Below are 127,024 nucleotides of genomic sequence, written 5' to 3'. Positions count from 1 at the left end.
ATTTCCTTAATCACATCAAAACACTGAAAAAGAATAGTAATTATTTAATTCCAATGAATACAATTTTATCCAATTGAAGATTTAATGTAATGATCAATCAACTGAATTTGTAAAAGTAATTCTGGAGTTGATCTCTCAATTCTGACTAGGAAAATATCCTGATTGTTAAAGATATAATTGATGCTAGTAAAATAACATTTTACTTTTCCTGGTCAAGCAGTATAAACTAAAGAAGGTTAAAGTCACCAGCTTACTAGTAAAACAGATAATTCAAAGTGTAATATGCAGATCCAAATTCACTGGATTCAAAATTCTAGACAAATATGCCAAGGTATATACTTTTGACTTCAACAAATAATCCAGATTTAAATCATATTTGTGTGCATCTAAGTGAAACTGTCCAAGATAAATACAAAGGTTGAAGTGCAATTTGGTATGTAATGATTGAGATTTAAAACACTTTGGAGAAGTGAAGCCAAAATGACAGAGTGGTAGGCTGAGCACTCCCTTCCACAAAACTCTAATAAGATCTAGGAAATACACCAGATAAAATTGTAATGGAGAAATCCAGAAAAAGACCATGGATCATTTTTTCCAGTCCATATTAGCATGACAACAGACAAGTTGGTGGACGCTGGAGACTGGGTCAGGTCAGAAGCATGCTGCTCACAAAATACTCCAGTTCCCAGGGAAACATTGTTCACCAGGGGAAGGCCCAGAAGCATATTGAGGCTCATCCAAATCCATATGGGATAATGTGATGGGGAGAGGTGCCAAGTGGTGCTCTGTCACCAACTGTGCAGTTCCAGATTAAAGATCAGGGGATGACTGAAAAGGGGACCTGTGAACCTGGGTAGTACTGTTCTGGGCAGGGATGCCCTGAAAGGTATGCTAATAAAGGAAGAAATTCAAAAGTCAACAATAGCAACAGGATAGTTTAAATCTCAGACACAGAACAGGAGCTCATTCCCAGCATCTAGTCTAGCCTGAAGAGATATAACTGGGACAGAAATCTTAGGACAAAGGGGAACTTCCAATTCTGCCACTCTGAACCAACAGAATTTTCCAGCTGGCTGATAAGGACTGAGTCCAGCAGTAGTCTACTCTTGCTAAGAAAAAAGAACTGGAAAGGGAATTACAGCTTGGCACAAGAGTTGATCAGGTAACAAAATCTCTGAAAATTCAAATGGATCAAATAGAAGCTAATAACCATATAAGACCACAAGAAATATTAAAACACAGTCAAAAGACTGAAAAAGAAAAGAAAAGAAAATGCAGGGAATCTCATAGCAAATGTATCTGATCTGGAAAACAACTTAAGGAAAAAAAACATTTAAAAATCATTGAACAATCAGAACACAATGGCCAAAAAAAGTCTAGTCATGATATTTCAATAAATTACCAAAACCTCCAAGATCTCTTAAAAACAGAGGGAAAAGTGGAAATAGAATCAGTCACCTCAAAATTCAGAGTTTCCAGGTCATAGAAAAAAATACACAAGTATTCAGAAAGAAAGATATCAACTATTAAGGAGCCACAGTTAGGCTCATACATGATTTAGCAGCAAAAACAATAAAGAAGAGGGGAATTTGGAATACAGCATTTGAAAGGCTAAAGGATACATGCTGACAAGCAAGAACAACTTAGCCAGCATAATACTAATAGTAATATTATTATATTATATATATAATATTATAATTAGTAATAATACTAACATAATACTGATAGCTAAGCATAATACTATAGGGAGGGAAAGGATCTTCAATGAAATAGAGGACTTCCAAGCATTTCTGATAAAATGACTGAGCTTTGTAGAAACTTTGAAGTCGAAACAAATGAATGAAGAGAAATATAAAATGATAAACATGAATGAATAAAGGACTAAACAATGATAATTTACTACATTCAAATATGGGGTGATGATACGTATTCTTTCAGAATCCTTTCATTATTAGGGGCCATAGAGAGAATATAAGATCTGTACATGGTTTTGTTAAATCTTCATGATATTAAGTAAAGAGAAACAGAAGAGGAAAGGAAGGGTTAGGAGGGGATCAGGAAGGTAAGCAGAAACTCTCATAATCAGGATAAGCAAATATATATGTGTGTGTGTGTGTGTGTGTGTGTGTAAACAAGGAGGAAGGGGTGAGAAAAAGTAGCTGACACTTGAACTTCATTCTTGTGGTGTTTTTTCTTTTTTTAAAAAAATAAGAGTTCTCTCTGGGAGAAAGCAGGTTTCTCGGGGAGGTTTTCTGGAGGCAGCTTTAGTTTCAGTTACAAGTAAATAATCACCCAAAATCGCAGCCAGCTGATAAAAGTTCAGATCTTTTATTGTGTCCTTCAATATAGCCTGGTTAGTTTTCCTAGCGGCCTATCTTTCTGCTTGGTTCTAAGAGCTCTTGCAGCTTTGTCCTTTGCTTCTGCCTCTGCTTTCTTCAGCCTCCAGCCAGCACCAAGGTGGAAGATGCAATGAATTTCTCTTGCCTTGGAGAGAGGGCTTGTGGGCTTCCTCCCATAGTGCTCCTCTCCGCCCCCTGGGAATGTTCACAAGTAACTCTCTTCAAGCTCTAAGAGCTTCCTCTATATATATGATCTCCCAAAGGTTAACTCTTCCTCTGAGAGAGAGGGATTATGGGTTATCTTCCAGTGTGCTCTCTGGCCCTAAGAACTTCAAGGGAAGTGTGAATTCAGATATCTTTTTCTAAACCCTGAAATCTCCCAAACATGTGAACTCCAATGAGTACTTAAATATTTCTTGCTTCCATGAGCTCTCTAAAGGTGTGAACACAAGCATCGTTCCTATCAGTTGTACTTAGTACATTGTTTCAAGTTCTGGCCCAAAATATCTCCTTCTAAGATCAAATCAATCATACTGAACCATGCTAAATTAGATAATTATTGTCTCTATCAACTCTAATGGCTTAACAGTTTGTAAAGATTCCAACACATTCTTATCAGAAATAATACACAATTAGGTACAGAAATTCATTTCATTCAACAGATAAATAGGAGAGGAAGGAGAATGCTGCAGAAGGGGTAATTGTAGAGAGGGTCAATTAAGGGAATGGTTAATCCTAAACAAAACAAACTCTAAGGATGCACAAAAATATTTGTAGTTCTTTTAGAGGTTGCAAAAAATGAGAACCTGAAGGAGTACCCATAAGTTGGGGAATGAAACCATACAAACTATATTATGTAAATGTAATAGAATACTCTTGTGCTGTTTTCTTATTTTATCAGTGTAATGATCAACCAGGATTCTATAGAACTAATGAAGAAACATGCTATTTACTTCATGATAGTGAGGTGAAGGATTCAGAATGCAGAATGAGCTAGTTTTGTTTGTTTGTTTGTTTTGACATAATGTGGAAATTTATTATGATTGACTCTACATGTTTAGAATTAGTTTTGTTTTCTTGTGTTTTCAGCTGAGGAGAGGAAAAAGATGTGAAGATGAATTTTGACTGATTTAAAGAAATAATATATATGCATATACATATTTTTTTTCAAAAAGAGTGAAAGGAATAGGACCAAGAGAGCAAATTATAAAATGGTTACAACACTGTTTAAATTAACAACTGAGAAAATCTTAAGATCAATGACTAATTATGTCTCCCTGTTGATGGACTAGAAGTATAAAATGAGAAATATATTCTCAGATACTACCAATGTGTTGATGTGTTTTGCCTGATTATACTTATTACATGGAAGGACTTTTAGGGGTTTTAGAAGAAGGAAGCATATGAAGTACATTCATTGTTAGTGATACCAAAATATGAGGAAGAAAAGAGCACCAACCAAACATTTTTAAAAAGAAAGAACTGAGCGACACTCAGAAAGGGGTACAAAAAAGCAAAGTAGTTTTGGAAATTCCATGTTGAGCTTAATGTAAACTTCTAAAAATTAAGATGCATAAATGTTGTTCCACAATGTCATATACAATATTCTTTTTCTGTTATTCTTGGTATAATGAAATGGTCATTTTTTGTTATTTCATAAAATCTAAATAAATAAATGGATGGTTAGATAGATAGGTAGGTAGGTAAGTAGATAGAAAGATAGATAGATAGATAGATGGATAGATAGATAACCAAAAACCACTGTGGAAGAATCCATCTGAGATTTGCTTCTGGACTACCAACTAGATCTGGCCATTGTTCTGGTCTTGTAACTATCTGCCTACTAGAGCTTTTTGCATGTGCTATATTTTATCTATTTTATTTTCTAGGAATGCCATACAGTTGCTGTAATTCTGACCACTGCTTCATTTGCGCTATAAACCTCGGGACTATCAGCTACTATTATATGGATTGCATTGTTTAAACTGCTGCTTGACTCATGAATGGAGAAATTCCTTAAATCATACTAACTTTGAATTAAAATAGTTAAAATACTGTAAATATAGATACGTTTAAAGAGCAGACATATTAATTTTTAATTTGGTAATTTCATTTTATATGCTAATGAAAATTCGGAGAAGTGTGGTATCAAAGAGGGAGCAACCAGTTTCAATATCTCAATATTTCATATAATCTAAGAAACTCTTGTCTCCCTAAATTATGTTGTTTCAAGAACTTTTTTTGCTGTTGTTAACAGGAAATCAAAATGGAAATAAAGAGTTAATTTTCCTTAAATGAGCAATAGAATGCAAAGCCCAAACCAGTTTTTACTGAGCTATCTGTCTCATTCTTACACTTTCTTTTCTGCAGTTGCTAGTCAAAGTCATTAGTTTTAAACAAATCAATATATTCTACAAACTGGGAAGCAGTGTGAGGACTCTACAAAGAGGAAAAGGATTTCTGGGCTGAGCGTATGTAGATGTTGTGATGGATTTGTAGGAGAATACACTCTCAGTTAGTGAGGGAATGTTTTGCAACAACTTTTTAAGTTGTTTGAGTAAATGTACTTGCTAATTACTAATTGAATCTGCTGACTATTCATCAATGGAGGGTGCTGTGAGCTGCAGTAGTACTTTCACAGAGTTAACTCTAATATCTGAGGGTAGTAGTTACTCTCTGGGGAAAGAACTTAAAAGGATGACTGCAAGTTTGGGGAGAATAGAAGTGTTACAAAGACAAAGGACACTGTAATCTAATCAGTTTAGTTGGATAAACTAATCAAAATGGTGCTCAAAATATCCCTTAAATTCTCCTCTCTTCCTAATAGAAGAAAATTACCAGAAACTTTTCTTTGTTGTTTTCAACTGAAAGAAGGGAGAGTAGCAAATGAAACAACTTATAAATAACTTTCTGGGAAAGGGAAAGAAGAATTAGAATGAGGAAAAGAAGTAATCCAAATGGAAAGAACGTTGTTGTTAGCAAATCCTATGGAGTGACAACTAGGGTTTAGGTCCAGCTCTGCCACTAACTTGCTCTTGTGACTTTAGGCAAGCTAAGTTGCTTCCCTGTGGAGTTCAGTTTCCTCCGTGTGTGTACATACACACACATACTACATACATTTACACATATATGTATTTATCAGGATTTACTGAGTTAATTCTATAAAAGTAGTAATGAAGGCAAATGAGAGAGCTATTATACTTTAAGCAGAAGAAGCTAATGCAAGAAGGAGCCAGAGCCAGTTCAGGTTTCAGAGAAGTAGTTGTAGTAGTGGTGATAATTAGCATTTATATAACCCTATATGACGGGTACTATGCTAAGCACTCTATTAATATTACCTCATCTGATCCTCAGAACAACTCTGGGAGGGAAGGTGCTATTATTATCCCCATTTTACAGGTGAGGAAACTGAGACAAATAGAGGTGAACTGACTTGTCCACCACAAGGCTAATCAGTGTCTGAGGTTTTCCTCACCTAGACTCAGCAAACTCTCCACTGGGCTCCCTAGCTGCCCCAGGAAAGAAAGAGACCTGCCTACCCTGAGGGTTCCAGTTTCATTCATTTACTTATTTAGATTTTTTTTTAAACTAGGTAAAAGAGGAGATCTTTGCCTTAAATGATACTTAATCTTAATCAGTGGATGAGCAGTTGCCTTAGGCAACTGAGTGAGACCTGTTGAAAACTATAGTTTACAAAGGCCAGGGTCTTCCACTGCATCCAGGGCCATCTCTAGTCGTGCAGATCTATATCTGGTCACTGATCCCAGATGGCTCTGGGGGGGAAAGTTTATTGCTTCCCTTCTAATCTTGTTTGCATTAGTTTTGTTTGTACAAGCCTTTAAATTTTATATAATCAAAATTTTCTCTTTTGTGATCAATAATGATCTCTAGTTCTTCTTTGGTCACAAATTCCTTCTTCCTCCACAAGTCTGAGAGATAAACTATCCTATGTTCCTCTAATTTACTTATAATCTCGTTCTTTATACCTAAATCATGGACCCATTTTGATCTTATCTTGATGTACGGTCTTAAGTGTGGGTCCATGCCTAGTTTCTGCCATACTAATTTCCAGTTTTCCCAGCAGTTTTTGTCAAATAGTGAATTCTTATCCCCAAAGTTGGGATCTTTGAGTTTGTCAAACAGTAGATTGCTGTAGTTATTGACTATTTTGTCCTGTGAATCTAACCTATTCCACTGATCAACTAGTCTATTTCTTAGCCAATACCAAATGGTTTTAGTGATTGCTGCTTTATAATATAGTTTTAGATCAGGTACAGCTAGGCCGCCTTCATTTGATTTTTTTTTTTCATTAGTTCCCTTGAAATTCTTGACCTTTTGTTCTTCCATATGAATTTTGTTGTTATTTTTTCTAGGTCATTAAAATAGCTTCTTGGGAGTTTGGTTGGCACAGCACTAAATAAATAGATTAGTTTAGGTAGCATTGTCATCTTTATTATATTTGCTTGGCCTATCCAAGAGCAGTTAATAATTTTCCAATTATTTAAGTCTGACTTTATTTGTGTGCGCTCATATAATTCCTGACTTTCCTTTGATAGATAGAATTCTAATTATTTTATGCTATTGACAGTTATTTTGAATGGAATTTCTCTTTGTATCTCTTGCTGTTGGATTTTGTTGGTGATGTATAAAAATGCTGAGGATTTATGTGGATTTATTTTGTATCCCGCAATTTTGCTCATATAATTCCTGACTTTCCTTTGATAGATAGATTTCTAATTATTTTATGCTATCGATAGTTATTTTGAATGGAATTTCTCTTTGTATCTCTTGCTGTTGGATTTTGTTGGTGATGTATAAAAATGCTTGAGGATTTATGGGGATTTATTTTGTATCCTGCAATTTTGCTAAAATTATGAATTATTTCTAATAGCTTTTTAGTAGAATCTCTGGGGTTTTCTAAGTATACCATCATATTATCTGCAAAGACTATATAGCACTTTTAAGGTTTGCAAAATACTTTACATACATTAACTCATTTGATTCTCACAACAATCCTGTTTGTATTGTCCCCATTTTATAAATGAGGAAATTGAGGTTACATGATTTGCCTGCTCAGGGTCATATGGCTAGTAAATGTCAGAGGCAGAATTCAAATTCAAGTCTTCTTGACTTCAAGTTCTTCGCTATTATCTAGCCACTGCACCACCTAGCTATGATAAGTACAGAGACAGGACTGAAAGTGTCATTTCATTAGTATAAGGAATTCACAGAAGAGAAAACACCTACCAATGTAGATTGATACCACTTCTACAACTAACCTCTTACTTTCTCAATTTACTCATTTCCCATGTCCTATTGTTTCTTCCCATCTCAACCTGACACAAAGATGGTTATACCCTTGATTTTGTCATTACCCACAAATCTTGATTCCTTGATAACCAGTTTGACTCTATACTATGTATTTCTCGAGTTTAGTATGCCATATTTTATCACAGATGCTGGCTTACCAATGCTCATCCTTGGGTTACTCTATCTTTGTTCCTACTTTCATGCAGTTAAATGAAGAAAATCATGAAACTATGCTAAGACCCATTATAAATTATCTCAAGTGGGTCCTCACTACAGTAAGGCAATCTTTTTACACCTACCCAATTTACTCATTATCCCACTCATTACAACTCTTACAAATTTTTTTATTCCTCCTCAAGTCTCCCAGGATTTTCCCTGCTCTTGCCTTCTAAACTGAGAACATTGCCTTGCTTAAAATGAGATCACTCCCTGAGAGTTCTTTTTTCTAATTCCTTATATCATCCTGCTTTCTGCCATTATTCCCTTCTTTATCCTGTTTCACTTGAAGAAGTGGCTCCTCTCCTTGCCAAGGCAAATCTCTCTACAAACAAAAGTGATCCTATTTTATTCCATCTTTGCAAAGCAGATTGTCCCTCTATCAATTTCCACTCTCTCACTTTTCTTCAGTGTCTCCCTACTGCTACAAATATACCCATCTTTCTGTCTTTAAAAAGCTCTCACTTGATCCATCCATCTTCAGTAGATATCTCCTCCCATATCTCTCCTCTCTTTTGTGATTAAACTTTTTGGGAAAGTTGTACGCAAAAGGTGCCTCTCTCTAAGTTAGTAACTTAGCCATGCCAATTCTTTCTTTATTCGATTCTTAGTGAACAAAAAAGTCGTAAGCATAGTGAGAATGTTGAGATATAGGCTGTATATCTACAGCCTATTCAGTTGATCCAAAAGGCTGCAATACCTTTAGGAAATATTTCTCTTAATAGTCCAATTTCTCATGGAATCTAGAACAGGAACAGATGGTTGGTGAGGAAGTGGAGAATGGTACAATGGATTTTCTATTGGTTGCCAACTCATAGGGAAATATAGTCATATAAAACTGATAAAAAACAAAACTTAAATTGTCGTTAGTCAAATGAGGATAAGAAACATTTGATTCTTTTGTTTGTTCTCTTGAGTCTAGTATGGATTCGGCCCAGAGGGGACACTCAATAGAATCATGAAAAATTATCCCCTGAAAAAATGATCCCCACAAGACCAGTAAGTGATCTCTTAACCTCTACTTAAAGATTTCCAATAAAGTGGTTGTACTACCTGTAACATAGAGTACACAGGTAAAACCAATTTACCATTATTTCTATTAGGGCTCATAGTACTACACTAAGACCTACACTCATAAATGCATTCAGTTAAATTTTATCGACTATTCAATAATACAACCATCAAGACTCTAAGAACAAATCACTAACCTGATTCCTCAAGATCCCACTAAGCATCTTTTGTCCTGGTACTTATGACAGGATAACTTCTCTGCCCAATTGGAGGTTGTGTCTTTCCCTTCAAGTAGCATTCTGTCAATTCTGTCAGTCTCTCATTTCCAAGTGTCTTCCAAGTTTGGAAAAACAGCAGTCTGTCCTAGTTTCAATCTGGGATTAGGCTGATGGCTGGGACTGGAGAACATGGGGATATGCTTCTGGTTTTATAAATCACATCTAAATTCTGATTGGTGATATATTACACAAGCTTTTGATGGAAGAAACTATCAATCAAATCTAATGCCCCTGACAAGTGTTTATCAATTATTTACCAGATTTGGGGGACATATTTCATTAGTACTCATTTACCAAATCTAAGGGATAAAAATTTGAAACCATTTACCAAATCTGGGACACATACCATTGCAAAATTATATTACTAGAAAAATAGCTTATATAAACAACTATTTAGTCATAAGATGGATGGCTAAAGCAAAATGGGTTTGTTCAACCTAAATTAACACACTTATTCCTACTATAGTATCTCACTAGGCAATCCATTCTACTTTTGCAAAGTTCTAATTATTATAAAGTTTTTCCTTACTTTAAAAACTGAATAGGCATCTTTACAATTTCCATATATTCCTCTTAATTCTATCTTCTGGCATTAAACAGAACAAGTTTAATTTTTCAATAAATGTTTAATGACAGTCCTTCAATTAAGTGTGAAACAGTATGCTTTATAGTTTTTATTAGTAAATTTTAAAGAAGAGGCAGGGAGATGTTGCTTCAGAAAATAGTAAACAGCTGTGGAAAGGCTTCATAAGTAGAACATTTTATAAAATTTATTAAAGGGGCTTAGTGGATACAGCAGTAACCCTAGAGTCAGGAGGACCTGAATTGTAATTGCCTTGGAAAATTTTTTCAGATTAAAAATGGCTTTTACAAATAGATGTTCACTTGCCAGGTTCAGAATGGGACAACCATTCTACACCTAACTGGACATATCCCTGGCCAGTCCAGTCCAGAATTCTTAGATATGCCATTCTCAGCAACTTCTACAGTGAAGAAAAAATGGAAATTGCTCAAGTTCTGACCAGCTAGATATATGATCAACTGTTGTTTATTGGTTCCTCTCCAGAATATAAGCATCTTCAACATTCTGTTCTCTTCTCTCTTTAGGGGTGACTTCCAAATGTAAATCTCTAGCTTTCATGTTTCTCCTAACATCCAATTCTGTATTTCCATCTGGCTGCTTGCTATCTCCAGCTGCATATCCTGCAAGCATTCCATACTCACGTCAAAAAAATGAACATATTCCATTTCCTGAAATTCCTGAATTCCTTTCTGTTGATGCCATCAGCTTTTCACAAGGCTTGGATCACAAGGCATCTTCTTTTACTCTTTTTTTTTCCCTCTTTCTCTTATTACCCATATCCAATCAGTCAACATGTTTTGGTGATTCTTTGTGGAAAATATTTCTCAAGTCTTTTGCTGATTTCAGAAAAGCCTGAAAAGACCTACATGAACTGATGCTGAGTGAAGTAAGTAGAACCAGGAGATCACTGTACATGGCACCAAGATTATGTGATGATCACCTGTGATGAATTTGGCTTTTCTCAACAAGGCAGTGATTCAAGGTAATTCCAAGAGACTTGGGATGGAAAATGCCAATCACATTTAGAGAGAGAACTAGGGATACTGAATGTGGATCAAAACATAGTATTTTCATCTTTTTGTTTGTTTCTTTTTTGGTGTCTGTTTTTTTCCTTTGGTCTGCTTTTTCTTGCACAACATGGCAAATATGGAAATTTTTTTTATTCAAGCTTTTTATTTTCAAAACATATGCATGGATAATTTTTCAACAATGACCCTTGCAAAACCTTGTGTTTATGGAAATATGTTTAAAAGGTCTGCACATATTTAACCTAAAACAGATTGCTTGCTGTCTTGGGAGAGGGGAAATAAGGGAAAAAGGGGAAAATTTAGAATACAAAGTTTTACAAAAATGAATTTCAAAAAACTATTTTTACATGAATTTGGAAAAATAAAATACTATTATTAAAAAAAAGTCTTCCCTAGCCATTCCATTACCATATCTATCACCTGCCACCTTCATATACTCTTTCACCTGGATTACTGCAATGGATACATAATGGGAAAAGGCGGTGATTGAGAGTTGCTGGGCATTACTCAGAAGAATTCTTTATGTCTTCTCATCACCATGTCTAGCTCCATGGGAGGTGTCAAGCTAACAAAGGTCCAGTCTCTCTCCCTGTAAACTATCCAGCACAGATTGTTAGATCAGTCAACCTAATGCTCAGCTCTCATTGTGCCCCTCTTCTTCACAAGAATCACAAAATGGCACTTCTGTTCACATTGCTCCCTGCATATGCCTGCAAGGCCTTCCTTGCCATCTCTGTCAAAATCCTATTCTTACTTCAAATACTATCTTAGGTGCCTCTTTTCCCACAAAGTCTTTTCTGATTCTTCCAACTATATATGATCTTTCCCTGCTCAAAAACCTCCATAGAACTTTGGATATTTTATAGGGCACTTCTAATCCACTGATATCTCCCAGTTGTGTGACCTTTGTGGGCTGCTGAGGAGTCTAGATTTTAAAGTTTGCACAACACTTTATAAGTATTATGTCATTTAAATCTCAGACTCTTGGAAGCAGGTGCTATTATTATTCCCACTTTACAGATGAAGAAACTGAGGCAGAATTTGAACTCAGGTCTTCTTAATTATAGGTCCACTGCTCTATCTATTGTGCCACTTAGTTGTCTCTAACCTAGTAGAATTGGCTTATAATTGAATAAAAAAAGAAATATGATGAGTTATGTTTTAGGAAGATTTGGCAGTGATGTTTAGAATGGTCTGAGGGGAGGAAAAAATGGAGATTTGATAGAAGAATACTATACTCTTCTGGGTAGAGATTGTGAGATCTTGAACTAATAAAATAGCAAAGGGAATAGAAAATAGAGGATGGTTATGAGAGACATAACAGAGGTAGAATGGACAGAACTTGGTGAGCAAGCAACTGAATGTAGAGAACAAAAGAAAGAAAAGAATCAAAGGGGATTGTGTCTGAAGCCAGGTTATGGGAGGATAGTGGGTATCATTAAAATATCATGAAAACTAGGTACTATAATAGTAAGGAAGTTTTGGAAAGAGGATGATATATTTAGTTTTGGAAGTGTTGATCTTGAAGTATCTTGTTATATCTCTTAGTTCCTCCACAGAACCTAACACAGTAATTTATAAATATGAAGCTCAACAAATATTTGTTAAATGAATGACAGATGGCTCTCTGCCATATATGAACACATTGTAGGTTTTAGACTGATTTCCTCCAGTGTGTGGTAAAGTTGGAATACTATCAACTTAATGGCTAGGTTGTCCAAATAGGTGATTTCTCTATTAAGACAAAAATTTTCCCTTTTAGGTAAAAAAATTGAGAATTAATTGGTTAAACAATTAAGCACTGAAATTGTTTCATGGAGGAAATGGAGTCTGAACTTGACTATGAAGGGTAAGTAGGATTTGAATTGTTATAGTAAATAGGGAGGACATTTCAAGGCTCAAAAGTCAGAATAAATTTAGGTGGTACAATGAGAAAATAAACTGACTAGAGCTTCAAAGGGAAAATGAGGTTGGATAGATGGGATAGTGTCAGATAAAGAAAGTATTTGAGTCAGGCAGAATTTTGAAAGAATTTAGAAAAGGACTTAAAACAAAGAAGGTATTTTTTAATTAGAGAAAAGCTAAGGAAATTGTGATATATGAATATAATCGAATACTACATAAGAAGTCATGAAAGGGATAGTTTCAAGGAAACCTAAGAAAACTTGAATGAACTGATGGAGAATAAACCAGGAAAATAATTTATATGATAACAATAACAATATAAAAGAAAAGTTTAAAAGACTTAAGAACTCAGATCAGTGCAATAGCCATAACTCCAAAATATTGATGATAAATCATAATTCCCATCTCTTTTTTTTTTCCCAGAGAAATGATAGACTAGGAATGCACAACAACACATTTTTTTGACATAGCCGATATATATCTCTGTTTTGTTTGACTACATTTATTTGTTAAAAAGGGAGGGTATTTAAAACTTTACTTTTCATTTGAAGAGGGGAGAGTTATGAAGAACGTAGGAATAGTAATAATGATAAAAAAGGAAAGAATATTAAAAACATTTGTAAAATGCACAGAAATGAGCTAAAGTTTAGAGACAGACAAATAGGACAGTATTGGAATCATTGTATAAAATTTTTATATTCTTAATATTGTATATAATTGAGATTTACAATTTTATATGACATTCTCTTTGTTGTTATTTGGAAATTATCATGTATATTTATGTTTGCCAACTTCATAATTAAAAGAAAAAAATTTCAAAAGTTAAGTAGAGGTATTTAGTGTGCAGGTAAACAAGGCATGAACAGATTAAATACCTCATTCTTCCCTAGCCACTTTCAAATGAGAAGGAACAAAAACTACTGTAAGACTTTGGGTGAGAATTGAAATAGCAGTATTAGCCATCAACTCTCCATTTGTGTCACCATAAGCTTATAAGAACATAGTACTGCTATTTCTGTCTCTGATATATTTATTGGGGGGTGGGGGTGGAATCAGGCAGAATATTTTATGATGGCAACAAAAAAAGAAAAGAGGGATTACCATTTGAGGGATGGCAGGACAAATTGGGGTAAATGAATATAATATTGCTATTGTGCTATAAGAAATCACAAATAGGAGGAATTTGGAGAAACATAATAAAATTTCTATCAACTGATAAAACTCAAAGTAAAGAAAATCAGGAGAACAATATATACAGAGAATATAAAATATAAATGAAACCACCACCAAAAAGCAGCCAAATTCAGATTAGTTGCAATGACCAATTGAAGAACAGCTGATAAAAACACTTTCCTACTTTTTAGCAGGGAAGTGTAAGACAAGAATTAGTTTTTTTCCCCTTTTCTTCTTTTTTAATATAGCCTCAGTGCTTAGTATATTGCCTAACAAGTGTAGGCAGTTAATAAATACTTGTTGGAATTGAAAACAATGGAGCACAAAATATGGTCTTTGTCCTCAAAATCTTTATGCTATAGTTATATCTAGACAAGATTTTAAAAAGTAAAGTGGCATGATCAAAAAAAAAACCAAAGAAAAAGGAAAAAAGAATCTTATGAACAAAAAGTCATAGCAGCTGTGTTTGTAGTTGTAAAGAAATGGAAGTTCCTATCAATTGGGGAATGAATAAATAAATTTGGGTTATGAATGTAATGGAATATTATTGAGCTGTAAGAAATGATAAAAGTGATGGGTTCAAAGAAACCTGAAAAAACTTGTAGGAAATGCAGTTGATGTAGTGCGAAGTAACAGTAAATAATTTATATAATAGCAACAATAACAAAAAGGTATTTTTAAAACCTCAAAATTTCCAGTCAATGCAATAATCAGCCATAAGTTCAGAGGATTGATAGATTTGTGCTATCAAGCTACTGACAGAAAAGAGCCAATAGATTCAAGATGTGGAATGAGATATACATGGATAATATGAGGATTTGTTTTGCTTAATTATATATATTTATTATGAGATTTTTAAAATTTAAAAATATTTTTTGTTATATGGAAGAGGATAGATTCAGGGAAAACTAGGTGATATAAAAACAAATGATTTAAGAATTTATGAAAGAAATTAGTTGGGATAATGGGAGAGAAAGTAAATGTTTATTAATTTTAAAATTTTAAAATTAAGAAAATAAAGTAGTTACTCAAGTCTATGATAAGGATCACAATTCAGAGCTGTCAGAGAAGTCTTAATGCAGAATGTAAGAGATGATCTACATCTTGAAGGATGTTGTGCAAAAGAAATGGAGAAGAGTTAAAAGACAATTTATGCAACAAATTACTAAACTTGATAACGTACATGGCATTTTAAATTGTGTTTAATGCATCCTTTGTTCTTTCTTAAGTGTACAGACAGGGTTTTTTATATATTATCATTAGGAGACTAAAGTAACAGTTCAGGAAAGCTTTTGAGGACCTCAAGTATAGTTAACTAGATATAGGCTGGAAAGAAAAGGAAATCTTGGAAAATCCAAGATTGTCTAGAAAGTTTGGTTAACCTTTACATTTCTGTGTCAAGGAATAGACTCTTGCGGGTAGTTTGACACGCAGTGCGGAAACTACACTTCCCAAGAACCCTCGCGCGCCAACAAGCCAACACCTCCTTCTGGCACGCGCGTCTCCTCCCTTTCCCTCCCCCTTTGCTCTCGCACCCGCATTATCTATCGCGAGAGGACGGGCCGCGGCGGCTATAGCGGCAGTGATCTGTGGTGGTGGTGGTGGTGGTGGTGGCGGCCGAAGGCGGCGGCGGCCATTTTGGTGAGGCCTCTGGAGCGGCGGCGGCGGCGGCGGCGGTTCGCGGGGAGTGGCATCTCCCCTCCCCCCCACCCCCCTCCTACATCTGTGCGCCTAGAGAGGTGGAGGTAGAGACGGGATAGTGGCAGTACTGGCAGGCCCTGTGAGACCTGGGGCGGCCGCCGCGACGAGAGAGAAACCCTCCCCCCTTTCCCGGCGGGGGGGTGGCGCGCGCGCCCCCGAGGACGCAGGTAAGAAGAGGGAGACAAGATGGCTGATTCCCCTCGTCCCTCCCTCCCCCCTCCCACCTCTCGACGACGAATGATTGCGCGCGCATCTTTGCTCTCCTCCCTCCCCCCCTTCCCGGGTTGCTGCGCGCGCATCTTCGGCCGGGCCCCGGGGCCAGTGCGCGAGACTGCCGGCGCGCGCCCATAGAGAGGGACAGAGAGGCCAGACGGGCCAAAAGGGGCACCGGCGTTTTATCCTCTCCCTTTCCCGCTCTCCGCGCGCGTGCACGGGTGAACGAGTCTGAGAGGCGAGCGCGAGATCCAGGTGCGCTCTTGGCCGCGCGTATCCGTGACCCCTCCTCTCGCCCTGTCTCCCTGTTCTCTTTCCCTTAAGAGCGCGCAGGAAGGGAGTGGGTAGGGAGCGTGGGTCGGGCAGTATTTGTGCGTGCCCATCTCCGTTTCTTCACTGGGGTGGGCGGGTGGGTGGGGGGGCCTTATTAAAGCTCTTTCCCCACACATTTCCCCACGATGTAATAGAGTGATGGGCTAGGCCGGGCACGAAGTACTGTTTTCCCCGATCCTGGGTTCCTCCTGCCTCCCCCCGCCCCCTCCCCCGCCTTTCCCTTCCCCTCGGTGCGAAGATTGATTTGGGCGGGAGCCCTTAGGCTCGGGCAACCCTGCCAGGTCTCCCCACCCCCTGCCGCGCACGCGCTGCCTGTTCTAACTTGGGGTGTGTATGGGGGGGAGGAATCTTGTGTGTGTGCAGTGTGTGTGCAGTGTGTTTGTGCGCGCCTTCCCCGAACCCCTCCTCTCCTTCCGCGGACCCGTGTGCGCGCACCTTGGATGAAAGGCGGAGTTGGGGAGGGGCAAATAAGTGGGAGGAGCTGGGTGGTAACGTGGGTTAAAAAAGTCAGAGGTCAGAGAGGGTCAGCTCTGAACGGTGGGGGGGGTGGGTGCGAAATAGGGGTCTATATCCAGTTAGGCACTGCAATATGTCGGGGTAAAGAGGTCAACCAGTACTCGGTGGTCAGGGATTCGGGGTGAGGTGAGGTAGGGGGAGTGAATCGTAACAGCAGTGATTTAAAATTTGGTGAAACATTTCCAGGCTTACTCTTAATAACTTCAGGTATAGGGGTTTTCCTGTTAGATGCCTTTTCCCCATCAGAATCGAATTGTAATCTGACTTCTGTTTCTGGAATCATCTCTGTAAAGAAAGTGTATTTGTCAAACTAGCTGGTCAAGGTTTGTGGGGCCCAGTCATTAAAACTGGTAGTCTCTGTTTTGAGCGAGCCTGAGAACTCCAGAGGCCTCTCCTTGACTGTAGAAGTCAGAAAAATCAGTTTGTACCTCTCGTGTTTACCTTTTCTGTATCCAAGAACCTTCACTTTCATAAGGTCCACTGATTCACTTCTTTTCCTTAAACAGTACAGGATTTTTAAAGCTTTCTTTTACTATGTTGTATCCTTTTCCCCCCTCTTTCATGGGTGGCAGAAACTTGTTCCTATTCCCTGAATGAATTCTATTTCCATAGTGCATGCTTTTGCACTCTAAACACTTGTAAACATTATGTTCTCTGGAACATAAAAACTTTCTTCCTTGAAGTTTTTATTGGAATCTTTTTCTTCTCTGTTAAATTAGGAAACATTGAAAAACTCAAAAGCAGATATTGTTGAATATATGCATTTATAAGAAAGTAGTTCCTCAAAGTTGATGATTCCTTTCTCTCACCCTCTTTGTAGGTGTGCTCTCCTTTGGTACAGCGGCACCGTGGAAGTGCAGACTTTCACGGCGGGTGTGGTCTCAGCTCACACAGGTGAGAGAGAGAGAGAAGAGCCTTTAAAAAAAAATTGACAAGGGAGGTAACGCATCTATAAACACTGGTTGAGGGCATGAATTCTGGGCTCCTAATATTTTAATGTACTTTTTGTGAAAAGAGATTGGCTTCACAAGTAAGGGGACAATCTAAACTCTAGTACTTTGAATGAAAACATCAAATAAAGTGGCTTTCTACTCTGATGTTTAGAAATTGGGAGTAATGGGATTTCTTTATACTCTTTTTGTCTCAGGGGATGGCTGTGATCCTTCTATCTTTCCCATTCATTTGAAGCAGGTACTCCAGAGGCCAGTGGACCTGAACGGAGGCTGGGACGCCCTGGGGGGCCCCGGGCCCTGGACAGTGGGTCCCGGTGGCCGGTGGCCCAGAATGAGGCCAGTTCCCAGCATGCCCTGCAGCCGGACGCCAGCCCCTCGGCTAGCAGCAGTGGTGACGAAGATACCGTCATCCTCCAGGCATCCTACGTGGAGCCCAGGAGTGGGACAATGCAAAGTAGCCCCTCTCCTGCCCACCCTCAACTTCCAGTTCTCCAGACAGAGGTATGAGAGGGAGAGGTTTTTCTCTCATCAGGAAATGTAGTTCTAAGATGGGGAGAATGGGAGTTAGGATAGAATGGTTTTCTTTTGAGAAGAAAATGAACACTGAAAATATTCTCTCTCTTCAGATAGGCTTGGAATATTTCTGTGTGTGTTCTATCCCCCAAAAGAATGTAAACTCCTTGAGAATAAGAATAATTTTGTTTTTTGTGGCCATATTGCCTGGTATAGTCCCTTGCATATAGCATAAATTTTGTTGAAGTGAGTCATTATTCTTTGGTAGGAAGTATAGTATTTCCTAGGGAGAAAAGCAAGAAACCTAGTATGTTCATGGTGGTTTATGGTGTACATAAGAATCTACTCAGTTGTCTTCCTCTTCCCCAGCAGATGGTATCAGACAGCATGACAGGAAGCAATCCTGTGTCCCCAGCCTCAACTGACTCTCCAGCCTCCAGTGGGGCAGGTGGCATATCTCCCCAACATCTAGCCCAGGACTCTTCCTTGGATGGACCTCCTGGCCCCCCTGATGTCTCCTCTGTGCCACTGGTTGGACTTGGCTTACCCCAGCCTGCTGACCCAGCCAGTAAGGGTCCTAAATGGGAGAAAAGCCATGCTGAGATTGCTGAACAGGCCAAGCATGTATGTATTTTCAGGCCATCTTCTTCCTCCCCATACCCCTCCATTTCTTCCCCCTTTCTTACCTGTCCTTGAGGATCAGAAAATCTTCTTTAGGAACCGTCTTACTATAGACATAGCTACATCTATTCTCTTTATCAATTTCTTTTCTCCTCTACTTCTAGAGTCTATTTGTCTTTTCTTACCTTCATGGTCATTGTCTAACTTTTGCTTTTTGCTTTCTTGGTATTTCTTCCTCCATCTTAAGTTCTCTTTTCTGTCATTAGGTGTCTTCTCCCCTGAGCTAAGACTTCCTGGGGTAATTTTTCTCAAGAAAGGAGTAGGCAACAAGGAGGGAAACCCAGGGCAATATTTTCAAGTTCTTTAGAGCAAGGGCAGAGTAAGAATAAGTCTATCCCTCTGTCTCTGGGAACACATCATTTGATACATTTACTCATCTTGTGCTTTTCTGTGAAATGATTATTGTTGGGAGCTATTGGCCTCTGCTTTTTTATCCCACCAGGAAGCAGAGATAGAAACAAGAATTGCAGAGCTTCGGAAAGAGGGCTTCTGGTCACTAAGACGACTGCCCAAAGTACCTGAGCCAGCCAGACCCAAAGGTCACTGGGACTACTTGTGTGAAGAAATGCAGTGGCTCTCTGCTGACTTTGCTCAGGAACGACGCTGGAAAAGGGGTGTGGCTCGTAAGGTAGACATCCCTTTTCCCCATTCTTCAGGCTGAATATCATGCTCAGAAAATGTTTCATTTAAAGTGAAGTTAGGTATTACAATGAATAGAGCACCGGTCTTGGCATCAGGAGGATCTGAGTTCAGGTGCTTGACACTAGCTCTGTGACCCTGGACAAGTCACTTTCCCCCAGTTGCCTTGCCCTCCCCGCCCCCCCCCAAAAAAAAAAAGAATAGGAAAAATGTTTAAGTAGGAATTGTCCACAAGACCACTTGGAGTAGGTTGAAAGAAAAGGCTAGAATCAAGAGCCTTTGGGAATGTTGAAGAGGTAAGTTTTGATGTTTATAGATATTTAGTTATATTTTGGCCACCAAAGTCTCTCATTTTCCCACTTTCTTCTGTGGAAAAGAGGATGAAGAAATATGGGGAACAAGATTCTACTGTTACTCTCAGTTTTATATACTTCTTCCACTAGGTAGTGCGGATGGTAATACGTCATCATGAGGAGCAGCGACAAAAGGAAGAACGGGCCAAGCGGGAAGAGCAGGCCAAATTAAGACGAATTGCTTCATCCATTGCCAAGGAAGTCAAGCAGTTCTGGAGCAATGTGGAGAAGGTAGGAGTTTGAGGAAATGGGAATGTGTTTGGACATGGCTGTGTATTTGGATGGCCAGATATATAAATATGGGAGAGAACTATCTGCTTACCTAGTCCATTTTTAAGACTACTAATAGTCAATAAATTTTAAAGTACTTACTACATAAACTAGGCATTAAAGACTTAAAGACAAAATTGAAACAGTTCCTCCTTTTAGGAAGTTTACATTTTATTGGGAGATGTGCATATGTAGATATATACAAAATAAATACAAGGCTATTGGGGGTTGTATTTGGAAATAGGTTCTGGCAGCTGTGAGGATCAGGAAGAGTTTTATTTGGAAGGTGGAAAGAAACCAAGTACTCTCAGCAGTAAGGGAGCAGTGCATTTCAAGCATTAGGGACAACTAGAGCAAAAGCAGAGAGGTGGAAAATAGATTGTAGTATGTAAGGTTTATATTCTAGAATGTATTGAAAAGAATTATATGTAACATCTGGAAAGGTATGTTGAGCCAATTTGTTTTTTTGTTTGTTTGTTTGTTTTGGCAATTGGGGTTAAGTGACTTGCCCAAGGTCACACAGCTATCAAGTGTTAAGTGTCTGAGACCAGATTTAAACTCAGGTTCTCCTGACTTCAAGGGTGGTGCTCTATCCACTGTGCCACTTAGCTGCCCCATTGTGAAAGACTTTAAAGTCTAATAGAAGACTTTATATTTATTCCTTGAATGATCCTAAAGTCATTAGAGTTTATTGACTAGTGGGACTCTCTGTGGTGATACCTTGTGCTTTTAAAAGAAATCACTTTGGCAACTCTGTGGAGGTTGAGGTAGAATGAGGAGAAATAGAAGGCAGGGAAACCAGAAGACTATTGCAGTAGCCCAGGGTAGTAAGCAACAAAAAAATCTCACAAGGGTGGTAACTGAATGTAGTAAAGGGAACAGATGTGACAGTAGAAACTAAAAGATATCATAGCTGAAAGGATATGTTGTGAAAGTAAGGAATCAAAAGATGAGGGCCTGAATAACTAGGATGGTGATACTCTCAACTGGCAATGGGAAGATTGTGAAAAAGAGTGGGAAAGATGATCATGAGTTCTCTTTGGACTTGTTGATTTTTGAGATACTTACAGAACATCCAATTTAGAAATTCCAGTAGGCAGAATGGTTACTCAAGACAAGAGTCTTGATCATTAGATAACCTTGATATAGATGATTAGAAGAGACTAAATTAGAGTAGTCTAAAAAGCATAAAGAGAATCAAGAGAGAGCACTGTCACAAAAACCTAGAAATGAGAATGTATGCTAGAAGAGAGGCTGGAAGAGAGGGTAATAATCTAGAGTGTCAATATAGGACTGTAAACTGAAAAAATGCTACCATATTTGGCATTTGAGAAAGTCATTGCTAACTTGGGAGAGAAAATTTAAATTAAATATTCAGACTGAAAGCCATATTGCAAAGTGTTGAGAAGAAAATGAAAGAAGAGAAAGTAGAAGCGACAAGTATGGATAGCTTTTATCTAAATAAAAGCTTGAGAAATACAAGAGGTGATATATAAAGCAGTGGTCATCAAAATCATTTGGTACTAGCTAAGAATCAGTAGTTGATCAATGGAACAGGTTAGGTTCACGGGACAAAATAGTCAATGACAATAGTAATCTAGTGTTTGACAAACCCAAAGACCCCAGCTCTGGGGATAAGCACTCACTATTTGACCAAAAACTGCTGGAAATTAGTGTGGCAGAATCCAGGCATTGACCTACACCTAACACCATATACCAAGATAAGGTCAAAATGGGTTCATGATCTAGACATAAAGAATATATAAACAATTTAGAAGAATATACGATAGTTTACCTCTCAGATCTGTGGAGAAGGAATTTGTGACCAAAGAAGAATTAGAGACCATTATTGATCACAAAGTAGATAATTTTGATTATATTAAATTTAGAGGCTTTTGTATAAACAAAACTAATGCAGACAAGATTAGAAGGGAAGCAATAAACTGGGAAAAAATATATTTAAATTCAAAGATTCTGATAAAAGTCCTCATTTCTAAAATATAGAGAATTAACTCAAATTTATAAGATTTATATATGTAATATTTAAGATCAGATTTATAAAAATTTAAGCTATCTCCAATTGATAAATGGTCAGAGGATATGAATAGACAATTTTCAAATGAAGAAATTAAAACTTTCTAGTCATATAAAAAGGCGCTCCAAATCACTATTGATCAGAGAAATTAAGACAACTCTGAGACATCACTGCACACCTCTCAGATTGGTTAAGTTGACAGGAAAAGATAATGATGAATGTTGGAGGGAATGTGGGAAAACTGGGACACTGATACATTGTTGGAGGATTTGTGAATGGATCCAACCATTCTGGAGAGCAATTTGGAACTATGCTCAAAATGTTATGAAACTGAACATACCCTTTGATCCAGCAGTGTTTGTACTGGGCTTATATCCCAAAGAGATCTTAAAGGAGGGAAAAGTTATCCACATGTGCAAAACTCTTTGTGGCAGCCCTTTTTGTAGTGGCTAGAAACTGTGGAAACTGAGTGAATGCCCATCAATTGGAGAATGGCTGAGTAAATTGTGGTATATGAATGTCATGGAATATTATTGTTCTGTAAGAAACGATCAGCAGGATGATTTCAGAGAGGCCTGGAGAGACTTACATGAACTGATGGTAAGTGAAAGAAGCAGAACCAGGACATACACGCAACAAGACTATATACAATGATCAATTCTGATGGACATGGCTCTCTTCAACAATGAAAGGATCCAAATCAGTTCCAATTGTTCAGTGATGAAGAGAGCCAACCACACCCAGAGAGAGGATTGTGGGAAATGAGTGTGGACCACAACATAACATTCTCACTCTTTCTGTTATTTTGCTTGTATTTTGTTTTCCTTCTCAGTTTTTTTTTTTTCTAGATTCAATTTTTCTTGTGCAGTAAGATAACTGTAGAAATAGGTATACGTTTATTGGATTTAACATGTGTTTTAACATATTTAACATATATTGGACTACCTGCCATCTAGGGGAGGGGGTGGAAGGGAGGAGGGAAAAATTTGGAACAGAAAGTTTTGCAAGGGTCAATGTTGAAAAATTATCCATGTATATGTTTTAGTAAATAAAAAGCTTTAATTTAAAAAAAAAAAGTTGTAATTGGGTGATAGTTTGAGGGATTATGATTTTTAAGGATAAAGGAGACTTGGGTATGTTTATAGGTAACTAAAATACTCACACGGGAAGGGAGGGATTGAAGTGTGGGTAGAGGAGAACAATGTGCCAAAGAAGATAGGAAAAAATTTGAAAGGGAATGAAGTATTTGTTAAGCATTTACTATGTACAAAGCATTAAGCTTTACAAATAGAAAAACAAGAGAATCCCTGCTCTCAAGGAGCTCACATTCTAATTGGAGAAAGAGTACACATGTGGAAGATTTTGGCTGCAGGTCAGATGGAAAAATGAAGTGATCCTTTGGATGCAGTAGCAACAGATGTTAATGCTCCTCCTTTGATATAATTTCCACTTATAAAATCATATCAGTTTCTGGTATTAAACTATTTGATAGTGCCAAGAACTTTCCTTTCTGGGTTTTTAGTAGTTGTGGGTATAATACTTGCAGGAGCAGTTAGCAGACCACATTTCCATAGGCTAGGACAGGGGTCCTCAAACTACAGCCGCGGGCCAGATGCGGCAGCTGAGGACAATTTTCCCCCTCACCCAGGGATATGAAGTTTCTTTATTTACAGGCCCACAACACAAAGTTTTGTTTTTACTATAGTCCAGCCCTCCAACAGTCTGAGGGACAGTGAACTGGCCCCCTATTTAAAAAGTTTGAGGACCCCTGGGTTAGGATGATGACTATGGTTTCTAAGATACCAAGGCCTCTGGAAGATACCATTGCAAGGTTCTTGGATTCAGGATTCCCATTTGTCTCCATCAGGTTTAAGGGGCAATTGCTAGCCAGATAGTGATGGTCTGATTTGCCTAAAACATGCTGCCTCCTACCTCTCCCCCAGGGTGTCCCAATGCTTCAGATAGGGTGGTTTGCTTGTCTTTTGTGTAGCAGTTAGATTTCAGTTGGTGGGAATAACTGAACCCTTCTCTATAGGAATTGCTTCCTTGGATGCTGGCTGAGGACTAGGCTGGAATCAGAACTGTCAGATCAAAACCACATATAGAAAGGTTGGCCTTGGCAAGAAGAGCCACCTTAACATCAGAAATAACATTTCATTTTGGTAATGCACATGGGTCCTGCTGGTACTAAGTGACAGGCAAAAAGTAGACAGCTTGTAGAAGGAACACAGGCTCCATCTTGAGAGATCATATTATATAGTAATTCTGACCTAGATTTCTTCCCTGATTTTCATAGGTGGTACAGTTCAAACAGCAATCTAGACTAGAGGAAAAGCGAAAAAAAGCCCTAGACCTTCAACTTGACTTTATTGTGGGCCAAACAGAGAAGTATTCTGATTTGCTGAGCCAGAGCCTCAATCAGCCCCTTGCCCCAACTCCAAGCAAAGCTGGCTCTTCCCCTGGCCTTGGTTCTTCTCACACTGGTTCAGCTGCTTCTAGTCCTCCACCTCCTGTCCTCCTCCAGCTTGATGATGAAGGTGAGTAATCTTGAATCAGTTTACTTATGTTCTTCAGAACAGCCCAAACCTGTGACTTGACTTAACTTATAGTTCTGAGCTTGTTTTTTATGTTCTAGATGGGGACTTTCAGCCACAAGAAGAAGAAGAAGATGATGAAGAAACAATTGAGGTAGAGGAACAGCAAGAAGGCAATGATGCAGAGACTCAGAGACGTGAGATTGAATTGCTTCGTCGTGAGGGAGAATTGCCCTTGGAAGAACTACTACGTTCTTTGCCACCCCAGCTATTGGTTGCACCATCCAGTCCCAGTCAGGTCCCTTCTTCAAGTGATGGTGACTCCCAAGAGGTCCTAGAGGAGGATGGTGAAGAAGAGGAATCTCACCCAGGTCCAAAGGTACAAGAAAAAGGGCAGGGTGGAGAAGATGGATGAATTTTAGGTCTGCTATTGGTTTGGAAAGGATTAGAGTCAAGCCATTCTCCAATTGATAAATGTTCAAAGGATATGAACTGACAATTTTCAAATGAAGAAATTGAAACTGTTTCTAGCCATATGAAAAAATGCTCCAAGTCATTATTGATCAGAGAAATGCAAATTAAGACAACTCTGAGGCACCACTACACACCTGTCAGATTGGCAAAAATGACAGGAAAAGATAATGATTAATGTTGGAGGGGATGCGGGAAAACTGGGACATTGATGCATTGTTGGTGGAGTTGTGAATGGATCCAACCATTCTGGAGAGCAATTTGGAACTATGCTCAAAAAGTTATCAAATTGGGCATACCCTTTGACCCAGCAGTGTTACCACTGGGCTTATATCCCACAGAGATATTAAAGAAGGGAAAGAGACCAGTATGTGCAAAAATGTTTGTGGCAGCCTTTTTCGTAGTGGCAGGAATCTGGAAACTGAGTGGATGCTCATCAATTGGAGAATGGCTGAATAAATTGTGGTACATGAATGCTATGGAATATTATTGTTCTGTAAGAAATGACCATCAGGTGAATACAGAAAGGCCTGGAGAGACTTACATGAACTGATGCTGAGTGAAATGAGCAGAACCAGGAGATCATTATATACTTCAACAACAGTACTATATGATGATGAGTTCTGATGTGGCTATCTTCAACTATAAGAGGATCCAAATCCGTTCCAATTGATCTGTAATGAACAGAACCAGCTACATCCACAGAAAGAACACTGGGAAATGAATATGGACCACAACATAACATTTCCACTCTTTCTGTTATTGTTTACTTGCATTTTTGTTTTTCTTCTCAGGTTATTTTTACCCTTTTTGTACATCTGATCTTAATTGTGCAACAAGATAACTGTATAGATATATATTTACGTATATTGTATCTAACATATTTAACATGAATAGGACTACCTCCCTTGTAGGGGAGGAGATGGAGGGAAGGAGAGGAAAAGTTGAAACAGAAGTTTTTGCAAGGGTCAATGCTGAAAAATTAACCATGCATATTCTTTGTATATAAAAAGCTATAATTAAAAAAAAAAAAAAAGAAAAGCTCACACACACACACACACACACACACACACAAAAGAAAGGATTAGAGACTTCCAATCAGCCTAAAAATGTGATCTATGAGTGATCATTGGTACTTGACCAGTGGAATCTGGTACCAACTTGTCTATTTTGTTGTAGTGGAATAATTCTGCAGTACTCTTGTCTTGGTTAATTAGACCATATCGAGAATATTAAATTGAATCCTGGGTTCCCTATTTTAGGAGTGCTATTAGTGTAATGTAAAGTAAGAGAAGAACTGCCAGGATGGAAAAGAGCCTCAAATTCATAAAAAATTGATTCCTGTGAGGTTGGAGAAAATTGAGGTGTTTATCCTGGAGAATAGAAAAAAAGGATATGGTAGCTTAATTATTTGAAGAGCTATTGAATGGAAGAAGTAGTTTTTCTTTGTAGTCTTCAGGCCATTTGATAAAAGTTGAAAAAGCAATTTAGATTTCATATAATAAGCAGCTTCCCAGTAGTTAGCCTCAGAAAAAAGTGGAGCTATTCACTCACTAGTTATTCAAAGGTATATTTTAGAATTTATTTTCTGATATGAGTTGGAGTAGATGCCCACTAGAATTTCATTCCAACTGGAAATCTGTGATTCCGATTCTGCTATCTGATTTGGAGAAAGTTAGGACCTGCATTGAAGGTATTTTGGTGTTAGCATGGAGTGGTCTTCTAAGGTTCAGCACTTCCACAGGTCTGCCTCTAGGCAATGGGGCTAAGACTTGGTAGCTGGTGCTAAAAATAAAATCCCTTGATTACTCTTTTGCCCTGGTCATGCCTGTGGCAACAGTGACTTGGGACACAGTAGGATTAGGGGTCATTCTGTGGTGGGTAAGCCAATAGTACCTATTTCCTATGCTTCTACACTTACTTTTTCACTCTCTACATTTTTTCCTTAGAGAAAGCACCCAGTACCTGTCACACAGCGAAACAAACAGTTGTGGCATCCAGATGAGGAGGATGAGGAATTCAGAGCTGATGAGGATGAAGGTTAGTCTTTCAAATCATCTTTTTTTCCACCTTAGGGAGTGTATATAACTTCTCTCCATCTTTGATTTTGTTTGCTTTCTTCCCTAGCGGAGGATGAAGAAGATACAATAGCTGCTGAAGAACAACTGGCAGGGGAGGTAGACCATGCCACGGAGCTCAGTGAATTGGCCCGTGAAGGTGAGGGAACTGGTAACAAGATGTTGAAATTGAAAAGATTACTTCTGGCAATATAGCACTTTCACAGGTCCACCCCAGCTGTGGGGCAAGGATTTGGTAGCTGGTGCTGAAAACAAACCCTTCAGCTCTCCCTCTGTGTCCAGTCTAAATCAATGACTGTACATTTGTGGGGCAAAATAGGCTGAGACAACAGGGATGTTGGGAGAGGAGATAGAAAGCTGATCCCAGTATGTCCCTTAGGAGAGCTTTCAATGGAAGAGTTGCTGCAGCAGTATGCCGGAGCCTATGCTTCAGATGCTTCATTCCCAGGCTCAGGGAGTAGTGAAGATGAGGAAGATGAAGATGATGGTACAAGCTCTGAATCTGAACAAGATCAGGAAGAAGAAGAGCATCCCCATGAGGATAGTAGCAGTCAGTCTGGTATGTGGGGATTGAGGAATCCTAGATTTAGAAATGGGAAAGGACCAGTTGTAATTGGAGATTATGTGTGGGGAGCTCTGATCCCTGTCCCTATCTATGCAGAATCAGCTGAGGAAGCAATGGAGGAGGAAGAGGAGAATGTTTCAGAGGAAGAAGAGGCAAGTGAGAATTCAGACTCAGAGGAATCAGAGTCAGAAGTGTCTGAGCAATCTGAGGACGCCCAGCCTAGAAACCGAGCAGATGAGGAAGAGGAGGAGGAAGATGATGACTTTGGAGTAGAATATCTTCTGGCCCAGGATGAAGAAAGGAGTGAAGTCAAGGGAGACAGTGGCCCTGTCGCCCCAGGGCCTCCTCCATCACTTGGCCCTAAGAAGGAGATAACTGATATTGCTGCTGCTGCTGAGAGCCTCCAACCCAAGGGCTACACCCTGGCCACCACCCAGGTACCCACTAATCCCATCTTTATCCTCACTCATCTATGCCTGTCTTTGTCTTAGTCACAGCTTGCATTTATTTCTACTCAAAACATTTGTTCTAGCCATTTTCCATAGTTATCCCTTCTCTCTTTTCCTTCTGTACCAGGTGAAGACGCCAATCCCACTTCTGCTTCGGGGCCAGTTGCGTGAATACCAGCATATTGGGCTGGACTGGCTAGTTACTATGTATGAGAAGAAGCTCAATGGCATCCTTGCTGATGAGATGGGTCTGGGGAAGACTATCCAAACTATCTCCCTGCTGGCTCACCTGGCCTGTGAAAAGGGTAACCCTAGAAAGACTCTACATCTGGGGATTTTGTTCCCTTCAGGCCCCACATAACTTCCTTATGAACAGTTCTTAAGTCATTTGGTGGGAAAGGTTAGGGTTGGGAAATGAAAAATTTGAACGTGGATAATGACTATTCAGACTATTTAATCAGAAACCTGGTTATCCATCTGACCGAGAAATGGAAATCGCAAGACTCCTGGGGGTTGATATCTGGTGCTTGAAACCAAGACTAATTGCTATGTAACATATCTGGAAAGGAGGATAGAAACTGGGAAATTGTGTTATCTAACAGGATTTTGGGCAAAAAAGGCAACAGGCTTGACTGAGGGCTTCATTGGGGAAGTCTGGAATGGACTTTTAAACTTCATTGACTCACCTCTAATCTTCTCTCCTTATTGTCATATAGGTAACTGGGGTCCTCATTTGATCATTGTCCCCACCAGTGTGATGTTGAACTGGGAAATGGAACTAAAACGATGGTGCCCCAGCTTTAAAATCCTCACTTACTATGGAGCTCAAAAAGAAAGGAAGCTCAAGCGGCAGGTTAAGACTTTTGCCACTCTTTATTTGATCACCTCTGATCTCTATTGATTCTGGTTCCCTTGAAGGCCTCTTCTTGCCCTCTTCCTTCTATTGATCTCTTCCCCCCCCCCCCCCCCCCCCCCCGTTCTCATATCAAAAAACTTTTTCTTCTAATCCATCCTTGATCCTTAGATGGCCTTTTCTCTATTCTTTTCCCATTCTTTTACTCTCTTATTCTGTATTCATTTCTCACTCCTTTTTTTTTTTTTAATTTTTCTTTTTTTCTTTTCTGGTCTCATAGGGCTGGACTAAGCCCAATGCCTTCCACGTTTGTATCACATCTTACAAGCTGGTGCTGCAGGACCACCAGGCCTTCCGCCGAAAGAACTGGCGATACCTCATCTTAGATGAGGCACAAAATATCAAAAACTTCAAGTCTCAGCGGTGGCAGTCTTTACTTAACTTCAACAGGTGAACGATGGGAAAATATAGGGAAAGTCTCAAGATCTGACAAAAAATAGCCTAATCATCTACCTGAATTCTGAGAGAAAGTCCCAGGAAAATAGGCTGAACCTCCAAGGTCTTACCATGACCCATGATCCTTTTGTTCTTTGTTTTGTGTTTTCCTGTAGCCAGCGCCGTCTGCTCTTGACAGGGACACCACTGCAGAATAGCCTTATGGAATTGTGGTCCCTGATGCACTTCTTGATGCCCCATGTCTTCCAGTCCCACCGAGAATTCAAAGAATGGTTTTCTAATCCCTTGACTGGCATGATTGAAGGCAGTCAGGAATACAATGAGGGATTAGTCAAACGGCTTCATAAGGTAAGAGGAAAGAAGAGTAAATTAAAACATAGTCAATGTGGGAAGACTACAGTGCTTTGCTCAGAAGAACAGTCAATATTTATACCATACTGACAAAAATTAAAGGGTACATTTCTTTTTGTGTTATAAATGGGCCAACTTTCTCAGGGACCAAGCTTTCTTTGTGAGGAGGATTATTTTAAAGATTTGTTGGGAGGTTTATGTTGCATACAAACAAAACAATAAAATTTAAAAGAAAATTAGCATAGCTTTGGATTAATGTAAGAATCATTACTAGAGGTAGAATGAAATGTAATAAAAAAGTTTGATCTGAACTTGATAGAAGACCCAATGTGCCACTTAGTACTAACTCAGACAAGTCATCTGAATTGTTTGGGCCTCAATTTATTTCATAAAATGAAGGAGTTTAATAAGATGATGTCTAATACTCCTTATATAATTAACATTTCTGTTAGTAATATTTCTGTTAAGTAATATTTCAAGGTACTGAGGAGATTTAAGATTATCAAGGGTTGGGAACATAACCAGAAGGCATCTAAAAACAGGAAGACAGTTACTAACTAGAAGCAGTTTCCCTCCCTTATTTTGGCAAGAGGGTATGGGCTGTAACACGGAGAAGGCACAATGATCTTAGGTGGAACTTGGCCAAAATGAGCCTTTTGGTGTAGAGTAGTTTCTAGGTTTTGCCCATAATAGTTTTTACATTCCTAATTCCTGCATATCTGACCCTAGGTCCTCCGGCCTTTTTTACTGCGCCGAGTCAAGGTGGATGTTGAAAAGCAGATGCCCAAGAAATATGAACATGTAATTCGTTGCCGTCTATCAAAGCGACAGCGCTGTCTTTATGATGACTTCATGGCACAGGCTACGTGAGTCTCTCTCCAAGGTCATAAGCATAGGTGCTAGACTTCCAAGTAATGAGTTTTTGTCCAAGTAGCTGTGGGAGGAAATTTCTGGAACCTTACCCATGTTTTTCTCTTTTTTTCCTGACAGTACCAAGGAGACACTTGCTACTGGTCACTTCATGAGTGTCATCAACATTCTGATGCAGCTTCGTAAGGTCTGCAACCACCCTAATTTGTTTGATCCACGTCCTGTGACTTCTCCTTTCATCACTCCTGGCATCTGCTTTAGCACTGCTTCACTGGTGCTTCAAGCCACAGACATCCATCCCTTGCAAGTAAGTGACTTCCCCCTGATTTTTTTTTTTTTTTTTTTTTTTTTTTTAGTCATTAATATTCACTTTACCATATGGCCCCCAGGTCAATATTAATTTTCTGAGTTAGTGACTGGCTTCTGATCCTTGAATTTTTCCCCTCCCTTTCTGTGCTGACTGCCCCACCTCATCTCTGCACACTAGTTTCTAGTCACCTTTATTGGATTTTAACTTGACCTATCTTTCTTTGGCTCCTTTGATGACAGCGGGTAGACATGGGCCGGTTTGATCTGATTGGGCTAGAGGGCCGAGTATCTCGTTATGAGGCTGACACATTTCTGCCCCGGCATCGCCTCTCTCGTCGGATACTATTGGAGGTGGCCACTGCTCCAGATCCCCCTCCCCGTCCCAAGCCTGTAAAGATGAAGGTTAACAGGTACTAGGGATGATGAATAAGTGAATGGGAAATTAGAGGGGAAATGGAGTAGTTATGAATAGTGATTAGTGGAATGATATGGGAGAAAAAATAAGTAATGGATATTTAAAGTATTGTTCTGAATGTTGGTATGAACAGGATGTAGAGAAATTTAAAAGTAGGAAAGTAATCATGGGTTAATTTGGTCTAAAATTGTTGTTTCTTTTTTCACTTTATCTGCTTTTCTGAGTCTTGTCTGAATTTCCTCATTTCTGTTCCCATTTTTTTTCTCCTTTGAATGTATAATTTCTCCCTTTTTTGCCTTATCTCTCTATTCTTTCTTTGGTTTTACTCTGTGATAGGATGCTGCAGCCAGTGCCAAAGCCAGAAGGCCGGACAGTAGTTGTGGTGAACAACCCACGGACACCCTTGAGTCCTGCCCCAACCCGACCTCCTCCAGGCCCTGAGCATACAGCCCAGATCACTCCTGGCCCAACCCCTCCAGTGCTGCCAGCTCCACTGTTGGTGTCATCTTCATCCCCTGGGGCTCCACTTAGCCCAGCATCTCGGCCTCCTGGTCCAGTCCTGCTACCCCCTCTGCAGCCAAACAGTGGTTCCCTCCCCCAGGGTGAGTTGCAAAGGATCCTAGGTGCTGGGATAGTTCCATAGTTCTACTTGGGTCTGAGAAAGTAGAGAGTGAAAAAGGCTTGAGGAAATGGTCAGGAAAAGGGAATAAGGAGTGGTTTGGTTGGGGTGAAAGAAACTACGGAGGTTAACAGGACCAGCCTAAGCCTTTAGACCACACAAGATGCTGATGGTTCCCTACTTTGTGTTCACAGTGCTGCCACCCCCTCTGGGGGTGTTAGGCGGAACCCCACGGCCCCCCACCCCGGCCTTGCCCTTGAAGCCATCTCCACCTGCCCCAGTGCGCCTGAGCCCCTCTGCTCCACCTGGCTCATCCAGTTTGTTAAAACCCTTGACGGTGCCACCTGGCTATGCCTTCCCCGCTGCAACTCCTCCAGCTCCTGGGCCTCAGCGCCTCATCCTCTCCCCTGACATGCAAGCACGCCTGCCTTGTGAGTCTTGGAACAATATGGTGTGACTCAGGGATGGGAAGGAAGGGAGAGGGGGAGCTTGAGGGCAAGGACTGCAGAGGGAAAACCTTGTTCAATCCCCAAGGAAGAGGAATTTAAGAATGCTAGAAAGAGGCAAATATTAGGCAGGGTGAAAGAATGGAATTTTTCAAGATAGGGTGAGTTTTTGTTGAGTGAATGTCAAAAAATAATACAGGACCTCAGAGGAGATGTGTGTCTGGTGAGCAAGGGGATGTGGCTAATAGAAAATGCCAAGAAGCAACAAGCTTTTTTCTTGCTATCTCACAGCTGGCGAGGTGGTGAGCATCGGGCAGTTGGCCTCCTTAGCACAGCGGCCAGTAGCCAGTACAGGGGGCAGTAAACCCCTCACCTTCCAGATCCAGGGCAACAAGTTGACTTTGACTGGTGCCCAGGTGCGCCAACTTGCTGTGGGGCAGCCCCGCCCGCTGCAAAGTAGGTAAAACCCACCCCCTGTCCTGCCCTCTACCTTCTTTCCTCCTTGTCTCTGCTTTTCTTCCTTTTTGAATTTCAATCTCATTGTGTCTCCTTCCATATATGGTAGGCAGCCTAGGGTGGGTGGCACTGAGGGTAATAGATTTTCATTAAGTCTTCATTTAAAAAGGAAGAAAAAGGCTCAATATGGGGAGGTATACCCTCTTTCTCTAATTTTTCCCCTTATTTTCACCATTACCCCTGCCTTCCCCAGTTGTCAGCTGCCCCCGCCGTTTCTTTCTCTCTTGCTCTCTCACTTTCTCTTTCCTCTTTTGCTTTCTTCCTTCTCCCTCTTTATCTCTCTCCATTCTTGCCCTATCTCTCTCCTTCTTCCTCTACTTCTCTCCTTCCTTTTCTTCTTCTCTCCCTATTTTTCTCCTTTCTCTTTCTTTCTCTCTTTACCTAACCCAGGGAACGTGGTACACCTGGTGTCAGCAGGGGGGCAGCACCAAATCATCAACCAGCCCGCCCATGTGGCTTTCATCCAGGCAGTGGCCCCGACCCCTGGCCCCACCCCTGTCTCTGTGCTACCTTCTTCGACCCCCAGCACCACCCCTGCCCCTACTGGTCTCAGCCTCCCGCTTGCTGCCAACCAGGGTGAGGCTCTTAGCTTCATCTTCACCCCCATGCTAGCCTTGGCCCCTCCAGGCATCCCCTAAGTTTTTGTCTGTCCAGCTCCCAGTCCTGAGTTTGTCCATCCCATATAGCATTCCCGTAATGCTGCTTCCCCCTGCAGTAGCTCAGATGTCTTGTCATCAGTCCTTTTCACTCATTTTCTGGTTTCTTCTCAACATGGCTTTTTCTTATAGTGCCCCCAGCCATGGTGAACAGCTCGGGAGTGGTGAAGATTGTAGTGCGTCAGGCCCCTAGGGATGGATTGGGTCCTTCACCCCAGCTGGCCCCTCCACCCCGGCCTCCCAGCTCTGGACTTCCATCATTACTAACCCCACGACCTACACTACCTTCTGGCCGGCTACCTGCTCCTACGCTGGGCCCTGCCCGTGGCCCCCTGCCTACACTGGTCAGGCCCCTGCTCAGGCTACTGCATAGTCCTTCACCAGAGACAACTGGTAAGTCTCAAAACCTGGAATATTTAAGGTCTTTGCTGAGATCCAGCTGAGCCCAGAAGTAGTTCAGGGCTGGAAGAACATTCAGGGCATATTATGTTTAAAAGTATCATGAAGAATGCATTTTTTGAATCTGATTACTTTTTAAAAAACCATTCATATTTGCACCGCCCATTAGTATACTTTTCTTCACAGTAATCGTGTGAGGTAAGTGGGCAAGGATTATTTCTCTGTTTCAAAGGAGACTGAGTCCTAGGAATATTAAAGGGTTTGCCCAGGGTTACACACAAATGGTGTAAGATTGAACCAAGATTCCATTTCTGCTTCTGTGATTGTGACCATTACACTAAGCCAGTTCTATCAGTTGGTCAGATTTTGGACTGCCCTGGAAATCCTTAACAATCCAAGTCCCTCCTCTACCCTTCAAGTAGCAATTATATGCATATTAGATCTCTTAAACTGAATCTCCCTGGATCCTGGGGTGGCCTTGGTTTTACACCTGTCCTGTCCTTATTCCAAGATGTTTGTCCAGAATTTGGGGAATTAAGAATATCAAAGAGTCTTTAAGGAGAACAATCTGGAGTCAGGAGTCCTGAGGGGTCTATTTTTTTGTTCTTTCATTATTTAACTGTAAATTTGAGCAAGTCCTAAGTCCCCTTCAGGCCTCCATATTCTTCTTGGTGTAATAAATAGGTTGAACTAAGTGATCTTAAAAATTCTTTCCAATTCTATCTAACATTCTATAATTTTAACTATAATGAGTTGCCTGATACACCTATAATGTGTAAAAGCAGAGTTATGACTCTTTTCTGGAAAGCAAATAGTTAGAATGTTAACTTAGAAATAGCAGGGGTTTGGGGGCAGAGTGAGAGAGTAGACTTCTGGACTGATTCTTTTACTTCTTCTCCACAGCCTCGGTTCCTGGCTCTGCTCCTGTTCCCATCTCATCATCATCCCTTTCAGTCTCAACCTCACTTCCTGGCTCAAGCTCATCTCCTCTCTCTAGTCCTATCTTGTCTCCACTTCCCATCCCAGTCTCATCTCCACTTACTGGTCCTGTCTCATCTCCCCTTCCCATTTCAGGTTCCACTTCACTCCCTATTCCAATCTCAGCTCCACTCTCCAACCCTAACTCATCTTCACTCCCTGTCTTAGCTCCGCTTCCTGTTTCAGCGTCAACCCCAGCTTCTGCTGTCTCTACGCCTGCTTCTTCAGCCCAGGCATCACCAGTAGGAGTTGCCTCATCAGCTCCAGCCTTGACACTGGGTCTGAATACAACTCCTTCACCTGCACCAGTCCAGGGTCCAGTTCATCCTCCGACTCTGGCATCTTCTACAAATGTGCAAAGTCCTAATCAGACTGGAGCTCTAGCACCTACACCAGTCGTGGTTCCTGCTTCAGCTTTGGCTTCCTCTGTTGCAACAATATCAGCCCCAGCTTCAACTCAGGCTCCCATCCTGACTCCATCATCTACAGCACCTCAGACTCTTACTGCTTCACTGACTCCAGGGCCAGTTCCACCAACAGCAATTCTGGCTTCATCTCCACTTCCGTCACCAGTTTCCATTCCAGTCCTGGCTCCATCACCAAGTCCTGCTCCTGTCCTGGTTCCATCACCAACTCCAGTTCCAGTCTTGGCTCCATCATCAGCTCCAGTATCTACCTTAACTTCAACTCCATCCTTGGTGCCAGCCCCAACTCCAGTCCTGGCTCCATCATCAACTCAGACTCTGGTACCAGCTATAGTCCCAACACCTTCAGTAGGCCCACCTTCTACCCAGACTCTGACCCTAGCCCCAGCTTTAGCACCACCCCTTAGCTCTTCTGCTCAGACACACTCTCTGGGTCCAGTGCCCCCTCTAGGTCCATCTCCAGCTCAGACTCTCTCATTGGCTCCAGTGTCTCCCATGGGTCCAAATCCAGTTCAGACCCTCTCATTGGCACCCACGACACCACTGGGTCCATCTCCAGCTCAGACACTTTCATTGGCTCCTGCAACTTCTCTGGGTCCATCTCCAGCTCAGACACTTGCTTTGGCTCCAACTTCCCCCTTGGGTCCTACTCAGACTCTTTCTCTGGCCCCAGTACCTTCATTGGGTCCTGCTCAGGCACTCTCTCTGGCTCCCACTCCATCTTTGGGTCCATCTCCAGCTCAAACTCTGTCTCTGGCTCCAGCTTCCCCACTGGGATCAGCTCCAACTCACGCACTGACTTTGGCTCCAGCTCAGACACTGAACCTGACCCCAGCCCAAGTTCCAGTGCCCCCTCTGGGCCCAACTCCAAGCCAGACATTGACGCTGGCCCCAGCACAGACAATATCTTCAGCCCCTCTACCATCTTCCCTCCTGGCTCCAACTTCAGGCCCAGCTTCCTCACAAGTCACTATGGTTTCTCGGCTGCCAGCTCCCAAGGATGAGCCTGAAACTCTGATGCTTCGTTCAGGCCCCCCTAGCCCTCCCCTTCCGGCTACCTCGTTCTGTGGAGCCCGACCCCGACGCCAGCCACCTCCACCACCCCGCTCTCCCTTCTATCTGGTAAGTTTTTGATTTCATGGAAGAAGGACTGGTTTGAAATGGGACAGTGGCTTGATTAAACCCCTTAAGGAAAATGCAGGGAGAACTAACGTTTTTTGAACGTTCTTTTGTTGAACATGTAAATCAACATCAGGTATTCAGACTTCTTAGAAAGCAATGAGACATTTGAATAGTTTTAGAAAATCTTTGGTGGCTCCATTCCTGGAGATCTTTTGAAATAGTGAACAGATATCTGTTCTGTCTAGTTATTCCCTATGATGAAACAGGAGAGGTATGGTTTAAAGCCTAACCGGCTATAATAGATCACTCATAGGATGTGTGATATTGTGTGAACGCTGAAATTTGTGGAATTCTCATTTTCTATATATCTCCAATTGAATGGAATCCATAGCCTGGGATGGAAAAGTCCCTGATGGACTCGGACTTTTCTGTAAGACACTTCTTTCCCTTCCCCTCCCTCCCTCTTCACTCTGTACCTCTCATTTTCCTGCTGGCTAGAGTCACCATATCTCCAAATACTGCCAAGCTGACATTACCTTTCCCCTTCCAGGCTACCCTGAACCATCTCTTGCCTCTTCTGTTCTTAAAGAATTATGAAAGGAAAATAAATGGGAGGTTTGGGTTTGTCAATTGGCACATCAATGTTAATGTGGACCCTGCATTTCATTGGCAATGCAGACTGCTAGCCTTTTGCTATTATGTCCCTTCCTACTACTTGTCAGATAATCCCATCTTTTCCCTTTCTTTTTCCCTCAAGCTCTTAGACTAGAAAGCAGGAGAAACAGGGCAGAAACTTGGAATGTTATTTTGACAAAAGTCTCTGACTTGCTTTTTTTCTTTCCCTATCCCATCATTGTCCATTCCTTTCTTATTTCTGTTGTCTCTAGATCCTTTTGCCAGAAGTCACATGTTCTGAGTTAAACACTGGAAGAACTGGAAAGGATAACAATTAGAAAGTTAGGTTGAAAGTAGGAAGATAAGAATAGGGAGGACAGGTAGGTAGTGCAGTGAATAAAGCACTAGCCTTGAATTCAGGAGGATCTGAGTTCAAATGCAGTATCAGGCACTAGACAATTACAAGCTATGTGACTGGGTAAGTCACTTAACCCTGATTGCTTCCCATCTCCAACCCCACCCCCCAAAAAAAGAAATTGAATAGGGGAGAGACTGGACTGTTCCTTTCCTTCCCATTAAATAACAAGTTTTACCTGAAGACAAGAAATGGGAATGTGATGACCTTAAGATCTTCATCAATCTAAAACCTGGGTAAAGATTCCAAAAGGGCTAAGTTATTTCCTCAGATTTTATAACTTGGTTTTGTGTCTAATTAACTAATTAACTCTATCCTTCCCCTCAGCAAAAACCCCATTTCAGATTTGATTAGCTATTTTTGTACAGAATTCAGTTGCTTGAAGGAAGTGTTAGATCCTCTGAGAAAATAATCACTCCATCCAGGGATATGCTGGAGGACTAAGTCTTAGCAGGAAATCCTTTTAAAAGTGTTCTTTTCTAGGATATGCCCTGGAAGAGGGATTGTTATTTGGGAAGCATCTTTCTTTCTTTTTCTTTTTTTTTTTTTTTTTTTTTTTTTTAAATATTTATTACTTAATAATTTTGACTTCTATGTGGGTTTCCCCTGTATTCTAGTGAAATTGGTATTCTTACAATAAATTACATTTATTTAGTATATTAGCAATGTCTACTTGTTTAAAATAAGAGTACTTGCCACAAAAGGTCAGCAGAGTCTTAAGATCTCAAAGTATTCATTTGCTTCTCTTCCTGCATCCCCAGGATTCTCTGGAGGAAAAACGGAAGCGACAACGGGCAGAACGCCTAGAACGACTCTTTCAGCTGAGTGAGGCCCATGGAGCACTGGTGCCTGTGTATGGGACTGAAGTGCTAGAATTCTGTTCTTTGCAACAACCCCTCGCTAGCCCAGTTGGACCCTCTGTTCCTGGCCCCAGCCATCCTGCCTTTTGGACTTACACTGAAGCTGCCCACCAGGCTGTGTTGTTTCCCCAGCAGCGTCTTGACCAATTGGCAGAAATCATTGAGAGGTTAGCAAGATTTGATACTGGTGTATGGAGGGGGAAAAGTCGGTGATATGAGGTTGAAAAGCTGGTACTATGATTTGTATGGATGATGTTCTATGATTTGCAGAGGGCAAGGTAAAGGAGACCTTTGGAAGCTCCAGTTCCCTGTCTTTTCTCCCATAGGTTCATCTTTGTCATGCCTCCTGTGGAGGCTCCTGCCCCATCCCTGCATGCCTGCCACCCACCTCCTTGGCTGGCTCCACGCCAGGCAGCCTTCAAGGAGCACCTGGCTTGTGAACTTTGGCCCCGGGCTCGGCCCTTGCACCGCATTGTCTGCAATATGAGAACCCAGTTCCCTGATCTGCGGCTTATCCAGTATGACTGTGGTAAGTTCATGAAAAGAGGATGAATATATTAAAAACAAGTCATGAAGCTATTTCCTTTTTTGACAGAATTACTAAAGCCTCCTAGGCAATGTAGGGCATTCTGTGTGACATGGTGTATCTGAATTTCCCATTAGGTGTTTCACTTGTATTATGGACAGGATAAAGAAATGTGAGCTAGCTGGATGATAGCTGGATTGATTCATAAGTGATCAAAGAACCCTTAAAATTTTTGAATAAATGATGTCAACGTAGAAGAGTCTTTAGTTGTATACCTTGAGGCCATATTGAATTGAATGAAAATTTGAATAGAAGGTATGCTTATCATATTTTTAAATGACACAAAATTGGGAGGTATAGCTGACAGATGGAATGAGTATGCTAGGTTTCTGAAAGTTGAAAAGAGGGGAAAAAAGATGACATTTAATAGTGAACAATGTCTTTACTTTTTAAAAAATATTAATATTTTTCTCTACTTGTATTCAAAACCAATTTTTTTACATTTGATTTTAAAAATTTTGAGCTCTAGTTTCTCTCTCTTATTGTGTTTTTACTTTTAAACAAATCATCCACACATGTATAAGCTGAGGGGATATCTGGCTTAATCACAGTTAATATAAAAAGATTTGAGGATTTTGAGTCACCCATGAACTCGGTATCATTCAGCACTGTTTTGTGGATTTCAGTAAAGTTAATGTAATTTTTAAAGGTATAGTGCACAAACCAAGGGAATTCGTGGTCCAACTGTAAGCTGTATTAGACCACATTAGAAATATTTTGCTGTGTTTTAAGAACTTAGAAAAAGCTGAAACACATGCAGATAATGATCAACCCATTCATATGCAAAATAGTTGAATGAACTGGAAACATTTAGCCTGGAAATGAAAAAAATTGGGTATGTGGTTGTTATTGTTAAATATTTGAAGGGCGTTGATAAGAAATAAGGATCAATTGGTAAAAATAGATTTCAGCCCATTTAGAAGCAATAACTTTTTTAATAGAGTTGATAAAAAATGGAATGGTTTGTTATGTAAGCTCTCTCAGTGAATATATACCAAGATCTGTACTTGTGGAATTTAAAATTGAAATTATTTAACTTAAACACCAGTAAACAAAGAAAAGCAAACTGAAACTGCAATTTATAGTTGATTTTTAAAATGCATACTAAATTTAATGTCATAGTAACAAAACTGCCTTGCTTGTCTTTGTCCCCTTCTGAACTTCCTTCAGTTCTCCATGTATTTTGTAATGTTATTTTCTTTTAGAAATCATTCTCATTACACTCTAACTTCTTCCTTTTCCTCTCCCTCACATCTCAGACACACATAAAAAGCCTTTTTTTGTAACCATTTAGTCAGCAAATCAACACATGATGAGAAATTTTTGGGTCTATAACTTCCTGACAATTCCCATTATATATTCTATACCCTGTTGCCTGATGGGCCTTTGGGTAAGGTTAAAATTATTGCTTAAGGAGGGATCAGATTAGTGAAGTTCTTGTATAAAAGAAACTGGTAATCTCTATCTGCCACTCCTGGACAATTCTTAATCACTCTTTGGAGAAACAGTGGCAGAGATGGGGGGAGACTATCTCAAAAGCCTTATTCATGACCGAGTTCCACTGTACATTTAACCCACAATGTCTTAGAATATAGTTGTCTTTTACGTACCCAGCCCCAACTCCTCACTGTGCTCCTGCCCTCATGTTTCCTCAGGAAAGCTGCAGACACTTGCAGTGTTGCTAAGGAGGCTCAAGGCTGGGGCACACCGAGTGCTCATCTTCACCCAGATGACTCGAATGTTGGACGTATTGGAGCAGTTCCTTACCTACCATGGCCACCTCTACCTGCGGCTGGATGGTTCTACCCGTGTTGAACAAAGACAGGTGACCCAGGGGTCCCTGTCATCCTTCAGCCCTGAAGTGCCTTGCATCTTCAAAGTCTCCTCTCCAATCCTTGTGATCCTCTAAAGCCCCTTACATTTCTTAGGTCTTTGTGGCCTTATTCCCTGCCTCCCATCTCCTCCCTTCCTAGACCCTTTGACTCCCAGAAAAGGCAGAATCCTGCCTCCCTGCTGCTTGTTTTATGGGCACTTACTTGCTCTACCTCTTGATTCTGATTCTACACCCTTTCCCCCAGGCTTTGATGGAACGGTTCAATGCAGACAAACGAATCTTCTGCTTCATACTGTCAACACGAAGTGGGGGTGTGGGGGTGAACTTGACTGGAGCAGACACAGTCATCTTCTATGACAGCGATTGGAACCCCACCATGGATGCTCAGGCCCAGGACCGCTGCCACCGCATTGGCCAGACCCGAGATGTGCATATCTACAGGTAATTGTCTCCTGCATACCCACAGTCCACTTTGTGAGCTGCCTCATTCCTGGCTACACAGGCTTCTAACCCTCCTTGGTTCTGTTAAGGAAATAGTTCTCACCCAATCCTCAGGCTTATCAGTGAACGGACCGTGGAGGAGAACATTCTGAAGAAGGCCAATCAGAAGCGAATGCTGGGGGATATGGCTATAGAGGGCGGCAACTTCACCACAGCCTATTTTAAACAGGTATTCATCCAGACATTCTATTCCTGCTGTAATAGCCTCCTACACACCTAAACAGTCCCTTTGTACCTTAGAGGCATCAGAGATTAATCTTTCAAGATTCCAGACTCTTTTCTTTTTCCCAACCAGAATGCTCCAGCTGATGGAACCCTAACACATTCCCTACTTTTAGACCCTTCACCCTCATAGACTTATTCGTTGATTCTGGTCCTTCTCCCTCTTTGTCATCAACAGCAGACAATTCGTGAGCTATTTGACATGCCCTTGGAAGAGCCAGCTGTCCCTGTCCCACCTGTGCCTTCTGCCCCTGAGGAAGAGGAAGAAGCTGTGGCCAATAAACAGACTCATATTTTGGAACAGGTGAGAGAGGCAAGAGCACATAAAGCTGGGTCTCTCTCCGACAAATTTTTAGATATGTTGAAATAAGAGTGATGAGTATCCTCCATGCTTTCTGGACACTAATCTATTCTTTTAATAGTTATGTGTAGATTACATACATCTATGTATGTATGTGAATACATATTCACATTTGTGAATTCACTTTGTGAATTACTTTAAGCCACCATGCCCTGTCTTTTGGTGAGATTAATGAACTTGACTCATTATAATGCCTTTCAAATCCAAAGAAAAATTGGTATTTTTAATTGTTTGTGCTACAGTTTCTTGGAATTGTGTTGCTAGCATTTTCTGCTTGGCCCAGAAAGGAATTAATTCTACAATTATTTTGGTCTAGTTTGCTGGGTTCCTATGGGCCAAGTTTCTGACTCCTTATTTTTTAAAAATACTATATTGGTCATTTTGGAACCCAGGAGGTATTTGGCTGCTTTAGTATTTGGCCTAGAAGTAGTTTTGTTTCAGTTAGTTATGGACTAGGGAGATATGTCAACCTGAACATTTGCTTTTGAATATGGAATTGAAGAGTGGGATAATATTGTTTGATGAAAGATTTAAAAAAAAAAAAAAAAAAAAGAAAGAAGCATAGGGTTCTTGAAGGACAATTTTCATAACTACATCCCTTCCCCCTTTCCACTTTTTAGGCACTATGCAGGGCAGAGGATGAAGAAGATATCCGTGCAGCCACCCAAGCCAAGGCAGAGCAGGTAGCAGAGCTTGCAGAGTTCAATGAGAATGAAGGTTTCCCCACTGGGGAGGGAGAAGAGAGTGGCCGGCCAGGCGCTGAAGATGAAGAGGTATCCCGAGCTGAACAAGAGATTGCTGCCCTTGTGGAACAGGTCAGTCTCACCTTTTTTTCTCTACTTCCTTCATCTTCCTAGTCTTTACAGCCCTCCTCATCTTTTTTACTCTTATTTCCACTCTGCCCTTCTTGACCATTCTTTAATTCAAGTTTTGATCTTTTTCTTTCCTTTGTTTCTCCCCATCCAGACTTGCTAGTTTGTTTTCTGAGTCTTCATTTCAGTCCATCTCATTTGCTTTTATTATTCCTCATTCTTTCCTTCTGCCTTCTTCTACAATAAGGATAGTGACAGAGTACCACATTCTTTTTGTTCTTTGTCTATCTCTCCCTTTAAGCTAACTCCTATTGAGCGCTATGCCATGAACTTTTTGGAGGCATCGCTGGAAGATGTGAGTCGTGAGGAGTTGAAGCAAGCAGAAGTGAGTATCCACCTGTACCTGCCCTAGGTGTAAAGATCTTGGAATGGTTACCCCCCCTGGCCTTTTCCATACCATCGAACCCCATGTCTCAACTCTTCTTGCCACTTCATTTTTGTTTCTGGCAGGAACAAGTAGAAGCTGCACGAAAAGACCTAGACCAGGCTAAGGAAGAAGTATTTCGTCTACCCCATGAGGAAGAGGTGGGGGTAGGAGCTGGAGATGAAACAGCCTGTGGGACTAGTGGAAGCAGCCATCGTCGTAGTAAAAAAGCCAAGGCCCCTGAGCGTCCAGGAACCCGAGTCAGTGAAAGGCTTCGTGGAGCCCGGCCTGAGACCCCAGTGGCAAATACTACTGCTACCCCACCTGCTCATCACACACGTAGTAACTCCTCTACTCCTCGTCATAGCCGAAGTCCTGCCAACGAGAGAGCCCCAAGGGCTACCTCACGGCCCCGGCTTGTTTCAGTTCCAGCCCCTGTTTCCACCCTAGCTCCTGCAATCCCACCATTGCTTAGTACCCTACCGGTTTCCACCTCTCCACCAGTCCTCAGCCTACCACCAACCTTGAGACCTGAGGTAGAACCATCAATTCAGTTGGAGCCACTCCCTCAGTCATTGGAGCCTAAGTATGAGGAAGCAATAGTGGCTGGCCCCAAGACCCCTCCACCAACTCCTCCCCCCACAAAAGACTTGTCATCCAGTACCACTGAGCTCCCTATACCTGAAGAAAGTCTATTCCCAAGTTTACTTGCCCCAAGCCCAACCCCTAAGACAGAAGCTGTTTCTAATGGCCATGAGCTGGAACCTCCAGAGCATGTTGAAGAGTCCACACCAGTACAACCTAGTGATGAAGAGTTAACCCTGACCTTAAGTGAGGACAATGATCTTGGGTCCCCATTTTGTGGAGCCCCTGCAGAGTTTTCCCAGGAGCCATCAGACATTCAGCAGCCAGTGGAAGTTCAAGTCCCATTACCCAGCCCTGAGAAGTTTGAGATTCCTGCTTCATCAGAGGTTACAGGCCCATCAGCTTCTTCTTCAGCTTCCTCTTCACCCGAGAGTCCTTCACCAGCCCGTCCCCCAAGACGTCGCACCAGTGCTGATGTGGAAATCCGGGGACAAGGGACAGGACGGACTGGGCAGCCCCCAGGTCCCAAGGTACTGAGAAAGTTGCCTGGCAGGCTGGTCACTGTGGTAGAAGAAAAGGAGCTTGTACGAAGGCGACGACAGCAGCGTCCATCTTCAACACCGCCAGCAATGGGGACCTCAGAGATTGGGGTCAGCCCTGGAAGCTCTTCAACCCGGAGCAACTCTGAGCCTGAGTCTTCCCCTCCTCTGGGAGGTTCTTGTGATTCTGTGTCCCTTACCACTTTGCCTCCCCAAGTCCGGCGGCCTTTACCTGCTCGCCGCCGAATTGACCTGGGCAGTTCTGGTGGGGACAGCCCAGAGAATGGAGAACAGGGTCAGCTAGGTTTACCTGTAATGAAGCGCAAACGTGGCCGACCACCCAAAAACAGATCCCCTGGGGATGCAGGGCGTGAACTACATGAGTTGCTCCAACCTGTACCTAAGGACAAAGCCAATGGGGCTGAGTTAGTGGCATCACCTGTGGAAAAACGAAAGCGGGGGCGGCCCCCTAAGGCACGAGAACCACCTACCCCAGGAACCCTGCCCACTCAGGGAGGTGGTGGCACTGAGAGCCGGACACCGCCACCCCCCTTGCCACCTCCCCCTCCTCTTCCTCTTGTCCCTTCTCCTGTCCCTGCTTGCCCTACAGCTGTCTCACCCTCCCCACCCAAACGGAAACGGGGCCGACCCCCAAAAAACCCACCATCACCCCGACCTAGTCAGCCTCCAGCTTTTGAGCATGACAGTTCCTTGGGTCTTGATGCTGGTGGAGGGGGAAAACAACAGCAGCAGAAGCCTTCTGTTGAGAGTGAGGGTAGCTCCTCTGATGAGGATGGGGGTCGCCCTCTTACCCGTCTAGCCCGCCTCCGCTTAGAAGCAGAAGGTCCCCGGGTTCGGAAGGCAGAAGGATCTGTGGCAGCCATCCCTAATAGGGATGATACCGAATCAGCAGAAAGTGGCACTGGTGGCACTGATTCAACATCACCTCCTGTACCACTGCTCCCAGTTCCCCGCTCAACCCGGCTGCGTCCGGGCTCCCTAGTCCCCCCACTGGAGAGTGAGAAGGTGCCCCGAAAACGGGCAGGGACACCAGTCATTGGTGGCCCTGTCACAGCCAAGAGGAGGTACCCACGACCTCGAAGCCCTTTGGGCGCTGAGGTGTCAACAGAGGAATCGGAGGCTGAGGCCTCAGGCGAGGAGGAAGCAGAGAGTGATGGTGTTCCACGCCGCCGACCTCTGCCCCGACGCCCAGTTGTGGCCACCCCTGGGGACCAACGTGTCCTGCGAAGCAGTGCCCCTATGAATACAGTTGGCCCTTCCCTCAGCCACAGAGGTCGGAAGGCTAAGACGTGACCAGCCCTCCCTCCGCTCTGGCTGGCCAGCTCTGCCCCTCCATCCCCACAGCCAGTCCTGACTGTTAAACCACTACTTGAAGTCTGGGGAGAGGCCTTCAGGGGAATATAGGGGGCCTTCCCCCCCTCCCCCTACCAAAGTGTGTTGGGGGGAACTGGTTGTCATGGAAACAGGGCTCTCTTTACCCTCCCCACCCCCATCCCTTGGCTGGGCAGTGTTAAGGGTGGCAAGATGGCCACTGTCCCCACTCTCCTATACTTGATTCCCCATCCTGGCTGTCTTTCACAGGTCCCTACCCCCAGGGGAGGGGGAGGGACTCCTTTCTCTCTGCGATGAGTTTTTTTTTTTTTTTTTTTTAAAGAAGAAAAAAAAAGAAAAAATAATAAACTTAGTTTCCGTATGAGCATGAGCGTAAGGAAGCTTCTGATTTCCTGGGATACTGGTGGGTGGGATGGGGCTTGGGCTTAATCTATTTCTTCAGTCTTGCCCCAACCATCTGTGGCTGTTATGTGACCTAAAGTGGTTAGGAAATCTTTTGTCAATTAACTCTTTAAGGATAACATTTTTCTTTAATACAAGCCTCTGGGAGTATCATGCCATCCATTCAAATTGTCTCATTTTCCATCTAATTGTTCTTGATTCATCAAACTCAAATTTGTGCACCTAGGAATGGTTTGCCAAAGGGTCATTCTCTTCGCAAAAGACAGGTATAGCCTAGCTTCAACCTCTTGCATCCCCTTCCCTCAGGCTTTCCATCTTCTAGACTCACCTTGCTGCTCAAACAGGTTTTGAGGTGGCCCCATCTCACTCCTCTGTAGCTTCAGCTCTTAGGATGGGTGGATAGAGCGTCATGCCCCACCCTGGGCTCAGATCCCTTGAGTCAGTGAGATGTTTCCACCCAAATCAAATCAAAACCAAGAAGCCAGGAGCTGAAACTCGGGGACCTACTGCCAGGTAAGAATACTATTTCCCCTGGCTTTATCACAGACTTCTTAATATTCTTTTCATTTTCCCATTAACTGTAACTGTCACCTATGCTTTATCCCTAAACTGACCTAACTTCACAATTCTCCCATACACTCATTCCCTTTATTCACATTAATCCCCCCTTTGCCTTTTTTCCGACTACTTTCTCATCTATTCTCTTCCCTTTCCATCTTTTCCTCAGTTTCTCCTGGAATCTTCATCCCTCTTTATCTACCAAGTCTCCCCAAAACAGTGATCAATTTGGACAGTGCTATTATCATACCAGTTTATTTCTGGTGGTGGAGAAAAAGGTAAGAAAAAGGAAGTCCTAGGGAAAGAATTTAACCAGTAAATCATCTTATGCATGAGTCATTGCAAAAACTTGTTAAGAAAATTCCTGGTCAGACAACATTCCTGAGAAATGGCCTGTGCTAGTTGGATGTTCTTAAAGAGGATTTGAAATCCAGACTTGGGATCCCATATACCCTGACAGACTGTCCTCTACAGGTAATGGGAGAAGAAATGGCATTGGAAACCTTGGTGAACATAGAGACTGATCCTCCTCGAGCCTCACTTCCTGTTGGCTGCAATAGATATTTGCTCCGATATCTTGCAGTCACTAGCATCATCTGTGGCTGCTCCTGTCTTGGAATCATGGCTCTTGTGTTTGCTGTCAAGGTGAGGGAATGTGGATTTGTGGGGAAAGGGCAGGAATGAGTTAGGTGGTTGGGTCAAAGGAGTGGAATAAAAGGATGAAATGAAAGATGGCAGGACACACGACAATTTATGATCTGGATCCCAAACTATGGTGTTCTTTAAAGGTCTTTGAGAGCAGACTACATTTGTATCCCCAGCACTTAAAAGAGTGCTTAGCCTTCTTGTAAGCACTTAAATGTTTCACTTCAATTTTTAAAAAAATTCCATGGATTTGTTAGGAAAGGATAAAAAACAAAGGAGCGCTTAATGGTAGTATTTCACACATAAAACTAAAGTGTTTTCATGCTGTTAAATTTCTTTTACTAATTATAAAGGGATTAGGCTAAGTATAAATTATGCTCGTTTTACAAGTTAAGGAACTAGAGATGAGGCATTTCTCAAAAACATACATTTAGAATTTTTATGTTTTGAGTGAATTAAATGAAGGATGAGAAAGGAAAGCTGACCTGGGGTCCTGACTTCGCAGGCTGAGGAACGACGTAAGGCTGGGAAACCGGAGGAAGCATTGTTCTGGGGGAATCGAGCCAGGCGGCTTGCCCTGGCTAGTATTGCAGTGTGGTTTGGAGTGCTTGTACTGGGACCCCTGCTATTCTGGCTTCTATCATACGCCATTGCCCAAGCAGAGTGACCCTACTGTGACAAACCTGGACAGCATGAAGTTGTCCTGTGGCATCAGAAGTGGACCTCACAGCAAGGTCCTTCGTCCTGACCAGAAGAACAAGTCCTCCAAATCCTGGAGGATATTTACCTTTCAAAAAGTGGTTTCCAGAGTCTGTCTTCCCAGTATGCAGGCAACAGAGCCATTCAGATGGGGCTGATAATAAAAGGTTTGGACTTGCATGGACTCACTCCTGCCCTTGGGACCTTAGCCCACATACGGGGTTGGAGAATAGGCAGCCCTGATTACAATTAATCTTGTAATAAAAAAAAAACAAAACAAAAAAACCCAACCCTTTTTCAAGTGAAGATAAATGTTCCTATATAGTTAGTCTACACTACCTTTTTCTGTTCTCTGATAGTGTTCATAGCTAGCTGCTGTTTCTATTTCAGAGGATGGGAAAGAACCATTTTTCAGTTCAAAAATGAAGTGACTATTTTCAGAATCTTTCTCGTATGACTTGCACCTCTTGACTTTACAAATCTTTATTCACACACACACAAATGCACCATTAAAAAAAAAAAACGAGCATAAGCAACATGTTCGAGGTCTCACATCTGGGACTCCTGTCCCCCATCCCTCAGATCTTTGCAAGATGCTATACAAACCTGCATTGTATTTGCTGAGAAATGGTTGAGAGTGAAACCTTTTCTGGGATCAGATCTTTTATCATCGCCCCAAACTACTAGACCTTGCAGCAGCCGTTTAGGGAGGGGAAAAATTGGTGCATAATGGATAGGGTCCGGGGTGAGGATTAGCTTTTTTTCCCATTGGCTGCAGATGGAGGCAATTTAGAGGCTTTCCGGAAGGAGCTTGGACTCGAAATGAGGGAAAATGATAAAAGTGGGTCCTAATTCCTCCACTTAAGTGGACTGACCGCGTTGCCAATCAATCTTTTATGGATAGGATTAGCTTTAGGTCTATGGGTCAGGTGAAACCATGCCTCTGGGCATGAATAATGGGAGAGTGAGTGACCTAGGGTGGGGCGCGTGACCACGGTTCTGGGTAACAAGTGCCGCCACTGCACTCCTTCATGCCGCTCACAGAGACCCCACTTCAGAAAGAACAGTATCCATTTAATGAACTCGACCACTTCCGGGGTTCCTTCCCAGGGTTCCCTAGTCAAATGTGCCCGCCCCCCGTCTGCCTTTGCTGCGCGCCGATTGGAGAAAGTAGTCCCCTTTCCCGTCCGGGGAGCGCAAGATCCACCTCCCTCCTCTTTCCCTCCGGTTCTAGGGTCAGCTTCCTACTGGCTAGCCCTCTCGGGTCCCAGGCCACAAGATTGGCGAACTGGGGAAGGAGGAGGAGTGGAAGCGAGGGAGCGGCGTGTCTGATTGGCCGAAGGGCTCGGCCTGAAAAGATGGGGGCGGAGTCTGAGACCTCGGCCTCCAGTTGTTGGGAGACTGACTTGAAGCAGCGAGCCCAGAATCCTAGAGTGAGCGACCTCGCGGAGACCCCGAACCTCCTAGGGCATCCCCCCAACCCCCTCCCCTTCTGCCGGGTGGGTGAGACCGAGCGAGACCCCACGCCCTTAACCCTCCCCGCCCCCCCGCCTTCCCAGTGCGCCTGCGTGCCAACGGTCCCACTTTTCCTCCCCGCTACCGCGGTTCCCCCCTTTTCCCCTTCCCTCTGCACCTTCCCGACCCCCCCCCATCCCTCCTCCCCCTCCTCCCTTCCCCCCCAACCCTTCCCTCGGCTTCAGACTTCTCTTTAGGGTGTCTCCCTCAATCTCAATTCCTCAGTGTCTTCCTTCTTTTCCCCCTCCCCCTCCCCCTCCCCTTCCCCTTCCCCTTCCCTTAAGATCCTGGCTCCTCAGCCGCTCGCTCGGCGCTTCAGGGACTCCCGATGCGTGTCCCCCCCGTCTCAGCCCCGGAGCTCGGGCTGGTGGATCTCACTGCCCTCCTTCCCCTCCCTTGCCGCCCTCCCCTCCGCGTCCTCGCAGGCGCCACAGTCTTTCAAGATGACGCTGGACGTGGGGCCGGAGGATGAGCTCCCCGACTGGGCTGCAGCCAAGGAGTTCTATCAGAAGTACGATCCCAAGGATGTCATTGGCAGGTAGGGCCCCCCCTTCCCGCGAAGGGGTTGGGGGAGGCTTGTTTTCACCGGCGTCCGGCTGACCAAAAAGATTTTAGAGATCATCAGCCCCCACCATACAGACCTGAAGGAAGTGACCGGCCAAAGGCCTCCCTGTGCCGTCAGACCTGGGTTGGAGTAAAGACCCAGACAACATTGGATTTGCTTCTTAAACTCATCTGGAACTACTCGGAAGTGCTCTCGGAGCTGTTACTTCATTTGAGAGGAAAGACTGTGTGCCCCTGTGCACGGAAAGAGTTTGGAGACCTGAATTTCAGGCTTTGGCTTTGACACTGACTCGTTGTGTGTATGAGGCCTGGGCTAGCCCCATCATCTCTCTAGGCCCCGGCTTCCTCGTTTAAAAGTTAGGGAATTCTGCCCTGCATACTTGTTTCTAGTTGGGACCAAGTACTGTGCTATAGGAAACTTGTTAAAGGCTGTTAAACCTGGAGAAAAGAAGCTTCAGAGAGAGTCCTAGCATCTTTAAATTTAGAGCCAGAATGAACCTTAAACCACTTCTCTTTCTTTTACAGATAAAGTAACAGTATATGGCAAGATATAAGATAAAGTATATGACAATAGCTATTATGTCCCTAGACAAAGGTCTAGGGACATAATAGCTATTGTCATATATAAGAGGGATTTTTTTGTAGGACTGTAGATTTACAGCAAAAAAGGTCATTTGATCCAGCTGCTTTATTCTTTAGAGCAAAGACCTGAGACCCAAAGAGGTGAAAGTATCTTACTGAGGTCACCAAAGGAAGTGATAGAGATAGGATTTGAACAGACTTCTTATCCTGCTTGGTTCCAGAAAATACCTAAAAACCATGGGTAGAAAAGTTGCACATAAAGCATATTTATTTTTAAAATAAAACATTTGAAATTATTAGAGCTATATAAACATGGAAGAGCCTGTTGCCTCCTGATTGAAGGAGATCTTTATGCACAAGCTTAGCAATTGCCCAGCCCATTCATTCAGCCAGGGATAGTTGTCATGATACTTAGTGAAAGTGTAGTTTGGATAAGTGATCTCTGAGGTTTTTTTAAAATTTAAAGTCTTATTTTGCTAGTATTTGATTCACATTCCTTTCACTTCCTGATATATCCCTCTTCCCCATCCAAGCAATTTCTTGTAACAAAGAATATAAATGGGAAAAGAAAGTTTAACAAAACTAAACCAACAAATCATCCAAGTCTCACATTCTATACATTGCCCTCTCTGTGCAAATTAGTGGGGAGGTATACTTTTCCCTCAATTTTGGGGGTCCAAGTTTGGTCATTATATTCCACAGCATTGTTTTTGGTGTTTATATTTTTATTTACATAGTTCCCCCCCCCCCATCCCGTTCTGTTTACTTTGAATTGGTTTGTCTGAATCTTCTTATGCTTCTCTATATTCTTCATATCAATTGTTTCTTACAAAGCATCAGTAATTCATTACAGGCCTATACTACCACTTGTTTAGTTATGTTTAGTCATTTCCTATCAATTGGCATCTATTTTGGTTTTGATTCTTTGCCACTACAAAAAAATGTTGCTATAAATATATGTGGGATCTGATCATTGAGATACTGTGATTGTATTTGGGAAATTGTTTTACAAGAAGCTATTGAGGCAGTTAGGTGGAGCAGTGGATAAAGCACTGGCCCTGGTGTTAGGAGGACCTCTGTTCAGAGACAGTCTCAAGGGCTAACCAGCAGTGTGACCCTGGGTAAATTGCTGAATCCCAATTGCCTTCTCTTCGTCCCCCAAAAAAGTATCTAAATGTTATAAAGATATGAAGTATTACTTGATGCTCTCAACAATGACAGGTTATTATTGTCCTCATATGAAATCAAAGAGAAAGACAAGCATCATTGTTAAGTGGGAACAGCATTGGACATGTATTCAGGAGAGACTTTCAGTTTGAATTTTGACATTGCCACTTAATAGAAATAATGACCCTCAAATCATTTAATCTCTCTGATCCTTAGCTTTTTCACCTCTAAATGGAGATTTTTTACACTCTTTACCTCGAAGGGATGTTTGAGACAAGTGTTTACAAACCTTAAATCATTATTATAAATGTAAAGAAACAGATTGCCTCTGTATAACCTTGGGTTTTAGGATGTTAGTGGCAAAGCTGACTCCTAAAAATCCTTCTTGAATTATTTTATAAATAAGATCTATATAACCAGGCAGCTGAAAAAAAGAGGGGGTAAGAGATATAGAGTATTGGGGCAAGGCCATAAAGTAATCTGAATCAAAAATAAAGTCCAAAGGAGGATACCAGGGGATAGAGGCATGTATGAGTAGTAGGCAAGGAGAAGAAAGGTTCATGGCCATACTCTTTGATCCAGCAATACCACTATTAGGTCTGAACCCCAAAGAAATCATTTTAAAAAAGAAAAGGATCTACATAGATAAAAAATGACAGCTTTTTGTGGTGGCAAATTGCTGGAAATTGAGGGCATCCCCATCAATTGGGGAATGGCTGATTGAATAAGCTATGGCATATGACTATAATGGGATATAGTTGCATTATAAGAAATGAGCAGATGGATTTGGAAAACTTGGATTTTACATGAACCAATTCTGACTAAAATGAGCAGAACCAGGAGAACATTCTACACAATAATAGCAACATTGTGAGATCAACTATGATAAACTTAGCTTCTCCTCAGCAGTGCTATAAAAGACAATTCCAAAAGACCCATGATGGGAAATGCTATCCAGAGAAAGAACTATGGAATCTGAATGTGGATTGAAGCATATTATTTTCACTTTGTGTGTGTGTGTGACTTTTTCCTTTTTGTTCTGATTCTTCTTTCACAACATAATGTGTTACTGTTTAATATGATTGCACATGTTATTTCTTATATCACATTGCTTGCTGTCTTAGGGAAGGAAGAAGGGGAAAAATAAACTCAAAATCTTAGGAAAGTGAATGTTGAAAATTATCTTTACATTAATTGTGGGGGGGACAAGATTCAGCCCTCTCATCATCCCTTTTTGTTCCTCCCCTTTCCCTCAACCAGGGGCATAAGTTCTGTGGTCAGGCGATGTGTTCACCGAGCTACTGGCCAGGAGTTTGCAGTGAAGATCATGGAGGTTACCGCTGAAAGGTTGAGTCCTGATCAACTGGAGGAGGTGCGAGAAGCAACTCGAAGAGAAACCCAGATCCTGCGCCAGGTTGCTGGCCACCCCCACATCAGTGAGGCTATACCTCCTTTCTTTGATAACCCAACTACCCTGACCAGTCCCTATCATTGTCCCTCCAAAGATTCTCCTTACTATCCCAACATTGCCTGTTCGTCCCGTTCAGGCTTTGCCATCATGAATTCAGAAGCTATTGGACCCCATAACTCTCCATTTTACCTTTTCCCTTCTGTATAATAGCCCCCATATCTCCACCTAATAATAAAAAACACCCTTAATGTGTCTACTCCTTTCCATTTCTATGTCTTTTCTTCTCTTTTCCTTCTTTCCTCAGTCACTCTCATCGATTCCTATGAGTCTTCTAGCTTCATGTTCCTGGTGTTTGACCTGTGAGTATCCCCCTGCCCACATTTGAAAATTTTCTGTAGCCTCCTGTCTGACCCACTTCCCTAAGTTCACTATTCTGTAGGTGTGAAAACCTGCTTCCCACATCTTTAGTTCTTTTTCTTTGGCTATGGACCCTGTATTCCCAGTTTCCCCTCCCTTTTCCTTTTGTGCTTCTTAGTAAGAAAGACTAATCAATTCTAAGATAATATACTTAACCAAGAAGGCATTGAAAAAGATAAATCACTGAGCTAAAACAAACCCTAGAATAATATTTTAAATACTTCAATGACAATCTATAAGTAGGAGACCCTGTTTGACCAGCCTGAGCGATTGCCTCAGTTTTTTAAACTTAGGTTTGTCAATCTTAGAACCAATTGTAGGCCCTTTAGCTTCTTCCAAGAGAAGAGACTATAAAGGGCTATTTCTTTTTTGTTTTTGTATACATAGTATGGTGATGACCTTACACGATAGTGGAAATTTAATAAGTATTTAATTGAACTAAATTTAAGGAAGACAGTGGTTGGTTCCTCTTAGCTTCTCCATCGAGATGTATCATATTATCGTTGACCTTTCATCTTTTAGGATGCGGAAAGGAGAGTTATTTGACTACCTCACAGAAAAGGTTGCTCTCACAGAGAAGGAGGCCAGGTAAAAAAAAAAAAAAAAGGAGACCTAGGGAATGAAAACCAAAGGGAAGAAAAGGGCAATGGCCTTGGTACCCAGGGAATGAGGGGATTAAAAGGAGAAAGACTTTCTGGGTGGCCTGGCAAAAAGGAGGGGATAGGGAAAACTGCTAGATTTGAAAGCTGCTGATTCTGGGGTTGCAGAGAATTAGGCTCTTCCCTGTCTAGGGCTATCATGAGGTCTCTGCTGGAGGCTGTGAGTTTTCTTCATGCCAACAACATCGTGCACCGTGACTTGAAGCCTGAGAATATTCTTCTAGATGACAATTTGAAGATTCGACTTTCTGATTTTGGTTTTTCCTGCCATGTGGAACCTGGCGAGAAACTTCGAGGTAAGTGGAATCAGTCATCCTGAGCAGCTGAATCTTGGTTGGGAAAGAGACTAAAGACCTGATAAAGGGAGTGACTTAAAATTGAGAAGTCATTAAGGATGTGTAGAAGTCTATGTTCAGGGAATTCATTCTAGGAAGGTTGAGAAAATGATCTTTTGTGAGATAACTTTAGAAAGTTAAGTCACAGCTTGTCAAAGAAGTACTGAACAAAAGATGGAACCTCAGTTAACTGGAATCCAGCAACTAGTAGGAAGCTCCAGTTAGACTGTGAGCCAATCAATTTCTGGGTGAAATAGACAATTCACTTATAAATAGGCTAATCATAATTTATTCATAGCACAGTCTTAAAGATTATATGATTTGGAGCCATTACAGATTCTAATTTCTTTTGTCTACAATATTGGAAAGATACTGACTTTTTAGCAAGTACCTCCCTGAGGCTCTACCAGGTCTCTTACTGAAAGAATATTAGTTCTTCTGAATTATAGTACTTTAGAAGGATTTTCAGTAACAAGATTTAAAACAAGGAGTTTTTATTAAGCTAAAGAAAGTGAGTTAATCATTATACTGCATTCCCCAAACATTCCAGTTTTAATATTAGGGATTTATACATGCTAGGATTCCTCAAGATACAGAGAATTTGGAATTGTGTTAGTAACTAGGGAAACATTCATAGAGGAAATAAGTTTAGAAAAAGGTGTGATTTAATGGCTTGGCAGAGAAAAGAGAGTAGAGTATTCCAAGAAAAAATACTTTGAATGTTAGAAATGAGCAAAGCATGTGTGGAATTATAAACAGATTTGGTTGACTGAAGTAGTAGAGGTGTATTGGATGAATAAGGAAAGGAGGTTAGAGAAGACCTTGATGTCTATTTAAGTCAAAGAAATTGTGGATTTAATCAAATATGTGATCAAGCTGGTGTTTTCAGTAAGAGAACATAAGAATATTTGACACTCCTCCCAATAGCTATAAATATAATAAATTGGAGGAAAGGGAACAGCCTAGAGGTAGGGAAACTAGCTAGAAGTTGTTTTAATAATCAGAGCTCCAGGGGCCAGCATTAGTAGTATCCCTAACATATATTCCTTATCTCTCCAGATTTATGTGGGACCCCAGGATACTTAGCCCCAGAAATTCTGAAGTGCTCTATGGATGAAACCCACCCTGGCTATGGCAAGGAAGTTGATATGTGAGTCCCTAGTTACTTGTTTGTTGTTCTATCTAGCTTTCATTTCATTCCCTGATCACAAACCTGGTGGTCTTCCCTCCTCAGCTGGGCCTGTGGCGTGATCCTGTTCACACTCCTGGCTGGCTCTCCCCCATTCTGGCACAGACGCCAGATTCTGATGCTACGATTGATCATGGAGGGCCGTTACCAGTTCAGGTCACCAGAATGGGATGACCGATCAGCAACTGTCAAAGATCTGGTGAGTAGATCAAAGTCTCAAAATGGGGTGAGTTACAGTAATAGTCCAGGAATCAGGGGAAGAAGTTTCTCATGGACCCTGCCTTCTCTCAGATCTCAAGGCTGCTCCGGGTGAATCCTGAGGAAAGATTGACTGCAGAGCAGGCCCTGCAGCATCCCTTCTTCCAACGCTGTGAGGGTAGCCAGGCCTGGAGCCTTTCTCCCATCCAGCGATTTAGGGTAAGGAACAAAGAGAAAATATTACAAGCCAAAGGATCTTAGGAAAACAAAATCCACTACCACTACATCTAACTTTTCCCTTAGACATAGGTGATAGAGATGATATTGTCTCCCCGAGACCCAACTATTCTTCACATACGTATTAGTTTGTTTGCGTACATTCAGTATGTCCATGATCTTGTTTCTCTTGTTTTTTTTTTCCTCTTAGGTAGCAGTATGGACAGTGTTGGCTGCAGGTCGAGTAGCCCTGAGCACTCGTCGGGTAAGGCCCTTGAGCAAGGGAGCTCTATTAGGAGACCCATATGGGCTTCGACCAGTGAGGCAACTCATTGACAGTTGTGCTTTCCGCCTCTATGGACACTGGGTAAAGAAGGGTGAGCAACAAAATAGGGCTGCCCTCTTCCAACACCAGCCTCCTAGCCCATACCTGGGCTATAATCCAGATGAGGAGGGAGATCCAACCAACACTGATGATGAATCTATTGTTGCATAGTTAAGACCTCCATCCTGGGGCCCCCAGAAGTCTGTTTTCTTAGCCCAAGAGCTTTGGGAAGTTCATGTTTCCCAATCTGAGGGCTACAGTCAACTCGGTCACCGTGGACTCTGGCCGAATGCATTCTTCCCTTCTCTTTGTGCTCTCTGATGATGATGCTACTGTAAAGGGGGTCAGCTCTATGCCCCCATCCCTGTTGCTCAGGACTACAGGACAGGACTTGAACAGAAGAAAAAGGGACCAGTTGAGAATGATATTCACATCTTTGCTGTTGCTGTCCATTTTTCATGTGAAATAAATCATCCTGCACACTGGGGAACAAGCTGTCTCTCAAGGTGGAGTGAGAAGATGCTCAGAAGGGGACCTGGGGGAAGGGACAGGGTATTTCTGGCCCAGGCTTTTATTTGGGTAAATTGCCCTGGGGTGACTTGGCTTTGCTTTTGCTCTTGGAGGTCAAGGTAGGAGTCTCAAGGGCAACCAGCCTGCTATTGAGCTGCTCCTCGCCAGCCTTCAGCCGTGCCTCCACCATCTGCCTGAGTTGCCCCAGCTCCTTGGTAAGCTGGGCTGAGATGAAATCTCGGAGTATATCGCCCGGACCTGGGATTGTTGAAAAAGCAATTCAAACTTGAGCTGAAGGAACCTTTTTCATAAAGAGAACCTCAGTCCCAAGTTGTAAGGAAAGGGGATTCGTGGAGTGTCACAGTGTCACGTCAGGGAGTGTCCTGGGAGGTGGGAAATAATGGACTCAGTTTAGTCCTTAAGGAGCTCCCTTTGACTAGGAGGAAGCAGAAGAAATTTTTTTTCCCTATAGGGTAAGAAAGAACAGCTTCCCAGGGAAGACTTGGGGAAACAAGTGCCCCTTGAGTTCTTACTTGGCTCTTGGTCAGTTTTTATTTCTGGTCCTGGCTCTTCTGGAGCAGGTGTTTCATCTACCTCTTCTTCTTCTTGGACTGAAAGATGAAAGGCAGTGGAGCCATGAGCCTTAGAGCATTATTTCTCAACCCTTTCTCAGGCTCCCTTTAATCTCTACCCTTCTTACCATCTGCTGAGGGCTTTACTTCAGGCAGACCTACATAACGCAAAGACAAGTCTAACCGCACCTGGGAAAGCAGAGGGAGAGAAGAATGACAATGTTAAGACAGAAAAATGGGGGAAGGAATAGACTAGATTTCTTATATTCTGTGGGACCAGTACCTGAGGGGTGAAGACATACTTGTAGAGCTTAAAATGACGGAAATAGGTGTTGATGATATAATCTGACAGGCTCAGCAGCTGTTCCTCTCCAAATAGGTCAATGCTGAAGGGGGGACGCTGTGAGAAAGGGTAAGAATGTATAGCTTGGTTCTTTTTTCTTACAGAACCTTCAGAGCAGAGAAAGGGAGAAAGTACTGTAGCTTTGGCCTCCTAGGACTTGAGGTAGTAAAGGAAGGAAATATGGGAAATTCTGCTGGACACAGTATTGGATGGGGATAAATTCTTCAGAGTTCTCATTTTCTTTATGGTGGAACTGACCCTGACTCCATGACAGAAGAGGAGGCTGGTGAAGAATCGGAAACAGTCTTCCACGTTGCCCAAGGGGGTTGCTGTGGAAAAGGGAAAATGAGTGACAGTAATAACTCCCCTTAACCATATGGAAAGAAAGGAATGAAATTATCTAGATCTAGGAATGGGAGTTGAGTCCCTAACTCTAGTGGTATAGAGAACTCTAGGATGAAGTATTCTTGCTCCCATCCGATGCAGGATGGCAGCACCTCTGCAACTTCTAAAAGAGTTACCTAGAACACTGAAAAGTTAAACTTAATGACTTGCTCACTCTCACACAGCCAGTATGTATCAGAGGTAACAAATTCATGGCTTCCTGTTTCCAAGACAATTTCTATTCACTACTATCTGTCATGGTCATTTGAAATAAGTAATTTCCTTTCCCTGGGCCTGTTTGCTCCTCTACAAAAGATTAAAATAAAACTCTTGAGGTCCCTCCCAATATTCTGCTGTTAACCTTCCTTTTGACTGCATGTTCTGTACAAATCAAGTGCCTTCTATGTGCCAGGCACCATGCTAATTGTTGGGCATACAAAGGCAAAAAAAGTCTACCCACCCTCAGAAGCTCACAACCTAATGGAGACAACATGCAAATAAAAAAAACGGCTACAGGATAAATTAGATATGTAGCTTCTGTACCAAAAAGCTCAGCCTCACCATTTACTACAGTTACCAAGCCAGTGCCAAGAAAGCACTATTTGATGTTCATCACCCTTGTCCTTAGCCAGTCATTCTCTCCATACCCACCACCACTACCCTCCTTTCTCAGGCTGGATCTGAAAAATCCCTGCAGGGCCCTTCTCCCTGGGACTCAACACTACCACTCACCAATACAGGCCTTGTGGAGGTCCTGAAGCAGAGCACAAGCAGCTGAGGTCTGTTCCCGAGAGAAGTGCTGTTGCCGGCAGAAGATCAAAGTGTGGCAAAACATATCCAGAATCACTGCCTCCTTGGGGCTCCTGTCTTTCTTCCCCAAGCCTAGCAGTTCTGCCAGCAACCTTGGAGTGGGTTAAGGTGAGGGTAGAGAGCAAACAGTTCAGGAGTAAAAGATCCTTTTGAGTCACCCCATCCTGGATTACTAGGAAGGTCTCTTTCCTCCTGCTGTGAGCTCCCTCCCTCCTTGCTTTTCTCATCCAAAGAAACATTATTGGGGTCGGGGGGAAGGAGGTAATCTATTCGAACCCTCTTATTCACTTAGCCCGTACTCCTGCATCTCTTCCAAGGTGGTGGTTTTTTCCAGCAGGTCCATGGAATGCACATCCAGGTATTTCCTGCCATTTGGGGGGGCAAAAAAAACGGGAGGTAATTGGAGGAGTCCACCATGGCAAATGGATTGAGAGTCAAGAGACCTGAAAATTCTAGTCTTAGTTTTTATCAGCTTTCTGCTTGACTCTCAAGGTCTGTTTCCTTATCTGTAAAATGAAGCAGTTTTGACTAGGTGAATCCTAAAATCCTTTTCCTGCTGTATGACTGAGACATTCCCCATATTCATCGCCCTTAACCAGATCTCTCCCAGCCCCACCCGGCGTCCCACTTCCAGCCCCCAGAGCTCACCATAAGTAGATTCGGGGCTGAGGAAGTGGCGGCTGTGGAGAAAGAGGGCTGTGTGACAATACTGTTAGGTTAGTGGGAGCCCCAGGAATCTCTGCGCTCGGGCATTCTAAAGGGAAATCCGAAAGGGTGAAGCAGGTGAGGTTGCCCCAAGCTCTGAGTTAGACAGTTCCCGGCGTACGAACATTCATGGAGTCTTGAGTATTCACCAGCCAGGCACTCCCCCCAGCCCATTCCCAGGGATGCAGCGAAAATGTCTCAAAGATAAGAATCCGGGTTTCTGCAGTTCTTCGCGGAGAAGCTCGGGGATAAAGTCTTGCAAAAGACTGGCCAGGCGCAGAGAAAACACTAAGGGGTCGGAAATTGTAAAAACCGACCCGCTCTCCTGAATTACAGGTGGACCGTCCCGCTACAGGGAAAGCTAAGGGTAAACTTCCCGGATGAATATTTGTGAGCGAATGAATGTGCCCCGCCCTCACCGGCAACAGGTTGGCGCCTGGCTCCTCCTCTTTGCTTTCTCCAGGTTCCGACTCTGACTCTAGGTTTGACTCCCTCTCCATCCCTAAATTCAGTTCTGCTTCCTGGTTCAGGCCAAGGGCCGCGTCCAGCAGCCTCTCAGAGTTTGATCTCAGGCCCAATACCAGTCTAGAATTTACTCCAGAAACTTCGCTAGATTTTCTCCGTTCCATCGTGTCACCCGCGGCTGCCGCCGTCCCAGCCTCTGCTGTCCCTCGGCCTTGTATACCTTCAGGCCTAGGCTACGGCTCGGAGCATCGCGGCCCTGCCCACTGTGGTACCACGTTAGCCAATCAGGACCAAGAAATAGTCTGGTTCTGCCAATCCGTGAGAAGCGTCGTTGCTGGGTTAGCGGTTGCTAAGGTAGCTTTCAGGGCGGGGTAAAGGCGTGACAGGAGTTAAGAACGGACCAATAAATGGAAAAATATTGCGCAAACGCAATATTTTCTGCCGCGTATAGATGTTCAGTTCTCTCAATATTACCAATAAAGAAAAGGGTGGGGTTACTCAGATAGAGAAAATGTAGTATGGAGACGGTTGCTATGGTACTTTGTCATTTCACCAATCAAGGGGAAGAGGATGGGCTGCTGGGTAAGAAGGCAGGAGGCAGGAGGCGGTTCTAAACTCGAGGTTCTAACCAATAGGAAAAGAAAACACACAAGTTTTTCTGCGTACCCGCCCACTCCTCGGCGCCTGCGCACTTCGGAGGAATTCGATGCGACTTCCGGTGACGTACATCATGGCGGCGTTTGGTGGAGCCTGGAACAGGTGAGGGATCTCCTGGGACTGTTGATAACCCAGACCCGGGGTAGGAGGCCTGTGGTCACGTGGGGAACTGTCTTTCTGGGGAAAGATAAGAAGGAAGGAGGGGGGAAAGGAGTAAGGCCTCCTCGTCGGCCTTGGAATCCTGAGTCTCCCGGGGCCCCGCCTCTCCTCCAGGTGAAGGAGGAGCCGCCTCGGATCGCCCACTTTCTTTGCTGCCATGTCGGGGGCCGGCAACAAGCGCGCAGCCGGGGATGGGGGCTCGGGCCCCTCGGAGAAGAAGCAGAATCGGGAGGAGAAGACCACGACCACCCTTATTGAGCCCATCCGCCTGGGAGGCATCTCCTCCACGGTCGGTGCAGCCCCTCCTCCTCTTTACCTCCCTTCCCTTTCTGCACTCCTCCCCGTCCAACCCCCTCCGCACACCCCTCCCCCCCCCCCCCCCCCATCCTTTTCGCTCATCCCCGCGGCATTGGGAACGTGGGACGGGAACCCTGGCCGCGGTTTCTGATCTGCGAGAGGGTACCTGCCAAGGATGGAGCCGTGGAAACTTTATGTGGTGGGATCTATCCAAATCTGCAATCATGCACCTGAGAAGACTTCAGTTTGTCTACCTCTTATTTGCCTTTGCTTTTATCTAAATATATGCTGCAAAACCTGACAGTCCGTGCAGAGAGCCACTGTGGCATTCATACCGGCCTTCTGTTCCCCTTCCAACTCAGTAGGGATGGAGTGACTTTTATGGCTAGATGTGTTTCATTAATATTTTTACTGCTTTGTGATGTGATGGAGTCAGGAAAACTTGGTTCGGAATCCCACCTCGGATGCAAGTCACAACTTCTCTAGTCTCACTTTTTCCTTGTGGGGGAATTTGTGATGCCCATTTTGTGGGGTAGTTAGGGAGCTTAAAGGAAATCATATGTAAATGGCTGCTTAAATTCAGTTGTTGTGGTTAAGGGGCCCTGTTGTTAGAAGTTACAATGAGATTTTCCACTCATGGGATCTCCTGCAGGACCCTGCTTCCCATTTCTCTTCTTCTTGATATTTTATTACAGCCTTTCCTTCTGACCTATATGTTCCTTTCCTCGTTTTGTTTTCTACAGGAGGAGATGGACCTGAAGGTTTTGCAATTTAAGAACAAAAAGTTGGCAGAGCGACTGGAACAACGACAGGCCTGTGAAGATGAATTAAGAGAGCGCATTGAAAAGCTAGAAAAGCGGCAGGCCACTGATGATGCCACATTGCTGATTGTCAATCGCTATTGGGCCCAGGTATGTTTCAGTTGTCTAGAACCCTCTTGCCTCTTTTAAGCCACACGGCTTCATTTTCTTGTTCCTGCTACCTCAGACTCTGCACCGGTTTTCTCTTCCTTGAGATCTTTTTTCATCTTCTCCTTCTGAGTTCTCATAATCCCCTTCTGGGGAGAGAGAATTTTGCCATTGAAGCCTCCAGAAAATTCACGTTCTCCAGTTGTTCCCTCACAGCTGGATGAAACTGTAGAAGTCCTCCTCCGACGACATGAAGGACGAGGAGAATTGCTCTCTAGGACAGAGGGACAGGGAACCCAAGATAGCATCGAACTTGATGGGGTCCCTCTGCCTGAACCAGGAACCACAGAGAGAAGAGGTGAGACCAGTAGTGGAGAGCTCAAAAAAGCATGAGGAAAGTGACAACCAGAGTGACCATGATCAAGGGAGGAGACTGTACAAATTTTAAAATAACATATAAATGTTATTAATAAAGGGCCCACTTGATAGGAGTTCTAATAGAGTTTGATTCACCACACTTTCTGCAGGACCCTGCTTCTTGTCAGTATTGCTTTTGACACCTTTTTGCATGTCTATGTCAAATGCGACAGTCATGTTGGGATCTTTGTTACAGATCTGCCCACCCTGCAGCTTCGGCCTTCGCTGAGCGAGCCAGCTTTGGCTTTTGTGGCAGCCCTGGGAGCCAGCAGTAGTGAAGAGGTAGAACTTCAGCTCCAGGGTCGCATGGAGTTCTCCAAGGCTGCGGTGTCCAGAGTGGTAGAGGCCTCAGATCGCCTGCATCGGCGAGTAGAAGAACTGTGTCATCGAGTTCAAAGCAGAGGTGACCTCATTCGCACTCAGCCCTCTTTCTCTATTCAGAACTGAGACATATCAGTTTTTATTTGACAGCAGGCGTATGTAGGTATAAACAGGTGTAAGCAGATATATCTCCTTATATCAGACCTATTGCAGATATTTCCCAGTTCCTTGTAGGAACTTTTTGTCATACAATATAAGTTTCCTGCTCCTAGCTTTTTTTTCTGGTTGTCATTGCCCTCTCATCAATCCCTAACTTTTCAGGAGAATGTGAGTCCCTCGGAGAAGGACTTAGGACTTTAACCAGGGAGCTCGGCCAGGACAATAGGCGTCTACAGGACTTGACTACACAGCTGCAGGAGAAGCACCACCGAATCTCTCTGGAAGTAAGACTGCTGACTGGGGACACATTGATGAATCATGGGGAGGAGCTAAGAGGACACCCCACCCCACCCCTTGCTCCTTCACTTCCATAGTATTCAGAACTCCAAGATAAGGTGACATCAGCAGAGACCAAGGTGTTAGAGATGGAGACTTCAGTAGAGGATCTGCAGTGGGACATTGAGAAATTGCGCAAACGGGAGCAAAAACTCAACAAGCACCTAGCTGAGGCTCTGGAGCAGGTAGGGACTGGGAAAGGATAAAGGGGTGGTCAGTGGGTTGGTTTCCAGACTCTTGAGATTCTGGTTCTTTTTATTCTGTTCTAGCTCAATTCCGGCTACTATGTGTCAGGGAGCTCGGGGAGTTTCCAGGGAGGCCAAATCACACTCAGTATGCAGAAGGTGAGCTACTAGTTTGCTGCTCCCCATGACTCCTTTAGGGGCACACTTCCTGGCCCTGGACATTCCTCTTCTCTTCAAGGTCCCATTTCCATTGTGCCTTTGCTCATCTATCTCTATCTCTTCCTTTTTCTTGCCACCCTGGCCCAGTTTGAGATGCTGAATGCTGAACTGGAAGAGAACCAAGAATTGGCCAATAGCCGCATGGCTGAGTTAGAAAAGCTTCAAGCAGAGCTGCAGGGCGCTGTACGCAGCAACGAACGGCTCAAGGTGAGGGGCGGGCCAGGGAGGAGAGAAGAGATAAAAAGAAGAGGTTACTTCAGAGAGCAGTTTCTTTAAGTGGGAAAGGATTTGGACTAACTGTTGCAGGATTTTATTATCCTGTTCCCCTTTTCCACTCCCCAGGTGGCCCTTCGGAGCTTGCCTGAAGAGGTGGTCAGAGAGACTGGGGAGTACCGACTGCTCCAGGCCCAGTTCTCTCTGCTCTACAACGAATCCTTGCAAGTGAAGACCCAGCTGGATGAGGCCCGGGGGCTCCTCCTTGCTACCAAGAACTCCCATCTGAGGCACATTGAGCACATGGAGGTAAGGCAAAAAGGCTATGACAGGCTCCTCCTCTGTTCCCAAGCTTAAATCTTCTTTCCTTCTATCCTCCAGGAAAGCCCCAGAGTACCATTTAAAGTGGAGATGAGGACTCTAGGCCTTTGTTGTACCATAGCATCTGGGGGAATAGGATGAGGAAAGGAAAAAAGCAGAGTCAGTATTCTAATGCATATCACCTAGTTCCATTCTAAGTGAAGGGAATAAAGACCAGCTGTGAAAAAGAGTGAGTTTGTTAAATATTTGTAATTAGACATCAGTGGTTTTCTCTGAGATGCTGCCTTGGATTCAATGTGTTTTTCTTAAATGTAGAGATTTAACTCTTTTCTCAGAAAGATGGATAGGTGGAGAGGGGAAGATGAAATAGAGTTGTGGTTTATTTTTATTTGATTTATCATTTACTGGTGGAATGGCACAGATGTTTAACCAAAATTTCTCCTTTCCTATCTGGAAAGAAATTAAATTGCACTCTGCGTAAACTTTATAGCAGAACAGGGAATTTGGTTTTGTGGGGGTTTTTTTGTTTTTTTGGGTTTTTTTGATTGAGGCAATTGGGGTTAAGTGACTTACTTGTCTAGACTCACACAGCTAGGAGGTATTAAATGTCTGAAGCTGGACTTGAACTCTGGTCTTCCTGACTTTTATCTATTTTACCATCTAGCTGCCCCACTTGAACTTCCTTTTGAAGGAAAGAGAGGGAATAGGGTCATGCATGGTATCTTTACACCTTAATCTAAAGGCAGGACAGCATATATTCTAAAGAGCAATGGATTCACAGTTAGGAAACCTGGTTTCCCAGCATTGGGTTGGGAAATTCAATAAGAGAGATGTCTTTTTTTTTTGGCCTCTACCTCCTAATTTCTGTGTTTTTGATCATGGGCAGAGTGATGAACTGAGTCTGCAAAAGAAGCTTCGAACTGAAGTGATTCAACTAGAAGACACATTAGCCCAGGTGCGAAAAGAATATGAGATGCTTCGGATCGAATTTGAGCAGAATCTAGCAGCCAACGAGCAGGCAGGTAAGAAATGCTTGAGATTTAGAGGCTCCATGGTATCAGCAGGGGCTCGCCTAGGTCTTGAGACAGTATATATATATTGTAAAGACAAGTAGACTCAAAGTCAAGTAGCCTGCTTTTTCTAGTTCTAGCTTTTTGGCTCTCTGTGACATCCTGTGAATCATTTCACTAGCTGAAAAGGTGGCAAGGTAGGGCTTTCACTTCCCTTCAGAGGTTTTTGAGAATCAGCTAATATAGATCTGTACAAAAGTAGTTTAAGATCTATCAGGGTAATAGTTATGCACACCTGCATTTTTGATTTCCTTCACAAGCTAATTGTACAATAATTCAGAGTCTGATTCTTTTTGTACAGCAAAATAATGTTTTGGTCATGTATACTTATTGTGTATCTAAGTTATATTTTAATATATTTTAACATCTACTGGTCATCCTGACATTTAGGGGAGGGGGTGGGGGAGTAAGAGGTGAAAAATTGGAACAAGAGGTTTGGCAATTGTTAATGCTGTAAAGTTACCTATGTATATATCCTGTAAATAAAAGGCTATTAAATAAAAATAAAAAAAAAATAAAATAAAATAAAAAAAAAAGATCTATCAGGGTATATCCATATGTCTGGTAGTAATTTCTGAGCTTTCTGTACTTATGTGACTTCTCCTTCGTATTGGCCATTTTGAGGTGAAATGAGTTTGAGTATGCAATCCAAGTGAGCTTCTGCTATCACCTTTAAATTCCCTCCCTCATACTTTTGTTCATAGGGCCCATTAACCGGGAGATGCGTCACCTCATCAGCAGCCTGCAAAACCACAACCACCAGCTGAAGGGTGATGCACAGCGGTATAAAAGGAAGCTGAGAGAGGTGCAGGCGGAGATTGGCAAGGTCAGGGGCATTGGATGGGGTTTTATCAGTGCCACTAAACTAATTTTGTTCCAGACAAGTCACTGATTTACCTTTCTAAGATTTTTTTCATCACCCTAAAATTGAGATAATATTTTCACTACTCACAGAGTGGATATGAGGAAAGTGCTTTGTAATTATAAAAACTGTTGTAGGAATGGGATTTGTTATGGAGGTGTGGATTGCATAGTGCTTGGCACTTCAGAGGCACTGAATATTTATTTATCGTATTTGATGGGGCCAGCAAAGTATTAGATTAGAAGTATATGGACTGGAACATGTGACTGGTGGGGAGGGAAGAAAGGGCTGGCAGGTCTTAAATGAATCAGCCTTTAATGAGAACTCAGACTCTGAAGACACCATAGCCCTGACACCTCTCTCCTTTCTGGGTTCTCATAGCTCCGGGCACAGACTATTGGCTCAGGCCCTTCAGCCCCATCCCAAACTGCCTCTGAGGATCAGGGGTCAGGAGTAGGGGGAACACTGGCCCCAGTGAAAGAAGAGGAGAGTTCTGGGTCGGGGCCAGCTGTTCTCCAGGAGGCCAAAAAAGAGTCATTGTCTGCCCCAGTGACTCCCACAGCATCTACAGCTAGTGTGGTGAAGAAAGAAGAGCCCTCTTTTGAAGAGGAGGTACCTCTTACCCAGGCCCAAACTCCACATCCCGCACCCCAAACCCCTGCTTCCAGGAGCCGGGAGACCGAGCCTCGAGGAAAACGAGAGTCCCGGGACCGGGAAGGGTCAGCATCTGGGACCCCAACATCCTCTTCCTCCTCCTCTTCCTCAAGAGGAGATCGAGACAAGGCCAAGGCTGAGGAGAGTAAGAGGAAGGAGTCTGAATTACTCAAGGGACTTCGAGGGGAGCTCAAGTGAGAACCACCTCTACTCCTTATCCTTTTCTCCCAAGTTCTCTCTTCCCTACCACTTCCTTCTGTATTTGTTTTGTCATCCTTATCAGCTATAAGGCAAATAAATGTGCAATAATTGGAGAATTGGAGTGCTCAGAGTCAACCTTGGCTTATTCTGATTCCATCACTCATTGCACAACTTTGATTAAGTTACTTGTCCATTCTAGGCCACGTTTTCAGTTGGAATAGATTGGTCAGATTTTCTGGCTCTCAAGGTCATAGATATTCCATTCTGCTTGCGACAGGTTAAGTTAATATCTTGATCGCTCCTTCCTTAGGACCTCCCCCTTCCTTTTGCCCTTTTTGCTAATCTCCATAACACTCTGGTCTCTTCCTCTTCCCTGCACTTCTTCCCCCAACCCCTCTTCTCACAAAATCTGCTTTCCCCTCCAACTTGGCTTTTTTCCTGCCCAGGAAGGCCCAAGAAAGTCAGAAGGAGATGAAGCTGTTGCTGGACATGTACAAGTCCGCCCCCAAGGAGCAGAGGGACAAGGTGCAGCTCATGGCTGCAGAGCGCAAGGCCAAAGCTGAGGTGATAGGGACTGGGGGCAACAAATGGGGTTGGAGAGCTCCTGTCAAGCAGGGAGAGAGATGAGAGGGATGGTTGCGGACTGAAGTGAGGGGGAATCAAAGCCATTTTGTCCTTTGGGGAAGGAGAAGAAGGCATTTCAGCATCAGCCAGAGTGGGCATCATTCGGTGAATCCCTGTTGTTTGAAGCACTTTGATTTGATGACCAAAAAGGCTCGTTAGGATGTTAGGCTGCAAGAGCAGCAACACAGGATAGAGAACTGGGGCTTTCATAGTTTCAGTTTCATTTATGGGCTTCAAGCTAAGTTGTGTCCATGGGAAGGACCCAGAATGGTGATAAGGCTGAAAATCGTAGCATGTGAGGACCATAAGCAGTGGAGGAATTAGGGAAGGTTAATCTGGAGGCTAGAGGACAGATAACAGGTTTCACGTCTTCAAGAGGCTGTTATATAGAAAAATGAGAATATTTGGTCTGTTTGACTTCATGGGACACTCATTAGAATTACATTTCCATATTTTAGCAAACTTGTTAAAATTTGAGCAGCCCATTATTGGAGTGGACAGTAACTAGTGAGTTTTCCATCACTTGAGGTCTTTCCTTAGTGGCCAGATAAATCACTTGTTAGGTATATTACAGAAGGGTTTTTTATTTTAGGCAAGGGCTACACTAGGTATCCTCTGAGATCTATTCCAGTCTGAGATTCAGTAATGATTCTAAGGAGGTTTTGGTAGCAGCAGCAGGAGATAAAGTATAAAGGGGATGACTGATTACTATCAGTCACAGCAAAAAAAAAAAATCATAGAAAGACAGACTTGTTGATGGAGTGGGAGCAACTACTTTGACTAGATTCCAAATTTTAGGTAGGAAAGGAGAAGCCAAGGTTAGTCTCGACAAGCTAGATAAGGACAGTTAAGGTTAGTCACTGTCCTGAGAACAAATGGTCTCACTTGGGTTCTGAATTATGTCTGAGAAACAGTAGGTATACCCTTGGCAGGTCAAGAGTAACGTCATTTCTGAGACTTTTCTGTGTTTCTGGGTTACATTTCTACAAAAGGAAAAAGCCAGAGGTGATAGCGAGAGGGACAGGTCAGCAATGATCTTTCCCCCCAGACTTAGTCCCTGTACCTGCCACAGGTAGATGAGCTTCGGGGCCGGATCCGGGACTTGGAAGAGAAGGAAAGGAAAGAGAGTAAGAAATTGGCAGATGAGGATGCTCTGCGAAGAATCCGGTTGGCAGAGGAACAGATTGAGCACCTGCAGCGCAAACTCGGGGCCACCAAGCAGGTGTGGAGGTCAAGTTGCCCATTTATTTCTCTCCTTCCCACACTTCCCATTTACTCCCACCAACCCTAGATATATCCCCTCAGGAGGAGGAGGCGCTGCTCTCAGAGATGGATGTGACTGGGCAGGCTTTTGAGGATATGCAGGAGCAGAATGGTCGCCTTATACAGCAGCTGCGTGAAAAGGATGACGCCAACTTCAAGCTAATGTCTGAGAGAATCAAGTCCAACCAGATTCATAAGCTGCTCCGGGAAGAGAAGGATGAGCTGGGGGAGCAGGTCCTGGGCCTCAAGTCTCAGGTGCAGACACTAGCAGGGGATAAAGAGGGGGAACTACAAGTGAGGTCAGAAAGTCACCAAGCCCTGGGTGCCGTGTTCTCGTGTCCTAGGTGGATGCTCAGCTTTTGGTGGTACAGAAGCTAGAAGAGAAGGAGCGAGTTCTTCAGGGCAGCTTGGGGAGTGTGGAGAAGGAGCTAACCCTACGGAGCCAGGCCCTGGAGCTTAACAAGAGGAAGGTGAGAGCATGGGCTGGGTGAGTGATGGTCCAAATTTCTCCCAAACCTCCTCTTTTCCCTCCTTCCCCCCAGTTCATTTGCCATTTGCCCTGTACCCCTCTAGGCAGTAGAAGCAGCACAGCTGGCTGAGGACCTCAAGGTCCAGCTGGAACATGTACAGAGCCGGCTTCGGGAAATCCAGCCCTGCCTGGCCGAGAGCCGAGCGGCCCGAGAGAAGGAGAGCTTCAACCTCAAGAGGGCCCAGGTGAGGCTAGGGCCAGAGGACATGGGGCCTCAGATTGACAGGGTCAGGAGCAGGACTTCTAGGTACTAATCCCTGGGGCTTTTACCCTAGGAGGACATCTCTCGACTCCGGCGGAAGTTGGAGAAGCAGAAGAAGGTAGAGGTCTATGCTGATGCTGATGAGATTCTGCAGGAGGAAATCAAGGAATACAAGGTGAGCAGGCAGGGTGGCGTAGGCTGGGGCAGAGCCCGGAGGTTCTTACTCGGAGAAAGGAGGAGAGGTTTGGGACCTGGGGAGATAAAGAATAGCATGATGGACTGACTGACTAAGGCTAACCCTTCTTTATGCCCTGTGTCCCAGGCCCGGCTGACCTGCCCCTGCTGCAACACCCGGAAGAAGGATGCTGTCCTAACCAAGTGCTTTCATGTCTTCTGCTTTGAGTGCGTGCGGGGCCGCTACGAGGCCCGCCAGAGAAAATGCCCCAAGTGTAATGCGGCTTTTGGGGCGCATGACTTCCACCGTGTCTACATTAGCTGAGGCAACCTGCATCCAGATTCCCCCACTTCTACAATCTATTGGTTGAGCTACAGGGTTGGAGGACCAAGGCCTGCATGGTTTCCATGGTGCTGTCAACTGAGCTTAGACCTCAGGAGTCATTTCTCCAAGCCTTTTTTCCTTTCTGCTTTGGACCTTAGCCATCCAGCCCTTGAACACTTCATCCCTTTGGCATGTGTGAGTTTATCCAACGACACCTTCAGACCTTGGTTTTTCTGGTTCAGAACCCAGGCATCCTGACTCTCACACTCATTTCCAAGATTGAACTCTTCTGGTGAAATCATCCTTTGCTCTGGTCTGTCACAGGAAGTGGCTCACTTTGGAAAAGGTTGTTTTTCTCCATTTGGCCTTATCTGGACCCAGACTGGCAGAGGAAGGTGATTCTGTAGTCTGGTCTGCCTGAGCTTAGTATGAACTTGTACCTCTGAAGGCTGATTGGGTTAAGAGAGTTATTTTCTGCCACATTAATCTCACTCCACAGGGAAAGTTCTTTCCAATTCCAAGAATTCCAATTCTGTAGCCAGGACCCATCCAAATTTTTTCTTCTTCCTCTATCCCCTTTTCCTTGTCATCTCAATACAAAAAGCTCTTTGGCATTCATCTCCTTGAGGCTGTTTGTCCTTATTGAACAACCTGGCTTCCTAGGAAATTTCCTTTCACTTAACAGGATGCACCAGGAAGCATTACAACCTTAGTCTCATTTCCAGAGAAAGATTTCCCATTTTTTTAACCTCCATCTTGAGGAGCCTCTCCAAAGTACTTGTAACTGCATCTGAAAAAGGAGCTGGCCCTAGTGGGTACATTCTCTACTGTTGGGGAGGTTGGACTGGGCACCAAGGGCTTTCCCATGTTGGGTGAGCCATGAAGGGCTCTCTATCTCTGTCTCTCCTTTTTTCTTCTTTTCTCCCTTCTTCTGTCTGTCTCTCTGCCTCTTTGTCTCCATCTTTCTCTTCCCCTCATCTTTTCTTTCCCCCTCTACCCTTCTCCCTCTCTTTTCTCTGTAAGGAGCTGTCAACTTCTCAGCCTGGTACACCTGGGTCTTCCTACTCTGGGGCCTATATTTTTGGATGAGGCTGGGACTACATCCTCAGGTCAGAAGGAGGATCTCAGAATGGTGAGAGTCTGCAGGATCCAGTGCAACTGAAACTGTCCAACTGGCAAAAGCCTTTGCTCCCTTTGTGACAAGTGTCAGGTGTCCCATTCCTCTGCTTTTTCCAGAAACTCTGTGTTCAGGAGTTTCAGTCCATTGTGTATTTGCTCCATCTGTCTCTCTTTCAAAAGTTCTAGCCTTTAGCTCCAGCCTTCTCGGTTGTCCTGCAGGACCTTGGAGTCCCATATGCTAGAGAGGGAACCTAGTCTTAAGAATTGAAAGACCTTAGGTTAGCTGTCCTCTCAGGCTTTCCCTGAGCCTCCTCATCTCTAAGCCAGCTACCCCAGTTCTGTCTTTTCCATCTGATGATCACAAATGGAGTAGAGAGCAATTCTTAGAGGGAAGCTTAAAGACAAGTGTAATACAAAACAATACCATAGCTGAAAAGATTTTCCAGTAACAGATTCTCACATCTCAGTCCATCTAAGTATTCTTCCTCATGTCCAATTTCCATTCTCATCCCTCTCTCTACACCTCTTCCACCTACATCATATCTCATGACTTCATTACCAAGGAGGAGCAAGATTCATTTTTTCAAGTTTCTATATGCCTGGACCCAGATGCCCTATGTTAGATTTCTTGTATGACTGATTGATATTTGTTGTGAAGAATAAACATTAAAACTTTCCCTGAAGATCACATTTTAGTTGAGTGATTTTAACCACTAGATATAGTACTGTATTTTTTAGAAAAATATAGATTGTCCAGGCCTGAAGGGACTCCTTTAATCTTGTCTAAACTCAAACCAGTTCTTTTCATCTTAGTCCATGGAACCAAGCATCTTAGTCCTGGACAAAGAGCCCAAGAGTATGAGAGAGCTACCAGCAGAGTCTATGGGCTTCTTTCCTTCCATAGATATCTTATAGACCTAGCCAAGGACTTTTGATTCTGTGTCCTTGTGCTTTTCATATGCATTGCATTTTTGTTGCCCTAAACCACAGCTTGTTAAATTTTTCCCACTCACAAGCCCTTTTCGCCTGAGGAGAAAATTTTACATGACCCCAAGTAGGTAGGTATATGAAATAGGTATATCAATCAAATATTTGCTGATGATAAATCATAATTTTATGACCCCCCCACATTGTTATGAAATCCAATGTGGTATTAAACCCACCAGTTTAAGAAGCTTTTTCCCCAAACCAGTCCATCTCACAATTGGACTGTTTATTATAGGAGCTTCCTATATATATTTAACTTCTCAACTCCCCAAGTATCTTGAAAAGGCAAGAAGTCTTAGGCCACTCAAATGCACCAGTGATTCTCCTGAATTGCCCCACTTGAAAATGGTTATATTTGATTCTGGGGGCAATATGACAGGTGTACCCAGAAGTATTCTGTGATGTGAATAGTGATGGTGGCCAAGGAGAGGAGCAAACAGTCCTTCAGCAAGGGAAAAGGGCAAAAAGGCCTTCAGTTGGAATGACGGGGAGGTTTCAGGAAGGCAGAGGCATCTGAGCAGAGCTTTGAAAGGGGGTTCTGCTTTAAAGAAAAGCAACAAATGTAAGGGATATCCTCAACAACTGATTGTATGTGGGGTCAGAGGTCACTGCTGGGATGAACTGAGCCCTTGTTTTGGGTGCGGTGGTGAGTATTTTAGTTTGACATGCTGAGCTACAAGTGCCAGTAGGGAAGTGTCCATTAAATAGATGGTGATATGGGAGTGGAGTTCAGGAGAAAGCTTATTAGGAATAATGAAGATTTGGGAATCATCTTCCTTTAGGAGCAAATCACGAGAGAAAATATACAAGGACAAAAGGAGTTTAGAACTAACCATTAGGATATAAAGTCCAAACTCCCTCCCTGGCATTCAAAGTCCTCCACATTTGTAGATTTTTCACCCTTAGTCCCTTATGCTTCCCAACCAAAGTAATATTCACCCTCCTTGTGCCTTTGGTCATTTTCTCCATACCTGAAAATCCCCTAGGCCTTCCCATGTCTCCATGTTGACAGTACTCTGTTGCATCCTTCAGATTTTAGTTCAGACATTCCCTCATCTGTGAAGCCTTTTTTAGTTCCGTCAGGTTTCCTGGCTTTGCTGAGGACTTGTTGAGTAAGCTGAAGCCATCCAGAAGGAAAATTACTCAGGTGTTAGGCTGGGAGGCTGGGTCTTAGTTGTCATTCTCCTACCCGGTGGCTAAGGATTTGGCTTGAGCCTTTTGTGATTTATCTGGGGATAATGGGAGAAGCAGCATTCAGGGATGGAAGAAGGTTAGACCCCATGAATAAAAAGCCAGGAGAGGTCAGGGAGGGTAATAAACTTTCTCCCAATACTTACATACTTCAAACAATCTCACACACACTTGAGCCCTATTCCCCAAGAAAAAAGGCCAAGATGGAGGCTCAAAACTAGGTTTCTCATTAACTCAGTACATTCCAACTTGGCTTACCAAAACACCTCAGGAAAATCAGTCCAAGGAAGGCCTTGGTTTAGAGAAGGCATGTCGTCAGGGAGCCCACCCCGCCTCATCCTGCTGATCTCAGAGGTCCGTCTCAGTTGGGGTGGCCGGGATTCCTTCCCTTGCTTATTGCAAGGATCCACAGCCCACAACTCATTAGCTGGTCACCATGGCCCAATAGCATTGCTTTTAGCACTTCTTGTGAATACTCAGGAAGTCTGCTATCAAACAAAACAAAAATACTTGACTTTCCTCCTTACTGTGTTGTCTTTCCTCATGAGTGGCCAGGTTGAAAGTGAGTGAAGCTCTTGATGGTGTCAAGGTAGGACAAGGGCCAGTTGCTTCACGGCTACCTTAATGGGTCAGCGGATGGGAGGAGACAATAAAATGCTGGCTCTACTGGGCACAGCCACAGCCTCTGATGCTGCTGCTGGTGAATCAGCAGGTGTAGAGGAAGCACGGAAGCTTTCTCCGCAGTTCCTGTCAGGGTCAGATTGTTTACCTCCAGGAGCTGATGAGGGAGGGCAACCTGAAGAGCATTCTGCGGTGCTGAGGAAGGGGATGATGATAAAATGGAAAGCATGAAGCATTAAATAAGCTACAGGAAGTCCTGAAAATAGTATGGCAAAGACTGAGTGCAGTTGGGTGAAGAGCTCATAGGGCCAATCCTTTGATACGTATATATTGGCTGAACCTAGACAGAACAGAAGGAAGAGAACGGCTTGGATTGCCCTTGGAGAATTTCACTGTGCTTTAAAAACAGTTTATGGACAGCCACTGTTTTCATGGCACATTCATTTACGAGGGACAAAAAACTAGAAAGAACTGGCTCTGAGCCAATCCTTGTAACAAAGATTTTTTTCTTAAGTAATTCAGCAAAACTAACACATATATCCACTACGTCTAAAAAACAACATAGGCACTTTTCTAGTCACAGCCCCCTCCACCTGCAGTGCTCTTAATAATCTCAAGCATCATCTTAAGTGGTCCCAGTATTTACAATCAGCGTTATTTTGGCACAAATCTGCAATTTATAGAGTTGCCTGAGATATTACTAAGACATTAAATGACTGATCACACAGACACTATATGTGTCTTTAATTCTGACTCCAAATCTGGCCATTAATTCATAATACCGTGTTGCCTCTTCATGGGAGAAGAAAGGAAAATTTTCTCTCTAGATATTCACTCCACCAATGAAATCATAGGTCCAGATCCACCCTACCTCAAAAAAAGAAAGCTTTATAGTTTATTGGATAAAGAGCTAACTTGAAAGTTAACATATTCCCATATGTTCAAGTTCCATCTCTATTCTGTGTGATTCTAGACAAATCACTAAACCCTTGTGTCTCAGACAATTCTCTTCTCTAAGGCTATGGATTTCAAAATGGTCACTGATCTGCAGAATTCAAGGGAGGCTCCTCCCTAGAGATTCCTTATAGCAGTGAAATCACAGGTGTTTATCCTCCTCCCCCCCCCCCACAAAAATTGTAGTATAAATATTCTGTAATGTAGTGTATACCTATCATGGAATATCATAGTCTCAAGTATTACATTAGCAATAACTGAAAATTAGCCACAGAGAAAAGGGCAGCTAGGTGGGGCCCTAGAAAGAGCAATAGAGCATTGTGCTTTAAATCAGTTTCCTGAGTTCAAATCTGGCCTCAGACACTAATTGTGTGGCCTTGGGCAAGTCATTTAACCCTCTTTGTCTCAATTTCCTAGTCTGTAAAATGAGTTGGAGAAGGAAATAACAAAGCACTCCACTATCTTTGCCAAGAAAACCAGAAATGGGGTCACAAAGAATTGGACCTGACTGAAATAACACAATAATTGTTGAATCAAAGTGGCAGGGGAAAAATGTTTACTAAAAAGTGATATGTCAAAATGTATCCAACAATGTTTTGTATCTTCCTATTTTGCAAAAGTGGAGGACTAGAGATAGGGAATGCCTTGTCAGACTTGATTGATGTGCGGTTAATTTTGCTAAACTACTTTTTCTCTCTGTTAAACTTTGACAAGGGATGACCAGTGGGAGGGGAGAGGAAGGTGTATATTTGGAAATGAAAGCAGTGTAAAAATAAAAGGTACCAATACATTTTTAAAAATTAAATATGATTATTATAACAAGATTATGTACTCATGTCTCAAGTGATTGATTTGGAAACTTAGAGATCTTTTAGTCTAACCCTGTCATTGTCCAGAGGAAGAAACAGAAACAAAGAGGAAAAGTAACTTGCAACTCAAAGAGCAAATAAACAGCAAATAAGTGGCAGAGCCACGAAGTGAATTTAAGTCTCCTGACTCGTGTCTATCACACATAATTAAATAATTTCTGAAGTCCCTTCCAGTCTTTATTTTTATTATTTTTATTTTTTATTAAAGCTTTTTATTTACAAAACACATGCATGGGTAGTTTTTCAACACTGACAACAAGGTTGTAAAACCTTGTGTTCCAAATTTTCCCCTCCTTCCCCTAGATGACAGGTAATCTAATACATGTTAAGTATGTTAAAATATATGTTAAATCCAATATATCATCCATATTTATACAGTTATCTTGCTGTACAAGAAAAATCAGACCAAAAAGGAAAAAAAAAACTGAGAAAGAAAATAAAATGCAACAGAGAGTGAGAATGCTATGTTGTGAACCACACTCAGTTCTCACAGTCCTCTCTCTGGGTATGGATGGCTCTCTTCATTACTGAACAATTGGAACTGGTTTGAATCCCTTCCAGTCTTAAATCCGTGATTCTATAACTGTGCCTCCCATAAATCCCAATAGTCTATTTCTTGAATTGGATGTAAAACAACAGATTAACACTATAGTATGAAAGACTCCCACCCATAGCTAAAACCCCAACCTTCTCCTGAATTCCCCAAATTGTCCTTGGAATCATCTTTATTATTTTAGGTCCTGAACGTTCCAGGGATCGTGAAGTGCTCCATCTCAATAGCAAAACTGTTCTGAGAACCCCTGGAGAAAAGATGAGCAAGACCAATATGGCAGAGGAAAGCAAGAAAGAAGTCAGCCTGGTGAACTGCGGATGATGGGACATGACTCTAATACCTAGAGATGCCAATAATGCAGAGGGTCCTTGGTTATTGGGACTGAAAGGAGGCTTAAGAGACCACTTCACCCATTTCTCAGAGAAAAAATATCAAAGAAGGGAATTCAGCCACGGTCACACAATGCCCAGAATTTCGGAGCTCTAGTCATATCCCCAAGAGACTCTGACTCCTAGTTCTAATTAATAATGGATTTGGAATTAGGAAAATCAAACTTCTTATAATGAGTTTACAACTAAATGTCTGAATTTTTCTTTAAAAACTTCTCTATGTGGATTTCTGACTCAAATGAGAAACTGTGATTTATTTTAAGAGCAAATATAAGAGTAAATCAAGGGAGGAAATATGGAAAGAAGAAAAGAATCTAAATTCCCCACCCTGGCATTCAAGGCCCTATACATTTGTAGACATTTTACCCTTAGTCCCTTACACTTTCCAACCAAGGTAACATTCACCTTCAGGAAATTCTCAGTGGAGAATGTTCTTTCCATGAAATATCACAGGATCAGAGCAAGTCAGATACGGAACAATTTCAGAGCTAGAAGGAGCTTCAGAAGATCTAGTCCATCCCTTTCTTTTAACATAAGAGAAAAACTTGGACCTAGAGAGGACAACTGACTTATTACTAGTAATAGCTAGAACTCAAAACCAAATCATTTCACTCAGGTACAGCACTTTTTAGGGCACAGATACTTGCAGAATTGGGACAGGAAAACTGACTTAGTAATCACTATTATTGTCTGGAGCCTGGAAAAGTAAATGGATTAGGTCACATCCAATCTAGCAAATGGTCTACCTTTCCCTGGGATTGAGGCTGGTATAACAAGGAAGAGAAATGAATGAATCTGTGAATCTCTTTATCATTCTCTGGAAAAAGGAAATCACTTGCTGAGCCGAGAATGTGGGTCTGGATTGTGATCATCCTTCTATGAAAATAATGTCATTTCCTGGAAAACCTGAGTTGTCAATTGGTGAAACACAAGCCGCAGAAATAAAGCCAGTTATAACTAATCAACCGTACTGAGTGGATGAAAAAGGCCACACAAGACCTTAATTAATGAATTAGTTGATGATTCTTCCCTGCTAAGGTAAGATCTTTGTAGCCCAGGAAACTGTCTCAGAGATCAGGCACCTCCCTGAGATGTTTCTCAGTCTCAATTTCAATTCCACTACATTTTCACTCCAAGACTCGGCTCTAATCTTTCCCTCTGGCTATATTTATTACTCATTTGTCCCCCGACCTTACATCCAACTTCACCCCTTGCTCTTGCTTTTGCCCTAAGGTTGAGGAGGTTCAGTTGAGGCACCCTAGAAAAATAAATTGACATTGAAACCCCAGTCAACTCTATAGAACAACAACAAAAAAAAAAAAACACCCCAACATTCATTTCTACTTAATCTTGATCTGGGGAGGGGGATGAAAAATTCTGAAAATACCCATGAAAAGAAAAATCTGTAGTCTCTCTACCCGGGACTGACGTCCTATGTTGTTATGTAAGGAAAGATTATTAGGACACATGGGGCAGTCCATTAAAATAAAAATACTGGAATGGGCCCTATCAGAGCCTCCATTTGTAGTTGGGGATGGGGGAAGAAAAACAAGTTACTGTTGCCCACCAGGGCAGGTACAGGGGACATGGGTTGTGGTAAACAGGACACAGTTAACCACACAAGCAGGTGTAAGGAGCTTGGGTCCTGGCAAACAGAATGCCAGGAAGTTTGAATGCTGCTACATGTCCCTATTGCTTGTTTTGCTCAAGATCTGGTCAGTGATTAAGAAGTACACATTTCCCTGCAGAGGGTCTAACCATCTTTCCTCCCAAACCCTACCTTTCCCTATAAAATACCCATCCTGGAGTACCCTCTTAGATCAACCAGTCCCCTGATGCTGCTTTATATGATAATGAAGCCTTTTCCTTTGAGGGACCAGTCTGGTGTCTAGGTAATTCTTACCTATTGAACCTGCTCTCCCACTGCATTTCTATTGGTGCTGAAACCTGGAAAGGGGCAGAGCTCAAGGGCGGGTCCCTTGGACTCGCTTCCCCTTCCCCGACTGCTTTCTCTAGAAATTGCTCTGAATTCAGCCTCTCTCCAGGACTGGTAAGTCCCTGTCCTTCCTCCTCCGTTTCCCTGCCCCTTTCTCTGTCTCCTTTGATGTTCAGACCTCCTGTGGGAGCCCCTGCCCTAGGAGTAACTGGGCAGCAAGTTGAGGGGCTTAACTGCCTGTGTGCACTCTGGGCAGTCTGCCTTAAATGGAATGCATTTTTCTTTTCTTTTCTCTGATTGGGATCCCAATGCTGAAGTCAGAGATGGGACAGAGAGCCTCCATCCCTCACTCTCCCCCAGAGCTAGCCTCTGATTTTGATCCTCTCGTCGTGGGCAGTGCAGATTGAGGGCTTGAAGTACCTGCTCTGGGCTCTGTACAGTAAATTCTCAGGGCAGGATCTGGGGAGGAAGAGGATGGCTTTCTTTTGTAATAACAGATGGTATTACAATTTAGAAAATCAAGAAAGGTGGCCTGAACACGAGTCTATGCTCTTAGCCACTGTTAGATCCACCTCCTTCTTTTCCCCCTTCTGCTCCAGGCTCCCATGATGGGCTCAAGACTCTTGTCTTCCTCTCTTCCTTCTTCTCCTTTCTCATAGGTTCCCCTTCTGTGTTGTTACTCTCAGACTCCCTCCCCCCACTCTCTCCCTTTGAAATCTCTGGCCCTGCAACCCCAAACTTGGAACAATTCTGCTCTACTCTCCTCATCTCCTTGCCTACTGACCACACTAACCTGGTCCCAGAAGCCCCTCAGAAAGGGGGAGCGGAGCAGGAGAGAGACCAGTGATGTATACCAACATTGAATATTCAGCAGAAGGAATATATGTAGCAAGCAAAGGAAAGTTGTGGAGTCTGAATAAAGAAAAGAGAAATAGGAAAGAATTTGAGGAAAGAATATGGAAAATAATAAAAGTTTAGGGTTTCAAATCACAAGAGAGATAGACCAAAAAAAAAAAAAATGAAACGAAAGTTTAAGACTGTTTAGAAGGTCTGAAAAAGTTCCAGAAAGCTAGGAGAAAACTAAGAAGCATCAGGCTCTTTCCGAAATTATAAAATCCATTTTTAAACTAAATTATGATGTATTCTAAGTGTGACAATTGGGGTAGACTACTGCCACTTTTTAAATCCTTGGCAGTAGATTGGCTGAAAATAGTGAACACCATAACCTTGAAATTGTAATGCTGGAGAAACTGAGGCAAGATAGGGATTAGAGAATTTTTAATATTTTATTTATTAGAGGGCTTAATTGATTGACTAGATCAGACTCTCGTCTCAAAGTATGCAGTATTGAATGTGAGACTCCCAAGGTTTTTTTTTTTTTTTTAATCTCAGCTCTAACGAACAGGAAAAAGGGGGGAGGAGTGGATTCATACTAACTCGGGAAAATTGAGATGTTATAATTCAGGAAAACTAGCAGGGAAACTGAGGTAGAACAATTCAAGGAGACTGTGGCCCCGAATCCCAGGCAACAGTCTTGGCCATGCAATTTATTTCAAATTCATCTCTGGACATTTGCCAGAAGCTTCAGAAACTTGGAAAAAGGTCCCCAGCCCTCCCTGCAAGGATTGCTTGATATGGCCTTTACAATCTACAATAACAAGGACAAGGTATGGGCAGAGGAGAATGATCGGAGGATTAGACAAGGCTCAGTTTTTGGTCCCTGCTTTAGTGGTGGCCAGTGACCAGAACTATGGTTCCCATCACACTAACTCTTGCTTTAAGTGGAAGAAGGCTGGATGTTGGTCCCGAGACTGTTCTCAAGTCTTCATGTTCATGGCAGTCTCCTGGGCCTCCTTCCCTTCTGTAACCAGGAGAGAGAAGCAGAAGGTATGGAGCTGGCTACTCTTGGACTTGGGCTGACAGGACCCTTGGGGAAGCTGGCTCTCTCCGTAAATCGAGGGCGATTTGGGATGTGGAGTCTAAGTCTACCACCTTCTTGATCCCTACAGAAGCCACTTTATTCTCACCTCCTTCCCCAGTAAGACCTGTCCTTCTCCTTGTGTGCTTAGAGGGCAAACTAGAAGATGAACGGGACCTTTGGCCTGTGCTTATGAGGATCTCTTTTGCCCATCAGCTTTTGGTCTTCCCTGAATGTCCGTGCTCGGCCAAAATCTCATGTCCAATCTAGGATCTATTTTTATGTTACTCCCCCGGCTGGCACGCTTTGCCACCACTTCCCTCTCCCCTGCCTTCCCTTTCCAAAAACTTGTAAACCCAAAGGTTTGGGAAGATGGTACACTGGGAAGGGCCCTCAAGGCAACCCCATCCTAATTTGTCTTAGATTCCACAAGATACCCCCACCAGAAACAATATCTCCTTAAGCCGTTCTTAAACGGCTGGCGGCCATTCTCTCCAGTCCGCAGCCAGGGTCTTTTAGCTCCATTTCCTCCATCCACCCCTCTATGAAGCCACCTGTGGACCAGAAAGTTCCCCTTGAACGGGCCCTCTCAGGAAATATCTTCTCATGAGCTAAAGAATCATCTCTCTTTAGCACCAGCTTTAAAGCCCTCCAGATCTCACCAAGTCTTTCCATTTTTATGTAGATGAAAAGTGATGCCCAGGGTCTTTATGCAGGCCCTGACCCTCCCACTTTTCCTACTCCCTGGATCCAATGCCTGGGCTGGCCTTAGAGCAGTAGCAGCTACAGCCATCTATGACTACTAGCCTTCCAAGACAGCCCTTGGGAAACCCCTCACTGTCTTTACCCCACATGGTGCCCAAGGCATTCTAGCAGGAAAGGGAGCTCAGTGTCTCCTTCCCTCCCTGACCTTACCCCAAAGACCTGCTCTCCTCTCAGTCCTGCTACATTACCTCCACTCTCACAAGATTCGTCCCTTACTCACTTTTGTGAAGACCTTGATTACGCTTACCTCCCAAGACCTGGTTTCAGTCATTGCTCTCTCCTCTCCCCCCGATTTATTTATCTGGTTTATTGAGGCCTCTAGCTTTATGCCAAATGTAACTCACTATTCTGGTTACTTGGTCGTTTCCCCTCCTGAAACACGTGAATTGGGTGCTCTCGGCCCCTCTGTTCCAGCCCAGAAGGTTGACCTTACAGCTTTAACAAGAGCCTTACACTGGGGAAGGATAAATGCTTCAATAAACTTTCTTTTTCCATGTCCTCAATGCTCATGGGGCTATTTGGAAAGCGTGAGGCAGCCTTACCTCCAGTAAGTCCCCTATTAAACACGGTCCCCAAATTATGGACTCCCTCCTTACTCCCTTCTGAGCTTTCTATGTTGCATTGTAAAGGACATCGGACATGGTGTCCCTTGGCAACCGGCTTGCTGGGGTTTCATCCCTCTGATTCTGGCTGGCTTATAGATCCTACCGGCCCACTGTTTATTCCCCCAGGTACAGTGGAAGCTTCTCCTTTATTTCTAGTGGCCAATGACACCCTAACCTTACCTCCTGTTTACTCTGCTCCAGCAATCCTAACTCTGTAAGGATAGTCCCGCTTTCATACCTTATGAGTGGGAGATTACCCTAGATCTCACCAGCTCCCCTTTTTCAATACTCAAACTGCATAATAGGATAGCCCTCATGATCTAATGATTTGTGCAGGCCTTAAGGGATCTCCATGCTGAGCTTATTAAATTCGAAATCACCTTTCCAGGACTTAAGATACCCCCTTGTTAGGATCCCTTGTATTCCGCCCCGCCACATCTCACCAGGAGTCTCATTCACTTTGTTTTCTATCGAATCCTAAAGATGGGACTCCCAGCCTGAAGCAGATGATGGTGCCTACCTCCCTATTTCTTGATTCCCATGACCTTTCCCAAAACAAAAAATGGGAAAATGGAATGGGCCTCAGCAGAGCCTGTATTAGGGGCGGGAGAAGAAAAACAAGTTGCTGTTGCCCACCAGGACAAGGGCAGGGGTCTTGGGCTATGGTAAACAGAACGTGGTTAACCACACTCCCAGGAGCAATGAGTCCTAGTAAGCAGGATGCCAGGAAGTTTGGGTTCTGCTACATGTTTTTTTCTCTCAAAATTTGGTCAATGGTTTGGTAGTAAACATCTCCTCCACCACCTTTCCCTACAAAATACCCATTCTAGAGTACCCCCTTAAAGCAACCAGCCCCCTGATGCTTAGGCCTGTCCTTCCTTTGAGAAACCAGTCCAGGTAATTCCTACCTATTGACCCTGCTCTCTAACTGCAAACCCACACATACTGACTTCCTAAGAGTGGTGGGTTTTAATTGGAATGGAAGAAAATAAACTAGACAGGCCAAGAGAGGGTGAAAGGAACAGAGGTTGAAGGAGGGACAGGGTAATCTAGAAAAAGGAAGCCTCCAGGACCAAAGCTCTTTTATTCTCCAGTAATAGTGACATCAGCTTTGTATTAGGAAGCTAGCTGAAGATCCAGCCAGTTAAGGCAAGAAAAGGGCCACACCTAGTGAAGGATGTGCTTCGTGTTGATGGCAAAACCCTTTTCTTACTCAGGACAAGGCCTGAGGCTTATTAACCATGGTTCACAACACTTGCGAGGAAAGCCCTAGCTGAAGCTTTTTGTTGTCTTACTGAGGACATTTGTGAAGTTTGGGTGTCAGGCCAGAACTGGGCTGGGATAGAGCTAGAGGGTACCCTGAAGACTCATGCTCCTACTCAACTCTAGTAGCTATTACTCCAAGATAAAATACAAAATGTTCCACTATGTAATCAAAGCCCTTCATAACATAGCCCCTTTGTTATCTTTCCATTTTTTTTTTCCCCACCATATGCTTTTTCATCCAGCATTGCTTCCTGACTATTCCAGGAAAAGATACCCCATCTCTCAATTCTGGGCGTTTCTTCTATTTGCCATCCCTAAAACGCTCTCATTTCCACTTACTGGCTTCGCTGAAGTCCCCACTAAAATCCCACTTTCTATAGGAATCCTTTCCCAACTCCTTTAGTGCTTTCACAATTTTCTAATTATCCTGTTGTCTGTGCTTGTTTGCTTGATGTGTATCTATTGTCTGGCAAGCTGAGGGCCTTTGGGTCCCCCATGCTCATCAATTGCCTGGCACAGAGTAAGCACTTAAAATTTGATTTGACCTCTATCTCAAGTTCAAAGATTAGTTTTACTTGTAGCAGGGTAGAGTGGAAATGGTTGCATTCTTCTCCACAGCATCTGGTTGGGATGCTCCTGACATGTTTTCCTGGGCTCTATTGTGATTATCCCATTCCCAGGATTCTTTCTCAGTTCCAGGCTCCTCCAGAAACTGGAAAGGGAAAAGGCTCATTTCCACCCCCAATACAGAGCTGAATTGTTAGATTGAACCCACCACCTGTGTGGACTCTCTGAGATGCTTCTCTTTTTCTTAGGACCTGGGAAGGGGGAATCTTCTCCCACATAATTGTCTTTGTATTAGGTTTGGGAAAGATTATTTCTTGAGAATGACCAGAGAAGCAATGCAAAGTAAAAAGACAGAAATCATAGCTTGGGGGAAGATGACCAGGATTTAGGAAGACCATACCTGAGTTCCAGGACAATAGGTCGGGTGAGATGGATGTATTGATTTAACAAGGGTTCCATGAAACCTGGGGGCAGTGGAAGGAACTTCACCTCTCTCTTAGGGAAAAAGGATTGTCAACTTAGTCTTGGGCTTGACGTCCCAGCTCCTTTTCTCAAAGGTGAAAAGGCAGTTCTCCCCCGATTTCTTCCAAAGACCCTCCCTCTACAATCAGAGGCATGAGACTCTGGGTATCAGTTATAAGGACTGAAATAGTTTGTGAAACAAAGAAATGGGGAATTTGGCTCCTGGATTCTAAGATCACAGGACATGAATTCCCAGCTGCTATGAGACAAAAATCTTTTCCCTTCTTTTGGTTTGTTTCTCCATCATAAAAATGAGTTAGGGCCTAGGATTGTTTATATAAAACACCTCACTTCTAGATAGAGTTTCTGAATAATCACATTAGGCCAAATTATGTTTTGGGACTGATGCTTCCAACTGTCTCCATGGTACTTTTACTTGGTCCTTGTGATTGATCGCACTTCCTTAGAATTCAAACCCTGCACTGGAGTTTTGCTTTAAGAGCACCAATTTCTGCCTTTTTCTTGCCCTTCCAGATTTTTGGAAGTTGCATTTTACCTTGGGGACAAATTCTTGTTTGAGGCATCTTGTGCCAATAACATATCAAATTGAAGTTCCCTTGTAGGCCCTAGCAGCAGAGAGCAAGATGCAGCCAGTCCTGAGAGTGGAATGCTGGTACATTTTGTTCCAGGGTGAAGGAGGAGACAGAGGCGGCAGGAACTCGGGAAATCGCATTCCCTTTATTCTCTTCAGCTACTCCACACAACCACCAGCGACACAACACTGTTTCTGACACACAACATTCAAAGGGGGGGACCCCTCCCAGCCCACTGGTCTGGAAAAGGAGGAACCTAGGGGCAGTGAGGGAAATAACCTGGGCCATGGAGTCCGGTGTCTATTCACCACACCTCACACAATGGCTAAAAGGACTTTGCACCTCACTGCTCTGATGGTTTCAGGTCTCTCCATCATTCAGCATCCCCAGTGCTAGCAAATTTCCATCTAATTTCAAAAGTCATAGCTCTGAAATCTTAGTTGATCTCCTTAAGACCTCTAATCCCACTTCTTCCAAGCCAGTTTCCAGCATCTCCTTACTCATGTCTCCAGCTTACTGAATTGCCTTGGCTCCCTCCTCACCCTGGCCTCTGCTGGTGACATTTTGTTTTACTGGGGATCAGTTAATGCAGTTCTAGAATGAGGGAGGACAAGGAGCTAGCAAAATGCATCAGGTAAAGGATGGTCTCTCCTGAAGCTCACTTATTTGACCCACCTTTTAAATGTAGCTAGCTCTGGGGTGGAAAACAGAAAAGTTGGTATTCCTAATTCAAGGCTGGGGCAAAGCCAACAGAGATGACGCTGACATGGTGTGACTGCCCATCCAAGTCATGGAGCTGCATGGGGCAGCAGGGAGCACACAAAGCTGAACAGAACAGTGAAAGTCACCAGCCCTGGGATTGGAGGTCCATGGATAGGACTGAGTAAAGTTTAGGGGAGAGAAAGGAATTGATAGGATTGGATCCAAAAGGTTCTCTGACCTCTTTCCCCTTTCTGCCTTGAAAACTCCAAATCCCAACCAGATCAGGCTCCCACCCTAAACTCTGTATTAGAGAGAAGACCCCAATCCCTCCCCCCCAACCCTATAACATGCGATCATCCTAATAGTCTACACCCTATCTCCTCTACACAGCCTACTGTACAGCCCTTACAGGACTGGTTTCTGAGAACTACCCTCAGCTACTGCTCTCCCCTACAGGACTTTCCCTGGACTATTTAATAGGGTTTCCCCTTATATAGCTCCTTAGGGCTTGCCATTCCTGATTACTAAAGGGGTGGGGATAACTTTTTACCTAGCTTTACAAAGGTTTTATCTCTACAATTTATAGGGCATTTTTGCTTCTACTGGTTTAAAGGATTTATTTTTCCTTCTAGACTTGAGCACTTCCCTTCTGTTTTGTACAATTTATCATCCCATGCAAGTGCAAAGGGGAAGTCTTTTCTCTTACCTTACTTAGAAAGGTATACAATTTTTTTCTTCTCGGGAAGGGATGTAAATGTGTAATAGCTTATCCTTACAATTATTCTATAGGGCACACCCCATTTCAACATTATAGGGCTCTCCCACTCCAGGCTGTCTGGACTTATCATTATGGTTTTAAATATAGAAGGGGGCTCTTTTCCATATAATTTAATGCTCCCTCTACAGTCAAGTCCAGACTCCCAGGGTTTTATAACTTCATGTAGGAGTGTTTTGGAAAGATAATTTTTTGTCTATGTCCCCAAAAAGAGCCTCCCCCACCCCAACCAGAGCTTAATAGGAGTTTCTTTAACAGCTTTGTAGCTTCTGAGTAAGTAATTCCTAGGACTTTTTCTAAAATTCTATACAGCAGAGATCTTTAGTTTTATGGCTAAGACTTTAGGGATAGAATTCTTTTGTGCCATTTAACAAAATCCTTTCTCCTCAATGTTTACTTAAAGGGGGAATCATCCCCTATCTATTTTAGGGGTGGTTTTCTTTGAACTGTTTAGTTAGCTCCCTTACGAGTCACATAACCTCCACCCATCTCTCCATTACTGGGTCATTTACTGTAGGCTTACATGATTTGTATTCTTTTAGAAATTTGGAAAGGGATAATAGGGGTCCTTCCAAGAAAGCAAAGTTTTATTTCTTTGGGTTTTCCCCTTCTAAGGTTTTTGGTTACACAGTACTCAGCTACCTAAAGAAAAGCAGGGCATGTAGAAGTCACCTCACTGCAAAGCCCCATAACCACAGAAGGCACCTGGGAGCCTGGAAGTAAAGGAATACACTGGGAGATTAAAGGCATAAAGGACAAAAAAAGGGGGAAGAGATTAAAGCCAACTCTTGATTACTATAGGGTGAAAAGTCTTTGCTTAGGAGACATTTAGGAAAGACAGGAGTGGAAAATAATAATGAAATGCCCATCAGTTCACTTTGTCTTAATAGCTCTTATAAAAGAGTAGGTGGAAAATTAGGTTGTTGAATAATCTAAATTTCATTCAAATAAAGTCTGACCTTCTCTTCCCCCCAAGTAACCAAGAGGTGGCTATAGTTTGAAGACTACGGGAGAATTTAGTCACAGGCTTCAAGTCTCTAAAGGGCTTTATTCTTTGGAGGATGATTAGCAGCTATTCTCTCTCTCCATAAAAGGACAGAACAAGAGGAAATGGGTTATTGCTGCAGCAATTGAAATGGAGGTTAGACATCAGGAAGAACTTCCTAGAAGTTCCGAACCTGAGAAGGGGGAGGATGGGACGGAGGAAAACTGGAATCCTTCCCTGGAGAGACTTCAGATCTGGGCAAACCTCCCTCAGGGGAGTTTTGCCACCACTAATCTTATATAAGATTTTGGTAACACAGTGGAAACACAGTTTCCTCTAAAATATATCCTGCTGTGGTTTGTTTTACCAAGAAAATCTTATTAAAAAAAAAAAAACACCTTATTTCTACATAGTCTCCTGAGATTTGTAGGGACTTTCCAATATTTTCATACTGGAATTTCTGAACTCTTACCCCCAAAAGCTTCATAGTTGGAAAGAGGTTTCCCATCTATCCTACTCAAGTATTTTACCTTCACAATTTGGGGTATTTTTTTCTACAAAGGACTTAACTGTTTCCCTTTTAATTTTATAGGATTCTCATATCCCACTTCTTTTCCTCCAACCTCCCACAAAATAGGACTTTTCTCCCATTTTAATAGGATTCTCCCACCACAATTTATAGGACTTTTCTCTTACCATTTCAAAGATTTTCCCCTATATGTGTCTTGGGATTTTCCCTGCTTAATAGTTGATCTAAGCTTTCCCCATAGCAGATTAACAAGAGCACATTTTCTTCGGGAGGATTCCCAATCTCTTTCCTTTATAATTTAGTGCAATTCCCTGCCCTCTGATCCTGCCCTCTCCCCCAACAATTAACTGGGATTTCCCTCAAAGGAATCTTACAGGATACGTTCTAGGAGATGATTCTTCTAGTAACTTTTCAGGAAAGAGAGGAAGGCTACTCTACAATTGTAGAGAAGATGTTTCCCTGCAACTTTTTTAGGGGCTTCCTAACTTAAGAGCTTTATAGTATTTTCCCTCCCTTTCTAAACCCTATAGTTTCACAAGAAGTTTCATAGTTTCATAGGGATGTCTAAAGACATATTGAGCTTTCTTCCTACAATTGTACAGGGCTTTTTCCAACTAAAATTTATAGGGTTTTTCTGCTACAGACTTATAGGGTTTTCTTCCTACATATTTTATAGGGGTTTCTACCCCCAACAGTTTTTTTTCTCTACAGCCTTATAAAGGGTTCCCCCCCCCCAACTCTGCAGGGTTTTCCCATCACTGATGCGTAGAAATGATTTTCTCTCAAGTGTCCTTCCTTTCCTTACAAACTTATTGGGTTTCTTCTCCTTCCCCCTATAATTTAATAGGGCAGTAAGGTATTCCCTCTCATGACAGAGAGCTTCCCCATGCCTCCTACTCCAGTCTCATAGGGTGACACCAGGATGGCTGCCCCGGTGAAGGAGAAGGGTTGTTGTTTCTGTGAAGCCTTCTCCACACTCAGGACATATATAGGGTTTCTCTCCTGGTTGGGTTTTGGGGACTTCACACTGACTGCTGCTTTCTGTCATGGGGGCTGCTTCCCCGTCCTGGCTCATTGGCAGTGTGGCTGGTTCTGGGAGGGTCTCCCCAGGTGTGGGGGGCTTTTCTTGGGTGTGGCTCCCTTGGTGCCGGATGAGGGCCAGGCGGTCCAGGAAAGATATGCCACAGATAGAGCAGCTGTAGGGTCGGGCCCCCAAAGGGCTCTTGAGATGCTCTAGGAGAACAGAAGAGCTTTTATAGGGTTTTTCTCCTGCATGGACCTTCTGATGCTGCAGGAGCTCAGAGCTGAGACTGAAGCTTTTTTGGCACTCAGGGCATTTGAAGGGTTTCCCACTCAAGATGGGACTGGGTCCTGCCCCTTCCCCAACACCAGTTCTATATTCAGGAAATATATAGGGTTTTTCATTTCCATGGGTGAGCTGATGCTGATGGAGCACCGAGCGGTCCAAAAAGCTTTCCCCACAATGAGAACAAATGTAGGATTTGGGGGAGAGTGCTTCCGAACTCTGACTGAAACTTTCACGACTCTCAAGGTTTTTAGGGGTTGGTCCAATATGGTCTACGCTGTCACCCTTCTCAGCACCTGGATAGGATTTCCTCCCAAGAAGGGTCCTTTGAGGACGGAGCTGAGAAGGGTGGGGAGATGGACGTTCAGTGCCATCAGTGGTTTTATATGGGTTTTCTCCAATGTGTATCCTCTGATGCTGCATAAAAATAGCCTCATCATTAAAGCCCTTACCACACACCAAACACTTGTGTGGTTTGGCTCCAGGGGGTGGAAGCAGAGCCGATTCCCCAAGCCCCACTGAGAATTTATAGGGTTTCTCTCCTGCTGGGCTGGTTGGCTCTGCCCCATCTCCAGAAGGAGGCTTTCCACCTCCATGTATTAGCCGATGTTGCAACAGCTCAGCAGCATCTACAAATGCCTTTCCACACTCAGGGCACAAGAAGAGGTTCTCATCCATGTGGGTGCGGACATGGGTGATGAGGTTGGAGCTCTGGCTGAAGCTCTTTCCACACTCAGGACATTTGTAGGGTTTCTCCCCAGTATGGGTCCGCCGGTGCTGAATTAGGTGGGAACTGCGAATGAAGCTCTTGCCACAGTCAGGGCACTTGTAGGGCTTCTCACCTGTGTGGATACGCTGATGTCGGATGAGGGTGGAGCTCATGATGAAGCTTTTGCCACAATCAGCACAGATGTATGGCCGCTCCCCTCGGTGGATGCGCTGGTGGTTAATGAGGTTGGAGCTGACACTGAAGCTCTTGCCGCACTCAGGGCATTTGTAGGGCCGCTCACCTGTATGGGTGCGCTGATGCCGCAATAGTGTAGCACTAAGAGTAAAGGTCTTTCCACACACTGGACACTTAAAGGGGTCCTCCCGGAGGTGAGTACGCTGGTGCTTAATGAGGGTGGAACTGTGCCCAAAGCTCTTACCACATTCTAGGCACTCGTAGGGCTTCTCCCCAGTGTGCGTGCGCTGGTGTTGCGTCAGCTCTGAGCTCTGGATAAAGCTCTTGCCACACTCGGTGCACCGATAGGGCTTCTCACCTGCATGTATCTTCTGGTGCTTGAGGAGGTTGTGGTTCTGGCCAAAGCGCTTGCCACACTCGGTGCACTTGTAGGGCTTCTCACCTGTGTGGGTGGCCTGGTGTTGGATGAGGTCTGAGCTGCGGTAGAAGGCACGTCGGCACTCACCACACTTGTAGGGCTTCTCGCCCGTATGAGAGCGTTGGTGCTTGATGAGGTTGGTGCTCTGGGTGAAGGCCTTCTCACACTCAGTGCACTTGTAGGGCTTTTCACCTGTATGTGTCCGCTGGTGCTGCACCAGGTTGGAGCTCCAGCTGAAGCACTTACCACAGTCAGGGCATTTGTAAGGCTTCTCACCCGTATGGGTGCGCTGGTGCTGCACCAGATGGGAGCTCTGTGTGAAGCTCTTGCCACACTCTGAGCAGGTGTTGGGGCGTTCACCTGTGTGGATACGCTGGTGCCGGAGCAGCTTAGACCACTGGCTGAAGCTCTTACCACACTCATTGCAGATATAGGGTTTGTCACCCCCTGAGGGCCGGCCTTGGACCAATTCACGAAGGCTGGGTTCACTGGCTGTCACTATTGGGGGGCTGTTCCAAGTAGTCAGGGCCCCCCATTGCCAGCCTGTCTCACAGGCCTTGGTCCAATCAGAGGGGGTGGGAACTGATTCGGAGGCTGGATTATCCAAAGGAATCTCCTCCAGGGGCATCTCTGGGGGATCCTTGAGTTCTGGACTATGGGGTGGGTCTCCCAGAGGCAATTCATCCCCCGATCCCTCTGGCTGAAGATTCTCCTCCTCATTTTCACTTCTAGTACCTATGAGAAAAAGGGAAAATCCAAACTCCAGTCCCTCTCAGAATTCAGGGGTCCAGACCCAATATATCCCTTTGATTTTCCCCTAAACCTGCTACCCTCCCAGAACCCTGACAATCTACTCCCCATTCTGTCTCTTGTCTTAGGATCACAATTCTCTTCTTGTTCCCCTCACCTTTATGACCATCTCTCAGGCTCTCCTCGGGGCCCTGGAGATCTGGGCCCCATAACTCTGCCCCTTGCTCCATCCTAGAGATCAGGGCCGGTGTGGGGTTCAGGGGACCCTAGGGAAGGAAAGAGATGAGAATGTGACAGGGCTGGGAACTGATTTTGCATAATGAAGACAATCGAAGGATTTAACTGTGGTGTGAAAGTTAGACCTCTGGTCATATTCATTCTCTCTGAGATTCAGTATTCCCTTTCTTAGGCCTTAATATCCTATATCTCTGTGTTTTGCTTCTCAGGTGCCCCTCTTTGCTCTGGGCCAGTTTTTTGCAGTAGGTTTTGGTTTTTCAGGAAACTAGTAAGGTAAATTAAGAAGCCCAATTAAAAGCTCATTAGGCATAAATACTTTGAACTCCATTATGGGCTCAGAAGGCACTGGACCTCCCACAGTGGGATGGGGGAAGAGAAAATATGAGGTTCTCACCCTACACTATAGATGCCTAGAGGCTGAGAAATCAGGCACAGTAAACCTGTTATTTCACCAATCAGGGAAGCTCATTAAGGCTCTAATTTTTCTTCCTTAATAGAGCTGCTAATTAAGGCCAATAAATGTTTCCTTTATGAGACTTGGAAAGAGCTGTGGTTGTCTTTGACATTTAAAGAGTTAAAAAAAAAAAGATTATTTGCCTTAGGGAGAACAAATTTTCCAACGGTATGGGAGTATTTTCCCCTTCCCCGTTATTCAAGTTTTAGGACAATCTCAAAGACTCAGGTTTGGCTTGCTGATCTCAAGCAGAGCAGGAAAGTTGCAGTAGGAAAGTATGATTATACCACTTAGAGGGAGATGTATGAGGTTATTAAGCGCCGCCAAAGGAAGGCAAAAAAAGTTTGTCTTAAAAGAGACCTCTCATGATAGCTACTGGACCACTTCCTATAGACTGAATAAAGTATATTTTTGAACTGGAGAAAGCGCAGACCTTCTTGGAAGCAAAGGAAAGGATAGCATGACCTAAATAAATGTTTCACATCTGGGTAAAATTTCAATTACTTTCTGCTCCAAAATAGGATTAAATTATATGAAGAATCAGAACCAAGATAAAAATTAGGTAACTTCCACCTGTCTTTTCACACCTTCATATTCCTTCTCAAGTTTTTTTTTTTTTTCTGAGACCAAAAAAATGTGATGCTAGCTCTACAAATGATACTTAGGGAGCAAGATACTACCAGCTAGAAAGATTTTATATGAAAATTGCAAAAAAGGATCAAGGGGAGTATGAGTGGCTCCAAAGACAGAGATGGCTAACTGTAACTAAAAAATAAATGCTGGTGACTACATATAAGAATGAAAAAACAGGCTATAAAAATGTTAAAGATAATTTTGGGGAGGAGAATGATAGGCACACTCAGTGGCATGTTAGAGCCAGTTCCTATTAGCTATGCTGATTAGTACATTTTCCCTGTAACCACTGGTACCTCAGAAATTAGCATATGCTTCCAATCAGGAGTTATAGTTTTGTTGTCTAGACTTACTTAAGAGATGGAGAAAATGTTAATAGCGCAGATTAAATTTAAAAGTGTGTCATGCATAAATGCTGCCCCCAGCTAGTAGTTAAACTTTTACCAACATACCCTTGAATATAGGATATGTTACATACATGTTCTTGTGCTTGCATGGAAAGGGGAAATCTTAGAAAGTCCAAAAAAGTGAAATGGTGATGAAAAAAGAGTGGAGATATCAAAGAGGAAAAGAAGAGGGCTATGTTGACTATATTCTATCTTTTTTTCTCTTCTCCACAAAGGGTAGACTGCAAGGGAAATATTATAAAGAACAGTAGAAGGTTAGGTTTCAGAAGCAATTCTTTATCCCTCAAGATTTTTTTTTCTTAGATTAAGAAAAGCTTCCAACTAATGGATGCTTGGGAAAGGGTAATCCTATCTGAAGACTGAAGAAGAGACAGGATAACTCCTTACCATCCTCTCCTCGACACTTTTATTCCACAGACTTGAGAAGAGAAGATTTTCTAATTGCCTTGATGCGTACAAGCTCTGGGGAGAAGTGGGAAGGGTTCCATATGTATACAAAGGATAGACTGGCAGGAGATCTATAAGTATGTATATATGTACACATATATGAACTGGAATTATCAAACTCAGTGATCCAGTGAGGAAAAGAAAGAATTAGTGAAAAGCAGCATTGGGCTTAAGTAATGAGTCAGGGTGACTCAGGGCAATCCCCAGGCCCACCTAAGGAAGAAAATGATGTTTAAAAAGCCCCAAAGAACAAAAAAAGGAGGATGACCAAAGCACTCAAAGTTTTTCTGATTTCTCCTTTAAAAGATCTAAGGAAGCCCCAAAATAAAGGAAGTGGGGGAAAAAACATCAAAAGGAGAAAGAATCATCCTCAGGGTCACCCTGAAAAAAGGGACAGAGAGAGGAAAATTCAGCCACCCTAACCTCCAGGCCCTGACTCATTCCAATGCACATGACTCTTGTACCAGAACTCAGGAGTTCTATACCCTGCCCGCCCGCCCCCCAACCCAATTATTTTCTAGTAAATCTTCCAATCTACAACCACACACAGCTCCTGACGCCACCAGTAGTCCTTGCTCCCTCCTCAGAACTTAGGTCTCCTTTCAGAATTGAAGCACTAAAGAGATCCTGCCCTGTACCCCCCAGTCCCTCTTTAGGTTTAATTCCATTTTCCCAGAATGCTCAAGCCTCTAGTCCTCCCCATCAGCCTAGACCCCCTCTTCCTACCCAGAATCCTCTAGCACTTTCCCTCTCTCCCTCCACCCTAACAGCCCCCGCCCCCCACCCTGGGGAACAGGATGAGGAGAGGAAACAGCTTCCAGAACCCAGGTGTCCGGCTTCCCAGTCCTCCCTAGGTTCTTTGTCTTTCCCCCTCAGGCCACTCAGGCCCCTCTCGACCGCCCCCACTTCCCAAAAACCCAGGTGTCCCCGACTCACGGCTCTGGGGGCTGGGAAAAGCTGAAAGGCAGGATACAGCCCCAGGGGACTTAACCCCTTAAGTATCCTGCCTTGGGGTTTTGGCTAGATGCTGAGGACTCTGGGGTCCTTCTCAGGGGGCGATCCCAGTCTGAGGACCCGGGACCAGTTCAGGGTGACTGGGACGGAGCAGGAAGTGACCCCAGCTTCCCGGGCCCCTCTAGCCTGGAGTCAGAGCGCCAGCTCTATGGGATTTAACCCTTCACTGCCCACAGTATCAGAAAAGAGGGGAATGGTGGAAGTCAGGGGGCTAGGAATCAGTACTCACTCTTATGTTCAAAGAAAAGAGAGGTCGGGAGGCAAAAGAATGAGGACTTTAGAGTCAGGAAACGGAGCTTAGGGAGAAACTCAAACACTTGAAAACAGCTCCAGATTCAATTCTTCTGATTTCTAAGTAGAGCATGGCAACATTTTCCAGAAAATTGGCTATCTGATCCTTCTGTGCTGATTTTCCTGGAGTTGTGTCAGCAGTAGCCTATCCTTGTTCTGGATCCAAACATGGAGAAGGACATGGATCGACTGAGCACAGGAGCTAAGAGCAGAGGGTAAAAATGCTGATATTTATCAGAAAGGAACACAGGACTGACAGTTGATCCAGGGACCAGGAAGCAGAAGGCAAAGGATAGTACAGAAGGAGATCCTAAATATTAAATATTAAATACTTGTTCAAATTAAATGCTTAAGAAATATGAAAAGATTTGATAATATAAATAAATAAGCACTTGATGAATTCTAGGAGGAGGACTGGAGTCCAGCTTCTCCAGTAAGATGCCTATTTCTACTGCCTTTCTAATTCTCTTTCAAAACATTTTTATGCATCAACCTAGAAACTCACACTTAAAAGAAGTCATATTGCTGAAAGAATGAGCTCTTGATGATACTTTTAATATCAGTCTTCTAATTAGGTGGCTAAGGCAGCAATACACAAGTTTTTTTACTTTTTAAATCTTTTCTTTCCATATCACTTTCATTTCTAAATAATATTTCTCCCTTCTCTCCTAAACACATAGGATCCTAAGAATTTCCTTTCTAAATTTAGGACCAGCAGGACATTCAGGAATCCCAATGACTTTTTAAACTGGAGTTATATGGACAAAAATAGTCTTTGCTTTTGAATAGCTCCGCCCATCCCAAAGATACCTCCTCTCCCCCTCTTATGTTTTCCTACAATCTCTGTTCACTGAAGCCTAGTTTAGGAAACAGAGCACTGATTCAGGATCAGAAAACTGAGTTCATGTGTCTTGGACACATCATTTATCTTCCTGCTCTTCAGTTTCTCAGTAAAATGAGGATAATATAACACCTACCTCAAAGGAATATTGTAAAGATTAAAAGAGATAGCAGACATAAAAATAAATAATTATCAACTATCTTTATTTTGGTCTTCATCTCTTTCAAGAGTATTTTTCTTCCTCTTCACTCTGCTTACATAAAGATTCTTGGTAAATTCTTGGTTGATTGGCTCAACTGTCTAACTTAGTGGAGCAGCTATTGTAACTCTTCTTTTCTGTGAGCAAGCAGGACATGGGTGATCCCTAAAAGATATTCTCTATCTCTTAATACCATTGCCATTGTCCAAAAATATATCAATGGCCAAAATGTAATGTGCTAATAAATAAAAAAGGCTGAGGATGCTACATCTAGAAAATGGTAATCACTTGGGTCAGCCTTCCACTGTTAACTTTTCTTGAGATTAAGCCTCTTCTTGATTTCTCTCTTTCTTTTATTGGTATCATTACCTTCCTAGTCCCCTAAACTCAATGATCTTTTCTTGCTTTCTTCTTTCCTCCTTTCATTCTTCTTATTAGTGCCATGAATTCTTCTTTCATAAAGTTTCTTAAATCTACCTTTTTCTCTCTAAGTCCAATCTTTTACATATAACTTTCTTTTTTAAAAATATTTATATTTTTAATTTTTTTTTTTTTTTTTTTTTGCTGAAGCAGTTGGGATTAAGTGACTTGTCTGGGGTCACACTGCTAGGCAGTGTTAAGTGTCTGAACTCAGGTCCTCCTGACTTCAAGGCTGAAACACTGAACCATCTAGTTGCCCCTTAATTATAACTTTCTAAGGCTCACCTGTCATTGTGCTGTAAAGGGGATTGCTTACATGGGATAGAAAATTGTCTTCATGATTTGTAAGGTCTAATACAATTGAGATTCTGCAATTCTGCTTCATAGGCTCTTTATCTCTCACCTGAACTATTGATGTCTGTCTCTTCTTCCTATCAGTTCTCCCTGCTCCAATATCCTATACCTATGCCACATTAAAATTTCCTAAAACAATATTTCCTGCAAATTAAGACAACTCTGAGATACCTGTCAGACTGGTTATAATGACAGGGAAAGATAATGTGGAATGTTGGAGGGGATGTGGGAAAACAGGGACACTAATACATTGTTGGTGGAATTGTGAATACATCCAACCATTCTGGAGAGCGATTTGGAACTATGCTCAAAATGTTATCAAACTGTGCATACCCTTTGATCCAGCAGTGTTACTACCGGGCTTATACCCCAAAGAGAAACTAAAGAAGGGAAAGGGACCTGTATGTACAAGAATGTTTGTGGCAGCCCTCTTTGTAGTGGCCAGAAACTGGAAACTGAGTATATGCCCATCAATTGGAGAATGGCTGAATAAATTGTGGTATATGAATATTATGGAATATTACTGTTCTGTAAGAAATGACCAGCAGGATGATTTCAGAAAGGACTGGAGAGACTTACACGAACTGATGCTGAGTGAAATGAGCAGGACCAGGAGATCATTATATACTTCAACAACAATACTATATGATGATCAATTCTGATGGGCGTGGCCATTCTCAGCAATGAGATGAACCAAATCAGTTCCAATGGAGCAGTAATGAACTGAACCAGCTACACCCAGCTAAAGAACTCTAGGAGATGACTAAGAACCATTACATAGAATTCCGAATCCCTATATTTTTGCCCGCCTGCATTTTTTATTTCCTTCACAGGCTAACTGTACAATATTTCAGAGTCCGATTCTTTTAGTACAGCAAAATAATGGCTTGGACATGTATACTTATTTTGTATTTAATTTATACTTTAACATATTTAACATGAATTGGTCATCCTGCCATCTAGGGGAGGGGGTGGGGGACAGGAGGGGAAAAATTGGAACAAAATGTTTGGCAATTGTCAATGTTGTAAAATTACCCATGCATATAACTTGTAAATAAAAAGCTATTAAAAATTTAAAAACAAATAAACAAACAACATTTCCATAGGGTCATTCTTGTATTCAGAAACCTTTAACGGTCTTCTGCCTACAGAAGGAATTTTCCAACTGTTCCAAGTCATGGAAATTTATGCATGCTCCATGTACCCATATTTCCAACCATTAGCATGACATTGGATGTCTTCTCCTATAAATACCTTCTTGTTATCTGTATCTTGATTTGTTCCAAACTGACTTCATCATCAACTAATCAACAAACATTAATTAGGTAAACATCTACTAGCTACCAGTCATTGTGATCTAGGGATAAAGATATGAAGAACGAACCCATCTCTTTTCAAAAGATTTACATTTTAATGAAGGACACAAGTATATATAAAATAAATATTAATTAAATACAGAGTAGTTTGGAAGAAAAGTCACTTGCATTTGGTGGGGGAAGAGCTAGGAAAGGTTTAATTAGGAAGATGGTACTTGAACTGTGTCTTAAAAGAAAAGGATTCTATGATATATAGGTGAGGAGGGAGTATGTTACACGTATTCAGGGTGCTCTAGAACTATGAGGAGCTGGTTGATTTGATTGTCCTGGACCTTACGAGAGTAAGGGTAGAGTAAGTCATTTCACATGTTTGAAAAAAAAATAGGAAAGAAACCAATAGATGGGAAGAAATCAAAGATTAGAAGGGGAAAGAGAAGACTGAGATTGCAATGTATTGGAGAAGATGGGAAAAGAGAAAATAAAGAGCCCATGTACGGCAAGAGCATCACCTTTCCCAGTAAACTAGATCACCTTTCCTAAGGATCTCATGTTTGTCAAATGTATCAATTTTTAGGTACTTCGTCAAATATCTGAATATATTATAGGCAAATCCTTGTAATAGTTGTGATTATTTCATACTCCCAGGGTAAAAACTTAGTCTATTATCTTTTTCTCTCCTTCATCTGCTACTTTCTACCATTCACAATCACCGATTTCTTCCTTTGAATTATCTCCTGGATTCACCCATTTTCTATTCTCAGTCCTGCATCCTATTCCAGCAACTCATACTTGGATTACTATAACATCTTTTCAAGTAGTCTTCCTATTTCTAGCCTCTCCCTTTCAATCAATATAGCTACTAAATTACTTTTCTAAAACACTATTTTTTTCATGTTATCCATCTGTTCAAAAGCCTATAATGTTTTCTTATTGCTTGCCCCTTCAGATTCAAAGGCCCTTTGTACTCTGAGACCTGGTTATCGTTACATTTTTCTTTTACATTAATTCCTAGTACACATATTCAATGTTGGTAACACATAACTCATTAGCCTCACTCAGGGTTCATTTCTGCCTCAGGGGATTTATTTTTAATATTTGCCCAGCATGACAAATGTGGAAATGTTTAGAAAAATGCATATATTTAACTTATATTGGATTACTTGCTATCTAGGGAAAGGAGGAAGTGGGGAGGGAGGGAGAAAAATTGGAACACAAGGTTTTGCAAGGGTGAATGTGGAAAATTATCTTTGCATCTATTTTGAAAAATGAAAAGCTATATATATACCTTGCTAGAACAATATCCTTCTCCCATGGAGACTATTCAAATTTTATCCACCCTTTAAAGCAGTGGTATCAAATTCAAAGAGCAATAGGGATGACCATTCTGGATATAAGAATCCTTGGGGGTACATATTGATTGTTTTTAGAAAGAATATTATCTGTGTATTACTATATTTTATTTATTTTGTTAAATATTTCCCAATTATATTTTAATCTGATTCAGGCTACATTGGGAATGTTATGGCTGCTTATGGCTACAGGTTTGACTACTGTTTTAAAGTCTATTTCATGTCCTTCAGAAAGCTTTCTTGCCACAAGCATTTATTCTACTTTATGGTTTCATGATATTTTTTTTTCTCGAAGATGTAAGCTCTTTGAAGACTATGGAATCTCCATTCACTATGTGCTATGTTTGCACAAAGCGATCAATCCTTTCTTAAGCCTTCTTTCTCTTGTGGCATGTAGGATGTCACAGAGCTAAGTTACTATATTTTATGAAATATATGGAATATTATGAAATATTATGGGATCACAGAAATTTTAACTAAAAAGGACCTGAGCTTTTACTTTATCTCAATTGGCCAAGATCAAAAAGATTAAGTGATTTTCAATGGGTCACAGAGATAATAGTGGCAGAACTTGGATTCCTAATTCCCAACACCTATTCCAGTGCTCTTGTTACCGTATATCAATAAACTCTTCATATTTTATCTTTCCAATTAATTACTTACTTTATCAAATATATATCAAAATTCCTGACACAGGACATAGCTGAGGAATTAAGTGCTCAGACTTCATTTCCTAGGATTCCCCTGGAGTCCAGGAAATATTGGTCAGTGGGAGAAACTACCTGGATCCAGAATTACCAGGTGAGAACACTGGGGGGGAGGAGAGTTTAAAAAATAAGACTGCTACAGGTGCTTATACACACATTATGAGATGGCTTTGATAAAGGCTGAGAGGGCAAAAACATGTAGAACAGTCCCTGCTGAACCTAGGAATCCTGGCATTCATGAACCTAGGGATCTCCGCAGAACCCTGAAGATCCCAGAACTCAGAGGCATCAGACCCCCAGCCTGCAACAGGATCCTCAACAGAATATCATTCTGCTCTAAGAGACATACACAGATAAGGGTGGGAGGAGATCCTATCATTCTTATGTGAATACCCAGGAGAAGAGAATACAATCTCCACATGGTCTTTGAAGTGTGTGCTGAAATTCTGTATGTGGAAGTCTTTTTGATTGACAGTGGAGCCAGAACTAGGTAAACATTCAAAAGGAATTAACCAGTAAAAACATTTCATTTTTCTGGTAAGGCTGGCACTGGAGAAGGTGAAGCTGCTGTGGGTTTACTGGGAGAGGGGCAGAGGCATCAGGCTTTTTCTTCTCTCACCCAGAGCCAACATGTAAAGAGGATGGCCTTGTTGTTAATTCTGTCTCTTTCTTACTCTGAGGTGAAGGAGACTGGAGATGGCTACAACTTTGTGATGGCAACAACAGAAGTTAGGGGTCAGAAATCTAGCCTTGAAGTTGAGAAGATCTAGATTCAAACTTCATCTGACACAGAGTGGGTATTGAAACCTTGTTCAAGTCACTTAATACAACCTTCAAAGATTGTCAGTTGCAGAGAAAGTACATTGGTGGAAGTCCAGTACTCATTCTTATTCCTAATTAAATGTTTCACCCCACACCAGGTCGGGGCACATAGTGGGGTCTTAAATCTAAATTTCTCAGAAGCACTTCAGGGACCTTCTATTACACTTAGATTGAGTTTAAATAAAGAGATCCCTGTGTCTCCTTTCCCTTGAGGCAGCTAGGTGATAGTGGCTGGAACTCTGGGCTTGGAAACAGGAAGATTCATTTTTATGAGTTTAAATCTAGTCTCAGATTATGTGACCCTGAGCAGGTCATTTAATCTTCTTTGTCTCAGTTCCTCATTTGTAAAATGCACTAGAAAAGTAAATAACAAATCATTCCAATATCTTTGCCAAGAAAACCCCCAAATAGGGTTATGAAAGTCAAATACAACCGAAACACAAAAATAACCCCTTTGCCAATACTGAAATGCTTTTGAGCTCATGTCTCTACCATATAGGATTATCTTTAAAAAAAATTTTTTTTCAACCCATTTCTCAATTGATAAATTATCATAGGACATGGAACAGTTAGTTTTCAGAAGTCATTATTAGAGAAGTGAAAATATAACCAACTCTGAGGTATCACTTCACACCACTTAGAAGTGACAAACTTTGAAGGAAATGGAAAAAAATGGTGCACTAATGAACTGCTGGTAGAGTTGTAAACTAGTCCAACCATTCTGGAGGACAATTTAGAACCATTCCTTTTGACCCAACATTACTATGTAGGAGGTCTGTATCCCAAAGAAAAAGGAAAAGAATCTCTATATATTTGAATATGGAAATACGTTTAGAAGAACTGAACATGTTTAAGCTATATTGGATTGTTTCCTATGTTGGGGAGGAAGGAGGAGGAGAAGGAGTGAGAAAAATTTGGAACACAAGGTTTTAAAAGAGTGTATGATGAAAACTCTCTTTGCATGCATTTGGAAAAATAAAATACTGTTTTAAAAGAACCTACGTGTACAAAAATATTTATAGTAACTCTTTTTGTGGTAGCTAAGAATTGGAAATTAAGAGAAGGTCTATCAATTGGGGAACAGTTGAGCAAGCTGTGACATCCAATTTTGATAGAGCACTAATGTGCTAAAGGAAATGACAAAAAGAGTAGTTTTAGAAAAATCACATAGGTCAAGACCTTTGTGACCTGGCAAAGAACTAGAAGAAACATTGTGCACAGTAACAGCAATGTTGTAATGATGATCAGCTATGAAAAACTTGACTACTCTGGTCAAGATAATTCTAAAGACTCACGACAAAAAATGCTATCCACTTCCAAAAAGAGAATTGATGGACTAGGAGTACAAACTGAAGTATTATTTTCTTGCTCTCTTGATTTTTTTTTGGCCTTTTTTGGCAATATAGCTAATATACAAGTAGTTTTGCATGATTTCATATGTATAATTTATATCATTTTGCTTGTTTTCTTAGTGGGTAGGGGAGGGACAGAAAGGAGAGATTTTTGAACTCAAATATAAATAAAAGAATGTTAAAAATTAATAAGTTTATTTTAAAAAATAAAAAAATTTCTAATTTGTCAGGATCATTATCTTCAGATCCTAGTTTTCTTCTTGTCCTTTTTTTTTTTTTTTTTTAAGCTGAGTCAATTGGGATTAAGTGTCTTGCCCAGGGCCACACAGCTAGAAAGTGTTAAGTGTCTGAGGCCACATTTGAACTCAGGTCCTCCTAACTTCAGAGCTATCCACTGCAGCACCTAGCTGTCTCTTGTCCATCATTTTTGAAAAGGACCAATATGTGAACTGAAGAGAACTTGTGTGTGAACAGGATTTAAGCGAGGGAGAGTTGGACAAAATCTCATCCTTTCTTTCAGACACATCAAAATCCGGGGGTAAGACAAAAGATGACTGGCCATGACCCGGGATGCAGTGGATGATCTTGGTGTTTTTAATGTCTGACCAAGCTTTAAACGCTCCATATTAGTACCTGAAAGCCACTAGAACAAACTGATCTCATCTGCCCATTCTGCCAGAGGTACATGCTCCCCTTACTCACTGAGGTTACTCTCAACATGATTTAGCTCCTCTGCCAAGACTGTTTGCTGGGATGTGGCTGCCCACAGGTGATGCCACATAGATACCAAAGGTAGATGAGTAGCCCTGAAAAGGGTTTGGCAAGTCCTAACACAAGAAGTTCTAGTCCTCCTTGGAACACTCTGTATACCCGCCAATCTTATATCCCATTTCCACTTGGAGGGTCACATCAAGTGATCTCATCTCAAACTCAATATATCCAAAATGGATATAATCATCTTCTATCCTAAGTCCACCCATCTCACAAACATCCTTATCTCTATATTAAAAGCACCATCACCTTTCCAGAGGCCAGGTTTGCTACTTCTAGTCTATCATTGACTACTCTCTCTCCTTCACTCTCTCCCAATCAGTTCCCATGGCTTGTCAGCTCTATGTCCAAAAGAACCCTCAAGTATGTTCCCTTCTCTTTACCTAGTATAATATTCCCTGCATTCTCACTTCTTACCTGAACTCCTATAACAGCTTCCAGACTTTCCTCTCTATGACCCACCTCCAAAGAGCTGGAAAATGACCTTTCTAAAGTACTCCCAGTGCAAGAGCTTTCAGTGGTTCTTGCCTCAATGATAAAATACAAACTCCTCTTGAAGAGGGAACCCTAAAACTGAAAATCCTTAAAGGAGAAAATCTCCTTCAACTTTGCCTCAGTGAGGTGCCTACAAACACCAGAAACACAAACAGTTTCATATTTGCTATCTGGGTGGGGTCTGGTCAGCCCTGAAACCCACTGAATTCAATTCAAATTCTAGGCCTAGCTGAAACCCATCGAGAAGCCAACCTGAGGTTCCACCCATGAGCCTCCTTCAGCTTGTAGCCAAAACCCCCTATTATAAAAGAGCCAAACTAAAACTCTCTCTTTGCAGAGGTTCCAAATATGCCAGCCCCATGCTTGGCACACCAAGGGTCTTTGCCCACTGGAATACTGTTTCCAGTGCCATCCTCTCTTTATCCTCACCTATTTCCTTAACTAGACTTTAACCTTACTTCCAATCCCTATAATAAACCCTTTTATCAATTTAGGTTTTTGGGTATGTAAATTCTTTTACAGGGGACCTCCTGCGCTGCTAGAAGGGAGTTCCACAGAACTCCCTACCCTTGTGCCGAATCCCAAGGGATGCAGGGGAGCCAAACCTACCCTGTACCCTGAACCTGCCACTAGACCTTATTTAACTCCCTGACCACCAGAAACCCTAATTTCATCTGGGTACTCCAAATCTAAACCTCATCACTCTGATAACATTCAAAGTTTTTCACAATCTGGCCTACCTGTCCAAACTTACTGCATATTATCCCCAAGTTTCTTATACATTATACCCTTAAACAAACAAACAAACAAAAAACCTAAGTTCTAACCAATATATCTACTTGACATTCTCCATCCATGACTTTCTATTTCTGACCTTTTCAAAGACTTTCCCAAATATCTAGAAAGCATTTTGGCCTCTCTTCCCTAGCTTCCTTTAAAGCTCAACTCACATGCCACTTCCTATAAGAAAACATTCTTGATTCTCATATTGGTACTCTTTCCCACCTCCTCAAATGCTCATGCACACTGTATTTATCAGTTTATACTTACACTGTAGAATGTAAGTTCCCAGAAAGCAAGAATCATTTTTCATTTTGTATTAGTATTCTCAGTGCCTAGCAGAGTATTTGTTGCACATAGTGGGGTGCTTAGGAAATGCTTTTTAGATATGACTGGATAAATTTTGACATTACTGTAAACTCTATGCGATTTCTGGAATATAATTTAATTCACCTTCTTCCTATTCAACTCTGGGCCCAGTTGGCTAGACACCTACAATCCATCAAATATATACCCAATTTATACTTGAAAAGGGGGTGAGGATGGAGAAAAAATAACCATTGTGATCCTAGGTCCTAAAAGTCTATAATTAGCACATCAAAATCTAGAGAACCTAGAACCTCAAAGGCACTGAGAACAGCTACCCTTACTTGGAAAACAAGAATACAAAGGGAAAATGGCAAAACTAGAAGGTTTTGCATTAAAAAAAAAAATTCAAGCATATGACACAATACTTGGTCGTCTTTGGATTTTGTGTCTTTTGGCTCTTTTGGACCACAGAGTTCCTTTTTAGGGCAAGATTATGCCTATATATCAATGACATTGTTCTTTGTAAAGCATTTATTCTGTTGTTTAACATTATATACAGACCCCTCACGGTCATGTCAATTCTAGTCATTAATTTCTGTATTTTTTTTGCAATTCTAAAATGTTTTTCTGAGGGAGCTTTTTTAAAAATGTTTTTATAGGGTATCCTTTTTTAATTTTATGTATCAGGCCACTCTACTTCCCAACTTTTCTTTTTAAAGAAGTCAAAATATAAGTAGTTTTTTTTATGCTCATGCGAGAAGTGAAAACCACTTTTAGCTTCAATTCACAATTATCACTTTGGCAAGGGGAAAGTAAAGGGTTATTCCCACTGAGATGACAGAAACCTTGGCTCCTAGAGAGGCACTTCCTGTCTCTGTCCCAGACTCCAGGGTTTCTGAGTTCCCTTCCTCTCCCGCCCCCTTGAGATTTCCCGTGTAGCTAGGACGTACTGTTTCCAGTTTCCTGTCTCCTCTCATTTCAAGCTGTAAGTGAATTGAAATGAGAAAGGTGAGGGTTTGAAAATAGGACCGAGCTTTCATAGAAACAGAGAAATCTGAGCATGGTTTGAAGTATTAAGACCAGCCCTAGAAGGGACCAGAATAAGACCCAAATGAGTACAAATTGTCAACAACTCCCAGGAAAAAAGCAATATACTCTGCAAGAGTTCTTTGACTATTCTATTTGTTAATTTGTTTTCTGCTCTATTTTCCTGGCTTACACCTCTCCTTGGCCTAGTTTGGAAGAAAAAAATGCTATTTCATTTCAGGTCTGTGTTTTCCCCCATTCCTGGATATCCTAGTTAAGACTAAGATGATTGTTGTGTATCCCAGGTGTTTTTCCTGGAAAGAGTAGGGTCAGCAGAGTCCTGCAGAGATCGCCCTCTACAGGTTCAGCAGGTAAGGGAGCACCATACTGGGTAAAAATTCATTCATTTCTGTTACCCCCTCTTTCAATCCCTTTCTCTGACTTGCAAAGCAAGTTTTTTTTTGGATTCGAGGGCTCTTCTGCCTTGCTATCTATTTCCATCCATTTCATCATCTCTTATAACTTCCCTTCTACCTAGGATCAGTATCAATAAATTATTCTTTTAAAAATAAAAATGCCTAAAACCAGTTTTATTATCTTCTCCCAAAATCGTATCCCCCTTCCAATTTTCCTTTTTCATCATCGAATTACTCAGGAAAGGGACACTTCCCTGCCCCTTCCCCTAGCATCTTTCAAAAATGCTAGAGTCCTAGCATCTATCTGCCAAACAGAAGAGTTTATAGTTTATCTTAGAAGTAAAAGAGAACCACTGGAGCTTTTTAAACAATGAGTGATGTGGAAGTATGACTTTATGTATGTATCAATTTGGGAGCTATGATGAAGTAAATTGTAATGATGAGAGACCACCTTTCTTCTGTACAAACCTCTGGCCATATCAGACTGCTCTAAATTACCATCTCTGAATTCACTCCTTGTGATTTCCCAATTGCATACTTTTGGTTACACCATTCTCTGTGTCCGTCCCTCACAAGAATCTCCCTGATTTTGTCCCTAAATTTTACCAATTTTACAAAACTCTCTTCTGTGAAACCTCTTTTGAGCAAACAATCTAGAATAACTTTTGTTTTCTGGAACCATTGTCATATGTGTTTATACATTTGATGTTTATCATGTATTGCCTTATATTGTCATATTCCCATGTGTTTTTTTCTCTTGTCTTTTCATCTACTTTGTAAACTCCTTCAAAGCTCAGACTATGTTCTTTGTATCGTGATTCTATGTACATGGCTCCATTACCTAGCACAGAGAAAGTGTTCAATAAGATTTGTTGAATGAATGCAGTACAGGGCTTGTCACAAAACGACATAAAAAAAAAACAAAAACTGGACCATTAAAGTCAACAAATTCAGTACATATTTACCGAGGACCTCCCATGTAGAAAGTCTGAGGGAGAATGAAATAGTATGGAATAACTGTCTTAAAGGTGTTTAGCAGAGAAGATATGTCCAGAAATTATTATGATACATAAATAGAATGTGTTAAATGCTTTAAGGGAAACACAAAGTACTATGGGAGGTCAGAGTAGAGAAGATTACTTCTGGCTGATATTATCTTAAAAACACTTAATGAATGATAATTTGAGCTTGATGGATGGGTAAAATTTCAACAGAGAGATTAATGGGGAAGGAATTTAATTAGAATGATAAAAGCAGAGGAAAAGAAGCAAGAAAGTCTAGATTTTGCTTGAGGTGAATTTTATCCAGTTTGGCTGAAATATTATGAACATAAGAAAGGAGTATTTAATATGAAAAGAGTTAGAAAACTAGATTGTAATTGGATTGTGAAGGGCCTTAAAATCTAAGTTAACACTTTTAATTTTGATCAGTGGGCAGTAAGTTAATGAGGGTCTGAATTAGGTTGGTAGCCTTACAAATGAAAGGGAAAGGACTAATTTAAAGAGAGACTGGAAAAAGAAGAAATAATACATAATGATTGCTTGGATATGACAGAAGAGAGAGGAGTAAAAGAGAACTCAAGATTTTGAGCCTAAGGAGCAGCTCGGTGGCAGCTAGGTGATGCAGTGGATAAAGCACCAGCCCTGAAGTCAGGAGGAGCTGAGGTCAAGTATGACCTCAGATACTTAACAATTCCTAGCTGTGTGACCCTGGGCAAGTCACTTAACTCCAATTGCCTCAGGAGGAAAAATCAGAATTGGTCCAATGGTAAAAGAAGTACAAAATCTCATAAAAAAAAATTTCTGCACAATCTATATTTTTGTAAGTATTCATCCATTTCACTTAGATTATCAGATTTACTGGCATACAATTGGGCAAAATAGCTCCTTATTGCTTTGATTTCCTCTTCATTGGTGGCAAGTTCATTTTTGATATTGGCAATTTGATTTTCTCCTTTTCTTTTTCTAATCAAATTAAAAGTTTATTTTGTTGTATCTTTTTTCCCATAAAACTAACTCTTAAGTTTGCTTATTAGTTCAATAATTTTCTTATTTTAAATTTTATTAGTCTCTCCTTATTTTCAGAATTTCAAATTTGGTATTTAATTGGGGACTTTTAATTTGTACTTTTTCTAGCTTTTTTGGTTGCATGCCCAATTCATTTCTTTTCCTTTTCTCTATTTAATTCAAGTAAGCATCTAGAGATACAAAATTTCCCCTAAAAACTTGTTTTGGCTGCATCCCATAAATATGGTATGTTGCCTTATTGTCATGCTCTTGGATGAAATTATCAATTGATTCTATAGTTTGTTGTTTCACCCACTCATTCTTTATGCTTAGTTTATTTAATTTCCAATTAATTTTTGGTCTATTTTCCATAAAATAATTTCTTAAGAATTAGAATTGAACCAATAGAAGCTGATGATTTCATAAACATCAAGAAGCCATAAAACAAGGTTTTTAAAAAGCTGAAAAAAAGTAGAAAAGTTACTGAAAGGAGCTAAAAAGAATGAATTCAAATACTTCAGTCAGAATGACAAAATTTAGCAACTCTTACAATCAAGGCTTGGAATATGATATTCCAAAAGGCAAAGGAGACAGACTTATAACCAAGAATAGCCTACCCAGCAAAACTCAGCATGGTGGGGAGGGAGAAGGTGAAAGGAAAAACATCTAATGAAATAAAAGATTTAGAAGTATTTCTAAAAAAAAAAAAAAAAGGCCTGAACTGAACTGAAAAGAACTGAATAGAAAATCTAACATTCAAACACAAGACTCAAATATTAAAAGATAAACACGAATAAAAAGTCAAAAGACTGTTTACATTATAGACCTAATTAAAGGAAACAGTCAGGGAAACTATGTTTTGCTAAAAGGTACCAAAGACAATGAATCAATATCAGTACTGAATATATATGCGCCAAATAGCATTCTGTTGGTGTTCAGTTGTTTTAGTCATGTCCAACTCTTCAAAGCCCTATCTCAAGTTTTCTTGGCAAAAATAAAATAATAGTTTACCATTTCCTCCTCCAGCTCATTTTATAGCTGAGAAAACTGAGGCAAACAGGGTTAAGTGACTTGTCCAGGATCACATAGCTAATAAATATCTTAACAGAGTTGAATCTTCCTGACTTCAGGCCTGGTGCTCCATCTACTGTGTCACTCATCAAATTTGTGAAGGAAAAGTTAAATGAGTTATAGGGGCAAACAGTCAAATTATACTAGTGGAAGATCTCAATTGACCTGTTTTAGATTTTGACAAATCTAATCATATAATAAACTAAAAGTTGAAGAGATGAATAGAATTTTAGAAAACATAATAGACCTCTGTAGAATACTGAATGGAAATAAGAGCAGTACAAACATAACTCAGAGATCTTGAGAGTTTGGTTCTAGAACACTGCAATAAAGCACATATTGCAATAAAGTATATCACTTGAATTTGTTAGTTTCCCAGTATATATAAAAGTTACTTTGATCCTACACTGTGAGTCTATCAACTACAATAGTATTATTATTTCTTTAAAAAAAAAAAAAAAAAGCAATGTACATACCTTAATTTAAAAATACTTTATTGCTTAAAAAAATGCTAACCATCATCTGAGCCTTCAATGAATCATAATCTTTTTTACTGGTGGAGAGTCTTTCCTCAGTGTTTCCTCAAGTGCTGCTGATTTATCAGGGTGGCAGTTGATGAAGGTTGGAGTGGCTATGACAAAAATGAAGTTCGCAACATCGATTGACTGTTGAACACTTAGAGGTTATTGTAGAGTTATTAATTGACCTAATTTCAATATTATTGTCTCTCAGGGAATAGGAAGGCCCAAAGAGAGGTAGAGAGAGGGGAGAGCAGTTGGCCGGTGAAGGAGTCAGAACACACACAAAATTTATTAAGTTCTTCATCTTACAAATGTGCAGTTCCGGGGCAGCTAGGTGGTACAGTGGATAGAGCACCAGAAGTCAGGAGGACCTGAGTTCAAATTTGACCTCAGACACTTAACATGTCCTGGCTGTGTGACCTTGGGCAAGTCACTTAACCCCAATGGCCTTAGCAAAAAAGAAAAAAGAAATGTATAGTTCATGGTAGCTTCAAACAATTATAACATCAAAGAGCACTGATCACAGACCACTATAACAATAATAATAATGATGAAAATTTTTGAAATGTTGCAAAGATTACTCAAATATCAGTAGACTCTAAGTGTACACATAATGTTGCTCAATGCAGGTTTGTCACAAACCATCAATTTGTAAAAAACACATTGTTTATGAAGGTCAATAAAGCAAAATGTAATAAAAATAAAAAAGAAATGCTTCTATACCTATTTCTTAGTGGTAGATGGCACCTTTAGAAAAATTAACTATATATTAGGCATAAAAAAGAAAAACAGAAATGTCAAATTTACTCTTTGATTAAAAGTTAATTAGGAACTAAATAATCTAATCCTAAAGAATAAGTAGGTCAAAAAACAAAGCAAAGAAACAACTAGTGATTTCATTAAAGGTAATGGAACAATGATACATGTCACAATATGTGGGATACAGCCTAAAACAGTACTTTGGAAAAATTTTTATGATATGAAAATATGGCAACTGAAAAAAACATGTTCAGGGGACACCTTAATAACGTTTAACAATGCTTACATGAATAAAAAAGAAAAAGAACAGATCCACAAATTGGGCTTCGAGGTAAAAAAACTAGAAAACCAACAAATTTTAGAGTTCCTAATTAAGCATCTAAATAGGAATCTTGACAATCAAAAAACAGTTTAATAAAATTTAGACTAAAAAACTGAATTAATAAATAAAACTAAGAATTGGTTTTATGGGGGAGAAAATAATTTTTTAAAACTGACTAATTTGATTTAAAAAAAAAAAGAAGAAAATCAAATTACTGGTATCAAAAGTGAAAAGGGCAAATGCACAATGAGTAAAGATGAAATCAAATCAGTTATTAGAAACTATTTTGTCTGACTATATGCCCAGAATAAAACTGACAATCTAAATGAAACGGATGAACATTTACCAAAAAAAAAAAAAAAAAAATTGTCCAAATTAACAAAAGAAGAAATAAAGTACTTACCATAACCCCATCTTAGAAAAAAAAAAAAAAATCGAACAGGTCGTAAATAAGTTCCCTTAGGAAAAAAAAAAAACCCAAGATCAATGGATTTACAATTGAATACTATCAAATATATAAAGAACAATTTAATACTATACAATCTGTTTGGAGAAATAATTAAAGAAGAGGTCCTATTAAATTCCTATGACATAAATATTTTGATATCCAAACCAGGAAGAACAAAAAGAAAAGAAAATTTCCCTACTGATACTGAAATAAAAATTTTAAATCAAATATTAACAAGGAAACTACACTAATATATCACAAAGATCACATTCTGTGACCAAATGGGATTTATGCCAAGAATAGAATGCTGATTCAATATTAGGAAACATAATAAAAACAACAAAAATTATATAATTATATCAATAGATGAAGGAAAAGATTTTGACAACATATAATATCCATTCCTATTAAATACACTAGAAAACAGGAATAAATGGAGCTTTTCTTAAAATGGTAAGTAGTATCTATTTATAACCAAGAGCAAGCATTGTCTGTAATGGGGATAAAATAGAAGCCTTTACAATAAGATCAATGGTGAAGCAATAATGTCCATTATCACTAGCTATAGCAATAAAACAAGAAAAAGAAATTGAAGGAATAAGTATACATAATAAGGATACAAAATCATTACTTTTTGCTGATGATCTGATGGCATACGTAAAGAACCTTAGAAAGTCAACTAAAAAAACTAATTGAAATAATTAACAACTTATAAACCCACACAAACTATCACTATTTCTACATATTAGTAACAAAACCACTTAAATTACAGAGAAATTCCATTTAAAATAACTGCAGACATATAAAGTATTTGAGAGCCTATCTATTAAGACATACAAAAGAAACTATTTGAACACAATCACATAGCACTTTTCACACAAATACAGATTTAAATAACTGGAGAAATAGTAATTGATCATGGGTAGGCTGAGTCAATATAATAAAAATCACAATATTAGCTAAGTTAATTTACTTATTCATACCAGCCAAACTATCCAAAGAATTACTTTATAGAGCTAGGGGAAAAACTAACTCATTTGGAGGATCAAAAGGTCAAGAATATCAAGGTATCCAATTTTAAAACGAGAGAGAGAAGTGGACCTAGCACTATCAGATCTCAAACTGTTCTACAAAGCAGTCAAGCACCAAAACGGCTAAATAATACTGGATAAGAAATAGAGGGTTAGATCAATGGAACAGACCAGGAACATAATATACAGAAGCAAATGAGCACAGTAACCAAAATTTTATAAACTCAAAAATCCCAAGTGTCAGATTACTCAGCATTTCATAAAAACTGTTAAGAAAACTAGAAAGTAATATTGAATAAATTAATTACAGATTAATACTTTGTACCATATATGAAGCTCAAAATGGATACATAATTTAGATATAAAGAATGAAATAAGAAGCAAATTAGAAGAAATTACCTGTAAGATCTATGTTTAGGGGAAAAATTCATGACCACACAAGAAAGAAATGTTTGTGAAAAGAAAAATGGATAATTTTAATTAAATAAAATTTAAGAGTTTTTGCAAAAATAAAACCAATGTGGCCAAACTAAGAAACTATTTTTACAGTAAATCTCTCATAAAGATCTCACTTCTCAAATATGTAGGGAATTGAATGAAATTAGAAATAAAAACCATTGGGCAGCAAGATGGTACAGTGGATAGAGCACCACTCAAATCCAGCCTCAAATACAACACAGTTGTGTGACCCTGGACAAGTCACTTGACTCCAATTTCCTTGCCCAAAAAAGGGGGAAAGAATAATAATAAGAGCCATTTTCCAATAGATAAATATCAAAAGAGATGAACAGTTTTCAGAAGAAGAAATCAAGGCTATAATCAAGTATTTTTTAAAAGCTATTGCTAATATTTAGAGAAATGCAAACAGTTCTGAGGCACAACCCCACATTCATCTGATTGGCTAAAATGACAGAAAAAAAAAACTAACAAATGCTGGAAGGGATGTTGGAAAATAGGTTCATTAATGCACTGCTACTAGAGTTGTGAGCTAGTCCAACTGTTCTGGAAACAATTTGGAACCTCACCTTTCGACCCAGACAATACAACTTTACATCTATACCTCAAGGAGATTTTTTTTTTAAAAAAATAAAAAGGACTTATGTACAAAAATATATCAACTCTCTTTATGGTGGCAGAGAATTGAAATTGAAAGGATGAGAAAATGGAAATGAAAATAAATATAAAATTAAGGAAAAAAAGACAAGGTTATTTATATTGTTTGAGAGCATAAACTAGGGACAAACTAGCTCATATAAGAGCATACTAAACTAAGCAATGAGCATAGAAATTTATAATTGATTAGTAAATGAACAGATCAACTATAAATGCCAAGTACCTAACAAAAAGAAAATAGAAGAATTCTAGGTAAATGGAAAAGGAATTTGCAAAAGATATGAACAGAAGTGGATTAGTCAGAAAAAATTGGCAAATGACAAAAAAGGAAGCAGATGAAGATCTCTTAAAAATAAACAAACAAATTCTATGATAGTTCATGGCATCACTCCCAGATCTCTCTTTCTATACCAGCCATAGTACTACACTATCAGAATTACTGTAAATAATAGTGACCTCTGTGTGTACAAAATCAAAGAATCATCAGAGAGAATTACATTCCATTTATTCAATATTAAAAACATACTAATACACTTAAAAGATTTTCAAAACAATTGAAATTTTTAAAAGGTTATGTTACTTACTGGGGTCTAAGGTTTGCCCTTAAAGCATTATAGTAGAGAGATCTATGTACTGTACTTGGAAATCCAGAAAGCTTCAATTCTTGATTTAGATACTGGCTATGTTACCCTGAGCAAGTCACTCAACTGCTCTGTTTTCTCTTCTGTTTAATGAAAGAGTTGAACTCCATGTGTCTCTTAGTTCTATCTGCCTCTAAATCCACATTCCTATGATGAGGATAGGGCAGCTAGGTGGCTCAGTGGATCCAAGGGCCAGGCCGAGAGTCAGGAAGACTCACCTTGTGAGTTCAAATCTGGCCGCAAGATACTAGCCATATGACTCTGAGCAAGTTACTTACTCCTGTTTGTATCAGTTTCCTCATCTATAAAATGAGAAAAAACCAGCTCAGCACCTTTGCCAAGAATGAATTCATGAAGAGTCAGGCATGTCCAAGAAAATAAGTGAAATTATCAGGATATTCACCAGCTTTGGCTATATCTCTGAGTTTGTGACATTTCAGCTTATTTACAGTCATATGCTATTACTAGAGCTAAAGTTCCCCACCTGGAGTATGCATTACCCCCAGGAGCATTAAGAGCTTAGCTTGTCAGTGTGGTTCAGGGAACTTAGCAAATATTACTATGTTATTCTAACAAGAGATACCAAAAGTAACAATCTTAAAAAAAAAAAAAAAAAAAAAAAGTTTTTGAATGGTTGGTGAGGGTGAAAAGAGAAAGAAGGGGGTGAGAAATATAATGAATCTGAAAAAATTTCAGAGAGAATTGAAAGTCTGACATAAGTAATACATGCCTAAAATTCTGTACCTTGGGAGATTGAAAGTGGTGGACTGCTTAACACTTCTAAATGACACTTTTCAGCTGCAATTATAAAACTTACCTAGTCTATGTGCTAAGTCTGGCAACTAATATGGCCTCTAAGCGTGGGCACCAGGCTGCCTAAGTAAGAAGTGAATCAGTTCTGGTCAAAAACAGAGGTTAGAAATGTGGAAATATGTTTAGAAGAAATGCACATTTAATCTATATTGAATTACTTGCTGTCTAAAGGAGGGGAGCAGGATAGGGAAGGAGAAAAATTTAGAATAGGTTTTGCAAGGGTGAATGTTGAAAACTATCTTTGTATGTATTTTGAAAAATTAAAAGCTATTATTATTTTTAAAAAATGCTAAGTGAAGTGAGCAGAATCAGGAGATCGTTGTATGTATATGGCAACAAAATTATAAGATGATCAATTTTGATGGACATGGGTCTTTCTCAATAATGAGATGATTGAGGCCAGTTCTAATGATCTTATGATGAAGAGAGTCATCTGCACCCAGAGAAAGGAATGTGGGAACCAAGTGTAGATCACAACATAGTGTTTTCACTCTTTTGGTTGTGGTTTGCTTGCGTTTTGTTTTCTTCCTCTTTTTTTTCCTTTTTGATCTGACATTTCTTGTGCAGTATAATAATTGTAGAAATATGTATAGAGGAATTGCAATGTTTAACTTATATTGGATTACTTACCATCTAGGGGAGGGGATGGGAGGAAGAAAGGGAAAAAATTTGGAACACAAGGTTTTGCAAGGGTGACTGTTGAAAATTATCCACGTACATGTTTTGAAAATAAAAAGCTTTAATAAAAAATAAGAAAAACAGAAATAAAAAAATAAACCCTATTATAATGGAAAATAAAAAGCTGTAATAAAAAATAAGAAAAACGGAAACAAAAAAATAAACCCTATTATAATGGATTCAAAATCTAAAAACCTGAAAAAAAATTAAATAAACAAAACGAAAACATGTCAGAGCTTCCATGACAAATGGAATTAAGCCTATGAATGACCACTGTACTTTCACCCTGAGTAAGATAGAAAGATCTAGTCTCAAAAAGCCAAAAAACAGTTAAAAGAGTAATTCTTATTTAACCAATCCCAAATTAATGAAGTTTAGATAAAAACAACAATAACTTAGTAAAAGATAAGCTAATTGGTCTTCACAATAACTAAAAATTCTAAATTGATTTCCAGTGAAATAACAAAATTTTTGGTGTGATCTTGAAGAAGCATATGCCATTCTTACCAAACATGCTCACAAGGCTTTAATTCCATTTACAACAATTTATCTCTATGAAGAAGTATTCTTAGTTCCCTGCTTAATTAAATCCAAAGCAAAAAAACAAACAAGAAGAGGGATGTGATTTGTGGGTATCTTTCAAAAACTATACTGAGAGTATGTTTCTTGCTGACAAAAAAAGGATCAGGTTCATACTAATTTATTTTACTGTATCCTGATGAACATTCAACAATTTTATGATACTAAAATAGTTATATACCAAATAAAGCATGTGGGTTTAATAAACCTTTTTAATTACATATGGTACACACTAGAATTTATTTTCCTTCATAGTGCATGAAGATATGGGAAATTTAGCAAAAGGGTACAAGGATCCCCCCCCAAAAAAAGACTGAGAACCCCTAGTCTATGGATCAGAGATCTGATTTAATTTTCCCAGAGAAGAAGACCCTCTCTGGGAGTATCTGACACTGGAAGGCTAATGTGGACATCAGCCTGTACTAGACATTTATATACAAGAATGGTATAAAGTAGGGTAACTATAGAAGAGAACAACTGTATTCACTCTACAAGGCAGAAAATTCCAACACTTTCCTTTAGGGTAGAGACAGATAGGGCAGTAGCTTATGCAAAAGCATAGATACTAGAGATGGAATGCTGAGTTCAGTTAACAGCTAATATAGGACTATAATATGAAAAAAACTTTGAAGATAAGAAGCAGCTTTAAATGGTATTAAGGGGAGCAATTTGTAGTTTATCCCACTGAAAAAAAGGAAGCTACTGAAGATTTTACCAGGAAAGTGATAGTGAAATATTAGTGAAATATGGTCATCTTTAAAATGTATTTTAAGAATGTTAATTTAACAATTGTGAAGAGAATGGATTAGAGAAAGGAGAGAATAGAAAAAGGAAGACCAATTCAAAGCCTGTTACAATAATCCAGGCAAGACATCATGTGGACCTAAACTAGGCTTGTGACTGAATTTTCTCAACATAAAATAGAAGATTGGCCTTAAAGGATCTCTACCTAGCTCTAAGTTAAATAGGCAGCCATCCACAAGGCATGGCCATGTTTAAAGTCACCATTCCTGGTTTTGATAAGGAGTTTTAGAAGCCTATGCCACTGAGAAAAAGAAGTGTTCTCCTACCCTAGTGAGCTAGAAGAGCTGATGACTCAATTGATGTTTAAAAGGAATGTTACTTCTCTTCCTTTTTTGTTTCTAATCCACATCAGAACCACTTTAAGCTGCTTCCAGAGTAAAGGAAGGGTGGTTTTGTCCTATCTGTCCCCCACCTCAGCCTTCATTTATCCATGAGAACATAGCATCTACCTACCAAAGCTTGAGTTTAAGCTGCTGCTTTTCTTCCTAAGCAAATGTGTCTAAACTTGAAGGCAACCTTGTGAGTGCCATCAGGTGAGGATTCTCCAACACTCTCAGAAAGGACAGCCTTGGTCATTTAAATTACAACCAGGAGTTTGAATGTGCAAAGCAAAAACAAAATAGATATGTTCTGATGAGGTTTAATTTAAGCCTCCTACCAGATTATGATAGTAAGTTCTATAGCATTAGGTGGTGCAGTAGATAGAAAGCTGGTTCTTGAATAAGAAAGAACTGAGTTCAAATCCCACCTCAGACATATTAGTAGCTGTGTGACCTTGGGCATATCACTTAACTTCTGTCTGCCTCAGTTTCCTCAACTGTAAAATGGGAATAGTAGCATACTATCTTCTATTTTTAGCATTTCTTTTACGCATAGAAATAAAATACCTATCTTATACCTGATTCATATTATACGAGTGCCTTTCTACTCCACCCTCACCTTAAGAGAGAAACCTGGACATAAGCCCGTAACCTAAACTACAAATAAATTTTCCCTCAGAATGAGGGAATAAAAATTTGACAAGCAAAAGAGTTTAAAAGGAATCTAACCCTTCTCATTTGAGGCCAGCCCCTCCCTAGGTCCAATTATATACTTGAGTTATACCTGGATCCAGAACAGGGGCCACCCAGATTGGAAAAGAGAGCAATATAGTACTTAGGTCCCAATCCTAGCAAGGTTCTTTACAGTTACACCAGCAAAAAAAAAAAAAAAAAAGAAAAAAAAATGCAATTTCCCATTTCAGTGTTCATCCTGAATCCTAATATCTAAAGTGCTGCTTGGTACCCATCTCCACAATCCTAAGTGAGGAGGCAAAAAGAGAGGTAGCTCCTTGGAGAGAATTTAATCATTTTCTTGCAATAATAAGCAACAATAGAGGAACACAAGAAGCAACTTTAACAGTTTCTATGCTTGGTCCCTTAGTTAGATGGCTTCTGCAATTTCCCTTGGTTTTCCAGAAATCTAAAGGACGAGGACTGGTCTCATAATCATGAACTTTCCAATACTCTTTATATTTTTCCCTCTTTCTATTGCTAAAATAAGGATTCCTGTACTTTGTGAAGGAGTTTCTGTGCCAGGGCAATGACCTAGACCAAGGTTGCTATACTAAACACCTCAAGAAATCATGTGTTTTCTTGAATCAGGGACAAATGCATGAAAGAGGGGGATTTTCCCCCCTTATTACACCTTATTTTAATGTTAATCCTGTCACTCATCATACATACCTATCCTCATATATAGCTTAATTTTCTCAAAAAAAAATTTTTATCCTTCCTTCTATGGAATTGCAGGACTTACCTCCACTCCACTGTGGGCTTTCTTTCTCTGCTCCACCCCACGTCCATCCCTGGTGACCTAGGAATGAGGCTGCAATGGGGGTAGTCAGGCTGAAAGATTGATTTCTTCCTGATTCCACACAGCGTAACTGGGCAGAATGTATAGTAGAGGCCAAAGGAGGGAATCCTAAGGGACATTAAGTTTTCACATTCTGAGAAGGGTTGGTGGGAGAGCTGGTTCAGAAAACCACAATGGGACTTGTGCTATTATTCAGACACAAAACCTATAGAAATACAAAAATACTTATTGTCAGTTTTTGTCTTAATAGTCCTTTTTTTTTTTTTTCTTTTTTTTTTTTTTAGCAGATCTGTGATTTCATTGGCACAGGAAACTGAGGAGAATCTCTCCATCAGTTTGTTACCAGTTCTTCGGCTTATGACTTTATAAGTTGGTTGGAAGCATTAAGAGGTAAAATTATTTGCCATGGGTCGTACAGCAGGGACAGAATATTTTGACCTGGGAACCAGCTATATTTCTCTATGTGGGCAGTTTCTTGTAATCCTAGACTCAGGGCCAAGGGCCTGACGGTCTAGAAACAAAAATCCTGAGACTCTTAAAACCTGAGTTTAAATCCCAACTCTTGTCACATTAGCTATTACTAGTTATCCAATCAGAATAAATTACTGAATCTCTTTTGCCTGTTTCCTCCTCCACAAAAGAGAGACGATTGGACTGCCTATCTCAAAAGGTAACATAAAAAAAAAGCATTCTGTAAAACCTTCAAGTGGTACCTGAGTTCCTATCATTATTAGAATTCTGAGAGACCATCTGAAAGTAAAATTGGGGGGCAACTTGGCCAGTTATTGGGGTGGGATGGGTTGGGATCAGGTAGAAAAGGAGTTTTTTAGAATGTGCTTGACCTTTGCAGGTATTCTTAAATTCTGGTTTTTTGAGGGTGAAATGGTCAGGAAAAAGATTGATATCAAAGTGGTTTATCTACTTTTGCTTGTTGGCAACTGTGGAAAGCAAGTCTGTATCCCCAAGTCTGAGGACAAGATGACGTTTTAATGACTTTTAACAAGTCACTTCGCTTCTATAAATAAGGCATTCCAGTCCGTGCTCCGCCTACTTTATATAGAGCTTCTGTGAGCAGAGACTGAGAATATGTTTATGGAAGCCCTTTGAAAGCCGTACGTGGAGCGATATCCCCATACAGGTGATTCTTCTTGTTCTCTCCACCTGCCTACTGACCTAGAGTAACGGGCCCCTTTCAGATTTACATCACTCCCTTTGCACCCAGTGCGAGTACTTACTCCCATTTTACAGATGAGCAAAGAGAGGCCGGGAGAGGCGAGGAGATTTCGCCAGGATCTCACATGAGACCCCCTCCCCCACCCCTGCAGGAAACCAGATGCTTCCACCACCTGGCTTGTCCCCTGGGGGCCCACATTTTCCTTTCGAAGCACTCTGGGTCCGAGGTCCCGCGTCCTTTCCCTAGGTCTTTCCCTGAACCCCCTCCCCAGCTAGGAGCTTACAACACGGCAGGCAGGGGCTCGGGCGTGTCCGGGCCGAAGGCGAGCGCGGGGGGCGCTCGCCCTGGGCTGGCAGCCCCGCTCAGTCCTCGACCTCAGCCTCCGGAGGACAAGGGGAGGAGGAGGGGGCGGCGACGGCAGCAGCCTACGGCCTCGCGCTTCCAAAGCCAACCGTTTGTGAGCTCCAGGCCCGCGCGTGGGGTCTAGCGGGGAGGGGGCGTGAGAGAAAACCTCCAGAACCAATCACAGGGGGACAAAAGGGTCTGGGGGCGGAGCTTTGGGGGAGACTGCTCGAGGCTCTCGGTTCCCTCCGGAGTAAGCGATCTAAAGAATCGCTTCTCTGCCTCCCAGTTGCCTGAATCCTTCCCCTCGCTACCCGCCCCCCAAGAGCAGCCAATCAGAAAGAAGGAACCCTTAAAAGGCAGGGCCGGGGAGCGCTCCGATTGGCTGGCTGGCGCGTTGGTTCGGGACTGCCCCGAGTAGGCGATGTAACGTAGAGTGGAAGGGAAGCCGAGGCCAGGTAGGCGGGAGGCCGCGGATTTAAGTTTCGTTCCCAGCTGGGATTGAGCTTCCACGCTGGGCGGAGTCAGGCCCCCGCGGATTGGCGGGGCTGTTGGGCAGGCGCCCCCCGCTCCTTCCGTGGCTCGGAGCGGTCGGTGAGGTCGGGGCGGGGCCCGGCCGCAGCCCTGAGGGGAGGTTCCGCCCAGCCACTCCTCTGGAAAAACGCGCCCCTGGAGAAATTTGGCCCCTCGGCTTGGAGGTGGGACAACTGAGGCCTCCCGAGCGGAAAATGACCGCGGCAGAATGACGTAGCTACACAGCCAAGATAGAGGCCCGCGATGATCCCAATCAGCCCGCTGTTTGTGGCGGATGCGGGCTCCAGACTGATCTTGGAGTGGAGCTACAAGTCTGAGAAGACGAGTTAGCCTTCAGTCTGCCTGAATTCTCCCCCAAGGCTGTCACTCAGCGCTCTGTCCAACAAATTCTGAGTTCCCCGGCTTTCCTTTCCCCAAACCCCGAACCAACTTTCTGTGTCCGCACTTCTAGTGACGGGATGATGCTCTTCGGACCCCTCCCATCCCACGGACGAGGATCTTAAGGGGGAAAGAGAATCCAAGGGGTTCTCAGGCGGCTGAAAGGCTCCTTCACAACTCCCACTGACCTGTGGAACGCCAGACCAGCTCATAGATTTATTTTTTTTTAATTTTAGTAGCAGCCTTTTATTTTTCAAAATACATGCAAAGAGTTTTCTATATTCACCCTTGCAAAACCTTGGGTTCCGATTTTTTTGCCCTCCCCTCGACAGCAAGTAATCCAATATAGATTAAATGTATTATGCTGCACAAGAAAAATCAAAAAGGGGAGGGGGAGAAATGAGAAAATAAAAAGCAAGCAAACAACAAAAAAAGTGAAGATTCTATGTCGTGATCCGCATTCAGTCCCCATAATCCTCTTTCTGGATGTAGATGGCCCTCTTCATCCAGTTTTGCACTTGTGGATCCTTATCCCTTTTTTATGGTCTCTTTGGGTTACAAACCCAGTAGAGACATTGCTGGATGAAAGAGTATACACAGTTTAATAGCTCTTTGGGCATAGTTGAAAATTACTCTCCATTTATATTTTAATATATTTAACATCTACTGGTCATCCTGCCATCTAGGGGAGGGGGTGTGGAGGGGGGTAAGAGGTGAAAAATTGGAACAAGAGGTTTGGCAATTGTTAATGCTGTAAAGTTACCCATGCATATATCCTGTAAATAAAAGGCTATTGAATTAAAAGAAAAAAAAAGAAAATTACTCTCCAGAATGGTTGGATCAGCTTACAACTCTATCAATAATATATTAGTATTCCAGTTTTCCCATTTATCCAACACTTATCTTTTTTTTTTTTATGTCATTTTAGGCAATCTGAGTAACTGCTGTGGTACCTCAGGGTTTTGTTAATTTAAGACTAGCTCATAGACTTAAGATAATAAGATTTTAAAATAGTATAAAAACATTTTCATAAGATAAAATTTAGCACACATCAAAACATTCTATGTGTGAAGGCAGTGAGATAACAGGAAAACAACAAATATTAGGGAGAATATAGGTGTCAAAGAAAGATTCAAAGTGCTCTGAGAAGTTTTTTGGAGAGAAACATCTGTGCACAAAAGGATGAAGGTAAGTAAGGGGAAGATCAAATCCAAGCCCTTATTGAAATATTTAATTTGATTCTCTGTGTTCCAGTCCTAGCCAACTTTTCCAGGGTCATTTCCCATGACTTTTCTTTCATGGATTTTATGCTCTTGCCCAGCTGCATGCATATCTGGCATAGGTTTGATCTTCACCTTTCTTATATCCATGTTTTTGTGTATACTCTGCCCATCCTGGCACAGATTTATTCCACATCTCTACTTGTTAAGAGGCCATTTCTTCTTTAAACTTTTCCCAGGTGCTACATTGTCCATTAAGTCTAATTCTATACCATCCACTACATGGACTTTCTCCTTCCATAAAACTTCTTATACCTCTCTGATTTTTCTTATAATATTCTTCGATCTATTACTGATGAAGTCCTGAATAATGGTGTTGCACAGAGAGAAACTAAAGAATTGATCCCTGAGGCAAGGAGAAGGTGCTGATAGAGATTACTTTAGCTCCATGACCCAACTCTCTGAGGAGGTCGTCTAGTCTGAAATCCAGATTATGTCCAATCCCTGAGACCCACCCTCTCGAGCATTCTCACCTTGCCATATCCTGTCAGCAATCCCAGTCATGTCCCTGAGGTTACATTTTCCCTATAAAATCTATAAGCCAATTCATGGCAGCTGTCTTCTTTGGGTCAGCCTGCCATGGCACTCTGCCTCATGGTGTCGGTCATCTCCTCCTTCCCCCATGCCATGAGGTCTCCCCCCTAACTCCACTGTGCTTCCCAACCCCACTTCTCCTCTCTACAGCTAGCTAACTCAGGATATCACCATTCCTGGTGTCTATTGTATTTCTTCATTTGTCTGTAATCTATTCCCTTAAATAAATCTATCATTTGCCAAAGAGAATGGCCATTGTGAATTCTTCACATGACCGAACCCCAACTTTTGGAGCTCACTATCATCAGGTGTCTACATCAACCACATCACTTTGGTTCCCAAACCACATCATTACTAAAGCTTTAAATCTTCAAGGGCAGACTCTGAGTCATTTTATCTATCTTATATGCCTAATATATAGTCAATATAATTGTAATGTTTATTTGAATAAATATTTTGTATATGAAGGGAAATAGTGTGAGATAATGCAACAAAAGTTCAATGGCATTAGACTGAAGAGAGCAACTTAAATGTCAAGATAAAAGACATTCTCTATGCAGTTATATGCACTGAGGAGTTACTATTCCTTCAAAACAAAATGTGTCAATAAAAGTTTATTATTCCTTCTTAATAAGCAACATCTTTATATAATATACATATGTATAATAATTAATACCCAACTAGTACTGTCCCTTTGGAAGACAGTAGATAGCAAAAACTATCATAGCAATTGAGACCGACAGCTCATATAACATTATACTCTTATAATTAGTTCACTTTCTCCCTTTTCCCTTTAATCATTTTTTTTTGCTTTTTTTTCATTTCTCACTATACCCTTTCATGGAATCTTTCCTTTAATAATAAAAATTTGGACAAAACCCAAGAGGCAAAATGACTGTATCTGACATTATATGTGGTATTCTGCATCTCTACCAAGAGGAAGGAAGGAAATTAACATTTATTAGATACCTACTCTGGGCCAGGCACTGTATTAAATGCCTTACAGATATCATCAACAACATTGAGAGAAGGCAGACAGAGGTTAACTAGCTTGCCCAGAGTCAAAAAATTAAATAGATATCTAAGATTGGATTTGAACTCCTGACTCCAGGTCCAGCCCTCTATCCACTGTGCCACTTCACTACAGAAGAAAGGGAATATGTTTTATCCTCTCTGTGATCAAAATTGATTATTGATATTCATTTGAATTAACAGAATTTTAGGGTTTTTTTCTCTTTATGTTGTGGTAATTTTATATGTTGTTTTCAAGGTTTTGTTTAGCTTGGTTGTATCAGTTTAATTTATAGCCAAAAGGGTACAAGGATTTAAAAAAAAAACAACAAACTGAGAACCTCTAGTCTATGGATCAGAGATCTAAACAGATTTCTTATTGTCAGAGAAGAAGGGTCTCTCTGGGAATATTTGACCCTGGAGGGCTAATGTGGATATCCGCCTGTACTAAACATTCATATACAAGACTGTTACAAGGTAGGATGACTACAGAAGAGAGCAATCACATTCCTTAAGGCGGAAAATCCCAACACTTTCCTTAGGGTAGAGACAGAGAGGACAGTAGCTTATGCAAAGGCACAGATACTAAAAATGGAACATTAAGTTCAGGAAACAGCTAATATAGGACTGTAATATGAAAAGAATTTTAACTAGAGATAAGAACCAGAGAGCTTTAAATGATGTTGAGGAGAGCAATTTGTATTTTATCCTACTGAAAAAAGGAAGCTCACTTTAGTTCAATTTTCTCATATTTGGGGCAATTAGGTGTTGCAGTGGATAGATAGAGCACCAGTCTTGAAGTCAGGAAACCTCAGTTCAATGTAACGTCACATACTTCCTAGCTATGTCTAGCAAGTCTCTTAACCCTATTGCCTCAGGAAAAAAATTTTTTTTCTCATGTTTTTCTGATTTTCTAGTTTCTTTCAGTTTTTATAATGATACATTATATTCATAAATCATAATTTGTCATCCCACAATCATTAGGCACATAATTTTCCCCAACTTTCTGCTATTTCAGATTATCTAAATGTTTTTAACCAGAAAATTACAGAGCAGTATTTTTAGAACATTAAGATGCAACAGTGTGGAAAATGGGTTGGAGAGGAGGAGTACTTGGGGTCAAAGAGATTAGTTTTAAGGAGGCTGTTACATGATCCAGAGGAGAGACTATAAGGACAATTATCCTCTTATAAGCACATAGATTCTTTTCTTAAAAAGTGCTTTTTATTCAAAATTTAAACCCTCCAAACAAGAACATTTTGGTATACACATTGGAACACAGAGTATTGTGTATGAAACTGCATGTCCCTATATTGCTTGCTTTTTTAAAGAGATATATTATAAGTTCTACATATTACTTTCAAAACTGCCTAACTTATCCAAAGCAATATATTATCTCTCTTATTCTTTTGGGGGTTAGAGGCGGGAAGAGGGAGGCAATCAGGGTTAAATGACTAGCCCAGGGTCACATAGCACATGTTTGAGGTCAAATTTAAACTGAGGTGATCCTGACTTCAGGGCTGGTGTATCCACTGCGCCACCTAGTTGACTCCAAAGAAATATGTTCTTTTTTAAAAATATTATTACTACTAGTAATATTTTATATTTCATTCCCCCCAAACAAAAAAAGCCCCTCAGGAAAAATAAAGTAAAAAGAGTGTGCTTCAATCTGTATTCAGACACCATCAGTTCTTTCTCTGAGTATGGATAGCATTTTTCATCGTAAATTCTTCAATTGTCTGGATTATTGTATTTCTGAAAATATTCACAACTGATCATCTTATAAAAATCTTTTCAGATTCTGAGCATCTTGCTCATCATTTCTTATAGCATAATAGCATTCCATAATAATCATATACCACAATTTAATTCAGTCATTTTCCAATATTTCCCAATTGATGGGCATCCCCTCAGTTTCCAAATCTTTGCCTTCAGAAAAAAGCTGCTGTAAATATATTTTGTATACATATAAGGCCTTTTTATTTTTTATCTCTTTTGAGATATAGATCTAGTAGTAGTAGTTGCAAAGCAGCATATTCTTTTTTAAAAATTTTTAATAGCTTTTTATTTACAGGTTATATGCATGGGTAATTTTACAGCATTGACAATTGCCAAACCTTTTGCTCCAACTTCCTCCTTCCCCCCACTCCTCCCCCAGATGGCAGGTTGACCAATACATGTTGAATATGTTAAAGTATAAATTAAATACAATATAAGTATATGTGTCCAAACAGTTATTTTGCTGTACAAAAAGAATCGGACTCTGAAATATTGTACAATTAGCCTGTGAAGGAAATCAAAAATTCAGGCAGGGAAAAATAGAGGGATTGGGAATTCTATGTAATGGTTCATAGTCATCTCCCAGAGTTCTTTCTCTAGGTGTAGCTGATTCAATTCATTAATGCTCTATTGGAACTGACTTGGTTCATCTCATTGCTGAATCCATCAGAACTGGTATAGTATTGTTGTTGAAGTATATAATGATCTCCTGGTCCTGCTCATTTCACTCAGCATCAGTTCGTGTAAGTCTCTCCAGGCCTTTCTGAAATCATCCTGCTGGTCATTTCTTACAGAACAGTAATATTCCATAATATTCATATACCACAATTTATTCAGCCATTCTCCAGTTGATGGGCATCTACTCAGTTTCCAGATTCCTGCCACTACAAACAAGGCTGCCACAAACATTCTTGCACATACAGGTTCCTTTCCCTTCTTTAAGATCTCTTTGGGATATAAGCCCAGTAGTAACACAAGCAATATATTCTTGAATCAGCAAACAAAATCAGCTAGATATTGGATCGTGTACAAGAGAGTCTAATTATGCCGTTCCATTCCTGTTTCCTAATCCTGTACCCCCTTCAAATTAAAAATTTTCATAACATTTTGGA

General features: G+C 41.5%; 6 protein-coding genes across 12 annotated transcripts; 4 read left to right on the top strand and 2 right to left on the bottom strand.

Moving 5' to 3' along the window:
- The first annotated feature begins 15,544 nt into the window (after positions 1 to 15,544).
- Positions 15,545 to 45,979, top strand: SRCAP (Snf2 related CREBBP activator protein). 5 transcript variants are annotated; one of them, XM_031940044.1, is made up of 34 exons: positions 15,545 to 15,711; positions 17,427 to 17,500; positions 17,798 to 18,060; positions 18,445 to 18,696; positions 19,196 to 19,381; positions 19,836 to 19,976; positions 24,347 to 24,587; positions 24,686 to 24,963; positions 27,005 to 27,095; positions 27,183 to 27,272; positions 27,513 to 27,692; positions 27,795 to 28,135; positions 28,275 to 28,452; positions 28,864 to 29,000; positions 29,281 to 29,450; positions 29,612 to 29,804; positions 30,537 to 30,673; positions 30,798 to 30,984; positions 31,227 to 31,396; positions 31,738 to 32,003; positions 32,215 to 32,451; positions 32,758 to 32,922; positions 33,373 to 33,558; positions 33,771 to 34,031; positions 34,941 to 36,562; positions 38,354 to 38,619; positions 38,779 to 38,981; positions 40,694 to 40,863; positions 41,117 to 41,313; positions 41,428 to 41,542; positions 41,774 to 41,899; positions 42,577 to 42,771; positions 43,070 to 43,153; positions 43,279 to 45,979. In XM_031940044.1, the coding sequence occupies exons 3-34, from the start codon at positions 18,007 to 18,009 to the stop codon at positions 45,628 to 45,630; spliced, it is 9,471 nt and encodes a 3,156-aa protein (XP_031795904.1). In that variant the 5' UTR covers positions 15,545 to 15,711; positions 17,427 to 17,500; positions 17,798 to 18,006; the 3' UTR covers positions 45,631 to 45,979. The 5 variants fall into 5 exon arrangements, with proteins under 5 accessions (XP_031795904.1, XP_031795884.1, XP_031795889.1 ...); XM_031940024.1 differs by having other exon boundaries at positions 18,442 to 18,696; XM_031940029.1 differs by having other exon boundaries at positions 17,795 to 18,060; positions 18,442 to 18,696.
- Positions 45,980 to 46,116: 137 nt separating this feature from the next.
- On the top strand, positions 46,117 to 49,032 carry TMEM265 (transmembrane protein 265). Its single transcript, XM_012542883.3, has 4 exons — positions 46,117 to 46,584; positions 46,799 to 46,907; positions 47,104 to 47,274; positions 47,780 to 49,032. Exons 1-4 carry the CDS (start codon positions 46,481 to 46,483, stop codon positions 47,939 to 47,941), a joined length of 546 nt encoding a protein of 181 aa, XP_012398337.2. The 5' UTR covers positions 46,117 to 46,480; the 3' UTR covers positions 47,942 to 49,032.
- A 278-nt stretch (positions 49,033 to 49,310) lies between these two features.
- PHKG2 (phosphorylase kinase catalytic subunit gamma 2) lies at positions 49,311 to 57,038 on the top strand. Of its 2 annotated transcripts, none has more exons than XM_003761586.2 (10): positions 49,311 to 49,472; positions 49,914 to 50,026; positions 53,062 to 53,237; positions 53,517 to 53,571; positions 54,152 to 54,217; positions 54,421 to 54,584; positions 55,683 to 55,773; positions 55,858 to 56,011; positions 56,104 to 56,229; positions 56,438 to 57,038. In XM_003761586.2, exons 1-10 carry the CDS (start codon positions 49,332 to 49,334, stop codon positions 56,720 to 56,722), a joined length of 1,371 nt encoding a protein of 456 aa, XP_003761634.1. In that variant the 5' UTR covers positions 49,311 to 49,331; the 3' UTR covers positions 56,723 to 57,038. The 2 variants fall into 2 exon arrangements, with proteins under 2 accessions (XP_003761634.1, XP_012398341.3); XM_012542887.3 differs by having other exon boundaries at positions 49,390 to 49,406.
- Positions 56,896 to 60,765, bottom strand: CCDC189 (coiled-coil domain containing 189). The gene is made up of 9 exons (XM_012542888.3): positions 60,295 to 60,765; positions 59,819 to 59,850; positions 59,470 to 59,535; positions 59,093 to 59,262; positions 58,235 to 58,305; positions 57,917 to 58,033; positions 57,762 to 57,822; positions 57,595 to 57,672; positions 56,896 to 57,319 (listed from the first exon to the last, which is right to left on the bottom strand). The coding sequence occupies exons 1-9, from the start codon at positions 60,502 to 60,504 to the stop codon at positions 57,123 to 57,125; spliced, it is 1,002 nt and encodes a 333-aa protein (XP_012398342.1). The 5' UTR covers positions 60,505 to 60,765; the 3' UTR covers positions 56,896 to 57,122.
- Positions 60,766 to 60,999: 234 nt separating this feature from the next.
- Positions 61,000 to 72,243, top strand: RNF40 (ring finger protein 40). The gene is made up of 20 exons (XM_003761588.4): positions 61,000 to 61,099; positions 61,271 to 61,445; positions 62,197 to 62,364; positions 62,578 to 62,719; positions 62,975 to 63,181; positions 63,421 to 63,542; positions 63,633 to 63,779; positions 63,864 to 63,938; positions 64,086 to 64,205; positions 64,341 to 64,520; positions 65,419 to 65,554; positions 66,307 to 66,428; positions 66,846 to 67,312; positions 67,766 to 67,883; positions 69,016 to 69,165; positions 69,249 to 69,461; positions 69,551 to 69,676; positions 69,780 to 69,920; positions 70,011 to 70,112; positions 70,260 to 72,243. The coding sequence occupies exons 2-20, from the start codon at positions 61,314 to 61,316 to the stop codon at positions 70,434 to 70,436; spliced, it is 3,045 nt and encodes a 1,014-aa protein (XP_003761636.1). The 5' UTR covers positions 61,000 to 61,099; positions 61,271 to 61,313; the 3' UTR covers positions 70,437 to 72,243.
- A 13,114-nt stretch (positions 72,244 to 85,357) lies between these two features.
- On the bottom strand, positions 85,358 to 120,648 carry ZNF629 (zinc finger protein 629). Of its 2 annotated transcripts, XM_031940018.1 has the most exons (4): positions 120,338 to 120,648; positions 118,824 to 119,085; positions 91,758 to 91,866; positions 85,358 to 91,585 (listed from the first exon to the last, which is right to left on the bottom strand). In XM_031940018.1, exons 3-4 carry the CDS (start codon positions 91,828 to 91,830, stop codon positions 89,127 to 89,129), a joined length of 2,532 nt encoding a protein of 843 aa, XP_031795878.1. In that variant the 5' UTR covers positions 91,831 to 91,866; positions 118,824 to 119,085; positions 120,338 to 120,648; the 3' UTR covers positions 85,358 to 89,126. The 2 variants fall into 2 exon arrangements, with proteins under 2 accessions (XP_031795878.1, XP_003761638.1); XM_003761590.3 differs by lacking the exons at positions 118,824 to 119,085; positions 120,338 to 120,648 and adding an exon at positions 94,715 to 95,436.
- Positions 120,649 to 127,024: the final 6,376 nt, after the last annotated feature.

Source organism: Sarcophilus harrisii, chromosome 1 (genome assembly GCF_902635505.1).
Source record: "Sarcophilus harrisii chromosome 1, mSarHar1.11, whole genome shotgun sequence".
Taxonomy (NCBI): domain Eukaryota; kingdom Metazoa; phylum Chordata; class Mammalia; order Dasyuromorphia; family Dasyuridae; genus Sarcophilus; species Sarcophilus harrisii.
This window is presented reverse-complemented; position numbering and strand designations above follow the sequence as displayed.

What these genes read in the sequence shown, in the direction of transcription:
- SRCAP (XM_031940024.1), top strand. Translation starts at nt 18,007, where the DNA reads ATGCAAAGTAGCCCCTCTCCTGCCCACCCTCAACTTCCAGTTCTCCAG. An exon ending in TCTGGAGCAATGTGGAGAAG is followed by an intron (nt 19,977 to 24,346) that starts GTAGGAGTTTGA and finishes TGATTTTCATAG; the next exon opens with GTGGTACAGTTCAAACAGCA. An exon ending in CAGTGAATTGGCCCGTGAAG is followed by an intron (nt 27,273 to 27,512) that starts GTGAGGGAACTG and finishes TATGTCCCTTAG; the next exon opens with GAGAGCTTTCAATGGAAGAG.
- TMEM265 (XM_012542883.3), top strand. Translation starts at nt 46,481, where the DNA reads ATGCCCCACCCTGGGCTCAGATCCCTTGAGTCAGTGAGATGTTTCCAC. An exon ending in ACTCGGGGACCTACTGCCAG is followed by an intron (nt 46,585 to 46,798) that starts GTAAGAATACTA and finishes TCTTTTCCTCAG; the next exon opens with TTTCTCCTGGAATCTTCATC. An exon ending in CTCTTGTGTTTGCTGTCAAG is followed by an intron (nt 47,275 to 47,779) that starts GTGAGGGAATGT and finishes CTGACTTCGCAG; the next exon opens with GCTGAGGAACGACGTAAGGC.
- PHKG2 (XM_003761586.2), top strand. Translation starts at nt 49,332, where the DNA reads ATGGGGGCGGAGTCTGAGACCTCGGCCTCCAGTTGTTGGGAGACTGAC. An exon ending in ACCCCCTCCCCTTCTGCCGG is followed by an intron (nt 49,473 to 49,913) that starts GTGGGTGAGACC and finishes GCGTCCTCGCAG; the next exon opens with GCGCCACAGTCTTTCAAGAT. An exon ending in CAGCAACTGTCAAAGATCTG is followed by an intron (nt 56,012 to 56,103) that starts GTGAGTAGATCA and finishes GCCTTCTCTCAG; the next exon opens with ATCTCAAGGCTGCTCCGGGT.
- CCDC189 (XM_012542888.3), bottom strand. Translation starts at nt 60,504, where the DNA reads ATGGAACGGAGAAAATCTAGCGAAGTTTCTGGAGTAAATTCTAGACTG. An exon ending in ACCTTGGAAGAGATGCAGGA is followed by an intron (nt 59,263 to 59,469) that starts GTACGGGCTAAG and finishes ACCCACTCCAAG; the next exon opens with GTTGCTGGCAGAACTGCTAG. An exon ending in AGTATGTCTTCACCCCTCAG is followed by an intron (nt 57,823 to 57,916) that starts GTACTGGTCCCA and finishes CTGCTTTCCCAG; the next exon opens with GTGCGGTTAGACTTGTCTTT.
- RNF40 (XM_003761588.4), top strand. Translation starts at nt 61,314, where the DNA reads ATGTCGGGGGCCGGCAACAAGCGCGCAGCCGGGGATGGGGGCTCGGGC. An exon ending in TAGCTGAGGCTCTGGAGCAG is followed by an intron (nt 63,780 to 63,863) that starts GTAGGGACTGGG and finishes ATTCTGTTCTAG; the next exon opens with CTCAATTCCGGCTACTATGT. An exon ending in TCACACTCAGTATGCAGAAG is followed by an intron (nt 63,939 to 64,085) that starts GTGAGCTACTAG and finishes ACCCTGGCCCAG; the next exon opens with TTTGAGATGCTGAATGCTGA.
- ZNF629 (XM_031940018.1), bottom strand. Translation starts at nt 91,830, where the DNA reads ATGGAGCAAGGGGCAGAGTTATGGGGCCCAGATCTCCAGGGCCCCGAG. An exon ending in CCTGAGAGATGGTCATAAAG is followed by an intron (nt 91,586 to 91,757) that starts GTGAGGGGAACA and finishes TTTTTCTCATAG; the next exon opens with GTACTAGAAGTGAAAATGAG.